The 144,179-nt window shown below is 36.4% G+C and overlaps 4 protein-coding genes and 2 long non-coding RNA genes across 7 annotated transcripts; 3 read left to right on the top strand and 3 right to left on the bottom strand.

The window, feature by feature from the left end:
* Positions 1 to 11,908: 11,908 nt before the first annotated feature.
* Positions 11,909 to 20,543, top strand: LOC105444042. Its single transcript, XM_011677806.2, has 10 exons — positions 11,909 to 11,986; positions 12,554 to 12,580; positions 13,098 to 13,222; positions 14,383 to 14,569; positions 15,040 to 15,269; positions 16,630 to 16,764; positions 17,351 to 17,495; positions 18,298 to 18,319; positions 19,126 to 19,227; positions 20,249 to 20,543. The coding sequence occupies exons 3-10, from the start codon at positions 13,118 to 13,120 to the stop codon at positions 20,541 to 20,543; spliced, it is 1,221 nt and encodes a 406-aa protein (XP_011676108.2). The 5' UTR covers positions 11,909 to 11,986; positions 12,554 to 12,580; positions 13,098 to 13,117.
* Positions 20,544 to 42,588: 22,045 nt separating this feature from the next.
* Positions 42,589 to 46,609, bottom strand: LOC115922517. Its single transcript, XR_004063462.1, has 2 exons — positions 46,269 to 46,609; positions 42,589 to 44,452 (listed from the first exon to the last, which is right to left on the bottom strand). It is a non-coding gene; the product is annotated as an uncharacterized LOC115922517 (long non-coding RNA).
* Positions 46,610 to 70,329: 23,720 nt separating this feature from the next.
* LOC105440625 lies at positions 70,330 to 71,795 on the top strand. The gene is made up of 3 exons (XR_971732.2): positions 70,330 to 70,477; positions 71,199 to 71,348; positions 71,679 to 71,795. It is a non-coding gene; the product is annotated as an uncharacterized LOC105440625 (long non-coding RNA).
* A 1,305-nt stretch (positions 71,796 to 73,100) lies between these two features.
* On the top strand, positions 73,101 to 96,671 carry LOC115918516 (receptor-type tyrosine-protein phosphatase epsilon-like). Its single transcript, XM_030981498.1, has 21 exons — positions 73,101 to 73,229; positions 73,660 to 73,953; positions 74,453 to 74,815; positions 75,816 to 75,990; positions 76,316 to 76,398; positions 76,975 to 77,228; positions 78,230 to 78,317; positions 78,769 to 78,845; positions 79,975 to 80,011; positions 80,665 to 80,762; positions 81,312 to 81,437; positions 82,415 to 82,563; positions 83,298 to 83,433; positions 83,957 to 84,106; positions 84,847 to 84,946; positions 91,328 to 91,392; positions 92,982 to 93,110; positions 94,384 to 94,509; positions 94,939 to 95,090; positions 95,582 to 95,717; positions 96,284 to 96,671. The coding sequence occupies exons 1-21, from the start codon at positions 73,208 to 73,210 to the stop codon at positions 96,566 to 96,568; spliced, it is 3,045 nt and encodes a 1,014-aa protein (XP_030837358.1). The 5' UTR covers positions 73,101 to 73,207; the 3' UTR covers positions 96,569 to 96,671.
* Positions 96,672 to 106,754: 10,083 nt separating this feature from the next.
* LOC115918518 (latent-transforming growth factor beta-binding protein 1-like) lies at positions 106,755 to 117,594 on the bottom strand. Of its 2 annotated transcripts, XM_030981507.1 has the most exons (6): positions 117,296 to 117,594; positions 116,387 to 116,512; positions 114,626 to 114,778; positions 112,812 to 113,057; positions 111,236 to 111,331; positions 106,755 to 108,844 (listed from the first exon to the last, which is right to left on the bottom strand). In XM_030981507.1, the coding sequence occupies exons 1-6, from the start codon at positions 117,318 to 117,320 to the stop codon at positions 108,639 to 108,641; spliced, it is 852 nt and encodes a 283-aa protein (XP_030837367.1). In that variant the 5' UTR covers positions 117,321 to 117,594; the 3' UTR covers positions 106,755 to 108,638. The 2 variants fall into 2 exon arrangements, with proteins under 2 accessions (XP_030837367.1, XP_030837374.1); XM_030981514.1 differs by lacking the exon at positions 111,236 to 111,331.
* A 418-nt stretch (positions 117,595 to 118,012) lies between these two features.
* LOC115922536 lies at positions 118,013 to 128,026 on the bottom strand. Its single transcript, XM_030981522.1, has 5 exons — positions 127,982 to 128,026; positions 125,263 to 125,329; positions 123,856 to 124,101; positions 119,451 to 119,610; positions 118,013 to 118,181 (listed from the first exon to the last, which is right to left on the bottom strand). The coding sequence occupies exons 1-5, from the start codon at positions 128,009 to 128,011 to the stop codon at positions 118,028 to 118,030; spliced, it is 657 nt and encodes a 218-aa protein (XP_030837382.1). The 5' UTR covers positions 128,012 to 128,026; the 3' UTR covers positions 118,013 to 118,027.
* Positions 128,027 to 144,179: the final 16,153 nt, after the last annotated feature.

Raw genomic sequence — 144,179 nt, forward strand, 5'->3', positions numbered from 1 at the left:
GGGAGTGAGGGATTGGGTCGAGAATGACTTTCTCGCACTGGTTAGCAATCCTGGTAGATGTAAATATCAGGTCAGGGTTGTAGCCATTTCTCCACCTTGCACTGTTGAAAGAGGCAGGAAGCTTAGCGTCATGAATGAGGGACAGCTGGTTAGCATCTGTCCATGTCTCAACGAGTTTACCATCTTCGTTCATTTCTCTATATCCCCAGGAAATGCTATGGCTTTTGAAATCACCAATGACCACATTCATCCTGCCGTCAGTAGCTCAATAAAAAATGGTTAATTCCAGGTTATAAGTCCTAAATAAATCAGAGATATATTAATGAACAAAAGGGTTATCAAATTAGGGAATGTAGAGTTGTAAAAATCCCATATCTCTTTCTTTATTTGTAATATCAAAAAAAAAATTATCAGTAATGTTAGCCCTTTATCATAATATTTAAAAAAGGGTTGACTTTTCAGTTCTTTTACCAATACAAGTAATACATGTAATGTTTCGTCGTAAAGTGCATTAGGAAAAAAAAAACTGGTAAAAGTGCTGTGTAAAAGGGCGTTATCGTTATTCAGGGTTTGAAAAAGGTGCCTTTTTGCTCTGTATATTTGTAATTTTCTTCATCTCTTCTCTGCTTTCCCTGGTCTTCGTTCCTAGCCGGTAAGTATGCGAAATGAATAGAATTATGAATATCCGATATCTTTCATAATTATCTGGGATTTTTGTCCCTTTTTTCCGATTCTTTCCCAGATCTTGGTTAACAGTCCATTAATAGGCACTTTTGATTATATCATAAATATATGATATGTTTCATGTATGTTGAGGATTTTTCGGTTCGGCCTTATTAATATAGTAATGTGTATTATTCGATATGTTTTATAAGTATTGGGGGTTTGTCTCATTTTTTTCTTGATTTTTCCCCCGATTGACAGTCTACTAAATGCACCTTGGATCTAAATATGATTATCCGATATTTTTGATAAGTGTTGGGAATCGGTCTCCGATTTGTTTTTGTAATTTCTTTTTGTGTATCATTGAAAACTGTTGACTACGTAAAAGTTCTTGAATGTTTTTTCAGATAAAAATGATAGAATACTTGTTTTTTTTGAAAAAATACTACCACCTTTCCAGGATAATTTCCAAGTATCGGTTTTAAAACTAACATTTACATCTGTTATGAAGTAACGGATTTAATTTTATCTTATATATGGACCTTAATCTAATAAATTGTTGTTTAGGTCCTTCGGTTAGTAGCTAAGTTCGTGCACATGGGTAAATCTATGTTTGCTAAACAATTCTAAACATATATGACAGGTTAAAAACAAAATGGCATGCAAATTGTCCGTAAGGTTTCCTCCTGATGATCAATTTCTTCAACGAGAAGAAAAATAAGTTAAAAAGATGATAAATATTAATGAACAAAAGGGTTATCAAATTAGGAAATGTAGAGTTGTAAAAATCCCATATCTCTTTCTTTATTTGTAATATATAAAAAAAAAAGTTTATCAGTAATGTTAGCCCTTCATCATAATATTTAAAAAAGGGTTGACTTTTCAGTTCTTTTACCAATACAAATAATACATGTAATGTTTCGTCGTAAAGTGCATTAGGAAAAAAAACTTGTAAAAGTGCTGTGTAAAAGGGCGTTATCGTTATTCAGGGTTTGAAAAAGGTGCCTTTTTGCACTATATATTTGTAATTTTCTTCATCTCTTCTCTGCTTTCCCTGATCTTCGTTCCTAGCCGGTAAATATGCGAAATTGATAGAATTATGAATATCCGATATCTTTCATAATTATCTGGGATTTTTGTCCCTTTTTTCCGATTCTTTCCCCGATCTTGGTTAACAGTCCATTAATAGGCACTTTTGATTATATCATAAATATATGATATGTTTCATGTATGTTGAGGATTTTTCGGTTCGGCCTTATTAATCTAGTAATGTGTATTATTCGATATGTTTTATAATAATTGGGGGTTTGTCTCATTTCTTTCCTGATTTTTCCCCCGATCCTTGTTGACAGTCTATTAAATGCACCTTGAATCCAAATATGATTATCCGATATTTTTGGTAAATGTTGGGAATCGGTCTCCGATTTGTTTTTGTAATTTCTTTTTGTGTATAATTGAAAACTGTTGACAACATAAAAGTTCTTGAATGTTTTTTTCAGATAAAAATGATAGAATACATGGTTTTTGAAAAAATACTACCACCTTTTCAGGATAATTTCCAAGTATCGGTTTTAAAACTAACATTTACATCTGTTATGAAGTAACGGATTTAATGTTATCTTATTTATGGACCTTAATCTAATCAATTGTTGTTTAGGTCCTTCGGTTAGTAGCCATATTCGTGCACATTGGTAAATCTATGTTTGCTAAACAATTGTAAACAAACATTACAGGTTAAAAACAAAATGGCATGAAAATTGTTTGTAAGGTTTCCTCCTGATGATCAACTACTTCCACGAGAAGAAAAATAAGTTAAAAAGATGAGTTTCACTTCCATATAAAAGTGTATTCTAATATTTATATCTTTTTGTTTTCTTCTGCCCGTTTTCTCTGTCTATAGATTGTAAGTATGCATCTTAAACCAACAATAACTTCTTAAAACTTCTTTTAATCTGTTTGCATACCTTTTTTTGTTCATATTTTTGTCATGGTTCAATAAAAAAGGATTAATTCCAGGTTATAAGTCCTAAATAAGTCAGAGATATATTAATGAACAAAAGGGTTATCAAATTAGGGAATGTAGAGTTGTAAAAATTCCATATCTCTTTCTTTATTTGTAATATCAAACAAAAAGTTCATCAGTAATGTTAGCCCTTTATCATAATATTAAAAAAAGGGTTGACTTTTCAGTTCTTTTACCAATACAAATAATACATGTAATGTTTCGTCGTAAAGTGCATTAGGACAAAAAACTTGTAAAAGTGCTGTGTAAAAGGGCGTTATCGTTGTTCAGGGTTTGAAAAAAAGGTGCCTTTTTGCACTGTATATTTGTAATTTTCTTCATCTCTTCTCTGCTTTCCCTAATCTTCGTTCCTAGCCGGTAAGTATGCGAAATGGATGGAATTATGAATATCTGATATCTTTCATAATTATCTGGGATTTTTGTCCCTTTTTTCCGATTTTTTCCCCGATCTTGGTAAACAGTCCATTAATAGGCACTTTTGATTATATCATAAATATATGGTATGTTTCATGTATGTTGAGGATTTTTCGGTTCGGCCTTATTAATCTAGTAATGTGTATTATTCGATATGTTTTATAATTATTGGGGGTTTGTCTCATTTCTTTCCTGGTTTTTCCCCCGATCCTTGTTGACAGTCTATTCAATGCACCTTGGATCTAAATATGATTATCCGATATTTTTGGTAAATGTTGGGAATCGGTCTCCGATTTGTTTTTGTAATTTCTTTTTGTGTATCATTGAAAACTGTTGACTACGTAAAATTTCTTGAATGTTTTTTTAGATAAAAATGATAGAATACTTGGTTTTAAAAAAAATACTACCACCTTTCCAGGATAATTTCCAAGTATCGGTTTTAAAACTAACAATTACATCTGTTATGAAGTAACGGATTCAATTTTATCTCATGTATGGGCCTTAATCTAATAAATTGTTGTTTAGGTCCTTCGGTTAGTAGCCATATTCGTGCACATTGGTAAATCTATGTTTGCTAAACAATTGTAAACATACATGACAGGTTAAAAACAAAATGGCATGAAAATTGTCTGTAAGGTTTCCTCCTGATGATCAACTTCTTCCACTACAAGAAAAAAAAGTTAAAAAGATGAGTTTCACTTCCATATAAGTATAAGTGTATTCTAATATTTATATCTTTCTGTTTTCTTCTGCCCATTTTCTCTGTCTATAGAATGTAAGTATGCATCTTAAACAAACAATAACTTCTTAAAAATTCTTTTCATCTGTTTGCATACCTTTTTTTTGTTCAAATTGTTGTCATGGTTAAAAAAAAAAGGGTTAATTCCAGGTTATAAGTCCTAAATAAGTCAGAGATATATTAATGAACAAAAGGGTTATCAAATTAGGGAATGTAGAGTTGTAAAAATCCCATATCTCTTTCTTTATTTGTAATATCAAACAAAATGTTTATGAGTAATGTTAGCCCTTTATCATAATATTAAAAAAAGGGTTGACTTTTCAGTTCTTTTACCAATACAAATAATACATGTAATGTTTCATCGTAAAGTGCATTAGGAAAAAATACTTGTAAAAGTGCTGTGTAAAAGGGCGTTATCGTTATTCAGGGTTTGAAAAAAGGTGCTTTTTTGCACTGTATATTTGTAATTTTCTTCATCTCTGTTCTGCTTTCCCCGATCCTCGTTTATGGCCGCAAGCATACGAAAGGGATCGAATTATGAATATCTGAAATCTTTTACAAAACTTAGGGATTGTCTCTGAATTTTACTTTTTAATTTGATAGTGTGTATTATTAAAAACGTTTGACTAGATAAACGTTCATGAATGTTTTCCAGCAAACATTGATAAAATGCTTGGGCGTTTCCTTCCTAATGATCAACTTCTTCCACGTGATGGTAATAAGTTGAAAAGATGGGTTTCATGTTCATATAAAAGTGTATTCTAATAGTTATATATTTTTGTTTTCTTCTGCCCGTTTCCATTGTCTATAGATTGTAAGTATGCATCTTAAACAAACTATAACTTCTTTAAAAAATATTTTCATCTGTTTACATACCTTTTTCTTGTGTTCATAATTTTTGTCATGGTTCATTGAAAGGTTGATTCCAGGATATAAGTCATAAATAAGTCAGACTTATATTAATGAACATAAAGGCTATCGAACTAGGAAATGTAGAGTTGGAAAAATCCCATATTTCTTTCTATATTTGTAATCTCAAAGAAAATGTTTATCAATAAGGTAAGCCCTTTATCATAACATTTAAAAATGAGGTGACTTTTCCGTTCTTTCAGCTATGAATATAATACATGTAATGTTTCGTCGTAAAGTGCATTAGGAAAAAAAACTTGTAAAAGTGCTGTGTAAAAGGGCGTTATCGTTATTCAGGGTTTGAAAAAAGGTGCCTTTTTGCACTGTATATTTGTAATTTTCTTCATCTCTGTTCTGCTTTCCCCGATCCTCGTTTATGGCCTAAGCATACGAAAGGGATCGAATTATGAATATCCGAAATCTTTAGAAAACTTGGGGATTTGTCTCCGAATTTTACTTTTTAATTTAATTGTGTGTATTATTAAAAAAGTTTGACTAGATAAACGTTCATGTATGTTTTCCAGCAAACATTGATGAAATGCTTGGGCGTTTTAGAAATGCTACCACCTATCCATGATAACAATGAAATATCGGTTTTAAATTTAACTTCTTTTTTTTTCCTTCGGTAAGCATGCATATTCGTGCACAATGCTAAATATTCATTTGCTCAACATTTGTAACCAGACATGCAAGGTTAAAAACAAAATGGCATGAAAATTGTCTGTAAGGCTTTCTCCTGATCAACTTCTTCCACTTGATGAAAAATAATCTAAAAAGATGGGTTTCATTTTCATATAAAAGTGTATTCTAATATTTATATCTTTTTGTTTTCTTCTGCCCGTTTTCTCTGTCTATAGATTGTAAGTATGCATCTTAAACCGACTATAACTTCTTAAAATTTATTTTCATCTGTTTACATACCTTTTTCTTGTGTTCATGGGTGTCGATCCCGGAAGGGGATGGGGGGGGATATATCCCCCCTTCCCCCAATATTTCAGGTGGGGAGGGGTGACCTGTACAATCACCCCCCCCCCCCAATAAATCACCTTTAAAAAAAAAAATTAAGAGAAAAATTAATGATGAGATCGAGTAGTTAATGGTTATTACTCGCAATTGACCATCAATATACACATTTTGCTATCTCATGTTTATAATAGACTGTCTACATACAAACATACAAAGTAAATGAGACAACCGTATATGAGACAAGAATAAATTGAATTCTCGCTCATACGGCTTCATCAGGAATTGATGAATTCATTCAATTTGTTCAATCAACAGCATAGAAAATAGAAATGCAGTGCGCCAAATGCAAAGACGCAGCGTAAAAAAGCAACCAGCTAAATGTTAAAAGCGCGAAGCGCAAAAGTAGCAATCTGCAACATCAGACCATCCTGGACAGTGTAAACATAGATGAACTCTGTCACGAATTCGTGATGAGATCGGAGACAAGGAGAAAGATTTTCGGACATTAGTATGACTTATAAGATAGTTTACTAGTTGTTATGTTGTTTCCGTTCACCCTTTTTAAAATTCACGTCATTGTATCTTTATTTTTATTTTTTTCACTCATTTTATTTCCTGATATTTCCTAAAACATTTTTCATTTTTGGAGAAAGATTATTTTGTCACAACTTATTTTTGTTATAGTTGAAAAGCTGATGTAGGCCTATGGCACTGGTGTACTGGTTGGTTCAATCCCCCAATAACATCCAACCATGACTTATTTTTTAATTTCATGCAAGTGATTTATAAATGTTCGTGATATCACATTATTTTCAACAAAATTCGCGTTTCTCCATTTCTGTGGCAAACTGACACATTCCCAAATAGCCAGGAAAAGCATATATTTTGTATAGTCACTAATGGGCCTAATTAGTGGCCGTTAACACTAACAGTAGTATACAATTCCTTTCCAGAAGCTATTGCGACAAGCACTACCGGGAGATAACATGCTACCCATCACTTGGGCTGTGCATGCAAAGATTTGCGAACGAACGTTCCATACGTACATCATGTGGGGAAACTGAATTCAAACAAGGATTAACATAGAGAACAGTACAACGAATCGTCTTCTTTCTCTAATAATTTAGTGAAACGGCAAAGCTTCCGCGCTTTGCGCGGGAAGGGGGGCAACTGAATTCAGACTAGAATTAAGAGTTATAATTAATTTAAATTAAATGAAACGTCAAAGTACACGATACAACGTATCATCTTCTCTTTCTAATAATTTAATGAAACGGTAAAGCTTCCGCGCTTGGCGCTGGATGGGCGAAAATAAATACAGAAAAGGATTAAGAGTAATAATTTAATGAAACGTCAAAGCTTCCGCGCTTCGCGCCGAAGAGCGGGGGCGAATTGCACTCAGACAAGGACACGATACAACGAATTGTCTTCTTTCTCTAATAATTTAATGAAATGTCAGAGCTTCCGCGGTATGCGCGGAGGAAGGGGGACTTGATTCAAACATTAAAGATTAAGAGTCGAGAATGGTACATCGAATCGCCTTCTTTCTTTAATCATCGAATGAAACGTCAGAGCTTCCGCGCTACGCGCGGAGGAAGGGGAACTTGATTAAAAAAGGATTAAGAGTCGAGAACGGTCCAACGAATCGTCTTCTTGCTCTAATAATTTAATGAAAAGTCAAAGCTTCCGCGCTTCGCGGAGGAGGGGGGATGGGGGGGAGGACTCTCCCTCCCTGTACCCAACCCCCTAGGGATTATGAATTATCGAGTTTGAAAAATGTCATATTTCTTTTTTGATTTGAAATTTTGTGTTTGCAGTTGGCATTACAGCTATCTTGTAATGGCTGATAACTTTTATATACGGGGTTGTTTCATTTTACTTGTATAGACATGTCGTGTAATAAATTCATTAAATGAGTAATACATTCATATAGTCTGGATAAATTGTACAGGTTAAGCCTACTTTATATGATACTTTTACTGAATTTATTAAATTAAGACAAAGTACGACAAAGTTTACTTCTGCCGTTTTTTGAACGAAAGAGCCTCTTTGCACTGTGTACTTTTTTTTGTAATTTTCTTTATCTCTTCTCTGCTTTCCCCGATTTTCGTTCAAAGTGTGTAAATACGCACCATATATTTTATTATGTATATCCGATTTTGTGTAAAAATACATTTGGGATTTTTATAATTGTTATGCTCATTAATTTTGTTTGTGTATTATAGAAAACAAGTAAACAACTTTTTCCCAGCTCAACACGTTGGATTACTCGGGTGTTATATAAATGCTACCACCTATCCATAATACTTTGCAACTATCGGTTTTGAATTAAACATTTATATCTGTTATGATGTCACGGTTTGCATTTCTTTTGTATATCAAGTGTGTTTTTATTTTTATTTTTGTCTACATTATTCTGCCCTGGGTCTTATATCACAAAGCCTACGTATCGATCTTAAACCAATTCTAACTTTGTATATATATTCTAGCCATCTTTCTAAGTATTTCTCCTTGATTTCACATTTCATACTGCGTCGAAAAGTTAAAGCCAGGTTATAACTTATAAATAAATGTAAAAACAGAAGGGTTGTCATAACTGGGGAATTTAGAGTTTTAAAATCCTAATATTTCTTATTTGATTCATATCTCGTGTTTACAGTTGTAATTAAGATCTATGAGTCTTCGAATGGCTGATAATAGTGTATAAGATTACTTTATTTTACTTGTAAAGACCTGTCGTATAGTCCTTTTTGTAAAGGGTAATAAATAAATGAATATTGTTTAATCATGTAGCATGTTAATTATTACTCAAGTCAATTAAAATGAAAGAAAGTACGATGAAAAGAAATGAGTCATCGTGACACAAATGTTGAAAAAAAAAATGCCTGAACAAATATGAAATGGACAAATAGATTCTTAGTTTTGCCGTTGCAAAATAATAGTTTATCATTAATGTTGTTAGGCCTCTCGCACGATATTTCGGAATGAGATGATATATATATATTTGTTTTAATGAATATAATACATATTATGTACCGTCGTAAAGTGCGTTAAGAAAAAAAAAACGTAAAAGCGCGGCAAAATAGGTTATTCATTTTATTTACGATTTTGAACGAGAGAGCCTAATTGCACTCTTTATTTCTTATTTTCTTTATCTCTTCTCTGCTTTCCCGATCTTCGTTCTTAGTGCGTAAGTATGCGAATTGGATCGAATTATGAATATCTGATATGTTTCATAATTTTTTGGGATTTGTCTCATTTTTCTGATTCTTTCCCCGATCTTTGCTAATAGTGTATAAATATAAAGTTTGATCTTGTTATTGATATCCGTTACTTTCATAAATATTGGGGATTTTTCCGATTTTTCTTTCTAATTTCGTTTTGAGTATAATTGAAAACCTTTTACTAATTAAACATTTCTTGAATGTTTTCCAGTTAACAACGATATAATAAAAATAGAATACAACAGCTATTTCTCATGCATAAGTTCTTAGTTCTACCGTTGCATTTATTTATTAGTTTATCAGTAATGTAAGGTCTTTCACTTGGTATTTCAAAATGAGGTGACATTTCAATGCTTGAATGAATGAATATCAATACATGTAATGTACCGTCGAAAGTTCATTCAGGAAAAAAAATGTAAAAGCGCTGTATAAAAGGGCGTTAGAATTATTCACGATTTTGAACGAAAGTGCCTATTTGCACTTTATAATTATAATTTCTTTATCTCTTCTCTCCTTTACCCGATCTTTATTCCCAGATAATTAGTATGCGAAATGGATACAATTATGAATATCCGACATGTTTCATAATTATTCGGGATTTTTGTCCTTTTTTCCGATTCTGTCCCCGATCTTTGCAATACTAACAGTCCATTAATAGGTACCTTTGATTATATATGAATATCTGATATGGTTCATGAATGCTAGGGATTTTCGGTTCGTTCTTATTAATTTAGTAATGTGTATTATTGAGAACTTTTGACTGAGTAAATGTTCATGACTGCCACCTATGCATGCTGACTTCCAACCATCAGTCTCGAAATTTAACATTTTAATATGTTTATGAACTCAATTATTGTATGTTTATCTTATTTTTTTTGTTATCTTACTTCAATAAACTGGTATTGTAGTCGTGCGGTTACCAAGCATGTTCACGCACAATGGAAATATTAATTTGCTTAACATTTGTAAACAGACATGCAAGGTAAAGAATAAAGGCATTTAATAGGTATAGCACACACAAAATAATTACAACAAACACATGTTATTTGATGGTTGCAAATGATCAAGCCTTATGAAAACTTAAAAAAACACCAAAAAAACAGAATTGAAATTGGTCAATGCGTTGTGATTTTATACCATTTTTTTTTAATATCGCAAAATTCTCAAAAAACCTGCCTAAAATGGTCAAATTATCAAAAGTGGCATAATTCGACAAAGTTGACAACTTAATTTATCACTTTCTCGGACACAAATAATAAATTAAATTATCAGACACTAAAATATTATCTTTGTGGTAAAAAATTCAACCAAAAAAATGCAAATATCTATTACCGTTTTGAAAACAGAAGCCAACAAAATAAGTAATTTTTGCCATTTTTGCGAATCTGCAGATATAAAAAAAAGTTGTGAAAATAACTAAGTCCGCCTAATTAATATGCGCATATGTAATCAAATCAAAACCGAACATGATACATCAGTGAAACCTATTTATATCAGACAGGTATGGAAATATATTTCATTTGTTATACAATAAAATCATGAATATTCATCAAGTATGCAAATTAGGTCATTTCGGCTAATTATATATTCGCGCACTCTTTATGCAAATTAGGAAAGTCAAACTGTTCATTTTGGGGGCATTTTTAAAATCATATATTCATAGATCATATTTACACCAAATATTGACCTTAAATTCCTAATATTTTTGCAATGCCAATACAATATGGCGATGAAAATTACTTGGATCACCGTCACAGCTATTTCCTCATGTGTTTCACAAATAATTCAGAAAAACCGATCATATGATAAGAATTTGTAGACTTTCAGCTACATCACATTATCTACCTTTTTCAGAGATGTCTGATTTGATGATTTGTGACAATTTTCCGAGATACCAATCAACAGGCCATAACATTCCACAGGGACTGAATTTCAGAGTGGCAGAAACTTTAGTGACCCCAGTACAGTTGTAGCTACCTTGAGTGTAAATAACAAATTAATTAAATGAGTGAAACGCAAGAGGATATTGCATTTTTGTAGGGGAGTTTTATACATTGAGGTGCATTTTTTTCACCACGCGGAATAGCAGCGCGAGTCAATGGGCGATCAGCGGGCCCTGTCAAATATGGCTGAAAAGACAATATTCTAATTCAATAATTAACATATTTTCCACATGCCTATAACAATGAAACTACACAGAATTGTAGTTCTCTGTCCGTAGCAAGTAAGTATGCATATCAATCCAACTGTAACTTCGTATATGTTTTGTATATTTTTTGTATACGTTTTCCTTGCATTCATATTTCATGCGTCAATGAAAGGTTAAATCCAGGTTATAAGTCACAAATAACTCATAAATATATTCATGAACAGAAAAGTTATAAAATTAGGAAATATCGAGTGAGAAAAATGTAATATTTTTTTTTTTTATTTGAAATGTTGTGTATGCAGCTGGCATTTACAGCTATCTTGTAATGGGTGATACTTATATATATTTTTATTTTATTTAACTTGTTTAGGACTTTTATAGACATGTCGTGTAATTAATTCATTGAATGAGTAACACATTAATATAGTCTGGATACATATTACATGTTAAGCCTACTGTATATGATAATTATTACTGAATTTATTAAAGTGATAACAAGTACGAAATCTTTTAGTTCTGCCGTATTTTTCTTCAAATTAATAGTTTATCAGTAATGTTCGGTGTTGTAAAAATGATACCACCTATTATCGATAACTTCCCACTATTCGTTTTGAATTTTTCATCTTTTATTAGATAAAGGATTTCGTGTTGGTCATTATGTATTGATCTTTGTTTGATGAACCGGTTTTGTAGTCCTAAATGTAGTTTTACTAACCGATTGTAAACATACATGCCAGGGAAAAATGAAGGCATTATAATTGTCATTAAGGCTTGTGGCCAATGATGTTCTACTAATCTTCAAAGAAGAAACAATTGAATCAGATGAGCATCATTTATATGTGTAAAATAGAATACATCTCTTTCTATTTTAGTCCGCCCTTCGTCTTCAGTCGTAGAAAGTAAGTATAACAATAACATTTTCTTTCTATATTCTGGTCACCAATCTGGATCTTTTGCCTTGTATCCATATTTCATGCTTTATTGAAACGCTAGACAGAGGTTGTAAATTGTAATTCATTATAGTTCATATGAACCAAAAGGTTTTTCACAACAAGAATGGTAAATCTAAAAAATATGTCTTATACTGCTCATTTGATTTTTAATCTCGTATTTACAATTGGTATTTACATCCATCTCCTAATGGATGATATATTCAGGTGTAGGATCAATTTCATTTACTTGTCGCATAGTTCTTTTATTTGATGACTCTCGATTGTAAATAATAAATATAGTTTGGAAAAATGATTGCACAAAAACTGAACAAAAAAGAAAAAAAATCCTTGAATGAAAATTAACAAATCGACAAATTTTAACATTTTTTTTCTTTTATGTCAATTTATTGAAAGTAATGTAAAGTCATTCAGAGTTTGAGAAGAATGTATAAGAAGACATTAACGATTTGATAGAAATAAACTGTTTTGTATTGACTATTTCTAATATTCCTCATCTCTTGTTTTGCTTTCAAGCCCCCGATCCTTCAGCGTTTCCAGACCGTAAGTGTGCAACTTGATCTAATGATGAATATCTGAGACGTTTATTAAATTTCAGGGATTAATTTCATGTAACTATTTGGGGAAGGGAGGGGGAGGGAGGGGGTGTAAGAGGACACTTCTTTTTTGTTTGGGTCTCAAAATTTGAACATTTGACATTTTGCTCCGTTGGGGGGGGGGGGGGGGGAGGTCAGCTTTTTTAGGTCAGCCATTGTCAAATATTTTTTTTTCTTCATATTTTTTTGATTGAACAAAAAAAAATCACAAAGGGGGGGGGGGGGGAGGGGGCTTGCTTCACAATACACACATACAAAAACTGAAGGGGGGGGGGGTTAACCCCCAACCCCCTACCTCTTACGCGCCTGATGAGAGTGTACATGCAATTGCAAGCCCTCTCTACAGAAGAAAATATTTACTATTTAAGCTGATATTTTGATTATAATTTACGTACATGAAACTCCCATCAAACAGAGCAAAATACTTTTCTGGTGATTGGTACAATTTGAATTTCAATATCCAGGAACAGACGTGGCAAGCAAGATGATCCATCCTTTTAGAGGGGGCACTATTCAACTACCGCATTATGGAATCAGCCTCTGCATACCCGTATTGGCGCTGCAAAAGGAGTGTGAGATTACTCTTAAGGTAATTTGTAAAATTCTTCCCGACACTTCCACACTCTCTCTCTTTATACCTGCATTAATGCGCGCTCTTATGGCACGAATGAGAGATGGTCCCCCTCTCTCTCTTCATAATTATCTTGGCTCTACAATATGATTTCATAAATTACCATAAAGGTAAGGCGTATTCAAAATCATGGTATCAGAGTAGAGGTGCTTTTATCACTTGGATCTGGGGGAAAAACAAGAATAAATAGTTTGTGCAGAAAAAGTTCGTGATAACCCTCGTACTAGCAAGAATTAATATACATCATTGTCATAAAAAGGCCGGCATTACGTTTACCTCGTTTTGTCAACAAAAAAATGCACATGAGTGAGGGGGGAAAAGAAATGAAAAGAAGAAAGCAAAAAGAAAAGAGAAAAAGAAAAGAGTGAAACGAAACAAAATAATAAGAATATGAGGAGGGCAATAATGCAATACTAGTGACGCGTAAACTAATACATTAATCCCTTCTGCATGTTAAAGACAACAGATAGTAAAACCAACGACTAGAACCGGATATTCGATGCCGAGAGAACAATTAACTGGTACCGAAATCGACAAAAATATAAGGACCCATCTTGACTTTAAATTATTATGGATAGTCTGTGGTGCAGATCATTTCAACGATTGAAAAATGCCTTCTTAATTTTAACAACAACAATAATTATACAGTAGACTTGCGGGTGCACCATGTGACAGAGAGAGAGGATTGAGGAGTCCTGAAAAGGACTCTCGGTAATCTTTCTTGAGGCTGTGTAGTCCTGAAAAGGACAATTTGTGTAGTCTTGAAGAAAAAGTTGGTTATCTCTCTTAGATTACCTTTTCAGGACTCTCTCTCACACATGGTGCACCCGCAAGCCTACTGTATTTCTACCTCACCATGCAAGCCGATACTTACAAGCAGCATCTAACAATAATTAAGTTCATTCTTCTGATTTAGTCCGATGAGGGCAAGACGTAAAGCTTTAGTGATGTCTGTGTTCGCTCCTATTCTTCGTTCCTGTAGTACCATCATTTATTTTTGTTTGATAATGTTTTAATTAATTTAGACACTTCATATTTTGATAAGCCTACTAAAAAAGAGTGTAAGATTGAATAGAAATAGTAAGTTCATGCACCCGATTTATTGCCATTTAACTCAGGTTCTAGCACAGCCGTCAAGTGTCCTTTTCGCAGAGAACGAAGCTCTTGTCTCCCCTGGTGTAGTGTGTGAACCTTCGGGAACCACGTTTGAGAGCCCATTAAAGTTGGTCATCCCTCACTGTGCGGTGTTAACAGACCCCTCCAAGGCCAAAGTCATCCTATACTTCACTCATGGTGATACACAAGGTGAGTGTATTTATAAAGTGTGAAAGCAATAAAACACATTGTGTGGAACCGATGATAATTAAGTGTGAAGAGGTGTGGAAACTTTGTAAACCAAATATAAACATATGTAGCATGGAGGGAGATTTGTAATACTGTGGATAACAGGGAGGAACAGAGGGGGTTGAAAAATGTGAACAATCCCTGGAGACACAACGTTTGGAAACAGTTGCAAAACACTTTGGAGACACTAAGAAATCATTGTGAAGAGGGTGAAAACAAAGTTTGTAAACAATAAGAAAACAATGTAGAGACACTTAAAACGTTTTGCAAACGTAACGGGGATGCACTGCAGCATGATCCCTTTTATCATCATTATATATATTTAATAATAATCTGATAAAGATGAGTGTTTTTTATTCCATGTCCCTCTTCTTTAATGCCTCCTTTTCTCCCTCTCTCTTTGTCCTCTTATATCTTCCGCACTTTTGCAGTCACCAAGAAAGAACTGTCATCAACCGGAATACCTAGATGCGTAGTAAGAAAAGATGAACTTGAAGTCTACATTGACCATTTCTCAATTTGTGAAATGTTCATGGTCATTTCCGACTACCTTGTTGGGAAACGTGTCGCTTCAACTCCCTACCTTCCAAAATCAATGAGTCGCCTCCAACCGCAATACTGCCATCTACGTCTGTACAATGATAATCCGGGTCTTGAAGATGTGAGTAATTTGCCAAAATTTATGAAAATGTGACAAATATGAATTCAGGATAAATCAAAAATATCAAAAGCTGTTAAAAAGAAAATGGGTGAAGTTGTGGAAGGGGCTTCTTTTTCATTCATGTTGTTTTGTCCACTTTATGTTGCCTTCTATTCCCTCCCCCTTTCTCGTTCATAACCTATCATTTTTATCATCAGTATTAGTAGAAGTAGTAGTATTTATAAGTATTATTATTGTAATTATCATAAGTATCATTCTTATTATCATCATCATCAGTATTATTACTATTCGTATTATTATTATTATCAATATCATCATCATCATTATGTTCTTATATTTCTGTATAGGTAGGGAAAATGAATAAAGCCCCTTGCCCCTGTACGCACTTGTTTTCAAATACTTTTATTACTGCCAAGTATTTATTTGCATATTATATGCATATAAATATATATATATATATACTACTGTATATGAAAATATTCCGTTACATGGTATTTCGAATTAATTATTCAAGCGTTTCCGTAAATCGCTTGGGGCCTGTACTCCAAATTAAGCGCTTTATATTTTCCGATTTATTATCATTAACTTCAAGCAGCTCTGTGTGGACGAAATATCGTTTTACAGAAATGTATCAAACGCCTTTTTTGCTATGTCTCTTTTTCATTTCTTACACATGTATATAAATATATAGGGTGGTATTCCGGTAGCGCGTACTTAGTTAACGCGTAAAGTTAGTCCACACTTTTGTAGAGTGCCTATTGCCAACTCATTTACCCTGTACAGATTGTTTCAATCCTTCAATGAAAAGTTTCCAAAAAAATAATTTTGCAATGAGATGGAAAGAAAAAGATAATATGAGTATGAAATGAATTTCAACGTAGTCTTTGGTAGATTATCTTTGTCATGAATATTGAAGGAGAAAGATAAAACCTAGCATTCCATAGAAGTGTGAACTAAAATTCTTGTGTGGACTTAGTCCCGACTTAACTTGTGAGAATACCACCCATATAGTTTAAAAGTAAATTATTTATTCCTTAAACAATCTTCTCCTTTTTTGGGTGAAATATGTGAACTATTTATTTGTCACAATTTATATCTTTTGAGGCTGTAACATATTAGAGCCTATATACAAACGTATTGAACAAAGGCCCTTATTTAATCAGTCCACCTCTCATTCTTCAATGACATACCTGACAAAAGTATCAAATTTACTAGATATATGAATAATTTAGATGTATCTTCTTCAAATAAGAGGGAAACTAATTTTTTAAAGGAAATGCAAGATAACACATTCAATGGTTTTTCTTCCGTCCTGTTTTCAACTTTCTATTTCTTTGCTGTACAATATTGATATAATTAGCTGATCGAAAAAGAAGAAAACAAACTCAATTATCTAAAGATGGCTTCGACACAGAAAATATTCGTGCTCTGGGAGAAAGGCGAACTGAAGATCAGATGCGAGGTCGACAGCGGTCATGTCACCGAGAACGAAAAGGTACGGAAACAGTTTATACACTGGCGATTTTCAGAACGAATGGTTTATAATGTAGATAAATCTTGTTATATTATCAAGGAGGTTGAGGGGGTGGGGGGGGGATGAGAAGAACGAATAAATGCCCCATCATCACTACAATATTCGGATTCTTAATCCTTTCTCATTGGTATTCTTGTATGTTTGCACTTCATGTTCTTCACTCATTTCCCCCAATATTAATGTCATACCAATGCACTACGCATATTTCATTTCATACCAACAAATCTTTGTCTTCATCGTGGCCAAAATGAGAGTACCGGGCAACTAGGTAAGTAACTTACTTATGTAGTTGATTACCAAGTTGCCCTATACTTAATTATTATGTTTTAGGTACAATGCGATCCCTAAAGGATTAAAGGTAGTACATTTAACATAATGTTATCAACTTTCTTTAATTTGGGAAATTAAATTTACAAAAGTAATCCGAGCGTGATTTATACATGCAATTCAAAAGGCTATTTGAATCACTATTTGATTTTGTTGATTTCTTTAAAGTCTTTCCTTTTATATTTTTTGTTTCGTATGTGTTTCCATCTCACAAATAAAGACCGTATCGCTAGATGACATCTATAGATTGGATCGAAAGGTTGTCAGTTTTCTAGTGAAAGCGACAGGGAATGCCGATGTACATTTCAAGTTCAACTTTCATCCTCATTGTGACGAGGGACATGCCTTCAAAGCAGAATTCTCAGGTTTGTGGCTGGGTCTCCTTGCATAAACATTGCCATTGATAGTAATTTCCATGGAAACGTAGATTTGATTAGCTTTTGGGTGATGTTGCCATGGTAGTTTTTGTTGATGGCAAAGTTACCATCAATGGTAATATTTATGCTGTGGGGCCCTTTTGTGTACGTTCATTGGTACTAGCGTGTGTGTATGTGTGCGTAGGATTTTGTGTTTTCTTTCTTTTAAAGTGTTTTCCTTTTCTTTTGTTATAATCTGAATAGTATTTACTGATGTTGACAATTCTTTGATAAACGGTTATTATCTATAGGCAGATGTTGTTCTCATCCCCCAGTTTACACACACACACACGCACACACACACACTCTCTCTCTCTCTCTCTCTCTTTCTTTCTCATGTTTGTGAAGTACGATGTAGTGAAGTCCCCGTTTATGTGTTGTGTCTTTATTTCATAAGTGTCTTCCTTGTTTATATGACATATTATCGGTCTTTCAACCAATTTAATGATAAACGAAGAATGAAGACAATCACTTTTGCTTTTCCAGTATTTGAATTAGAATTGTATAGCATTGCAAACATATAAATATCCTGAGTTGCGACCTGTATTGTATATGATTTCTGTGGAAAAGAAAGTAATTGTTCTTAATAAATATGTTTCATTTATAACGGTTAAAATCATTTCTCTTTTTGTACCGAAATTTGCGACAATATAAATCTCCAAAGCACATTTAAAAAACCTACTCTATTGTATTTATCTATTTATTGATTATTTGTTTCTACCTATCTATTCATTTATTTGTCTCGATGCAGATGTTGGTGAAGCTCCTATCGTGTAAGTACTTATCAAGATACTAAACAAATGCATTCCGTGATAACTTTAAAATACACACAATCACGTTTATTAAATAAATAAAAACATCTCCAAAATGTTGCACATCTGCCCATGAAAGTGAAAAAAGAGAGAATGTTATGTTGTTACACGACTTCACTAATTATTCACAAGGTAAGCTCTCGTTAAAGGAACCCTTCGGCAGCATCTTTGGTTGTCGCTTTCCCACCGTGGACGATCAGAGAGAGAGAACTGATACTCTCAATACGAAGTACACAACTTTTGAACCTTTTTCGCTATCAGTGCAATATCTTTCCTTTGTATTTATATACACTGATATATTTACTATTTTATGTGCGGTACCCGAATGCGTAACCCAGATGATAGTGTCGGGAGTGTCACGTATGACAGACATGAGCACTATACAAGAACCCACTATTATCATTAGTATTAAGTTTAAAGAATGAAATTGCCCTTGCCCATTTCCAATCGAATCGGTGATATTTTCACATGCCATGTTGTTATACCATACATTTATCCTATACTTTGTGCAATAACGAATGAGTCACCTAGCAATATTGAGCGTTGTTCAGGCGATGCAGAATCATGAGTCAGAGTTAAAAATAACCTAGCTTTAGCTCAAGGTGATGTAGTTTTGGTTTTATAAGTAATTTTGATTTGTTATCGATCCATGGTTGGTTTAGTAAAGTTTACCGATCAATTAAACACTTCCAATATATAACGATTTCACTGAAAGGGACAATACTCCACAGATAGCGACCAACTTATTACATTTCCTTTTTGTCCAGACAAGTGCCTTCCACCACAACTTCAATGAAACCAGAGGGGGCCACAGCGTCGTCTACAGAGCCACCGTCGTCTTCGGAGAAGAAATATCGAATCCGATCAGAGTAAGTCATAATAAAAGTTCAAAGATTTGCAAGGTGAAAATCTAAAAACATGATTAAGGGCAGAATGTTGTGAAAATAAACCTAATTGTTAACATATTCAAAAAGCACTGTGCAAAATAGTATTAGTTTTAAAAATACTTTTTTATGGCAACGGCAGTGTTTTGCTCACCCGATTTTGCGTGTAAAAATAAGTGTTTAATTGTGTTCACTCGTAGAGAGAATGCCACGGAGTCTTTTTATCTGAAGCTTTGCACAAACGTTCATATACTCATGTTGCTGCTACAGATAATGTATATAGCAAATCGGTCAGAGTAAGCCTAGTCCTAACAGTATTACCAAAACATTTTCAGTGACCCATTAATGCATGTGGGTCAAGAGAGGTAAATGTGCCTTAAACTCTTTGTCTAAAGATGTTAAAACCAGGCACCTCTGGGGTGAGAGTGAAGAAACTGCATCAAGATAACGCAGTACTCACATATTTCCTAGCCGACAACGAGATCAGAAGGAGAACTTTATTTAATTGCATTTTGTTCCAGAGTATGGAACGTGACCGAAGTATCAAAAGACCGGCATAAGGTCAGGTCTTGGGATATCCCAACATAATTCTTGGACTAATATGACTCTTAAAACAGACATGTGGAAAAAGTATTACCTCGTATTTAGTATGCAGATTGATATGGTCTTTTTGTTAAATTAGTGTAATTAGACATGTCGATGATAGGGCAATTGTGAACAAGAACTATTGTTTAACTTCAGTTTGCAGAAACAGCTGTCAGCTAATTTTGGGTGTTTTTAATATTCACCAAATGCAAAATATGGCGACCCCTTTTTGTTTTTGCGCAGTAAGGATAGTTTCACCCTTCTGAAAGAATATCTAAATATAGATATTTAGTATAAAAAAAAATTGTTAAACGGGTAGGTGAAATGAGGAGGGAAAGTGAGTTGTAATTTATTATCACATGGAATCCACCATGCTTGCGTAATCTTAAGATTCCCACTTATATTCTTTTGTTTCTTTAAGGCTACCAGCTACATCAACAAGATTGGACGACATACTGCTCTACGATATCGCCGATGAGATCGAGACTGATGAACACCTCGAAAGGTTAATGCACACTCTGGAAGTCACACTGGGGTCACAGTCACGGTATCACGAGATCAACAGGTTGGAAGGTCGCATTACGGCTAGAGGAACCCGTCAAATGATGACGGATTGGAGGGCCAGGACAGCAGTCATAGAGCAACGGGACAGGCTGAAAGACGCCCTCACCAGGGCTGGGCTGTTGGACCTGAGGGACAGATTCTTCCCAGGCTAGAAAGAATTAGAAGAAAAGAGCAAAAAAGAAGAATGTGATGGGAAAAAAGTTTTGTTATATAACATGACTTAAGTTCGTCACACCATCTAAGGAGCACGATAATTAAATGTTCTGAAATGACTGGTTTTAAGCGTCGAACTGTCAATACTCGAAATTCGAAATCTAGTAATCCTAAAGATATTGTTTTATTCACTCTGTCGTCCAATTCTCGATTATGTTTGGTTACTTTGTCAAAAAAACTACATTAAATTATTATAAGCTGTGCACAGACACTCTACTAGATATTTCTTTAAAAGGTGCAAAGTCTCCGTCAAATGATGGGCGACTAGTTCTTTTTAATTTGTCTCCTACATAATACATATACAACAGAATGTTTTTTTTGTCCATCTGTTTTGTACTGAAATATTCTTTACTTACAGCACCTTCCTAAGATAAATTGACTGATATTAAATGTTTCTGTTTTAATAACGAAATCGATTTAAATACTCTTGTCTACTTAGGAAATACAAAATGATAATAAGCTGGTATCAGTAAAAGTATTTGCATTAATTATATTTAGGGCGCATGTATAACTTAACATATTTCGGAAAGTAAAATAAAAATGACTGATTTGTTGTTCAGATAAAATGGGAGATAACGTCGCAAGATTCATCAAATAGCTGGCCATTTGTGTTTGATTGATCGGAACTTAAAAAATGCGTAACTTTAAAAAAAAATAATAATCGGATTTTGCTCAAACGCTTAAAGGCAGGCTTTACTTCTTCAGCTAGAAGGGATTAGACCACCAAGCGAGCCAGCGAGGTCACTGTGACAGGTGGCTATTTCATTAACTCAGCTCTAATTTAACATAAGAAAAAGAGGATCATGGGGGACCAACAGGCACCGGTTGGGGAAGTTATCTATATGGAGGGAGCAAGTAGCTACAAGTAGGACAGTGTGCCTTTAAATTGAATATTCCCTCTCATTTGTCCTTCTATACATAAAATCAGGGCGTACATTCCCTTTAAGCACAATTCTTCATTTTTGTGAAACTTTTCCGTTCTTTAGCTACCTACTTCATTCATACTTTTGTCAGATAAGCCATTTGAAAATGTCTTACACTGTCATCTTCCCGATATGCCCACTACAGTACAATAATATTTTGAGCAATCTTATTATTTTGTATTCCTACCACATTCTTTACATTACATTCTGGTAAATTTCTGTTTGTAAAAACATATAAATATTTTGTATATTTTCGGTGGAGGAAGTAGATTTTTGTAGTAACAACAACCAATGAAGAGAGGCCTTTAGAAATTAATATCTCTGTGAAGCAATCCCCATGCATTGGTTGTTGTTTTCGTTTATATTTGTATCGTTATTATAACCATCATTTTTGTATTCTTTCATTGGCTATGTATGTTATTGTTTTGTTGTTGCTGTGAACCTGGAAATTGAATAAATAGATAAATGCCATGAATCTGGAGGATATTAGGCTCTCCGGACCTCAAAGAAGAAGAAGAAGAGATAAAAGAGTAAGGTTAATACTTGTATTGATTATACTACATTATAAAATTATCACGTTCGTTATCATATGTTTATATATTAATGTTACTTACAGTATGTCATGAAGCTATGGTTCTTTGCTTATTTCTACTATACCTTACGTTTACATATTCTTTTTTTTTTTATTAATGTATTGTATTTAGAAAATTAAACCATTAGAACAAAATAAAATTGAAATTAAATAAGGAATGCCAACAAATCTCTTTAATTCTTATAAATAAAGGATAGTGTTATGTAACTTGTACGTGTATGCTAAGCATTTCCTTAATAACATTGTATATGTTCTTACGTATTGAAAATGTGTTATCTTGTACGTTAGCTTTCTCTTTCTTTATAAAAAAGCAAGAGTCGAGAACATTTGATTTAATGTAAGGCTAATTGTATGTAACTGTTAAGCATTTCCTGAATTCAATTGTAAATTTTATTACGAATTTAAACAGTGTTAACTTGTACGTTATTTTTCTTTGTATTTCTACATGACGAAAACTCTCCGTTAGAGAAAATTCAGTGAATTGTCTCATAGACTTTAGTTTGGTCCTAAGCACTTTGATATAGTCATTATCATTAAGTAAACAAGACCCTTCCTTATCTGCTGGTGAACTTATCCCTATGTCAATACAAGGCTATTAAGGACTTAATCCCTGTATCAACAGAGCTTGCGTACATTTAGGTGAGCCTGGAGCGTTGGGTTAGTCTAGAATTCAGACAATAATTATTGGTTTCAGCATGGACCTGCGAGAAGTAAATTAGATGTATTGTGGTACCAGCAACTGGCAACTTTGGAACTCAAGTCGAACAATAAGTGTTACTAGCATATTTACGAGACGCTGCATTCCGAAAGAAAGAAATGAATGAAGGAAATAAACGTCAATATCACCGGCGCTTGAGACAGATTGCGGGAGAGATAGAAGCAAAAACATTTCAATATCGCTGTTACCGGCTTTTTAATATTACACAAATTATGCCAACGGAAAAAAAAAATGAATGAAGGAAATGAATGCCTACAACACCAGCGCTTGAGAAATATAAAGAGAGACATGTCTCAGGAGATCGAGAAGCGAAAACAATTCAATTTAGCTAATGTTACCGGATTTTATATGACAAATAGTACGCCAACAGAAAGAAAGAAATGAATGAAGAAAATGAACGCAGATCGCTGGAGAGAGAGAAGCGAAAACAATTCAATGTCGCTGATGTTACCGGCTTCATGACAAAAGGTAAGCCAACGGAAAGAAAGAAATGAATGAAGAAAATGAATTCCAATATCACCATCGCTTGAGAATTATGAAGAGAGACAGATTGCAGGAGATCGAGAGAAGCGAAAACAATTCAATTTGGCTGGTCCATCTATCATGACAAAAAGTAAGCAACGGAAAGAAAGAAATGAATGAACAAAAATGAACTTGTCAATATAACAATTAAGCGCTTGAGCAATATAAAGAGAGACGGATCTCGGGAGAGAGCAAAGCGAAAACAATTAAAATATCGCTGATGTTACCGGCTTCATTACAAAAAGTAAGCCAACGGAAAGTAAAGAAAATGAATGAAGAAAATGAATGCCAATATCATCAGCGCTTGAGAATTTTAAAGAGAGACAGATCGCGGGAGATCGAGAGAAGCGAAAACAATTCAATTTGGCTGACGTTACTACCGTCTATCATGACAAAAAGTAAGCCAACGGAAAGTAAAGAAAATGAATGAAGAAAATGAATGCCAATATCATCAGCGCTTGAGAATTTTAAAGAGAGAAAGATCGCGGGAGATCGAGAGAAGCGAAAAAAATTCAATAGCTGATGTTACCGTCTATCATGAAATAAGTAAGCCAACGGAAAGAAAGAAATGAATGAAAAAATGAATTCCTAGATCACCATCGCTTGAGAATTATGAAGAGAGACAGATTGCGGGAGATCGAGAGAAGCGAAAACAATTCAATTTGGCTGATGTTACTACCGTCTATCATGACAAAAAGTAAGCCAACGGAAAGTAAAGAAAATGAATGAAGAAAATGAATGCCAATATCATCAGCGCTTGAGAATTATAAATAGAGAGAAGCGAAACCAATTCAATTTCCACGCTCTGTGCGAGAGTGGGAGGGGGTGTAATTAAGACAAGAATTAAGTTTCGAGAACGGTACAACGAATCGTCTTCTTTCTCTAATAATTTAATGAAGCGTCAAAGCTTCCGCGCTTTGCGCTGGAGAGAGGGTAGGAACTGAATTTATGCAAGAATTATGCAAGTTTCGAGAACGGTACAACGAATCGTCTTCTTTCTCTAATAATTTAATGAAGCGTCAAAGCTTCCGCGCTTTGCGCTGGAGAGAGGGTAGGAACTGAATTTATGCAAGAATAATGCAAGAGTCGAGAACAGTACAACGAATGGTCTTCTTTGTATTATGATTTAATGTAACGTCAAAACTTCCGCGCTTTGCGCGTGAGTGAGGGGGGGGGGATGAATTCAGACAAGAAATAAGATTCGAAAACGGTACAACGAATCGTCTTCTTTCTCGAATAATTGAATGAAGCGTTAAAAGCGTGGGCAGGAGGGGGGGGGGGGGCCTTATATAACACAAGGATTTAGAGTCCAGAACGGTATAACGAATCATCTTCTTTCTCGAATAATTATATTAATCGTTGACGCTCCCGCGTAAAGCGCAGGGGGGGGGCTGAATTCAGACAAGAATTAAGATTCGAGAACGATACAACGAATCGTCATTCTCTAATAATTTAATGAAACGTCAAAGCTTCAGCGCTTTGCGCGTGAGTGGGGGGGGGGAGGCGCGGATCCACCGGCCACCCCCCTAGCCCCCCAAAACGGTAAAAAAATAGAGAACGATACAACGAATCGTCTTTCTCAATTATTGATAAAACGTCAAAGCTTTTGCGCTTTGCCCTGGTAGAGTCGAGAACGGTACAAAGAATCGTCTTCTTTCTCAAAATGAAGCGTTAAAAGCGCGGGAGAAGGGGGGGTGGTCTTATTTAAGACAAGGATTTAGAGTCGAGAACGGTACGACGAACATGAAGTGTTGAAGCTTCCGCGCAAAGGGCGGGAGGGGGGGGGGTAATATTTAAGACAAGGATTTAGAGTCGAGAACGGTACAACGAATCGCCTTCTTTCTCGAATAATTAAATGAAGCGTTAAAAGCGCGGGAGGGGGAGGTCTTATTTAAGAAAAAAAAAGATTTAGAGTCGAGAACGGTACAACGAATCGCCTTCTTTGTCTAATGATTTAATGAAACGTAAAAAAGCGCGGGAGGGGGGGGGTCTTATTTAAGACAAGGATGAAGAGTCGAAACGGTACGACGATTCGTTTTCTTCCACTATAAATAATGTAATGAAACTTCAAAGCTTCCGCGCTTCGGACCAAAAAATAAAATAAGAGAAGGTGATTGTAGGAAGAAACAATTAATAATTACTTAAGGAAAGACAGAAAAAGAAAATGAGAAAATGATGAAGACAAAGAACAACATAACAGAAGGTGGTAGAAGGAAGAAACACAGGATAGCGTAAGGAAAGAGAGGAAGAGGAAATAATAAAATGATAACAACAAACAATAACATAAGAGATGATAGAACAAAGAATAACATTAAGTAATTAAGACAAAAATAGAAAATGATTAAGAATACATAATGGAAAGATAAAACAAAGGATGAAAGATGGAAAAAACAAAGATTAACATAAGGAAAGACAGAAAAAAGAAGGTGATAGAAGGAAGAATCAAAGAATAGCGTAAGTAAAGATAGGAAAAGGAAATAATGGAATAATAAAAACAAACAATAACATTAGAGAAGGTGATAAAAGGTAGTAACATAACATAATGAATTTAAGACAGAAAGAATACTGCTTAGGTCGGTTTATTAAAACAAAAGCAATGAGGAGAACACAGCGAAGGTCTAGTAACTAGACTACTCTCATTCAACAACAATAACATAAACATCGCTCAGACACGCAGCTCAGAAATTGTCACACAACCTTCTCCGAGTTTGATTCTGATGCCAGCGCACGCAGTGCACTTACGCATACAGTTTTCTAACGAGACCGTACGTGCTACAGCGAGGGAAGAACGTACACGTAGTGCCTCGCTAGAAAATTGGACGAAACTCGGAAAAGACCCGTATGTCTATGCGACAATCTGCGCTCAAGCGTAGGCTGAGCAGCGTGGGCTGAGCGCACGATCTCATATTTATCTCCGCTTTTGCTGGTTCATTTTCTCCCGTTCAAAATTGCATTTGAGGTAGCAGTTCATTTTCAAATTTCTGGTAATAAAATCAAATTCAAAATAAAACATGAAATCAAAAAAACATGTGCACTAATATGCGCAGTCATACAAGCTGGTCAGTCATAAGAGGGCTTAATCTGATGCAGCTGCTTAACAGCCGGTCGAAACGTGATTGACAGCTCTCTCCACGAGAAGAAGGGGGAAAAAGTTTCCTGAAGTGAGTCAAATCTGAAATTTGTTCGGGAGTATCAATATCATATCTCCGGTATTACTTGCCCGATTTTTGTGCTTTGAAGTTTTTTGGGGCAAATGAATCCCTAAGAACAAATTTCGGGAGAAAAAAACACAGATTTGTGTAACTTTGGGATTTTTTTCTTCACATTTTCTCTTCAGCCAGACTCTGTTGACGGGTCTTATCAGCGCGTCATTGGCAATGGATTAGGAAAGTGATAAGAACTGGAGGTCCTTCTCCAGGCTCGTTTTCAAACTCTATGAGACAATATCCGAGTTAGGGACACTAAAGTCGGAATCTCTCTAGCGAGGAATTTTCGTAATGTAAACAAATACAAGAGTCGAGAACATTTGATTTATTGTAAGGCTAATTGCATGTAGCTGTTAAGCATTTTCTAAATTAAATTGTAAATGTTTTTTTTCACTTATTTAAACTGTGTTATGTTGTACTTTATTTTTCTCATAATTTCTTGAAAATGTGCATGAGTTGAGAACATTTGATTTAGTGTAAGGTAAATTGAATGTGTCTGTTAAGCATTTTCTAAATAAAATGTTACATTGTTGACGTATTCAAACTGTGTTAACTTGTAAATTTAATTTCTTTTTATTTCTAACAAAATGAAGGAGTCTACAACGTTTGATTTCAAACTTGTTGTCAATTGACAGAGAAAAAATATTAAGAAAAACAAATCAAAAATACGGATAAGATGAGGCTTACATTCAGCAAATGAAATTTCTGTATAAAGCCATTTTCGAAAACGAATTGAATGCATACATTTGTGTTAAGTGCCTTAATACGAATTATTCCATTCACCTTTCACGAAGAAAAGAAAAGAATGCAAATTACAAAAATGACATGCTGTGATATTTCAATTATGCGAGAGTGTATATTTTGCGTAGCGCCCTCATCTGCACACACACACATAGGCACAATTCTGATAAAACAAAACGCGTAACAAACACATTATTTATTTATCCAAAACAGCGATGTGTAGCCTGTTATTGCAAAAAAGAAAAAAGAAAATATAGAGAAAGTTCTAATCGTATTATTTGTTAATCATAAGCATTTACATTCTATATTTCATATCAAAAATTCTAAACTACTTGTTAAAGGTATTACAAAGTTTTAGGAAATTTTGAAAAAGTGGGTGGATAGTGATTCTTTACAATTTTGATATATTTTGATGCCCCTGTGGATATATTAAAAGCACTAGAAATGTTAGCCCTTAAAACACTTCTGCTTTCGAGAAAAATTGAATATAAAGATTTACCGGTGCTCCCGGTAAATTTTGATAAATTTCAAATAGCTCCTACGGCCGTACAATGGTAGCTGAGACCATGAAAATCTCAGAATATGTAGTTGTGGCATATAATTTCCGAACGGGAATAGCTAATCGGCCGATTTTAGTCAAAAACATTGTTTTACAGCTTAATTAATATCTTGACCTTGAGAGGGAGCTATACGACTTAAAGTGTTTATTGTTTACAATTTCATAACTTTAGAGTCGATTTCGACCGCTACAACGATCAGTGAATATAGTAGGATCGCATATGCTTCCAATATGTTCATTTGAACCAAATTCACGACCCCATACCAAAACTATGTATTCCCTTTAAATGAATGACTGTCCAAACATTTGAACAATTCCTTTTTGCAGTTTCAGAATGTGAAAATGAAATTGTTCTTGCTAAAATTTCTGTTGTTACACTCATTCTTAAAAATGTATGGAATTATATCAGACTACGCATTGGGGAAATCGAAATAGAGACTTCATGGCAAATTTATATTGATATGTTCGGTTGGAACTGAAGGCGGATCCCCTACCAGTTATTCAGAGCTATCTATAGGATTATACAGTGTTTTGGTCTACTTGGATTCAGTAGGACACGACGTGTAGAGATGTCGTGGTTTAGTGGATACGTCGTCGGACTGTGGATCATATGGTTTGCGGTTCGAGTCCCGCCACGGCAATAGTGTCGTTTGACGCGAGATGCTCATCAATATTTGCCACTCCCCACCCATGTGATAAATGAGTACCGATTGCATAGATTTCCTGAAATGATGTGAGCACCAAAAACGGTAGCATTGAAAAGCCAGGGTAATATTGGGGCACCTTGAGTACCTTGCGTGGTGGATATGTGAGCTATAAAAACTATCCAATATAATTATTACATACGATTTTAAAATAATGTGGCCTAAAATATGTCCATACATGGACAATTAACCAACCATCATCGGGTCAGTGACTGTCCTCGGCATACTCGACATTCACAACAAACGACCCCATCGTGGACCTAGTCTCTCCCATTATCTACACACATCTCTGATCAGACACCATTCATAATGTGTATTGCAATGACCATAAGTTTATGTGATGGTTGGCACACTTCATAAACTTTCTTTTAAAACTACTTTTTAAAAGCCCCTAAATATCTGCATACACCATTGAAAATTCTGTTTTTATATCAGAGCAAAATTTTACGATCAAAATTGCTTCCCTTAGTCAATTTTGCCAATTTTCCTGGAGAAGGACGCATTGTAGTCTTCGAAATGAATTAAATATGTGCAGTAGTGTTGTTAAAGGCCACATATGGCGATATATCAATATTGTAGCCAACACGGACAGACAGTGATGGGTTCAAGCTTGGTGGTCTTCAATTCCCTACGGTCTCCAATTCCTTATACCTACCCTTTGTCTTATTTGCAGGCCCAACAAATGAAAAGGTAAAATTCCAACGGCATTTGAAAGATAATACTAATTTAGAACTTCCCTAAAAGAAGGGGGCTTGACAGTGGCGTACCTGGGGTACTCCGTCAGGGGGGAGGGGGCAAGCGACCGAAACAAACAAAAAAGGCGATGCTAATTTTCACTTCTGGCGAGCGAGCGAGCAAAAAAAAATCTTTAAGTAACGTTTGGTATATAAACTGGTATTGATGCAAGTTGGGGGTGGGAACATTCACTTGTTAGCGACGTTAATTTCATTTTTTTGCAAACGAGTGTAGCGAGCAAGAAAAAAAATCACCGTTTTTTTAATAATTGCCACTTAAACTTGGTTCAATTGTCCCATGCAGGGCGCGGGAACAATATTGTGTTTAGGGTGATTTTATACCCATTTTAGCTAGCGAGCGAAAATACATCTTTCTCTCAATGAATTGCTATATAAATTTTGTTTCATTGTTGCAGGTAGAGGGCGGGCACAATCGTGTTTAAGGCAATGTCAATCCCATTTTGGCGGGCAGGCAACCCCCTACATTTCTCTTTTTAATGATATTGTAGCAGGTTAGTGGTGGGCACATAATTCAACGAGCTAGGGAGCGAAAAAAAAATCACTTTTCTTTTATAGGGAAAATATGGTACATAAACTCGGGTTCATTGTTCCATGTCAGGGACGTGATTACTAAAAGCGGTGTTATTTCTATTTTGTCGAGCGAGCAAAAAAAAATCCCTTCTCTTTTATAGGGAAAATATGGTATATAAACTTGGGTTCATTGTTCCATGTCAGGGACGTGATTATTAAAAGCGGTGTTATTTCAATTTTGGCGAGCGAGCGTAGCGAGCGAGCAAAAAAAATCACTTCTCTTTTATAGGGAAAATATGGTATATAAACTTGGGTTTATTGTTCCATGTCAGGGACGTGATTATTAAAAGCGGTGTTATTTCTATTTTGGCGAGCGAGCGTAGCGAGCGAGCAAAAAAAATCACTTCTCTTTTATAGGGAAAATATGGTATATAAACTTGGGTTTATTGTTCCATGTCAGGGACGTGATTACTAAAAGCGGTGTTATTTCTATTTTGTCGAGCGAGCAAAAAAAAATCCCTTCTCTTTTATAGGGAAAATATGGTATATAAACTTGGGTTCATTGTTCCATGTCAGGGACGTGATTATTAAAAGCGGTGTTATTTCAATTTTGGCGAGCGAGCGTAGCGAGCGAGCAAAAAAAATCACTTCTCTTTTATAGGGAAAATATGGTATATAAACTTGGGTTTATTGTTCCATGTCAGGGACGTGATTATTAAAAGCGGTGTTATTTCTATTTTGGCGAGCGAGCGTAGCGAGCGAGCAAAAAAAATCACTTCTCTTTTATAGGGAAAATATGGTATATAAACTTGGGTTTATTGTTCCATGTCAGGGACGTGATTATTAAAAGCGGTGTTATTTCTATTTTGGCGAGCGAGCGTAGCGAGCGAGCAAAAAAAATCACTTCTCTTTTATAGGGAAAATATGGTATATAAACTTGGGTTTATTGTTCCATGTCAGGGACGTGATTATTAAAAGCGGTGTTATTTCTATTTTGGCGAGCGAGCGTAGCGAGCGAGCAAAAAAAATCACTTCTCTTTTATAGGGAAAATATGGTATATAAACTTGGGTTTATTGTTCCATGTCAGGGACGTGATTATTAAAAGCGGTGTTATTTCTATTTTGGCGAGCGAGCGTAGCGAGCGAGCAAAATTTTTGTAATGACAATTGGTTCATAAATTTCAGATTTTTTTGTTGCAGGGCAGGGCTTACACAATCATGTCTAAGGTGATGTTAATTCCGTTTTAGCGAGCATGAGCACACCAAAACTTCTTTGAATAACGTTTGGTACATAATTATTAACTGGTTGTTGCAGGTTGGGGTGGGCACGTTAGCGGTGTCAATTCCATTTTGGCGAGCGAGCATAGCGAGCAAGCAAAAAAAAAATTCTCTTTTAATAGAAATTAATAAATAAACTTGTTTTTATTGGTGCAGGTCACGATGGACGCAATCGCGTTTAACGCGATTCAATTCCTTTTTGGCGAGAGGGCGAAAAAACTCTTCCACTTTTAATGATATTGTTGCAGGTCAAGGGTGGGCACAATTGTTTCCAAAGCAATGTCTATTCATATTATTCGCGAGCGAGTGTAGCAAGCGAGAAAAAATGAATTAGTCTCTTTTAATAACATTTGGTACATAAATTGTGTGTTATTGTTGCCATGGTTGCTGGTCGGGGCCCGTCGGGGCAGGCACAATTGTATTGTGGGCAATATTAACCCTTTTCTTTTTTCAGGGGGACGAGCAAGTGAACAAATTTAATACAAAATAGGCTAGCAAGCAGTTCGCGCCAGCGAAGAGTTTCAAATTTGTTATATCACTTATATTTTCTTATTTTCATTTGTTTTAATTTTTCAGGGCCGTATGCGGAATATTTTTCTGGTGGGGGAGGGGGAAAGATGCGTTAAAAGTTTTCGAAGAATCTCAATAGCAAAAGGAGTGAAGGGAGTTCGACCGACCGAACTGGTCATGAGGGTACTTTTGCATTTTCAAAAGTAGAATTGAAGGATTTGGTATAGGCCTACACTACATTTTCAGGAAAAAAACTGTACGTTTTCAAAATATCTGGGGTCAACTGCCTCCCCCCCCCCTGGTGCGTACGGCCATGGTCTTTTTTTTTTTTTAATTCCCCATTTTTATTCCTTTCCTTTTCTTTTCCCTTTTTCTTCCTTTTCTCTTCTTCCTTCTTTTTTCTTTACTTTTTTTTTCCCTTTTTTCTCTTTCTTTCCTTTTTTCTTCCCTTTTCCTTTTTTCTTTTTCTCTTCTTTTCCTTTCTTTTCTTTTCTTTCCCCTTTTTCTTTTTTTCCCCTGGAGCCCGTCTGCCCCCCCTGCCCCCCATAGGCATACATGCCAACATTTGAAAATCAGAAATCTGTACAAATTATGCTATTTTCAGAAAAAGAGGAACAATCCTAACTCTCCTATTCAATACTTCAGACAAATTTGTACAGGAAGAGGAACACCTGCATTAAAATGATAATTATCTTCTCCCAAAAAGAGGAATGTTCCTCTTTAATCTGAACAGTTGGCATGTATGCATAGGTACGCCAGTGGGGCTTGAAAATGTCTTTAAGCAGCCGATCCACATAATATCCTAGGTAGAACTATGGATCCTTGCGCTCGATATCCGTAGGTACGACCTAGGCCAGTGCCGTCTCCCCGTCTTTAGTGACGCAGAATCCAAGGTTTAACCAGGGAAACTGGTCTCCGTATAGCAGCATGTACATTACGCTGATCCTTTATATACGTAGACAAACATTACAAGCGAATAATGGTGCTTGGTATTAAAGGATGCTGATTTATTTTAAATAGTTTTTCTGTTTGCATGTAGACCTATTTATTACATTTTAAAAAGACGTTGTTTGAATTCTGAGCCCGAGGGGGGGGGGGGTATAGCAGGAGTAGGCCTACCTTCGTTTTTCTGGTGTTATTTGCTAATGTTAATTGAACTTGATGGCGGCGATTTTTGTTTTGGTCTTAGCTGGGGGAGGGGGGGGGGGTAGCGGGGGTGCATTGGGGTTTTAAAGGTTTTGGGTGCTTTTCCCATCACACAGTCTAGTCTATTGTCCATGACAAAATGTGGGGTGGGGAGGGGGCAGTCTTGACTCACCTTTTGCTGAAAAATATGACGGAATAAACCAAAAATGCTTTAAAAAGATTTGTTTTTCTAAATTTCGGGGGATGACCCCTCTAATAATTCATGGAGATGCGTCCCCACCCCCTATTTGTCCTCTTGTATTGTTTTCCCTTTAAATAGGTCTTAGGTTGTCTAGCATTTTTAAAACATAGCATACTCTCTTCTTGCATTTTGTCAACATTTTAGGGGGGACGATCCAGTGATTGGACCCTCACCCCATCTCTTCCTGTAAAGGAAGTTCTATCCCCAAAATATTTCGATAAGGAAGAGAAAATAAATGTGGGTCTAAAGACGAAATAATTTTGTTTAATGGGACAAATTGTAAAAGGGAAAAATAAAAGTAGGACTAATACAAAACAGTCAAGAATATTTATGTTAAATGGGCGGGAGGGGGGGGGGAGAGATTCACCCTTGCATCCCCTGTCATCCTTCTGGATTCACCCATGATGATCGTCAATATGTGTTATGCAAATATTATAAAATTATGATATTAAAGGAAATGCATATCTGAGCTATTACAAATCTATTTAATACTGGAATACTACTAAATTGTATTGTTTTTTCATCGTTATGGAATGTTTGCACAATAGTATCGTAATTGACCATATCACTTTGTTTTTCGAACGTGAATGTATATGGTATTGTTCATGACATATTGTGTTTTTACACAAACAAAAGTCAATATAGGGTCTTTCCCCTATCCCCCTTTAATTTTTTTAAATATGCATGAGCATCTAAATGTTTGCGAACATTCCTACGATAACCAATTTTGTTCAATTTCTAACTATCATGTATATTCGAGGTCGACATAAGGTGACTTCAGGAGGCTTTAATGCAGCGCATGTAATGTGCGTGCTGGTTGTTATAATAATCGTAGACCTTTAAGTTCATTTTTATAGTCTAGAATTCCATACTCCTATGTTGTTCAAAATGTTAGTCCCTGTTATAAATAGATATCAATGTGAATAGCCACCTATTATCACAACAATCGTGCTCAGTAACCTACATGTGTGTGAAATGTGTACCTTGTCCATCCATATTGACTCTGTAAAAACAAAAAATTAGTATACACGAACAACTTTGCGTTCGTTTGTAAAGACTACATTGTATTCTTTCATTCAGTCATGAGAAGATAACAATTTGCAAATGAAATGGATTTATCTTAAGATGAGATGAATTGAACAGTATTGTATCAACAATCATACAGCCTCACAATTACATAAAATAAATTTGGCTGACACCATAAAGCACTGATCTATACGTTTCTCTTTTTTTAAATTTATTTTTTATTGTAGCGTCTTAAATTTAGACTACAAAGGCTTTTTATCGTAGTTGCACGCCTAGGCAATTTTGCGTTTTAATTTTAGATCTTGTCTTTTCAAATTAGCTTACAAATGAAAATAAGCATGTTAATAAACATTTTAAATTTTGTGTTAAGTCTTGATTTTAAAATACTTAATGTATTAAAGATATTTACCCTTAGACGCTGTCATCATTTTAGGATAATTAATACACATGCCTGTTCAGCCTGAAATCAACCGTACTCCATCAAAGACCCATAATTACAAGATATTCTACTTCATAGCACTTTTGTAGTACTCTTCGAAAGATACGTGCACCATAGGTCAACACGTGAAAATATGTTTTACAAGCCCGATTTTTGCACGAGACGAAAGGATGAATATCTTAAACTTTTAACCTTCAATTGATTTCCCAGAAATAGCGTCATAATAAACAAATTATCGTCAAATCTATGGGTGCTTTTCACGACTGGCCTGCCATAGGAAGGACCATCCCAGTAGACCGATAACCCATTAGATGGACACTTCCAACAATAATGACAAAACTATGAATTACACGAGGGAAGATATAGGAAAATGTCGGTCTCGTGGGTTGACAGTCTAATGAACCTAAACAAATACTGTTGTCTGGTCAAAGAGCTCGACAACCGCGGTTGGCCTTAGTGCATGTCGGTTTCGAGCTGCATCCGCGTAATTCGAATGATTTTTAAGCTTTATAAAAGTTTATATTGTTATTTTATCACAAATTATTTTATAGAAAATATTAAGGGAAATAATAGGGAAAGGGAGGGGAGGGAGGAGGATGGAGGGCAAGGCAATGCGAAAAAACAGTATACAACCCCCTCCTACACCCCTACTCAACTGCCCTATTCATTCTATTACTTACATTTAATTAACTTTGTGACACATGCCCCTCCCCCCCCCCCCCCCGGGCACCTTTCTCCGCCTCACAGTGGTGACACAAATCCTTACAAATTGGAGAGTGAAAAAACATTTTGGAGGAAGAGGGAAAGTGGAAATATAACACGGTACGACCTCTCTCAAACCTCCCTACTTCCCTAGCATTTCCTTGTGCGAAACTCGCCTTATACACCGCCCACCCCCTCCCCATTCCATATAGAGGCGTTAAAACGTTTTCAAAGAGGAGAGTGGTAAAGCAAGGAAAAGAAGACGCAAAGAAATAAAGAGAAAGGGCAATTTAATGAAAATTATATGATACGAGCCCCTCCCATACCCCACCCGCCTTATTCTTTCTTCAATTACCGAGTTATACCAATGACCGGAAACCGAACATTGAGAGCGTTAGTGCAGCTGCTGGGACTCGGCCCACAAAAATGGGATTCACAGTTCTTTGACGGGCCAACTAGACTACGCACCTCTAAAGATGTGGTGCCCCTTTGACCTGGCACACACATTATGTTGGAAATACTTACTACTATTCTAGTACACTAACAAATGTAACAATTAATATTATTATCATTATTATTATTTATTCGGCAAAAACAAAGAAAAGTATTGAATACAATTTAAAAAAGAATTAAAATGAAATTCGATGCATTGCGTTGCAACGGAGAAAAAAGACAAAATTAAATGCAAAATCTTTTTAAAATAATAATTTCTACACTACCGTACATTGAGCTTCAATCTAGTAAATCTCGTTTTCACGATGGACAATTAGTAAGTATCTGCAGGGGCGAACTAAGTATGGTGAGAAGGTGAATGCAAACTGTTTGTCGATGATTATTTGGGGAATCCCACCGACTCTTCCATGCTCTTTTGATTGCGTACAATTTCCTAAAATCTTGATTTCTCTGAAAAAAGGGCTTATTTTTCTCACCAAATATAACATAAATACAACATAATGTGAACTAAATAGAACCGAAATGAATGTTTTAAACCACATTAAAGTATATAGAAGAAGAAAAAAAAACCCGTGATATAACGATTTCTCTACCTGAACTATAAACTTCACAGGACAACATGAGGGGCACTAATCCCTCCCTACCCAACCCCAGTTGCGGATCCGGGGGGGGGGGGGGTGGCTGATTCCTCCTCCCCTGGCAAGAAGAATAGGTTTTTTAAAATGGTAACGTTAATTTTACCTTTAATAAAAAATTACACGCCCCCGGAAAAAAATGAGGGGGAGGGGTTGGGTGAAAAATAGTGCTCACTACCCCCCCCCCCCCCCTCCCACTTTCGCTCATTCGCCGGCGGGCTGATTCAATGCTAAATATTTTCTCACGAATTGGACCAACGACAATAATAGGGCTCATTCATTACCCCCCCTCCCCCCCCCCCCCCGGATCGTCAGCGGTTAAATCGTCAAGCTCGGAATATGTTTTATGTCATTGAATTAATGTAGTAGTTATATACTTATTTAAAAAAATATGATAGGAACGTGTTTTATTTTTCATTTGTCTTTGTTTTGTTTGAGATGTATACAATAATTATTATCCGCATAAAGAAATGAAAAAGATATTGGCCTTCTTTTTGATGAAAAAATATCCATCCATCAAACCAACTCAAAGAAATAGTCCACTTTTTGGTTATTTTGACATGGACCTCTTTAGCTCCACAAAATTGGTTATGCACTATATATTTACTTAATAAAATTAAGAAAATTGAATAAGCTAGGAGATAAGCTTTCTGAACATCAAGGATAAAAACATTGCATTATATTTCTAAAAGAATGCTATAGAAGGATACAATTTAACAAAACGAGAAGAACAATCAAAAGTGATACGGACAAGTAAGTGCAATGGCCATGTGCATGGGTCTAGATATTGCTTTTCAAAGTAGTTTATTCTATCAGCCTCCCTCCATATGACTACAGTCAACCTTGATCGACTGAGGAAAAAAATAAATTCTTATTCCAATACCAGGCATTTCTCCAGGGTAGAAGGAATCTGTTACGCCCTATCTACTTCTTTCAATGATTTTATTCTTTTCGTGCGTTTCACGGTGTGTACATTCGGGTCTCGAATAACGAATGTGTATATTCGTGTCTCGAATAAGACTAGGATTAAGGCTGCGCACCATCGCGGACGCTATTTTAAAGGAACAATCCGCAATGTTTAATGCTTGCCTCGGCATGATTGTCATGTTACAGTTTTCTTATTAAAAATGGTTTCAGAAAAGAAAAACAATTTTTGAAATTATGTTTGAAAGGGAAAAACGATCTTTCTTGGAAAGCGTCAGTCCAAGGTTTGACGATGCACATTTGAAGCTCACTAATTAAAGATTGATAATAATAAGAATAAGTAGTACTAGCAGTGGTAGTAGTAGTGGTGGTGGTGGGGGTGGTGGTGGTGGTGATGGTGGTAGAAGTAGTAGTAATACATTGTAGTAGTTGTAGGCTAGAAGAAGTAGTAGTACTAGCATAAAAGAAATAAAATAGTAGTAGTATAGTAGAAGCAGTGGTGGCGCACCAGGGGGGGGGGGGGGCAGGGGGACACAATACCCATCCATCCAACCCGTCTCCACACTTTCAAGTACCCGAAAGTGCCAATTCTTACATTTGCTTTAGATAAGAGTCCATTTTTATTTCTAATAAGTGCCCGTTCCAATTCTTATAAGTGCCTCTTACCACCTCTGACCTTTAATTAGTGCTCCCTTCAAATGTCACAATTGCCCCTTTTCCTTTGTACTATATGCCCCTTTTCTATTCTCATTAGTCCCTTTTTAATCTCTGCTAAGTACCCCTTTTCAGGTGCAGGAAGGGCCCCATTTTTATTTCTGATAATATCCCTTTTTTAATTTGACACGTGCTCCTTTTCTTTTTTATAAGTGATCTTTGCCATTTTGATAAGTTCCCCCTTTCCCTTTCACCAGACAAATATGTTCCAAAAATTCAAAGCGACATTGTTTTTTTGTTTTTGCTTTGATTTCCCCAAAGCTCGCTCGCCTGCATGTATAGTTTATATAACTTTTTTCTAAAGGTCTTTTAAGCATGTCATAAACACATCAGGATTGTTTATTTTTCCTTCTTTATAAGATGTAATTTTACGCACTACGACTTCACATATCATAAAATGTTTCCTCGCTCGCAAATGGATATTCAGACAATCAACCTCAACTGCAAAGTAAGATGATTAAGCAGTATTTTGGACCATGTAAAGAGAGAAATATGGAAATCATCCCAGATAGTGTAATCACAATGTAGTGGTTTATATACTAATGGCACAACATTGTATATTTTCGCTGTAAGGTTTCCCTTTGTAGGTGCACCTTTTTTCTCCAGAAAATAACCTTTTTATTGGTACCCCCCCCACACTTTGAACGATGCTTCGCCGCCCCTGAGTGGTAGTAGAAGTAGTAGTAGTAGTAGCAATGCGATATTAGTGGTAGCGTAATAGTGGTATAGTAGTATAGTCGAAGAAGTAGTAGTAGTACAACAGTAGTAGTAGTTGTAGTTGTATTAGTAGTAGTAGTATAAGTATTGATAGTAATAGAAGTAGAAAATACTAGTGAATGAATACACGTACGAGCCCTTTAAATGTCGAGTCGACTCACTTGACACCATTAGCTGCTGTGTTTAAACCTTTAGAATCGTAGAACTATATAGTCCCTCCACCCTCCCCATTTTTAAAACCAGAAGAGAATGCCATTTAGTGACTGCGCAAAATAAGAATTTTATTATACATATTTGAAGAACATAATACGTATATACAAATTATTAAGAAAATAAAACTCAACAGGATAAAATATATGGAGATAAGATTTAATATGAGGAGATATATAAGGAGTGTTCTAATAACTGGCTTAAAGAAATTAGAATCCTTCCCATTCATTTACTTAACAAAGTTATTGTTGTATTCATAATTATCATTACCTTTAATATCAAGAATCTACCATTTGAATAATTTGCTTAAACGCTTTTGTTAGTGCCCCCCCCCCCCCCCCCCCCCCACCGTGGTCGTACCGGTGTCCAATCTTCTTTTTTAGATGAAATACTTGATCCTCAACAAAAAAATAAAACTATTTTCATCAAAGTGTTCTATGTCTAGCTTAAACCAGAGATGCAAGAAACGAATTAACGACGCTTAATAACCAGAAGCATTTGGGTTTTATTCTCATAATATTTGGTTAAATTGGAATATGGATTTACATAATAATCAGAGGCGCAGAAAGGCTTTTAAAAATACAAGCGCTATGCGAATTTTACCTTTAAACTAAATGGCATAATATACACTTCTTGGCGTTATCAACATTCGTGAGTCAAACGATTTGTACAACATCTGTCGCGGACTACGCTTCTTCCGAGCTCAAAAAATGAGTAAGTACAAAGGGTTACAGTGCCAAAAGATAATATCGTCTTGTTTGAGATGTTCATTTCTATTTCCCCCCTCCCTTTGAATTAATGATTCAAACTTCGTAGAACGATAGTTAATATCATGAAGTATTTTTAGAATCAATCTTGAAACATATAACCATTAATAACATATTTTAAAAATTAATTAACCCAATTGAATTTGAAAAGCGCCCTCTCTGTTTGCCCTACTGATATGAGATCGGTAGTTGCTACTTTCAACTTCATGGTCACACTTTCTTTATAAAATCGCCTTTTGCTGAGCTTTGCTGTGTTGGATATCTTTGATTATGTTTTGATACTAATACTGCTAAAGTAACTTCACTCGAATATCCATCACCATTAACTAGAAATGTGGATTCATGAGGTGTTCGACAGAGCAAGCTCACTTTTTAAAAGTATAGACCAGTTTTGGAAACGCCCCCCCCCCCTCACAAAATGAAATGGAAGCTTTTATTACCAATCATGTGAAAGAATATGTTTTGACTAATACATGATGATACAAATTTTCCCGCCTACTAATTGATATATTTGGTAAATTATCATATCGATCCGGCCTGGATAGATATCGCGAATGATATAGATATGCACTCCATCACTGAATATTTGGGCATATATTTCTGTTTTTTGCGAATTTAGGTTTAAGTTTTGCCATCTAAACCTGAAGGAAATATTTAAACAATATTGAATGGATAGTTTGCACCCAAAACCATTGAACGGCAATTTTACGACTACCGGTCTATACCTTTAACAATAATTTCCCATATACATTCTTTCGACCATGGTCTCTGGATAATGTGTTTTGTAACCTTTTTTAATACGAGACAGAAATATCAAGTGAAAGTTATGAGTTTATACACAAATTTCCTACAAATTGCTTAGGGATATGAAAAAGGAGGGAAGATTACAAAAAGTATAGATAGAAATGGGTCATACTGCAAAGGCAAAACATATTTGCTATTTAGTATTTTAACTTGGCAGTGTATTTGATGCAATGGAGGGGAGAGGGTTACTAGGAATTGACCAAACCAATCACAAAACTTTTGTTCGGAATAGAGGCCTGAGCTTTATAACTTGTCGTGAATAGTTTTTAATGAACTGTTGTAAAACATTAAATGTGTTTCTGTAATTTACATCGTCTGTTCAGAGCCAAAAGGACATTAACACTGAATCAACTGATTTAAGTTTCACACCTTTTCTGGCTCTGAGCAGACATTCTGCTCTCTTAGACTCTCCATCACTTCGTCCAAATACCAGCAACATTTCAAATTTCACCAGGACCATTCACTCTACACTCTCTGTCACACAGCCGGGAACAATAACACCTAGAACATGACGTCTTTCGCATAAAATCAATACAGTATATCTCACAGAGTTTTCAAAAAATATTGTATTGATAAAAGAGTTTTATTAAAAAGGTATATTCTGAATTCGAACAATTATTATATCTGGCATCTTTGGACACTAAAAAAATAACATTGCATTTATAACTTTGAGCAAAAACAAAAACAAAACAACAGATGATGATAATAATATTCTGGTTTTATATAGCACTTACAGGAGAAATCCACCCTGACTGATATTAATTTGGTTTTAATAGAAGCAGACAAATGAGAGGATCAGGTCCTGATTTAAAATAAAAGAAAGTAATCAATCAAACACAAATTGGCAATTCTTTGCTGAATCGTCTCTCCTCCCATTTGCTATGTACTACAAAACAAAATCAAGACATGTCTATTTTCTCTAAAGAAGTTTTTCATGCACCCAAGGGCGCGATAGCTCAGTTGGAATAGCAGTGGTCTCGTGATCCGGCAACCTGGGTTCGAAACCAAGTCGATGCGTTAGTGCCCTTTGGTAAGGCATTAATTCTCATTACCAGGTCCTTCGGAGAGGATTTAAAGCTGTCGGTCTTCTGGTTACTTACTAACAAGCATCTATGCTTTCTTAGCAGTCAGGTAAAATAACCACCACTAAACCACTACATTATTGCGAATCTTTTTCTATATTCAACCCCTGTATAGACAAGTCTATTCCATCATCAATAATGAAGAAAATTAAAATTGATGACATGTTATGCACAGAGCGAAGGGTAAGGGGAGCTCACAAGAAATGTCACAGAGATGCCACTATGCGTTTGATGACAATTTCCAAAATTCATAAACTTTCTTATTTTTAAATCAGAATTTCATTGACCTGATCCTCTCATTTTTCTACTTCTATTATAGAAACAAACTTAACATCAGGGAGGACTTCAATTGAATACTAAACATTTTTGATGTCTCTAAGTGGTTTACATACATTACCCTGGTCACTGAGAAAGCTAGAGGATAGGACCATCTGTAGTATGAGTATAGTAATTAAAATATAGAAGAAATTGCTTCTTTAAAGCAACTTTATTATAGCTTTTTACATTATTTACTTCTCCGGCACATACTTAAATTATATCAAAACACAGCACCTAAATGCAGACACCACTTTTACCGGGCAAACTATAGCCAACAATTAGGAGCTATCTTATCAGTACTCAGTTTTAAAAATGCTACTTGATGTAAAACAAAACTACAAGAGACTTTTCATCCCTCCACCATATTGAAATATTGGGTGATTCAATGATGCATACACTAATGGATTATTACATTATGCAGCAAGTATTCTTAAGCAGCTGTAACTTATAAACTGCTTCAAGGACACCTCTCTTTCAATGAAATTTGATGAAATCAGACGGTTATAACATGGAAACACAGCTACTTTAAAACATAAAAGGTAAAGTCTGTTATCCCCCAAATCGATGTACAGTGTATTACAAAATAGTCAATATATGAAAATCAACATCAGGTTAATGACAAACTTATTACATCATGCACTATACATTATGAAATATTAAGAAAGAAAATAAGGTTTTTGACAGATACACCTAAGCGATCTCCCCAAATTCATCAGTTATCAGATGAAAACTCGAGAACATACGTAAAGCCGAAATTAAAAATATTGTTTAGCCCTACATCCAAATCCACTTTTACAAGTCCAAGACAAGGAGCACAATTACATGTACGTCATTGCACAACCTGAATATAATTATATTTTCTACATCAATTGCACAATTTAAATGGCATGCACTTTCTTCATGGAGGAGGTCTGTGTTCTCCTCCCATCAAATGGGGAAAAATCTAGAAGAAAAAAAGCAAGAAGCAGAAGGAGATAAGACATAAGTGTCCTTTCAATGACTGGACCAATATAATGGCACGACTGATCAATTTTCTTGAAAATCAAATCATGAGATAAGATCATAATTTGGAATTCCACAGCTGTTAATTCATGCATAGCGTTACATGGTTGCATAAATTAATTTGCCACTGTAATGCACTATGGACTTGTTTGACTGTGCATCTACAGTACATGTAAACAAGAATAAAAATCATTCCAAGTACAATTGAATATGAACAATAATTTTACACCTTCTATAGAAGACGATGCAAATAACCAAACTACAAGGCTTGCTGCACAAGAAAGCTGGTAAAACTGATACGCATAAATACAAACTATCATCAACATAATGCCCATTAAATATGGTTTAATTTTCGTAATCAAACAATGTAAGGCCTTTGAACCAAGTTTTTATTTAATTGAAATAAAACAGATGAAACAGAAAGAGGATACAATAATGACAAGAGGATGTATGTGTGTGAGAGACAGGGGTGGTGTGGAGAGAGATGGAGATACCAAGGATGAAAGACCAATGAGAGAAAGATGGAAAGAACAATAACACACGATTTAATTAGAAATAGCAATTTCATGGGGAAATGGTTTAATCTGTCAAAAAATCATTAATAAGGCTTAATTACAGATATTCATTTTATCAAAGGTTAAAATGAGAACAGAGATCTGAAGAAATAGAGAGAAGGAGATATATATATATATAGATTGAATGGAGAGAGTATACAGTTAAACAATACCTTATCTGACTGTACAAGTAATTCACAAGTCTAAATTGAAGAACCAATTCAAATAGATAAAAACATGTGGTTGTAAATCTTAACCAGATAGAACAAGTATCAGTTGAGGTATGAGAGGGGGAGAGAAAGGCAAATAATGATAGTGAAACAGTAGAGAGAGGGAGAGAGAGAGAAGAGGGGGGAGGTTACCCCCACCTGGTCCTATCATATACTGTTTACCTTTTTGTAGTTTGTGTATGAAGATTTAACATAGTCTGAGAAAGTTTAATGAGAGGGTCTGTATCAAGATATTGATACCACAGTGATATTAATCCAGGGCTTTTGAAGAAGCTTCAAGCTGGGCAATGATCTTTCGAACTGGTGGCATATCATCTTGCCTGTTTGTTTCAGGATTGAAGGTGACATAACCTAAATGTTTCAACATAGCTGGTGTTACTCAGGCCATAAGTAGTTTTTCGTGTCTTTTTTCTGAACAAGTTTGATGCACTGTTTAGTCATTCCAGAGGATGATATGCACTGCTTTTCTATGATCGATGCAACAAGGAAATAGAATTTCGGATCCAACAGCATAAAAATGCTTCATCTCTCTTCACAGTTGAACTTACATGTAAGTGGAAATGCCATTTTTTGTTCAAAGGAAGATTCCTCAAACATGACTGTGCTGACACACTTGATGTGATACGACAGGCTGGAAATTTGAGCATCAATTACAGCAAGATTGAGCAGATAAGGAGACAGCAAAGGCCATCTGGAATTCTGGACACTAGGTAATGTTGACATTGTTGCGTTATCCACCACAGCGAGGAAAACCACCTGGCCCATGTTTGTCTCGAAGGGAAACCGGCATTTCGTTGGGTCCACTCAGAAGTTCAGAACTCTGGTTCATGTGCCTGACAGTGTTGGAGGTTATAACATTGGTAGCTCTGTCAAATAAAAGAAACAAAAGATAAAAGATATTTTTCATTTAATTTAAATAAAAATTCCAGGAATCATGAAATGATAACTTATAGTGGACGAATAAAAAATTCATCAGGACACTTATTATCTGTGATGGTTATTATTTCTACATTTCTCATGGCTACATGTGGATCCTTATTAAGCAATGTCCATATTTGAGTGATGTAATCTGTTGTTTTCCTATGTTCTCTAATTAAGACCTTAAGACTTTGCAAGATTATATCCATATTTTAATTTGGTTTTAGTATGGTTGCTTGTAAATAATTTTTAAAGTAATAATTAAAAAAACAGCAGAAGGCAAAATATAGCTTGATACTTTTGAAAAATTATCATGATCATCACTATGCACCTGTTGGACACAAATTCTACCAATATATATAATATATATAATATATAGAGATAGACCTAGGTGTATCTCAATGAAACCATTGCAGTGCTATTTTTGATGAGCCATGGGTGGGCATTATAAGGCATTATCTTACTAACGGAAGCCTGAGAAGACAGGTGAATACAAGTGAATGTACACATCTATCTTTTCTGTCCATGTCACATGCACGTACCCGCTTGTGCAGATTGCTTTACTGTCACAATATTGAAACAAACGAAAATAACCTGACAAGCTACATGTACGCAATATGTATGTGGGGTCCTATTCATGGAACTACATGTGCATGTACGCACATTTATCTCTTTAAAATGCTGTGTAAATTATGGCCTATGTCAACCGCATATATTACAAAAATAACTGTGCCTGAATCATCATCTGTGCATAGTAAATCTAATACATTTTTTGTATGCCTATATTCATACTTCTGGGTTAGCTATAGGACTTTATGCACAAAAGAAAGCTATGTGGTGATTTCCTACAGAAGTGTACTACAAAAGGCAAGGAATAAAGTAAACAGTACCATTTTGCTTATGGGAGCTCTTGTTGAGTCGCAAAAGTGTTTTATCAATATGTAAATGCAGAGATCTTCATCCAAATATGTTTTTAAGTTTTAATCAAAGCTCTTTGGGAACTTTCCAGATCATCATGAATCCAGAGTTGTTGTTTGCTGATTACCAAGGTGCCAAACAGTTTTTAATGCAAATGCCCCATTATTTAAAAAAGAAGTGCAGTCTAGAGGTAGGCCTAGAAAGTCTGTAACATTGAATCATTATCTACAATCTACACCAAGAAACAAGCCGTTTTCCCCTACTTATTATTCTGACTCGGTTAGTTCTGCCATTGAAAAGTCTGAAAGTCGATACGCATTACAAATAAACATCAAAATGTAGGTCTATGGCCATACAATGTTGATGTGTATACGTCGATAGTCCATAAGCTATGCTACCACTCCAGTAACCCACAAATACAAGTACACACAATGCAACATTTAAATGTACTACTCCAAGGTTTCTGAGTAACAAGAAAAATATCTGGGCCCTGTAACACTAACAGTAACACTAAGTTTTGCGTTCGATTGCATATATTCTGATTGGTTAATGGTCAGCAGATTGAACAATTTGTGCATGCAACAATGATCTAGACTGGTCCATTGTCATTTTGCAACTTGCGTTAAACTTATTGTTAACACAAGGCCCAGATCATTACCACTTGCCTTATTTTCTTATTTCTTGTTACCCAACTTGCCCAAACTGCACTGGCACCGCACTGGGCCGGGCCGGAATGCGATTGTCCACGAAATCACATTTTATTGGAGGTGGATAATCTCCACTTCTACAGTTTTTTATATTCTTATTTTATATCTAGGTTATACAAAATGGTGACTAAAGACTTACCACTGGGATAGTAGCGATGTTACTCAATAAAACACAGAAAAACGCGGTCTTTATGAGGTTTTTTTACCTCCCAAGTCGACATGAAAACAGGTCACTGAATGCGCTGCCGGCCAATTCATGGCCAGCGCTAGCAGCGAGTCGCCCAGCCCAGGCTATCGGGGTGCACTGCGCGGCGATTTGCGGCGCTGGAGCTCTGGCTGTGTTTTCGATGCTTCCATCCACCGCTTGACAACGCGGTGGTAAGCAATAGCAGCGTAATGTACATGCTGCTATACGGAGACCAGTTTCCCTGGTTAGACCTTGGATCCTGCGTCACTAAAGACGGGAAGACGGCACTGGCCTAGGTCGTACCTATGGATATCGAGCGCAAGGATCTATAGTTCTACCTAGGATATTATGTGGATCAGGTGCTTTAAGTGGGAAAATAACGACTATTAGTTGTCGAATCGACTTAGGCGAGGCGTCAAAAATATCGATACCAGCAGGCTGCCGCCTCACGTATTGGCGCATCGAGGCTGCAATTACGGCCGAAGCCTGGCTGGGGCAATTATTTTTTATTTATTAGCCCACCCGGCTTGCGCCAGGCTGGGATCTGAGGCTCGGTTTCTATTCGAAAGGCGGCAGCCGGCGCATGCTTTTGAATGCCATTTCCTACCGCCAGCGGTAGCCGGCTGAGCTAATTTAAAAAATGCAGCCAGGACGCACAAGTGCAGTTAGCTGCCGCTGGCTGGTATATTTATTTTTGACGCCTCGCCTTATGAGCTGTAGAGCCTAGTCTGATTTACAGATCATTACACCGAATGGTCGTACATTTTATGCTCCGTAAATATTCAATCAGTTTAATTTTGGCCATTAAAAGAAGCGGTTATTGATGTAGACAAATGCTCATGTACCCTTTACATCCATTTTAGGTATGTTAGTACCAACGAAGAAAAAAGCCAGTCAGTCACGCAATAGTGTCTGACAGTGAAGTCTAGTAAGTAAACGGGTTTGAGTTTGATTAAACAGGGAATTTCCCTACGAAACCCATTGCAATACAGTTGTTTATTTATCGCTTGGCAGTTAGTCAGACAAAAGGGCTCCCCGTCGATCACAAATAATGGTCAAGGTAAGATAACAAAAGATAACCATACCAAGCATAAAACCAGAACTGAATCATATTTTCGTAATTCCCGTATCACAAAACGATGGATGTGAAGGAAACGTGGCCCGGTGGATTTTTTTCTCTATTTGTGCTTGATTTGTCAAGGTAAAGTTAACACCGTGAGTGTTATTAGTAAAAACAAACTGTCTAGGAGTTATGTTTTGATAGGATTAACCTTTTTTTCGTGATGAATAGAAAACATGAAGAGTATAGAACACCGTCATATCAAACCTTGAAACGTATTATACAAACACAAGCGTTAAATCATATTTTGTCACCATGCAATTGAGGACTAATTTATTCGTGGTGAAATCACTTTAATATGGAGCATCTACTATGATAATATTGATAAGTTGAATGTTTGTCAACCGAAGCCATTGAGTGTCTTTAATAAGCAATCTTTTTCACATGCAAGTGGTAAAGTATGGAACTATTTACCATCCAATATTAAATCCTTCAACACATCAAAAAGTACATATAACAGGATAAACCTCTCAGGAATAAATAATTACAACATAGTTAAGCATACCAATTGAATTGCCAAATAATTTCATGGGTGTCCTTAAATACTTGTTGTTGCCTCCGTAAGTATACTTCTTATTTTGTTCGCCATCCATACCTCTCTTTGCCTTTATTTCACTTGTCTACATCTGTTTTTCTTTCTCTCGTTGATATATAAGAATTATATTAGAATTATCTTTGTATTAATATGTTCAAATGAATAATTGATAATCTTCTAATCTGGAAAATCTCAAGGAGATCCTCCCTTAAAAGTTTGACGTACACCCTTACCTGAAAACGAGGTTCAGACCATTCCCACACCTAGACACACCAAGCGCGCGCACGCACACATATTTTCACACCCAACAAGACGACTACAGCTCTGTGAAGGCTATATATCATGAACTTAGCTCTTTAAGTATTTTATCATTATTAAGTAAAATGACTACAGATGCCTAAACATGAGATATACACAGGGGGGGGGGGGGAGAGGCACTATGAATATGACAGACAAAGAAAGCGGACAAAATATACAGTTTCTCAGGTAGACAAAGGAACATCCCTTCACTACTATTATGTAAAAAGGTGAATATGCATGTCACACCTGTGCTACATATGTTTACATAATAGCAGTGAAGGGATGTTCCTTTGTTTACCTGAGGAACTGTATATTTTGTCCGCTTTCATTGTCAGTCATGTCCATAGTGAGGGGTAAACGATTTTTAGTAGTTCCTGAAATAGTCAATAGTTCATTGCAAGGTCAAGGTGATTCAATGCATGAAATAGAAACCGTTTCCGTCCATAGATATCATTATAACCACTTATTAAACCTGTAACAACCCACACGATTGCATGTAGAAAGAGAGCGGTTCACATTTCTGTAGTACCAGGTTTGATTCAGTTTTTCATAGATTAACTCATATAATACCAAGTCGATGAGCTAAGCTTCATTATATTTGTATTCACTGGTTGAGTCTGGAAAGCGGGCATAATTTTGTACAAATAAGTCCTACTCGGCTTAACTGCGTCATGGTGTAGACATATGACGAAGATTGGACAATGTTCTGCTGATCACAATAGCCTGTTTTGGAGTCCCTTTGTCCATTTAACACATGACTGATTCACAAATCAAAACGATGATTTATTTCACTTCGCGCGGTACACGTCATGGTGTGGGAATATGATCTTGATTGAGGATTTTTTTCCTGATAATCACAATAGCATATTCAAGTGTCTTTTTGTCCGTGAAGCACATGACTGATTCACAAAGAGAAACCTGTTCACGGTTCTACCACGAATGTATTATCAAAAATATGATTTATTTCACTTCGCGCGGTACACCTCTTCATGCCTCAGTAGCTCTCGTACATGTACGTACCACCACCCTCTGTTTAGGGGGTGTCAACCAACAAGGAGGAAGTACATTGTCATTAATTTGATACACGGCATATTCGACTTCCTTTTCAATACTTAGTCACAATAATTGGAACTGGAATCATATCACAGGCCCTTCCAAGTTGCTCCGTCGTATTAGGATATATAACCCAAATGGATATAACTCAAAGTGCAATCTGTCGTGCTATGTGTACATAGGGAGGAATTCATATATTCAATATTGGACTTCACTATTGGGCACTGCATCTCACTCTGTGTGTTCTTGTAATATTGACAATGTCTGGGGATACAGTACTTGGATGGTTTAGGGTGTTCCTGCCTCTTACTCTGATATGGATTCTTTCGTCTTCAACAGGTTTCTGTCAAACTTACTGGATGTTTCTACTGTTCTATTCCAAGAGCATTGGTTCGCCTATGAAATTCAAAAGTGTCGACACTTTTTTTTTTATTGTTTATTACCAGGCAGTCTGTTTTTCGAACAGGACATTTGGAATGTTCGGAAATTTAAAAAAAAAAAAGGAACTAGCAACTGCTTTATTATTATAGTTCACGTTCATTGAGGCTATCACTATATGAAATTCGATAGGCTGAACCTACATCGACAATGAAGAAAATATAAGACTTTGTAATTATAATTGCCTTACACAGTGGGTATAATAATTATTTGGGCCTATTTATGAAGCCAATGTAGCCACATCATTGTTAATACTGCTCTTCTTGCAGGCTCGACAATTATTAATACCTCGGCATAGCTAGGTACCCATTGATTACACCTGGAGAGGGAGAGATTTGGGCAAGACACCTTGTCTAAGGATGCAAAGCATCGAGCGAGGATCGAACCCGGGTCCTCTCGTATGAGAGTCCAGACCATTTACCAATATAGGATGTTATGGTAAATCCTTATCGTGAAGATTCCCATGTTGATGCTTTGTATCTTCTTATCTTACAGTTGAATGTCAGGAGTGTTCCACATCAGGGTTGAATGTGTTTGGTGGCTATCAGTATCTCTTCTACCATGGTAATGATGGTGTCTACAGGACATTCTCTGAAACACGTGCACTCTGTCAAAGCCTAGGGGGTGACATGCCAATCATCACATCAGCTGAACAAAATGTGCGTACACACTTTTATCTTATACCTTATTACATTATATATTTATCAGTTTTTTATGGAGCAAACCATGTTATTAAACCCAAAATACAGCTTTTCTAATTAAACGTGGCAAGTTCTTTTCAACCGTTGCATACTAGTTCTATGAAGTATCAGGATTTCTGGCAACATTTTACTTATTCAGACCAATTAGGTCAGTGAAATATCAACAAATCATATTATAACTAGCAAGTGCTCTATGAAGTTCAGCTTTGCAAGTAAACCCTTAATGGAGAGTAAGCTTTGTCTAACTTTCCTCCAAACTCCAACTAGTACACCATGGGTATTCTTTGATCAAAAAAATTAAATGTTTTTGTACCGTCTCACAGTTTTCCACCAATAAAAGGCAATACATAATTGTGAATAGATGGTATATACTGTTTGAAAAGCGTTATTTATAAACCCCGACTTAGATATTTTCTGAAAATTCGTGGAACATTCACATTGTAACGTACATGATTACGGTCATTGTCCCGTTTAGTCCTTTCCAATAATTGTTATGTAAGAATAACCTTAAAGCTAATGTTTTTAATTTATTGATAAATAGAAGGAAAATGTATTATATGTGCAGTTCAGTGTATTTCGGGCTATAGCGCAAAGTATTATACTGCGAACCATTAATCACTGGTCATGTGAAAACATTTTAAAAAACAGGAGAAAACCAGAATAGTTTGAATCTTTAGAATCTAAGACTCGGTATGTATTAAGGCGTTTAAGAATAGTCAAAATCAAATGGAATGGATTCCAGTTCTCTAAGTTTGAATGCAACTTTCCTATTTCAAAAGATATTTATTACAAAATTAATATTTAAAGCTATATTAGATATACGATACAAATTGTTTTGGTAATACCGAAGAAACGAATAGAAAGAAAGAGGATAGATATTATTTCTTAAATGTTAGATAACTATTAACCCTCACTGTACTGGGCTATTTTGAGCAACTCACTGACTGGGAGAGGGGGGCCTGGGACCCCCCCCCCCCTCTCTCTCTCTCTCTATGATCTCGGCCGTCGAATGTCCGATGAACACGAAAATGTGCATGTCTGTAGATATTTACGTAAGGAACAAGATGGTATAATTAGTTTTTTCCCAATATGCAGAATGTTGTCGTTAAAGCCTAATTAATTATGCAAAATGCTAATGTTATGCATTTTACAGAAAACTCTACATATTTGTCTGTAGACTTGTAAAAAATCTTATAAATGTATTAAATAAATGTTTCCTTCATCCCAAATTCACGAGGTTTCATTATTGTTATGATATTTGAAAATGCATAGGTTAATTTGCATAAATTATGAATACGCAAATTAAGCATTCATGAATATCAAATCTGGAAATATACAGGGAACTACTCTGTCGCTCATAAAGGTGGATTTTTTTTTTTACCCCAATTTATGGAATTATTTAAAAAAAAATTAAAAATAATAGATCTAGATAATAGTATACGTTCTCAGATTTTATTGAATAACAATTTGCCAATGTGTGTTTTGCGTGACTGCTAAAGCATGTGTATGCCACTATGCTTATCAACTTTGGGACCTATGCCCTTAAGTCTTAAATGACAGTAATGAGGATCAATGCCCCACAAAAGGGCACTAATATAGCACATCGACTCGGTTTTTATCCTGGGGCCTCACAGTTACGAAGCCATTGCTTTGTCACTGAACCATGACTGTACGCAGCGGGGGCTAGGGTAGGTCAATTCTATATTCACCCTTAAAATGCAAAACGTTATTCCACCAGTTCCTTTTTTTTCAACGAGATCTCAAACATCTAGAAAATATGGAACGTATAACTGCTTTCTAGAAAATCGTCTCGATTTTCATAATAAGAAATGGCAGATATTTTGTTAACTTTTTTTTATTTTTTATTGCTGATGAGTTAACTATTACACTATATTTGTTATTATACATATTCTATGTCTATACGAACATGTTATTATTACTTTTATTATCAGGGGCGTAAATCCGTACCGAGGAGTGGGGGGGGGATGATCGGCGATAGCCATCACATACTAGAACGAGCACACGCCCACACTAATTAACGCAAGCGCGCGCGATCGCGCACGCACAAACACACACACACACGCACGCACACGCACACACACAAAAACGCACACACACACACACGCACACACACAAACGAAAAAACAACAAACAATATAAGAGAAAGAAGACGATTCGTTGTACCGTTCTCGAAAATAATCCTCGTCTGGATTCAGTCCCCCCCCCCCCCCTCCTGCGCGAAGCGCGGAAGCTTTTACGTTTCATAAAATCATTGGAGAAAGAAGACGATTCGTTGTATCGTTCTCGACTCTTAATCCTCGTCTGAATTCAGTTCCCTCCTTCACTCCCGCGCGAAGCGCGGAACCTTTTACGTTTCATTAAATCATTAGAGAAAGAAGACGATTCGTTGTACCGTTCTCGACTCTTAATCCTCGTCTGAATTCAGTTCCCCCTTCACTCCTCCTGCGCGAAGCGCGAAAGCTTTTACGTTTCATAAAATCATTAGAGAAAGAAGACGATTCGTTGTACCGTTCTCGACTCTTAATCCTCGTCTGAATTCAGTTCCCCCCTTCACTCCTCCTGCTCGAAGCGCGAAAGCTATTACGTTTTATAAAATCATTGGAGAAAGAAGACGATTCGTTGTATCGTTCTCGACTCTTAATCCTCGTCTGAATTCAGTTCCCTCCTTCACTACCGCGCGAAGCGCGGAAGCTTTTACGTTTCATTAAATCATTAGAAAAAGAAGACGATTCGTTGTTCCGTTTTCGACTCTTAATCCTCGTCTGAATTCAGTTCCCGCCTCCCCTCCCGCGCGAAGCGCCTAAGCTTTTTAATTTTTCATTAAATAATTAGAGAAAGAAGACGATTCGTTGTACCGTTCTCGACTTTTAATCATCATCTGAATTCAGTTTTTCCCTTCCCCCCCCCCCCCCCCCCCCCTCCCTCCCGCGCGAAGCGCGGAAGCTTTTACGTTTCATTAAATCATTAGAGAAAGAAGACGATTCGTTGTACCGTTCTTGACTTTTAATCCTCATCTGAATTCAGTTTTTTCCTTCCCCCCTCCCTCCCGCGCGAAGCGCGGAAGCTATTTCGTTTCATGAAATCATTAGAGAAAGAAGACGATTCGTTGTACCGTTCTCGACACTTAATCCTCGTCTGAATTCAGTTCCCCCCTTCAGTCTTCCTGCGCGAAGCACGAAAGCTTTTACGTTTCATAAAATCATTGGAGAAAGAAGACGATTCGTTGTATCGTTCTCGACTCTTAATCCTCGTCTGAATTCAGTTCCCCCCTTCACTCCCGCGCGAAGCGCGAAAGCTTTTACGTTTCATTAAATCATTAGAGAAAGAAGACGATTCGTTGTTCCGTTCTCGACTCTTAATCCTCTTCTGAATTCAGTTCCCGCCTCCCCTCCCGCGCGAAGCGCCTAAGCTTTTACTTTTCATTAAATAATTAGAGAAAGAAGACGATTCGTTGTACCGTTCTCGACTTTTAATCATCATCTGAATTCAGTTTTTCCCTCCCCCCCCCCCCCTTCCCTCCCGCGCGAAGCGCGGAAGCTATTACGTTTCATTAAATCATTAGAGAAAGAAGACGATTCGTTGTACCGTTCTTGACTTTTAATCCTCATCTGAATTCAGTTTTTCCCTCCCCCCCCCCTCTCCCCTCCCCCCCCCCTCTCCCCTCCCCCCCCCCCTCCCGCGCGAAGCGCGGAAGCTTTTACGTTTCATTAAATCATTAGAGAAAGAAGACGATTCGTTGTACCATTCTCGACTCTTAATTTCTTTAAAAAGGGGGTCTCTCTCTCTTTGGACTCTTGAGAAATGTAAAAAAGGAGGTTATAAAATATCTTGAATATCATAGAAAAATTGATCAAAACCCGGGATCAAATTCCTGAAATTCCTGCTAGCTTTGAAAGCTCATTCAGGATTATTTCATTTTGAAAAGTAAAAGCATTGGCCCCCAATCCCCCTCGATCGACTAGAGCTCACCTGAAATTGGGGGGGGGGGGTTGTATATTTAGCAGTGTTCCGGATTTGGGGAGGGGGTCTCCAAGGTAGGAAAGTCAGCGAAAAGCTGGCGAAAGGGGGATTCAGAAATGTTGGCAGTCCTGAGATAGGGTGGGGGGGGGGGGGGTGCTTTCAAAGGGCGGGAACGAGCGTACGCGTACCCTAAATAATACTAAGTGGGGGAGCCGAGCATCTACTGTACATGATTGCACTTTTTAAGCGCTCGCGCGCTAGCGCACTTTACGTCTGGGCTATAATAATACCTTGCAAAATAACGAAAAATTATTCTAAAGTTTATGAAGTGCTTGTTCGCGCACGTCGCGCAACTACTCTTAATGATCGTGACATACTATATCCGTGTAGGCTATACAGTTATACTTACATTAAAAAAATAACTCATTTCTCATGTATTATGCTAAAAATTGAAACAATCACATTTTGTTTTTCTTCTTCTTCTTCTTCTTCTTCTTCTTCTTTTTCTTCTTCCTTTTTTTTTCTCTCTTTTTTTTGTAATATCAGGGAGATGATTGTACAGGCCATCCCCCCCTACTTCGAGCCAGGGGGATGCAGCCCCCCCATCCCCCCCCCCCCCGGGATTTACGCCCCTGATTATTATTATCATTTACTATTAGTATCATGAATGAGATTTGTTTTCAATAAATACTTTGAAAAAAGCGCTTTAACCGAAGTACTGACTTGCCATAATCGTAGGAACCTTTTGAGGACTAATGATGATGTTACTAATACAATACTACTTTGATGTTAACATCCACATTCATAATGTTGTATTTATAACATAAACAGGATTTCATAGCCGGGAAATTAACAAAAAATAATAATGGAGGTCATTATTACATCGGCTTAGAAGACATGGACCAGGATGATATATACAGATGGATTGATGGAACGGTCCCTGGGTATGTGTGTCACTCCTTTTTTATTTCCCCCCTTAATAATGTCTTCATTACCTGATTATTTATATCACTAGCCTAGGTTGAATTATAGGTATACGGGAGCGAAAAAGGTGCACTATCCAACTTTAAAGGAGGGATCGGAAGCATTTGTACTAACGACTTAACAAAAGGGATAATGACCGACTCTACAGTTTTGCTAGAAATTTATTTTGAAAATCTAGAGCTTTATTTAAATCGTTGTATGATAAAAACCTTATGGGTCATAAAACTTCATAAATCGTTTGACTATTGCTAATGAATCACATTTTTATCATATCTTCGTACTTTTTGGATTCTTCTCGGTCATGCAAATTTTCCAAAAAAAGAAATCCGGATAAATCGAATTAAATCACGTCTTGCAAATTTAAATGGCTAATGTCAAATAATTGGACAGTTGTTGTTGAAAGCCAAATCTATGTAGAATAGTAAAGGAGTGTCACGCCACTAAATCACGTTTGCGTCCCAATGTTTTCTGTATCCCAGCGAAACAAACACGAAATTAGGTTTTCTTCAAGAAAAATATCTGTTATTATTAGTATTAATGTGTTATCAACTATTTCTCATTCTTCCATAATCTACAGCTTAATAATTGCTCTAAACTCAACTCCGAGTAACAAGCTAAAAACTATCATTTCGATGCCCTTACAATATTAGTCATAGGCACTTCTTATTAATTTTCCAGAAGATTAAGTACAGTTTTATTCGAAAGACACGCGAGTCGTGATGTAGTAGAGTTGTATATTTTTAGTGTTTCTAAAATTATTTTGCGCATGAATCTATGTGTTACAGCTAATCCTATTTGATTTATATGAATGAATCACTTTCAAGGTATACCAACTGGGATTCTCCTCTATATGGCGAACTACCACCTCACTGTGCTGTGATGAGGTATCGATTAAGCCTCTCTGACCCATTACGTGGGCGATGGAATCAAGTAGCGTGCACAACAACTAGACAACATATCTGCCAAATACCTATCGGTATGTATTTCAAGTCGTTTTTTTATATTCACCATGTTTAAGTCCAGTTCTGAAGGACGAATGTGTGATAACGTTACTATCATATTCTAGATCAATATTGGCAGACTGTTCTTGATACAAAATGTTTAAAATCGAAATTCGTTTACTATTTTTTGCCCTGCTATTATCTACGGCGTGTGAATTTAAACTATCTTTCATTAATAAAATGGGAAACGAAGAGAGAGAGAGAGAGAGAGAGCTAATCTAATGTAACCATCATGTTTAATCGATAATCACAAAACGTAAATTACTGGAACCAATTATACGCAATGATAATTATTAATATAAATAATAACAATAATGACGAGCAAATAATCCCATAAGCGATATCAATTCAGTTATATCAGAAAAACATGCTGAATTTTGATAGGTGGTATTCTCATAAGTTAAGCCGGGACTAAGTCCAGACTAAACAAGAATGTTAGTTCACACTTCTATGGAATGCTAGGTTTCATCTCCCTCCTTCAATATTCATGACAAAGATAATCTACTATTTCATTGAAATTCAGTCCATAATCACATTATGTTTTTCTTCCCATTTCATTGCAAAACTAATTTGTTTGACACTTTTCATTGAAGGATTTCAATAATCTGTACAGGGTAAAAGAGATGGTAACAGGCAATCCATAAAACTGAGGCTTAACTTAGTACGCGCTATCGGAATACTACCCAATAAGGATCAAAACATTTTCATGTTTAATACACTATTTCGAGGATAGTCAGCTGTCATTCCTGTTCTAGACGGGCCATCATTTCTATAATCATCAACAATTTACTACAAATGATAAGAGCGGAACCAATAAAATAGATAGAGTACTTCTATTACAGCGGAAACTTTTCTCATAATAATTGTCAATTTGAGTGTGGTAACAAATAATTAGATTTCTTTTTTGTAAATACTGCTTTAATTTAAGTATCGGCTTACATGGTGATGTAGATTTACAGAAGGCTTACGGTTGCACCATGTGAGATAGGGTGAAGATTGAGGAGTCCTGAAAAGGACTCTCGGTAATCTTTCTTTCTTTAGTGTGTAGTCCTGAAAAGGACTGTTGGTATAGTCTTGACAGAGACAGTTGGTTATCTTTCTTAGCTTATAGTTCTAAGGAGAACTATAGCGCCGGTTGGAGAGGATGGGTGGTAGGAGTGGCTCATTACCACCCATCCTCCCCCATCCACTACCCTATCCAACATGTGAATACAATTTGTATTAAATTAAACTTTAGTAGATGCAGTCCAACGTTAGCAAGGTTTTTTTTAAATCTTATATAAATAGACGTTGACTGTAGATGGCAACAGCTCGGTGAATCTCAGTATCTCATCAAGTACACACCTCGTGCAACGCCGAGTGATGCCAGGGAAATATGTCAAAGTTACGGCGGTGACTTGGCTATCATCAAGACAGCCGAAGTCAACGTAAGTATAATTGAATATTTTATACAGTAATCATACTGTCAAGATGATTAAGATAATCAAAGAAACTAAAATATACACCACATGGCAAACTACATGTACCTACAATTTTAATATGTTCACTCAAGATAAAGAGACCCCACCCTAGTCACCGCAATCAACTTCGAATCAACGCCGAATACAGGTGGTTCGTGGGGAAGGGGGAGGGTGTGGGGTGTAAAGGCATGTGGACTTGTGTCAATTTCAATGGCATTTGACATTCGTTCTCATTTGCTAATTGCCTATTGTATGTCGAATAATCCTGAAAAACGCAGTACTTTACTGAATTATACGGCATAATTTAATACAACTTAAAGTATTGCTCTGCTATAAAAACTTTACCAAACAAAACAAAACAAAGAGAAATGATCATACTATTTTTAAGAGGCTGACTCCCCTAAGAATTCCAACAGAAAATAAATATATGATATGTGTTTTATTGGTATACACACTACATTCCAATGATAGATTATTTCATTAATAAATTCTTGCGGGCGTACAGAGCTCTTGTATGAAAGTTATTTCGCTGTTGATCTTATTATTACATTACAATTACATCTCTAACATGGTCTGATTGCAAATTCAAAGGTTGAAAGACGTGAGAATAGTTAAAATATTGAAATAAATCCAAACGTTATGTCGCAATATGCAACATAATATGAAAAATGTACAATATACAGACAAAGACAAATTGCAGTTCATATGCACTGTCTATACCTCAAAATTATATCGAGAGATAAAGAGAGAGTGAGTGAGAGAGAGAGAGAGAGACAAAGAGACAGAAAGAGACAGAAGCGAAAGAGAGAGAAAGCCTTCTTTAAAAACATCGTAAAACATAAGGAAAGTTCTCAGCTAATGCTAAGGTTTTCCATTTTGAATTCAACGGTGATTAAATCACAAATTATGATTTGTTTTATTCTCCTTTTTTCTTACAGATATTTCTCAAAGCGCTACTTCCTCGATTTATTCCAAGTGATCCAAATTTGTGTTACTTTTTCGGGCTTTTTCGGGTCGAATATGGAGTTTTCACCTGGCTGGATGATACTACACTCCAGTATGTTCCTCAAATGTTTGCTCTGTTGAGATCAGTCACGATAGAAGAATACATGTTGATGAACGCCTATGCATGTCTATAATCTGTGGTTACAATAATTTGTTTTCCAAAAAAGAAATTCGTTTAAAAGTAACCAGTGTTCATTAAAAGCATAATAAACTTTAGTAGCATACCTTGTAATATTAATGTCTCATATGGATATTACGAAGAATATAAAAAGCTCGGCTCAACAATACAAGATAATGATGTTGCGACCAGATGTCTGCTCTATTTCTTTGCATGCTACATACTCACATTATTTCTGTATCATCTAAGGCGGAGAGGGGTGAGGAAGACGAGTTAAATATGAATTAAGATCTAAATTTAAATTCAGTTTAATGATGTATATCTGAACCTCAATGATTGATCTCACACTACACGAACAATAAAGTAATAGGGCTAATAATTAAAATAGCAATACAACAACTACTACTAATATTAATGACAATAATAATAGTAATAACAATAACAATATGGCATGTAACTTTGTAGTCTGATTACCTTGTTAATTAATATAATCATTTTGTTTTAATTATGAAACAATATGTCTTGTATGTATATTTTGTTATCTGTATTACATTTGTGAAATATATGTGAAATGTGAAACCAATAAACTCAACAACTCACCAATAACTCAACTCAATGATAATGATGAGGATGATGATGCTAATAATAATAACAATACTACTACTACAGTGTAAGCCTACTACTCCTGGTGCTGCTACAACAACTACTACTACTACTCCAAATATTATCATTAGTATTGTTATTATCAATCATAATATATATGATAACGATCACAATGCGACCTTAATTTATATAGCGTTTCTTTTCTCGAAGGTATAATGATTGGTTTACCACCACGGAACCAAATAATCCTAACTTCTGGGGTTGTCTTGGTCTACGAGATGGCTCATCATGGTATGACAGGGCTCCATCGCAATCTTTTCCGTTCATTTGTGAGCGTACACGAGGTATGGATATTGATGTTCCAACATTTATTGTGTTTTGATCAAGGGTGTCGATTTGTATCCGTGGTTGGGGGGGGGGGGGGGGGGGATGACAGGTGCCAAAATATTTTCGGCAATGGATCAAAGCAACCAAGGGGTAGAAGCATGTAGCAGGTTGTACCCCCCTCCCCAAGCGCGTAGCCAGGATTTCATTTTAGGGGGTCGGTAGTGAGCTAGCAAAGCGTGCGAAGCGCGCTCCCTGTATAGGGGTTGGGTGCAGGGAGGGAGGAGTTTCCCCCCTCCCCCGCGAAGCGCGGAAGCTTTGAAGTTTCATTAAATTATTAGAGAAAGAAGACGATTTGTTGGACCGTTATCAACTCTTATTCCTTGTTTGAATCAAGTTCCCTTCCTCCGCGCATAGCGCGGAAGCTCTGACGTTTCAATAGATTATTAAAGAAAGAAGACGATTCGACGTACCATTCTCGACTCTTAATCCTTAAAGTTTTAATCAAGTTCCCCTTCTTCCGCGCATAGCGCGGAAACTCTGACGTTTCATTAGGTTATTAAAGAAAGAAGACGATTCTATGAACCATTCTCGACTCTTAATCCTTGTCTTAATTCAGCCCCCCCCCCCTCCCGCGCGAAGCGGGGAAGCTTTGACGTTTCAATAAATTACTACTCTTGATCCTTGTCTGAATTCATTTTCGCCCATCCCGCGCGAAGCGCGGAAGCTTTCACGTTTCATTAAATTATTAGAGAAAGAAGACGATTCGTTGTAACGTGTCCTTGTCTGAATTCAGTTTCCCCGCGCGGAAGTTTTGCATTTCAATAAATCATTACTCTTAATCCATGACTGAATTCATTTTCGCCCATCCCACGCGAAGCGCGGAAGTTTCACGTTCATTATATTATTAGAGAAAAAAGACGATTCGTTGTATCGTGTCCTTGTATGAGTGCAATTCCCCCCGCCCTCCCGCGCGGAGCGCGAAAGCTTTGACGTTTCATTTAATTATTACTCTTAATTCTTGTCTGAATTCATTTTCGCCTATTCCTGCGCGAAGCGCGCAAGCTTTCACATTTCATTACATTATTAGCGAAAGAAGATGATATAAAATTCAGTTTCCCCCTTAACCGCGCGAAGCGCGGAAGCTTTGGCGGTTCAATCAATTATTACTCTTAATCCTTGTCTGAATTCATTTTCGTTAATTCCTGCACTAAGCGCGCAAGCTTCCACATTTCATTACATTATTAGAGAAAGAAGATGATGATATAGAACTAAGTTTTCCCCCTTTACCGCGCAAAGCACGAGGGCTTCGACGGTTCAATAAATTATTACTCTTAATCCTTATCTGTATTCATTTTTGCCCATCCCGCGCAAAGTGCGGAAGCTTTACATTTTCATTAAATTATTAGAGAAGGAAGACGATTTTTTTTTCGTGTCCTTGTCTGAATTCAGTTTCCCCCATACAGCGCGAAGCGCGGAAGCTTCGACGTTCCATTTGATTATTACTCTTAATCCACGTCTGAAATCACTTTCAACCATCCCGCAGATAGCGCGGAAGCTTTCACGTTTCATTAAATTATTAGAAAAAGAAGACGATTCGTTGTATCGTGTACTTTGACGTTTCATTTAATTATAACTCTTAATCATAGTCTGAATTCAGTTCCCCCCTCCCTCCTCCCCCCCCCCCCCCCGCGCAATGCGCGGAAGCTTAGCCGTTTCACTTAATTATTAGAGAAAGAAGACGACTCGTTGTACTGTTCTGTATATTAATCCTTGTCTGAATTCAGTTTCCCCACATGAAGTATGTTTGGAACGTTCGTTCGCAAATCTTTGCATGCACAGCCCGAGTGGTGGGTAGCATAATATTTAGCTCGTTGCTCGTTGCTCTTCAACTGCTTTTTAACGATGCGGCTTTGCATTTGGCGCTTTGCATTTCTATGATGCTGTTGATTGAATAAATTCATAAATTCCTGATGAAGCCGTATGAGCGAGAAATCAATTTATTCTTGTCTCATATACGGTTACCTCATTTACTTCGTACATATATATATATATATATGTATTATGAAAATGACATAGCAAAATGTGTATATTGATGGTTATCTTGCGAGTAATAACCATTAACTACTCTCATCGGGCTCTCATCATTAATTTTTCTCTTCATTTTCTTTTTTGATGGTGAATTATTGGGGGGATGAATGTACAGGCCACCCCCCCCCCCCCAACTGAAATATTGGGGGAGGGGGATATATCCCCCCCATCCCCCCCCCCCCCCGGGATCGACACCCATGGTTCTGGTGATTGTTGCTCCAGGCTATATTGCAACAAACGTATTGTCTTCGGATCATACGTAATTTGGGTTGTAGGTTAGGGTTAGAATAAAGGGCTGAAGTTTGGAATTCGTTAAGTGTAAGACATCGATCGCAGAGCTAATCTCTATGGAGTATGTTTCGTATATAATATTGCGCTATTTGTAAACGAATTCCGTTTTCATTACAACATAATAATACAATAATTTCATCAAATTATTATGGGATTTATAGCTGTTGTAGAACTTTGCATTTGTAACTTTCTCTCACTACAAAAAATCCCACCTCAATTGTTCGATTCATGACAAAATGATAATCTCGTTTTTAACTCTTTCGTATGCCAACGCATACGAATTAAACAGTTCAAATATAATTCATCTTTAAAAAAGGCAACAAATGCAATCGTTCTCTGTTTGCATACATATTTTGAAAATAAAAGTAATTTCTGACCCCTTTTAGTTGAACATTCCCAAACATCGTCGACCGCTACGCCCACAGTAAGCTTTGTAGAATCTGAATAATGCCTACACTATGCAAAGAATAATCGACACAATTTCGTAAATATCACAATCTTTATCATCACGATACACTCTCAAATAGAAAGTCTGTTTTATTACAGTATATGATAGAAGCAGTGAAGCATCATTTGGAGGTCTAGATTATTTCATCTCTCCGTCATGGCTGGCTCGGTCTTATACAGATGCACGGATCTACTGTCAGTATCATGGAGCTGATTTAGCACTCATCAAATCACACGATATCAACGTATGTTTAATTATACTTCTTTTCCTTGGCTATTGATATCCAAAATGTTCTTATCATAAAACCTATGTACTTTTGGGGGGTATATTTTCACAGCTGGGAAGTTTACAAAGATATTTGGCAAGTATCTCACTATGGCATATTAGGAACACAATATTTGTATAAAGTAATATCAAAATTGAATGACGTATGTGACGTAATAGGCCAACTGGTTCCTCGTGAAAACCCATTTAAATAATATCACACAGTGCAACATTTAGTTATTATCGGAGATATTAAAACATTCATGTAGACACTGTCATCCCCAATCCTTATGTTTGAAGCTTTCCAATATATCTCAAATCAGATTATTCTCTGATCACGCCGCTATTTCACTACGTATATACCATAATATAAATAATTGTGAATACTTTAATTTATGTATTTATATTACTTCTTATTATTGTTTTTATTGACATGACCATGACGCGTGAACAGTCCTGTCATAGTATATTTCAGCAGCTTCTAATGAACAAATGATTTTTACTTTTGATATATTCCTCTGAGCGCTAGAATATTTTTAATTCTTTAGTTAATGCCTTTAGGGATTACAGCAGGCGATTTACTTGTGTTGATTTTGATTTTTATTCGTTTACTTTATTTTTTTAATTTTGTTTTTATTATGAAATCGAAAAAAATGGACTTACAGCCATGCAAATAAATAACCTAAATAAGCAACTGATGTTTATGAGATGACATATCTGTGTTCCTCTTACCAGAACTTTCTTCATGGCAGGATTTCGGGATTAAATAGCCTTGTATTTTTCGGTTTGACTGACCAAGCTGTAGAAGGCACATTTGAATGGATCGACGAAACACCTTTACAGTAGGTTCAATAACTTTATAATGCGCATACGCATTCGTTACTTATTTGAAATAACTGTCAAACTTTGTCAAAATCAAACATACTGAACATATAAGTAAGATAAACTTTCGCTGACATTTTTCATTGTGAATCGATAAAAAAAGTAGTTGATGTAATTTGCTGGTCTAAAAGGCAAAGTATGCGTAATAGTTTTCTTGATCACACTTTGATCGCTAGCTTACGCTTTGATAATGAAATTTTTGCAGTCGGTTGTAAAAACTATTTAAACAAAAATGCATGTCGTAATGCAATGGACGATGTGTTTTAACTTGTAAACACATATTATCATATTAAAATAAATACTATTCCGCATAAAAAATACAACTTTTCAATATGCAATCAAATAATATCTTTAAGCAGTAGCGCATACTACGCCTTTCGTATATATTAATCGTCATTGGTTCTTTGTCGATTTAGATTAAAAAGTTATGTGGGGAAGCTTACTTTTTGATTGAGATATATTCTTATGGATGGTTCGGCTCAAAATCCAGTTTCGGAACTAAACATTTTAAAGCAAATTTTTAAGACAGTGCACTTATATAACATAGATCATTGTAATCCAATCATCAGAATTTGGATTTCATATCCGACTAAACAATGCAGAAAAACACACACAGAAAAAAAAGATTTATAGAACTATTCTTTCGTACAATCGTCTGCATACTCGTGATTTTGGTTCTCCATTCTCCTTTATTTAATACACACAGGTATTCAGCATGGAGGGATCCTGAACCCAACAACGATGGTGATGAAGATTGTGCCACTCTATCTTCTGATCCAGACATGGGATGGCTTGATATTCCGTGTCATCTCGACCGACCCTTCATATGTGAACGCTATCAGGGTAAGTCACTAAACCTAACACGTATGGTCGTTTCTGTTTCATTGTCAACATTTTTGTTCTCTCTCTCTCTCTATTTTGAATTGATTAAGAATGTATTAAATAAAACTAGGAGTTTCAAAGAGCGCCGCTAATCCATTGTTGTCGAGTTGCAGAAACGTTTAATTTTGATTTTAACTTTTGATTCACCCCCCCCCCTTCCCCCCCCCCCCCCCTTGATCAGCGGGTTTTGCTCTTGTGGGTAAGTCACCGGACTATAGATCTTTTGGCACGGGGTTTCGATCGTTGCAAAGTTTACAAATATCCCGATAAAACTTATATGCTTCAACCCGAGACTAAAAGGTATTTTTTTGTTGTTTACTGTTTAAACCCCTTATATTCTATTGATTTGATTTTATATTAATATGTTAAAACACAACAAAATGAAGGAAAAAATGTGCGAGGATGCAAAGCGACTTGGCTTTACAAACTTGCGCACTTCACAACCTTTAAAAAACTGTATGCAACTTGTCCTACATGCTACAAAGAGAGGCTTCGAATCCCTACTGCACCACTAATGTCCTCTGGCAAGACATCAATCACGTTTGCCAATTACCACACTAGACCCATGTGTAGTGAGTGGGTACTTGATAGGATTTACTCCTTGACTACACTGAGCGTTAAGAGCTTCGATTAAAGACGAAGCTAATAATATTCAATACCGTATAGAAGTGCATAGATAAAAAAATGTGACATGCGCTATGCAGGAAACGGTATATTATCATTGGTATTATTGTTTCGCCCACAAGGTAATAGCGTCTGTCACAAAGTGTTCCTGCAAAACTCTCTTGTGACAAATATTTTCGCACCCGTCAATCCCATTGTGAACAAGCCACAAATGCACTTGTGGGACCTTCACGGTATGGTGCTGCCAGGGGTCACATGCTAAGTTCATAGTGCATTTGAGGTCATATGTTAAAGTTTATCTGCTAAAATCTCTTTTCACAAATGAAGTGCCACTAAACTTTCTCTTTGGAAACATTGATATTAGATTGCCAAGGGTGGGCGAGACACGATCCGTTGATTATTTACTACGTATTCGATGAATATATTAATTTTTATAATGTTATCAGTTGTCATGTCTGAACCCATCTGCATAATTATGCATGTTAACAAACCTACTTACAATTATGTTTATTTAGCGCTGCATATCCAATATATCTTAGCGTTTATTATTATCTGCTTCATCGGATCAAGGTTTGTCCACGGACACATTCACCACTCTCTGAGGAGTTACTCTAGACAGGTGTCATTTTACAGACGCACACAGTGTAAACCCAACAAAGAGACGTTTGCATACTACGGGGTACCAAAACATTTGGGTGGAGAGAAGTATAGGTTAGATTAAAGAGCCATGCCGGAGAGTGAATCCATGATCTTCTCATCTCTGGCCTCGTGTTGTATCAGTTTGACTAATATATATATATATATATATATACGATGATACTTATTGTTTGAAATTCTTTCTTCTTATTTACTTATAACACGATGAACATCTAATAATGGCAATCACCATGTTTTAATCAATACATAGTCGTTCCAGAATATAAGTGGAGTCGCATTGATGGAACCCTGTACTATATCTCTCAATCTTCGATGACGTCATACCCGTTTGCTAGAAAGTACTGCCAGGCTCAAGGAGGAGATCTTGCCCAGCCTAAAACAGAAGAAATCAATGTAAGGACGCATCATGTTATTAAAAAGTTTAATTCCAAGTATGGAATACATTAATAAAATGTGATAAAACTGTAACAGGCTTTGATCTAGCCATTGTGTGTGCACAAAATAGGTAATAAAAACAACAAAAGTCATGTAAGAGGAATAAAGAATCTGGTAGGTTATGTACGAACAATCGGAATAGGGTTACAGAGAAGCATGATATCGATGTGATGAGCCAAGAATAAGCAACAAGTTCAACTTTCAATGATGTCATAGACTATCGACATATCGTTAAAGTTATCCCACTATCATGATCATGGGGCATTAGATATAGTCACCAGTGATTTTCTCTTTCTGATTCACTAGATGCATCTCATTGTTCTGGCTGGAGGTAACTCGTATTGGTTCGGACTCGATGATATCAATCAGGAGGGCACGTTTCAATGGATTGATGACACTCCACTCGATAATGGGTATGTGTTAAATTGTATTTTTCATACACAAACACGACAGTATCTCACACTCCCTACTCGTGACAAACTGCGATCATATCATGTTGCAGACAGAATGTAATTGGTAGAAACTGGTATGTAGACTATTATAACATGATTTTCTAAGATACAAGTTGATATTCATCAAGCTTAGGATAGGTTTTCCAATGGATTGATGGCACCTCCCCCCCCCCCCCCCCCCCCCCCCACCGAAAACGTCGAAATGAATAATTTGTCTTACTCTACATGTTTTCTGTATGCAGACCTTATGAAGCCTAAAATAATGCAAGATCATTGTTACCAAGAAAGGCATTGTTTATATTTGCATTTGAATGTATATATATTTTAACTGAAGCTCGAGTCAAGCCGCTGACATATTTCTTGTAATACTGTGATAACTCGTTACTGTATTTTTACCTTTCAAGATTTCCTGCTTGGTCGAGTGGTGTGGCAACCTCAGTTGAAACTGGAAAATGCGTTCATCAGCAGGTTAATAATGGATGGAAAAGACGACGATGTGCATCTTACCTCAGGTTTGCATGTGAAAAACCTCCGAGTGAGTATTGTCATTATATTTATATTATTTATATTCAAGGGTTCTCCTTTATGATAGTCCATGCTCAAACGATGCCCGTTTTTCATTATTACATCACATTTTAAGTGCCACAAACGAAACAAGATATCGATTGATGACATTGTGAATACTGTGCTGACTGGGCTAGTCCCTTACATTGTCAGTGGATGGAGCGGTTGGAGGGCACCGGGCCCCATCGGGCATAGCTGAGGATTGAAATGGGTTATACAAATATTGCAAAATTATTTACTTTACTTGTATCAAGGAGAACTGTTGCTAAGCTAGCGCCATGAGCGTCCCTCGACGGTGTGTGCGCTCTATAAGTTTGTTTATTATTATTATTATTATTAATATTATCATTAAAATATGGTGTAATCCCTGTTTTAGAGCCATGGTTGGTATCCACTTTTATGCAGAATATCATCCATTGTAATCCGTGCTTATAGCGTTGTTTCAAGGCGGAAAATGAAAAAAATGCTTTATCAGATGTTAAAATGATGTAAAAATTTGCCTATAAAACATTCCTAGTTATTTTGGCTTTATCTACAGTCGATGACTCGAGGAAAACATGACTTCGTAAAGTATCGTTTATTATTCAGACTGTGTTTCCCATAAACCGTTATACCATTCAGTTTTAGAAGTAGAGGTTACTTTGTGAACAAAATATATGTAATATGAAAAGTTTGAGATAAGTCATTGCCTTGGCAACGTTTTGTATGTTTCCCTTACTTCTTCTCTAACGAAATACTAAACGGACACTAATTACTTGAAAAACATAATGATTTTCTCATAGGTCCGCGACAGATCCTTCCTGTACGTCTACTGGCAGCTACTCTATCACCCTACGGAGGAGGTCTGATGAATGCTTCATTTATCTGTCTACTCGGCTCAGAGAATGAAGATATTCTCACATTCTCCTCCAGAAGACTCGTCCGTTTGACCGAGTCTATAACTTCAGATAGTTACACAGCTCCAGGAGACAGCAATGTTATATCATCTGTAGTGTTAAGGCAGACTCTTCCAGATGCTATGGATGGCTTCGGTTTTTTCGAATGTTCTGCAGTGACAGCCAGTAGAATGACATCTGTTCCTCTTGGCATTCTTCTTTCTTCCCGTAAATATACACAAACAGTTGACAACTTAGTTATGCATACCTTTATCAAATTAGTGTGTGTATTTTTCGTAACTGAAAAATGCAAGGTGAACTGGTTAAATGAGGGCGTTTGTTGAACATGTTTATATGCAAGCTTTAATATGTCACATTCTTAAGACAAAAATTGGGACAAAACAATTTTTCACATAATTTGGTAAGGTTGTTAATATTTTACATTTAAATTATAATACAACAGATAATTTCAACTAATGCAAATATTTCTAAAAAGAAAATATTATGATAATGTTGAGACTCAATCCGATCCTCAATACCATAAATGCTAATGCTTGAAACATATTTTCTAATAATGTTTAATTGATGACAATGTAAAATTAACGAAAGAAAAATAAAGCGAGAGGGAGCACGATAGAATGAAAGACGAGATGACGCAATTGTATTGAATCAGCAAAAAACAATATTCGAATGTAAGGTGTTGTCGATGTTTCCTTCTTATTTTGTATAGGTAAATTGCAACCCAGTGATGGTCGGTTTACAAAGACAATACATGTTGGAGATGATATCACACTCAGTGTGATGAGCACGAGAGGGATGGTGCAAGTAGGTGGGATACGATGGCGGAAATTCACTGATGTAGACTGGGATAATTCATTTATTGGAATGAGTTCTGACAGTCTATCACACACAATCCAATCTGCATCTGTCTCAGACGCCGGTGTGTATGTGACGTACATGGATGGAACGTTGGAACAACATCAATACAGCTCCATAAGACTCATCGTAACGGGTTCGAATTTTGTTTCCTTACACATCAAGATATATAATCGCATATTGGTCGCAAGGGTATAAATACACTGGAACTTGTTACCCCTCAGCTCTGTAAAGCTATGGTCATTAAAATAACAACAATCAAGAAAAACCGACCGAAACCGACCAGATATATTATGGTTTATACGTCAGTAAAGCATAAATAATATCGATGAATGTAAAGTTGTAATTTCCATGATCGAGTGCAGTTTCTGCAGTATAAAGCCTAATCGAGGTCTACATAAAAAACTCAGATTGATGGCCTAATGTGTGGCTTTTAACTTTTTACAATTAAGTTTTGATTTTTTAACCGTTAAACAATTAGGTTCTGTCACTTTTTTCATTAAGTGACGATTTTCAAAAATCATGTATTTGGACCTAGTACGTCTTTGCAATTCTAATTTAAGGTATGATTTTCAACCACTGTGCATTTTAGGTTAAGAACATGGCTTTTTGCGCCACTTTATTTCAATAAGCTACCTGTTTTCGTATATCAGTGACCTAAATCCATTCAGAGGATTGTGTGGGTGTGCGTTTGTGTGTGTGTATATATGTGTGTTTATGTGTGTGTGTGTGTGTGTGTGTGTGTGGAATGTACGAGGAATGTTGTGATCGTAACCCAGCTCCGATGTTTTTCGCGCTAACGCATGCATGACTCAAAATGGAGCTGAAAATGACAGGTTTTTCATATAATATCATATTTATTTTAGGGTTTTTAAATAATGTTTCAAAAAGTTTTTAAAATATGATTGATTTCCTTACTATGGGAATATTTTGTACAGGCCACCCCCCCCCCCTCCCCCTTCAGAAATATTTGCTTGTGGGGTGGGGTATAACACCCATCTCCGGGATTAACGTACGTGTGGGAGGTACATTAAAATTGTCCATGTTACATTGTATTAACAGAGTGCCCTTATGGAAGATGGAATCCACCATTATGCGATCGTTTGTGTGATAGTTGTTATAATGGAGGTGTATGCCACGAAATCTCAGGAACATGCATCTGTCCTCCTGGCCATGCTGGAAAAAACTGCCTCCAAGGTAAAACTAAGAAATCCCTAAAGAAGATACTACCATGTGAAACTTTTTTTAAATATATGTCCAATACATTCTTCGCCTTGAAATGAGTCTTCACAATGATATACTAATCGTTTTATAATGGTAATTCCAAATTATAATAACGACACCACCAATTACAAGAATAAGAAGGAAAAGATAAAGAAGCAGAAAAAGAAGAAGGAGGAGAAGGAGGAGACGAATGATAATAATGTATAAGAAATATAAGAAGAAGGAAAGTGAAAGAAAATAAGAACTAAAGAAAAAGAGGAAAAAGAAGAAGACTAATGATTATGATGATGAATGTTGATAGTACTACAAATAATCATAATTAGTATAATAAAACCAATAATGATGCCTATAACAACAATAACAATGATGATTTTAACAAATGTTAAAACTAGTAAAGAAAATAAACCATTAGTTTTTTTAATTCGCACATTTTTCACTTGTTTTGTTACCATGAGTAACTATCAGTTCAATTGAATAACTATTTGCTTATGATTATAATAACAGAAAACATACCCTTTTCCCAATCAAAACAAGAAGACAAAACAATATTGCTGCTTGGGACATAACATTTTTGAATGATTGCAATATGTTTGAATATTATATGTTCTCCTCTTCTCAAATCGAAGAAAGGAACTTTTTAGAACATGTGAGTTATATATGAATTAATTACTCTAATATATACATTTTCATGCAGCGTGTGGGATGCATAAGTTTGGCTGGGACTGTGAATTTGAATGTGGACCCGGTCAGCCTCTGGACCAGTGTGCTGGAAGTCAGATCTGTCTACCTGATCCTTATGGATGCACCTGTTTAGCTGGATATACAGGCATCTACTGCAATGAAAGTTAGTGCTAAAACGACTTCTATCGTAATTGAAGTTGGGAAGAAACCAGCAAACCATTATAACAATTTTATGTTAACCATACATTTTTTTTTGCAAGGTGCAAATTTCGATCCTTATCCATAATTTGTCTAAGATTTTTATTCACATAGAGGGTTTAGATTGGTTTGTGCATGAATATTATCATGGTTTTAAAACGGGCACCTGTTTATTACTTGCACGAAAATATGTTTAGGTCGAATGCGAATTAAAATGTTCTTGGGAGCAAATTAATTGAATAATATCTCGACAGATCTACAAATCTCATAATATCACTTCTATTTGGTCGTAAAGCATGTGCAGATGGTATGTTTGGAGCTGATTGTCTTCAAGAGTGTCATTGTACTAATGGGGCAGATTGTGATGACGTCACTGGAGAATGTCCTGGCGATTGCTCGCAAGGATGGTCTGGTTCAGCATGTGAAGGTACAGTCATATACTTTACTTGAAAATGATGTATGAATGTTTATAACATTGCTGATTCAATTTCCATGTTAAAACCCAAAAGACCCGGGATAAGTCCCACACTTTCAAGTTGACTTTTTATACAAACGCAATACCTTTTCACTCTGGTGTAGCAAGCCACATTTTGCAGAATATTCCTATGCCGCGATTTCATTCCATCGGTAAACCGACAAACAATTTACGGAATAAAAATGTATATTATATGCTCTCTTCATTTGTTTGTGTTTAACGTAATGACATAGTAAATTAGTGTACATATTAAAGGAAGGTAATTTAATGCTGACCATGACTTCTGTTTTTTTCTTTTTTTAAAATAAATAATATATATATTTCCTCATTTCAGTTCCTTCTGTTTGCCCAAACGGATACTTCGGGACAAACTGTACACAGAAATGCAATTGCATGAATGGCACAGCATGCCTTAAAGATTCTGGATACTGTGACGAGGTTGAAGGGCAGTGCGACTTGGGATATATCACTGATTCTGTGGAGTTTCCAGCCAACTGTATGACATGTAAGATTATGCTTAAAGGCATCGTTGAACAATGTTAAATCTGAGATGCACGGCCCTACGTGTTATCAGTATATGTGATATGGTGATATATTGAAGCCCGCACCCCCCCCCCCCCCCCCCCCCCCCCCAAAAAAAAAAAAAAAAAAAAAAAAAAAACGCGCTTCAAAATAATCAAGACGTGCCTCAAAAAAGTTAACATTTGGAGTCACCGGTTATTTCCCCAGTTGACTGTAGTGTTATGAATACTGATAGGAATACGCAAAATTTGATTTCGATTTCCAATAATAAATATCTTGATAATCGGACAGGCGATCTGCTTGTAAAAGTCATGGAGTTCCTGACTGACCTAAAAGTTTATAATTACCCTTGCAGCATGAGCTAAATCCTTGATTTTGTTTCAGAATCTGAGACAAAGTTACCTTTTTATAAATTTAGCAATTAATTTAGCCATTTAAGAAATCCCTTCCGATGTATATTTCTAACAATTTTTAAAATACATTGATATGTCGTCATTAAGATATCCATATAATCAACAACTCTGAATACGCATTGTTTATCTTGTTTATTGTATTACTATTATGATTTGCTACCAAAACTACTTGTAAATGCTTAGTAATTGTATACGTTCGGCAAAATGTTTATTTTATAAAATAAAAAAAATAATATTATGTGATATCCCTTTATTACTTTCAATTTAAACTCTAGTTATGTATGTATGTATTTATCTTGTTCAGTTTCAGGATGTTTCAGCTCTTGTTTGAAGACATGCCATTGTTCTGGCGGTGTTGAGGATTGTAAATTTCTGACTGGTGATTGTTTGTCATCCACCTGTCATCCAAGATGGATGGGGGATCAATGCCAAACAGGTAACTGATGTTGAAGGAAATATGTGTCTGCAACATAATTCGTTTCTCCGTATTAAAACTGTTTTCATTAAACAAAAATACTTTCAGTAATAATTATGAGCTGCTTATATTATTCAAGCAGTGACGAACAGAAGAATAAATATTTTAATTTGAAGCTTACCGTCACTGTTCAGCCCTCATAATTGTGTGCAATTACCTATCCTCATCACCTATTGATTGTACTAATTCATGACTATGACATGTTAGAAAATCCGAAAGAAGTTTATGAATGTTCGCTATACAGTTGATAAAGATATTGCCTATAAGTTCATTTTTTGAAAGTGTTTAAAATTGTGTCATTCCCCTGGATTATTTCTCTCTTCTTCTCCATCTGTCTGTTAAACTGTGATCCACGTTTCACAATGCTGTTGTGTTCTTTCACCAAATTTAGATCGTTTTGAGACGAGCTTGGAAAAGACCAACCCAGGAGTGGCGATCTTCTCCTGTTCCTTCACAGCGTCATCAGGGCAAAATCTTCTCTCTGATTATGTGAAGGCAGATGTAGGGACGTCTTTTACGGAACCCTGGATAACTCATGTTAGCTCTAATACATCAGGAACAACCATCAATAATTCATATATCCACAAGTATATGGGACCAGAAGAACCAATTTACTGCTTCGTCGGGGCACCTGACAGTTCCTCAGAGTTTGCTTTCGTAAGGCTGCCTCCAAGAGATTTCTTTGGTAAGCAGACCCCATAGCAGTTTATTGGAAGAGTTTCCACGTTGTACTCTACAAGTTTTAAAATGGTCTATGGATTTTAAAAACGAGTACATGTAACACATGAAAAGCTTTCCATGCATGATAAATCATGATCAGCTTTGTATTTTACTTTAAGTTCAGTTTTTGATATTGGTCTACTGTCATGATTTATCCAGAATTGTAAACGTGTTTTCAGCTAGGTCATTTTCCAGGATGCACGTATGGTTATATTATTTCGAATATTTCACATATTGATTGCAAAAGATTATGTCCCATATTAATATCTTGAAATAAATTGCAGGTACAGTATAGTGAAATACTAGTTACAAGTTATCGTGGTACAATTTATGGTTTCGTTACCTCCTGTTTGTTTTGTTCTTTTACTTTCTGGGCGGATAGGGAGGAAGGAGCCAATGCGTTACAATAAATGAGTGCTATATTTTACCCACTTTTTCTGTGTTTATTTGTTTACACTTTGCAGTTTTACCAAGTTATAATGGTGTACCAGAACTACTTGAATCTGGATCCTACCATGCAGTCATTGGTTGGAGGCAATGGGACCCAAGCTCTGATACCGGGGACGGACCTATTGTTGGATACAAGATATACGTACGATCAGATAACATTATCGTGTTGACTAAAGAAGTACAACCTTCAAGCATGGTAAACAATACGGACCGTTCCGTATCGAAGAGGTCTGCTGAGAATGCCACTGAGATGGTCATGTATAACGTCAGTGGACTTGAAGCAGGATCAACGTACTCTGTTCATATTGCAGCGATACGGGATGGTATCAACGGTGAAGGAGCACAAGGAGCAGCATTGACATTCACAACTGAAAAAAGTAGGTTCTATAATCTATTTCCCCCTGCTGAGTCATTTCCTTTCATAATTTGACCATCTCCCAACATCCCTTCCTTCATCCCTCCTCTCCCCCTCTCCCCTCCCCTCCTCCTCTCCCTCTCTCTCTCTCTCTCTCTCTTTTATCTCTATTTCTCTACCTGTCTACCCCTGCCTCTTTCTCTGAATGGTGTGAGATATCAAGATAAAACATATGAAATTATAAGGATTGCTTTGAATATTAGAATGAACCCATTTCCAGTATCTTAAACACCATTGCAAAGACTTTCAAGAATCAACTCAGGGCGATTTCAATACCTCTTTACATATCCCATGGAAAAGATTATAAAATGCGTCATTAAAGTGTTCAAACATTTCAAGCAATCGGATTTGCTCCAGGATGATTTTTCAAAAGCCTCTGCGATTGTGTTCATAACAGTTTAATAACAGGGGATATATTTACGGATAGCTGCCCTCGGCCATACATTTACAGATATGAAATGCTCTCTGAATAAATGGGGAAAAATCTAAATAATATGCAAACACTTTGCAGACATAATTTGTACTGTCCAACTTGATACGCTTCGGGGTCCTCTCATCTCTTCATAAATTAATATACAGCGTCAAAACTGAAATACAATTGCAATTATGTTATGCTATTTCTTCTAACTTAAACGCGCTTGCTTTTTAGCTGTAATAAATGTGATGTTGAAAATAATGATATACGTGTTCTCAAAATGTTGAGGGGTAAGTCTACGATGATAAAAAGTTTTAATGGGAGCAGAAAAATGAGAGGAGCAGGTTTGAACGAATTTCGATTAAAAATAGGAAAGTTATTAATTTGAAAAGTTGCGATCAATAAAAAGCCCATTTTCTTTCTTATTAGTGGCGGAATATATATTTTTTCCATACTGGGATTAAATAGAAACATATTGGCAAATCAAATTTTTAAAAATTATTGAAGAAAAATTAAAATGTATGATTTCATTTCATCCCAAATGGAGTTGTGCCAACAACGACACCGAGTTCATCAACCGTTTCGACTCCAATGATGATTGGACCAGATGAGGGGGGTTTGGGTGGCGCTCCTATAGCACCGGCAGCTGGGGGAGCCGTGGGCGCCATTCTGCTTATTCTGATTATCATCATCGTAGTCATCATTGTGTTCAAACGACGAAGGTTCGTGAAATATTTCAACTTTTCAGTCTTTCCATGTACAAAGAAATTTCCATGTACAATGCTGTCACTCACTTATACCGTAATTATACTGTAATCCACCATGAGTACTACCATACTTTCGATGCAAGTGGAAACTAGGCACAATAGGAAAATTTGAAAATTAATGTCTGACAACACTCTATTAATTCTCCATTTCCCTCTTTAGGGAATAATCTACCGATAAAATTCTTCTAAAAGCCTAGTATTTACTAGCTCTCGTCTCTTCTCATCACGTATTGTTCGCTTCTCGTAATTCGCACTGAAAAAATTTCTTATCTTTTCAAAGGAATGATAGTAATCCGTCTAAAAAAGGAAACGTAGAGGACCAATATCAGGCACCAGCTGGTTTCCACGACACGTCATTAGAAGGTAGGCCCATGTTTTATCGTAAGTATCATGATCAGGTGCAAAAAGTATAATCATCATAATAGCATGGAGCGACAATGTCATTGACAACGAAGAGCCTACATATTCTGTTTTGTCTAGCCCCGTAGAATTCTTACAATTCAAGTTATGCCCTGGACTGTTTCATAATGCCACGAACAAGGCAACCTTTTGGAAGAACTATGAATTTATTTGGTTATTTGCTGAACATAGGCTGATCCTTTGTTGTGCCACCCTAGGCCTCTTCCTATCACCGGTGTGTTGGCTCAGTCAGTAGAGCGTCCGCCTCACAACCCGGAGGTCGTGGGTTCGAACCCCGGCCGCGTCATACCAAAAGACGTAAAAGGCGGGAGTTGCTGCTACCTTGTTTGGAGTTCAACAATAAGGGATAGAGCAACATCGATCTGGCGCTGCTCAGTGGCTGCCGGGCTCACGATCAATTGGGCAAATAGAATTTCCATTTTCGGTTTAACTTAATAAAATTTAGAGTGGACTTTAAAAGATTATTATTTTGAAAAGGAGTACATTTGACTATTTCTAATTCTGTATGTATTGTGTCAGGAAACGACTACAGTGGACACGACTCTGTTTCGAACCCAGACCAAACACATTCAAGGAGCACGAGACCTAAACCAGCTGTAGTCGTCAAGCCCTTTGTACGGGCAACTAAGTCCCTAGACCTCGATTCAACCGATGGATCTCCTGAAAGATCCAGCAACAAACCTTTTGCCACACGACAACCGATACCCATGGCTCAGTTTCCTGCGTTCGTCAACAAGAACAGACACACTGCGCTCTTCTCCCAGGAATTTCATGTAGGTTAAATGCAGACAATTCCTCTCAACATGCAACATGTTTTCTTTTTAAGGTTTTACGCATGAAACATTCTTTTGGCACGCAAATATGCGCTGCACGTAGCCTTAAATGTTATACAAAGTTTTGGTATGGGGTCATGAATTTGGTTTAAATGAACATATTGCAAGCATATGCGATCCTACAATATTCAGTGATCGTTGTCGCAGTTGAAATCGAGTCTACAGTTGTGAAATTTTAGATAATAAACTCTTTATGTTGTATAGCTCCCTCTCAAGGTCAAGATATTAATTAAGCTATAAAACAATGTTTCTTGACTAAAATCGACCGATTAGCCATTTCCGTTTGGAAATTATATATCACAACTACATATTCTGAGATTGTTATGGTCGCAGCTACCATTGTACGGCCGTAGTCGCTATTTGAAATCAAAATTTACCGGGAGCACCGGTAAATTCTTATATTCAATTTTTCCCGAAAGCAGAAGTGTTTTAGGGGCTAAATTTTCTAGTGCTTATAATACATTCACGGGGGCATTCAAATGTATCAAAATTGTAAAGAATCACTATCCACAAAATGTTTAAAATTCCCAAAACTTTGTATAACCTTTAATGTATTCATGTGCTGTTGAGAACACTGGGGGGCAAACCCTCTGCACTGTACTGGATCAGTCGCTGTTCCATTATGTCATGCCGTTCGAGATTCAATATCCTTAAATGATCTTTCCAAGTTCCTCGTATGAATTGTAACGAAACATTAAACAAATCATACAGGAAGTCTATCGCCGTGGGCATTATAATATCATTTTTCACCTTAGGCTCCTCCATATTTTTCTCTTCTTAACCGCAACATTTCCTTTCCTACTGTATGCAATCAAACCGATGTTTGTTCTAGTCTCGAAAACTAGTAGCCTTCATCTTTGTAGTGTTTTCTGAAAACATTATTGAATTTAAAATGTGAAACAATTAACTAAACCTGAGTCTATATCTCCTTTGTTTCCTAGGACTTACCTGGCCCAGACATCTATCCTCAGACCGTGGCTCGAGAGAAGATCAACTTCACGAAAAACAGATACAAGAATATTTTGCCATGTGAGTACAACAAATATCCTGGACTGTATTATATTGTTGACTTGTTAGGGATAGTTATACAAGCGTGCTTCAATAAAGCTGATGCTGATGTATTTACGGAGCACCACAATTCGTATGATTTAAATTGTAACAATGTGTGTAATGATGTATGCTATCAATTCAATGTCATGATTATATATATAGAATATTAATTTGAAATAGTTTTTCTCTAAAGAAATGTTGCATGTACAATTGCACTCTCAATAAAAAAATAAGATAGTTGATATCCGTAAACAAATCTCTGCATTTGAATACCAATAGTGATTACTGATTTGAATGGTCACTATAATTTGTAATCTACTCTACCTGAAAATGAAAACAAAGATAAACTAGGAAAATGACTAAACAAATAACTGTTCGTTAAATACTACTAGCTGGCTTGATTTGTTTTAATATTCTATCTTTTATCCAGATGATTCGGCGAGGGTGAAGTTACAAGTCATCGACAATGATCCTCATTCCGACTACTTCAACGCTTCTTACATTCCCGTAAGTAAGGTGGCATGTATCAATCTAGCTAAGCATTGATTTGTAAAAACATTGTCATTACAATGTAATTTCATTATGATGCTTTAATTAAAAGTGGATTGTCGGTGAAGGAAGCGTCCCATATGAAAAATATGAACCAAATTATGCAACAGAATAAAAGACAAATAAAATATTGTTGTGTTAAAAGTACTACGTCTTATTTGCGGCCAAAACAGTAATAAAGGTTAAAATACAATGGCTTTTCATAATATAAAACTAATTTAGTACTTCCCTCAAAACATAAAGGCTTGAAAATGCCTTTTTGGGGTGAAAATAACGAACGTTAGTTGTCGGATCGAATTTAGCGACCGCGGTCGTTCAATTAAATAGTCTGATTTTCAGACCTTTGTACCGAATGGTCGTACTTTTTGTGCTGCGTAAAGATTCAATCAGCTCAATTTTGCTCATTACAAGAAGTGGGCAAGTGATGTGGACAAATACTCATGAACTCTTGTAGGCCTACAGCTCATTTCATGCATGTTATTACCACCCCAAAAAAGTCAGTCACTCAATAGTGTCTGACAGTGACGTCTAGAAAGTAAACTGGTTTCCTTGCATAATGTGAATGCTAGGGCGTTTAAATTTCACAGATAGGACATACGTGACATATTCATAATTCCTGCAAAGTTCTACAGAATTCGATGTTGGCTGCAAAATGGATACACTACCTTTAAAGGTACTATGTCCCATTTGCAGGCCATGAAAATGATAAGGTTGAATTACATGAAGTAGCATGAGTTGACGGAGTCCTTGAAGTAGAATACACGTTTTCTACGCCAGATCTTTATTCCACACACAATCACACACACCCGTGTATACAATTGCGCACACACACGTTCGCATGCACACACGAACACACCCAATAAACAAGTAATGGAGACCCCAACATTGGTTGAAGCTGTAAATTAATTCCGGATATGCCTTGAATTTGTATGTTTTTTCTTATCAATTAAACAAAAAATAAAAATCCTAAGAGAAAGCAGTGTTATAAACAGAGACAAAAAGATTCCCTCAAGGTTTGATATAAATTAAGTTTTATTTTGATGTACTTTTGATAAACTTATCAATTATCCCCTTTTTTCAATAACAGAGTTTTGACAATGACAAGGCTTACATTGCATCACAAGGTATGTCTATTCTAATTTCTCCGTCAAGTTTAAAAAGAAGTAAATTATAAATACAAATTAAAATACATGTATTTTTATGTTACTGTGAAGTAAATATTTTATTCTTGTATAAACGCAAAAACTAGATTGACGTAAGACATTAGTCATTGCCATAAACCTATGGAAACCTTGATTTTCCGATGAGCCATAATCTGTGTCAACTCATCATTCTTTATCATAATGTCATCCCTTCTTTCATTCGAATCATTATCATCATCGTCATCATCATCATCATCATCATCATCTACATTGTCAATATCATCAAAATTTGTATTTTCAATTACCTATCCGTTTCTGCTTAATAAACGTGTTAATCTATTTCATGAGTTTTTTTCTGTGGCTGTCGTAGTAATCTGCTTAAATTGACAGTCCTTCTTTCGCAAATAATTTGATAATGTTTTATATTGTTTGGGGAAATTTAGTATTCATGACAGTTTATCAATTTGTTTTGTTTTTTAAATAACGATTTATATATATGTATTTGCTTACTTGATTTATTGTCAGAAAAATACTTGTACTTTATTATTGTTATCGAAAATTGTATACTTACATGAATGCAGAAGAAAATCAAATCAAATCAAAACATAAAATCAGATAATAATTGTATTTTCAAGGACCCAACAATGCGTCAATGGATGATTTTTGGAGGATGGTCTGGCAGGAAAATGTGACGACTATTGCCATGGTAACGAAGCTCCAGGAAGGAGATAAGGTCAGTCAATAGTATTTCCAGTCGAATTAATTACTAAAATTTCAGCTTTAACATCCTTCTTCATGAATAATCAACACTTGGGTTGCTAAGGTATTTTTCGTAATATTGTTTCAAAATCCCTTTTATTTTGTTACCAGGGTCACCACTAAACATTCCTGACCATAATCACTATAAGAACGATGTGAATCTCAAATTATGCTTCCAATATATAAATGAATGATTTTTGTATATTAAAGTATACACATATCTGTTGATCGTGACCCCTGATTATATAGACACAGATAACATTAGGTACACCCCTAATTTATAATAATTGGAGGAAAACTACCCAGTTGGTGGAGATGGTGCACATTCTGCGTGAATAATTCTGATGACCGGGGTAATAGTTTCAGTAAAGCGCTTAAAAACGGTATTTCTTACAAAGTGCTACATAAATACATATCATTATTAGTATTACACAAGAACTCCACAATACGTCATCTGTTTCTGGTCAGATAAAAGCCTGCAGTTCTTTGATCTGACTTATTTCTGTTTGATTGCTTGGAATAGATCAAATGCCGCCAGTATTGGCCTAATGAAGAAGGTGACTCAGTGGTGTTTGGAAATATCAAACTGGAGCTGGTGTCACTGGAAGCGTGCACAGGTGGAGTTAAACGGAAAATGGGAATGAGAAAGGTAGGTTCATTAGTAATATCTGCATATATATTATTACGTAACATTGTGAGCCCTTTCTGTCTCTCCTTCGGTTAGAAGTTCACAACCAGTCAAATTGTACTTAAAGGGATCCGGTGACTTTGTCTCAAATTCTGAAACAATATCATGGAGTAAGCTCATGCTGCAATGATGATTATAAACCTTTAGGTCAGTCAGGCCCCATGACTTTTACAAGCCGAACGCCTGTCTTATTATGAAGATATTTATGATTGGAGATCGAAACCAAATTGTGCGTTTGCCAAATGGTATTCACAACACTACAGTGTATTTGGGGGAAACGAGTATGGTAAAACCGGTCACTCAAAGATTTTTACTTTTTGAGGCACTTCTTGATCATTTTGAAGCGCGATTTTGTGTAGGGCACCCTTACATCATATCACAGACAGGGCCTTGCATCTTAGATTTAACATTGTTAAACGATGCCTTTAATATGTAAGCATAAGATAATTTATACATTGTGATGACTTGGATAATGTCTACGAAAATTGCAATTTTAATGGTCTTTCTTCGAATATGTTTCCTTTGTGACTGCAGCATTAACGTGAATAGTATTGGCTTTATAATAAACACTACAGCAGCAAAGTTTATGTTTTAAAGGAAATATTCCCTGTTTTGGACCTTTGACCCAAATATAATAAAATATTTCTTGTAAATTTGCATGAATTTTCCCTTTCATGCAGATAAGGAGTAAAATATAATGTGAATTATCTGATAACGTATACAAATTGGGATTCGGTAGAATATTTATTTTTGATTACTATTTATCTTGACGTAGTTTTTTGTTTATCTGATTCAAGTTGTCATCAACTAAGTTTAGTCATGGAAACACTAACAAAAGTGACACCATTGACAACAAAACGGATTGATAATCGGTATACAAGTTCCATTTAAATCCATTCATTCTCACCGTACATGAAATGTGTTGCTCCCCTAACTAGGGTGACGACTACAGGACCGTCACTCAGTTCCACTTCACAGAGTGGCCTGACAAGGGTGTTCCTAAACATACCTCATCACTGCTCCAGTTCATCAAGGAAGTCAGAGCTGATCATGGACAGAACACTCATCCTCTGATCATCCATTGCAGGTAGGCTTCTTGGCCATTTTCATCTGAAAAAAAGGATCCCACAAACGCCATAGTCAAGACTTTAAAGAAATCAACTCAATGTCAATTTTGATATTTCATTGTATTGCTTTTAGATATTATGTTCAGATTACGTAGCATGTCATCGTGTGTGTGTGTGTGTGTGTGTGTTGGGTTTTTACAGACGTTAATCAATCAGATGTGGTTATTTACGTCTGGGGACCGATCTGATAACGTCATCATCCTAAAGACGTGACTCAGTTTCGAACCTGGGCCCTCGGCTGAAGCAATCTATTACTTCCACCGTTAGCTGGGTTACAGGCGCACGCCACAACGCCCATCGTAATGCTCACTCTTTTTTAAAGATGATGCACAATCAAGGCAATTGACATTGGCAAGGGCCTATTAATGGGTCTTCAAGATTTAGGTAATATTAAATTCTTTTAGAAATTCAACAACAATGATAGAATATGAAATGGTAACAGTCCATTTGAACCAAAATCGAGCTTCTTAAAAGAAGATGGATAATGCTCGGGTTATACTGCATGGAAACATTGTGTTCCACACTTATGCATATTTCAACTGATAATGCTTGAAAAATTTGCTAACTTTTGTTGTATCGTTCAATAGCTAGTGTGCGTGGACTTCGTTAAATCTGCAGAGAATGCAACTTTATACTTTAAAAAAAACAAGAAATTCACATTGCAACAACATGACTGGTTACTTTTTCTATCCAGTGCCGGTGTTGGTCGAACAGGCGTGGTGATCAGTATTGATAGCGTCGTAGCTCACGCCAAGAGAACTAGAATGGTAGATGTCTTCAACTTCGTAACGAACATCAGACAGAAACGACCATACATGGTCCAAACACAGGTCGGTTACCTCTCAAAACATACATCAACTGCTACTGCCGTTTGACACACTATCTTTTCAGTTTAGACACCAATAAGACCGATGGATTCCAATCTAATGCGTGCATATTTTTGCGGAGATTGGATTTATGATTAATCTATGTGACATATGTGGAATTAAAAAGAATATCACTATGCATATAAATGTAAACATTTTTATTTTGTTTGGTCATATTTTCTTTTGTGACGTATAAAACAGATTTTGTTGGTACTATTTTAATCTTGAATGATAAAAAAAATCCCCCTATACCAATGTACATTTTCAATCATTTCTTGTTTCTTTGTGTAGATTTAAATCAACTATGTATGAAAGGAATTGTATTTGATATCAAGACCATTAACGAGGAATGCGCATAAGATATTGCTTGTTCTACTCTTCAGTTATTATGCACACGTAATCTCGCATGTCGTAAATCTGAGATGTGTTAGTAGATGAGATGGAATTGATAACAATTTTGAAGCATTCGTTCCTTAAATGAATACAGGAGCAGTATGCCTTCATCTACGGGGCTGTCCTTGAGGATCTTCTCTGGAGGAATACCCTGATCCCTGTCATTCATTTCACTGATCATCTACAAGACTTACACACTTCAGTTGGTGGAAGTGGACGGTCCAAGATGACCAAGGAGTTCGAGGTAACACATTTACCAATTATCTACATAGGTTGATCGTTAATTAATGTCTACAGACAGTACGTCCTTTAGCTTATATCTATCTCCAAGGTCGTCTGCCAATGGTAGGTTCTCACCCTAGAGCCCTATATAGTTCTTTCGCCACCTCTCCTTTCATGAAAAGCCTACATGTATGGACGGAAGATTCAGGAAACATGGAAGAGAGAAAGATATATATATATAGAGAGAGAGAGAGAGAGAGAGAGAGAGAGGAGGGGGGCATTATATCTTGGTTTCAACGGAACTACTTTTTCAGAATACCCTGTGTCCAGTGGAACCACTTATGGAAAAACAGAAAGTATCCCATTCATAAACCAGCTACTACGCTCTTAGGTTGAAAATATAATGATGACGTGATCCGTGAATCTCTGAACTGTGAATCAAATGAATGGTGGGGTTTTTCCGAATCCGACTCGCAGCACTATCTAAACTAATTAGGCTTAGTGAATTAATACTTATTAGGAAGTAACTGTAATTCCTTGAGTGCTTTTAGAGCCTTGAGGCAGCTAGTAGATAATCAGACAATTGTATTAGCACCCTGAAACTTCCATGGGGGTGGATAAAATGTGCAGTATGACCGTAGGTAACATTAAAGCTGAATATATATGTGTGCAAGTGTAACAACATATACCAGCACCAAAGATGATTATTATTAAAGTAATTCGTTATGTACATGAAATATCACACTCTATGATTTTAATCAGACTTTGAAGAGCCTCTGTCCAGATCCTCCGCCTTCTCGAACAAGATCCGGACGCACACCAGATAATCAACCAAAGAATAGATACGGAAACAATCTACCATGTAAGTAATGTTAGGATATACAAACAAATCGTGCTATATAAACATTCTCAAACCTAATGCTTAACAGTTTAACATATTTTGTGGAATACCCAAGTTGAACTCCGGACCGTAATCGACGTTGTAATGAAATGAGTCGCTCTTTAATATGCGTTTTTTTTTTGCAGGGATGTCATTGAAATTGGGTGAACACAACATGTCACCCCTTTAATCTCCCTCAGTCACAAACGTGTCCTTCCCTCATTTAAAATCCTCTGCCCCGCCCCCTCCCCACCCCCCCCCCCCCCCCAAAAAAATGTCAATCCAATTTGGCTCCTGTACACAGTATATGGAGATCCCTCACATCACTTGAACAACAAAACGAGTCCCTTTCCCAATCACTACCACACACACGCACACACTCCCACCCACAAATGTTGAATACGTATTTGTGTTGGTGCACGATAGAACGCCAGGGAGGAACCAAAGTGCGCCAAAACTAAGTTTGGGTGATTTATTTTTTTCATTTTTTTTCTTGCCCTGTTGAAAGGTAATACATAGAGGAATACCTTAGTGAAATATTTAATTCCGGTATGCACAATAAGGGTATAAATTTACTACTTCAAAGAGCAAAATCCTACATATTCACAGTTTTAGTGCAAAAGTGACTTATTTTATAAATCTTTCAATTCAACATGAAGTTTTTAAGTTATTGATATGAAATTGCTCTCACATATTCCTGATAGTTCATTTCGTTGAATGAATGGGTTAAAATTAATAGAAACACAATCTTCATGTTATATTATAGGTTAATTCACTGAAAAATGGACTAATTATCCATGTTTTTTATAAATCCAGAAGAAATGTTTAGATCTCCGCGGTGTACCGCTTAAATTTTAATACCACCATTTTCTCTGATGTCTAAGCTTCAAGTTGATACCAAATTTGGCTGCCCGAATCTTGCCCGTTGTTATGTTAGAGCCGATTTCCCTTGCCACATTGCCCCGAAAATGTGGGTTTTTGGGGTCCGAGGCTGAATCATTTTTTTGTTTTCAATGATATTTTATTTTCTGCTTTTCACAAACAAGAACAAAATTTATAATAACAAACAATAACAAAATCAATACATAAAATAATCTGCATGTTCATATTATTCCATAGAATATGATTTAACATTCACAGCTAAATAATACAAAAGAACTTTTACTATTTACATCGATACTTACACCAATGTTCAAGACACTCCTATAATGTTTTAAACAAAAGATGGCGCTAGACCGCATTTGACAAGTTTTTTTCCTTTTCTTCCTTTCCCCAATAATATTTCATTTTCTCCATTGCTTTTCACAAACAATAACAAAATCAATACATAAAAAAATCTGCATGTTAATATTATTATATAGAATATGATTTTACATTCACATCTAAATAATACAAATGAACTTTTGCTATTTACATCAAATAAAGGATGAAACATGCATGCATGAAAAAGGCATGAACATAAAAAGACATTTAAGAGAAGAAAAAAAATGAAAAAATGAAAAATACTTACATACACACATACACACACGTGCACAGACACCCACTTAAAACATGCCTACATTTTGTGGGAATCTCGACCATTATATCAGCCATGTCCATTCCATTGCTTCTATTCGCTTTCCTTATTTTATCTATTCTGCACGAAGCTATTCTAAATTGTCCCACTTTCTAAAATGATATGTGAGTGTACCTCGGTCCCCAGCTAATTTCTTCTCCTCCTTTCTATTTTCTAATAATCTTTTCTTAATCTCCAAATAAGTTGGTGGTTTTTGTCTATTTTTACTATCTATAAATATCATATATTTTATCAAAATTATGATATGATTTAATAACTGTTCCTTCCCTATGTTAAACTCAACTACCCCTACATGGATACCTTTCCAATTTATATTTGTAATCTCTACTAAATTAAATAAATTCCCACACTCTTCCCAAATTGGTTTTACTTTCTCACAAAGACAAAATAAATGCTCATAAGTTTCTTCATATTTACCACAAAAAGAACATAAATTACTATCAACCATTTTAAATGTATATAAATGTAATTTAGTATATATAATATTATAAAGCATTTTAAATTGAAATTCTCTAAGCTTACTATTCAATGTGCACTTTCTAAGTCTTTAAAATATTAGTTGTATATCTTTTCCATGAATATTATAAGTCTGTTCTAAATGTCGTTCTGCATACGATTTTTCTACTCTCTTATTTAATAAAAAAGCGTATATAATTTTTGAGGTTATTTGATCTAACATATATACCTTTTCAAACATAATAATATCCATATCTAATTCCCTATCTATATTTGAGTGAGTATTTTTATTTAAAAATTGTTTCAATGAAGACGGGATGCCAAGAAAAATATGTTGTATTTTACTAATTTCTAAACTATTTAAACCTTTTCTTTGAAATTCCTCATTAGATTTTATATTACCTTCCTTATCAACGATTCAGTTTCACATACTTTTTTGCTGAAGGTTTTGTTTACATTTGGTTTTGGACCATCATTTTGTAGATGGGTGGAGACTATATATAATAATGCTCAAAGTTGTGTCTTTAATGGGGGCTCATCTACTGGGTACTTTGATATTAAGAGAGGTGTTAGACAGGGGGACCCCCTGTCCGCATATTTGTTTATACTTTGTATTGAAATTTTAGCTCGTTCAATATATAAAGACCCTGAAATTCAAGGATTTACTTTTAATAACGTACATGTAAAACAAATTCTTTATGCAGATGATATGACTCTCTTTATTCGGGACTCAAATTCATTTAAAAAGGTGGGGGAACTGTTTGAAAATTTTGCTAGAAATTCTGGATTAAAAATTAATAAAGAAAAAACTTTTATATTATTGTTGGGCCCTTCTCAAAATGAAAATATTGCTCTTCCATTTGGTAAAGTAGTACAAATGGTCAAGATTTTGGGTATATATTTTTCTTTAGATGTTGAAATTCAGGAAAGGACAAATTATAAGGAAATTTTGAGTAAAATAAAAAAGTTGTTGTCTTGGTGGAAACAAAGAGATTTAACTTTAATGGGGAAAATTCAATTGATAAAAACATTTATTTTGTCAAAATTGATTTATGTATCGGCGCTGACACCAGTACCAAATTGGGTATTTACAGATTTGGATAAACTGGTTTTTGACTTTTTGTGGAAAGGAAATGATAAGATAAAGCGAAATGTAATGTTCTTGGATTATTGTAGAGGTGGACTAAGATTAACGGACTTTCATTTATTTATTTTAGTGCAGAGGATTATGTGGGTAAAGAGACTTTTAACGGGGGATGCAAACATGGGATGGAAACAATATTTTAATTATTTAACTAAAGATGCTGGAGGAATTTTGATATTTTATAATAATGCAACCGTAGGTATATCTGAATTAGTATTACCAGCATTTTATAGAGACATGTTGGATGTTTGGATGGCTACGAGAATATTTTTGTTAAAGGAAAGTGTTTCTAGGAGGAATGAGATTATCTATAGTAATAGATTTGTTTTTATCGATGGTCATGTTCCTTTTGATGAGGGATTATTTAACAAAAATGTGTATAAGTTGCATCATATTGTTGATAAGGAAGGTAATATAAAATCTAATGAGGAATTTCAAAGAAAAGGTTTAAATAGTTTAGAAATTAGTAAAATACAACATATTTTTCTTGGCATCCCGTCTTCATGGAAACAATTTTTAAATAAAAATACTCACTCAAATATAGATAGGGAATTAGATATGGATATTATTATGTTTGAAAAGGTATATATGTTAGATTAAATAACCTCAAAAATTATATACGCTTTTTTATTAAATAAGAGAGTAGAAAAATCGTATGCAGAACGACATTTAGAACAGACTTATAATATTCATGGAAAAGATATACAACTAATATTTTTAAGACTTAGAAAGTGCACATTGAATAGTAAGCTTAGAGAATTTCAATTTAAAATGCTTTATAATATTATATATACTAAATTACATTTATATACATTTAAAATGGTTGATAGTAATTTATGTTCTTTTTGTGGTAAATATGAAGAAACTTATGAGCATTTATTTTGTCTTTGTGAGAAAGTAAAACCAATTTGGGAAGAGTGTGGGAATTTATTTAATTTAGTAGAGATTACAAATATAAATTGGAAAGGTATCCATGTAGGGGTAGTTGAGTTTAACATAGGGAAGGAACAGTTATTAAATCATATCATAATTTTGATAAAATATATGATATTTATAGATAGTAAAAATAGACAAAAACCACCAACTTATTTGGAGATTAAGAAAAGATTATTAGAAAATAGAAAGGAGGAGAAGAAATTAGCTGGGGACCGAGGTACACTCACATATCATTTTAGAAAGTGGGACAATTTAGAATAGCTTCGTGCAGAATAGATAAAATAAGGAAAGCGAATAGAAGCAATGGAATGGACATGGCTGATATAATGGTCGAGATTCCCACAAAATGTAGGCATGTTTTAAGTGGGTGTCTGTGCACGTGTGTGTATGTGTGTATGTAAGTATTTTTCATTTTTTCATTTTTTCTTCTTCTCTTAAATGTCTTTTTATGTTCATGCCTTTTTCATGCATGCATGTTTCATCCTTTATTTGATGTAAATAGCAAAAGTTCATTTGTATTATTTAGATGTGAATGTAAAATCATATTCTATATAATAATATTAACATGCAGATTTTTTTATGTATTGATTTTGTTATTGTTTGTGAAAAGCAATGGAGAAAATGAAATATTATTGGGGAAAGGAAGAAAAGGAAAAAAACTTGTCAAATGCGGTCTAGCGCCATCTTTTGTTTAAAACATTATAGGAGTGTCTTGAACATTGGTGTAAGTATCGATTTTCATGAAGGATTCGTGTTCATAAATCACGGCGCGAGGGGGCGCGTGACACTTGTTCTGACACCGCGGACCAAAATAAACACATTTTTCGGGGCAATGTTGCAAGAAATACGGCTCTAACATAATAACGGGCAGAATCGGGCAGCCAAATCTGGTATCAACTTAAAGCTTAGACATCAGAGAAAATGTTGGTAATAAAATTTAAGCGAAAATCCCTGGAGATCCAAACATTTCCTCTGGATTTATAAAAAATAAATCCCCAAACAAGAGTTTTGGCGCACTTTGGTTCCTCCCTGGCCCACTGTGCGCCGTGGTGAGATGTATGACGATGCCAAAGGCACATGAAACAACACTATACGGATTGTCAGGAAACGGTGCAAGGTGGAGATGGTGTCGTGGTTGGGGGAGGGGGGGGGGGTACTCAAAGCTTTGGATACGTTCAATGTAACTTGAAGGTGGAGAGGTGATATCACGAAAGATTTTCTCGGGGATAGAGAGGGGAGGGGCGCTGGGCGGAGGGGGGGGGGGGTCTTGACCCCATTCCTGCCTGGATCCATCCGTATGCCTGGCATGTATATAAAGAGACCTAAATAGCAAAACTTAAATAAATACATATATATATATATATATATATATATATCTCCATCAAAGAATATATTGAAGAGCTTGATTCCAAAAGGAGCTAAATCCGTATTTTATCAAAATACTATATGGGGACAAAATGCACTATATCACATTCGAAAATTTCACCAGGGAGAATGAAAAAATATAGGTACAATATCATGTTTCATTCCAAAAGGAGCTAAATCCAAATCGGTTTCATTCCAAAAGGAGCTAAATCCACGTTGAGTAAATCACCTTTTTTATTTCTCCACTTTCCCTTTAGCCATATACCTTCATGTTGTTATATATGTTAAAGGTGACGCCCTGGACCAATAATATATGATAACAAAAACAATTTACCAATTATTTCTGATTTTTAATGATTTTTTTTTAGATTCATGGATTTAGCTCCTTTTGGAATTAAACATGGATTTAGCTCTTTTTGGAATGAAACGGATTTAGCTCCTTTTGGAATGAAACTATGATATGTTGTTTACTTTCTTTTCGATAGGTTTTTTCAGTTGTGATTTCACTATCATTATTTAAAAGGAAAGGTTTGCTACTAAATTTTAAAAAATTTCAGTGATTTTATTGAGAAAATATGAACATTTTCAGGTACAAGATCATGTTTCATTCCAAAAGGAGCTAAATCCACGAGAAAAAAAATCTAAAAATGTATTAAAAATCAGGATTTTTTTTTTTTCTTATCATATATTATTGGTTCAGGTTGACACCTTTAACATATATAACAACATTAAAGTACATGGCTAAAGGGAAAGTGGAGAAATAAAAAAGGCGATTTACTCAGAAGTACACAAAGTGAATTTAGCTCCTTTTGGAATGAAACTCTTCTTATTTTTAATTGTAGCGTAACGCTGTTTAACGTTTTCTCATGTTTTCATACCATTCTAGTGCAGAGGAATCGTGTGATACTAGACTCCCCAGATCAAGATTACATCAATGCTAGTCAAATGAAGGTGAGAAGATCTTTCTGAGTCAATTGATTCAATGTACATGTGATGCATATTCAATTTACATTTAATCTAGTGTCAGGAATATCTGGAGGATTGAATGACATAATAAATACCGTCTACATATACAGACTCACAAATTTCCAAGTTGCAGCGGGTCCAAAATACATGTGCACGACTAATTTGCAGCCTACCAAAATTCTCTCGAATAACCCCACTTCTAAAGGAATTACACTGGTTGCCAATTCGCCAGAGAATTACATTTAAAATATTATTGATAGTCTACAAAGCTCTTAATGGTCAAACTCCTAGTTACGTTACTGAATTGTTGCATATCAAGTCTCAAACTCGTGGTCGTAACCTTCGTAGTACACAAGACACATTTATGTTGCAAATACCCCCATATAAAACCAAAGTAACCCTCGGGGACCGGTCATTTCTCTGTGCTGCCCCTAGATTATGGAATAAATTACCACTAGAAATAAGGAAAGCCCCATCACTAGATAATTTTAAATCAAAACTGAAAACTCACTTGTTCATATAATATGTATAGCACAGAATTTACGAGCTCTTGCAGCGCAATAGAATATATCCACATAGTTATTGCGCTTTACAAATGAATATTATTATTATTATTATTATTATCTTCATTTGACTCCTATCCAACACAAAAACAGTAGACGTCACGAGCGTAGACCAATTGCCATTATAACATATTGTGCTTTTATCAGTATTATTGATATTATTGATGCTTAACACAAACAATATTCGTTTGTGCTGCCTCGTCGCATTTTAGTGACTTGTTTTAATACAAAAGCTTGCAAAATGAGTTTTACAACTGTATAATGTGCGCTTTACGTAGATGGATGTCATAATTATCATAATCAAACTTTTCCAGTTTCCATATCTTTAAATAGTGACACCCACTGTCATTGAAATGTATATCCATCCTTACCCCTTAAAGTACATAAACTGTCGCCATTATGATATGGAATGTACTATATAAGATATAAGAGTTGTTATGTCTATTATGAAGTATCTTGGAATTAGAAATTGATTGTTAGTCATGAAGGGGATATAGGATGGGGCTACAGTTCATTTAGTGAGCCCCTCTCCACCTAGGGTACATGTACTTCAAATATTCTGACACTGGCAGCTCTAGTAGCATTTAATGGCAATATAAGTAGGTAGCGAGGTTCTCATGTTGTAGAGGTGTCGTGGTCGAGTGGATATGTCACCGGACTGTGGATCACAAGGTCCGCGGTTCAAGTTCCGCCTCGACACTAAGTTATTTGGCAAGACAGTGATCTACATTTGCCACTCTCCATCCAGGTGTTAAATGGGTACCCGGTCGGATGCGAAAGTTAATGTGGTTGGATTAGCAAGTGTGCGCTTGTAAAATGGCGCCTGGCTGAAATGCTCCCCTGGAGAGTGAAAATGTACATACATTGTGTTGCGGGCAAGCCTGAATCCGATGACCGGGGTAATAATATATGCTGCGACTAGAAACAAAGTATCAGGCGCATTATAAATGTAAATAAATGTGAGCTATTATTATTATCGTATATTATAATTATTCTTTCGTAATCTTTCAGGGAGTCCACTGCACATTCGTGACAACCCAGATGCCGCTGCCAACCACTGTGTCTGATTTCTGGTCTATGGTCGTAAACTCTAAACCATCCACTATCGCCATGCTTAATGACAAGAGCCAAAACGATAAGGTAGAAGAACGAATAAATGCCAATTGTTAAGTTTGGTTGGTTAATGATTTGTCGCACTTTTAGTTTGGGAGATTTATAGACCTTCCTATTTTGCATTGCTTCTTTTTTCGTATAAATATAATCCTTAAAGGTAAAGACCAGTATTGGAAACGCCCCAATTTCAAAAAATGAAACGGAAGCTCTCATTACCAATCATGTGAAAGAATATGTTTTGACTAATACATGATGATAAAAAATTTGCCGGGAAATCGCCTACTAATTCATATATTTGGTAAATTTGTTTCTCTCATGGTCTGTGAGAGATATAGGGTAGTCCCATATACATATTTCTGTGTATAGTGCTTGTAACTTTACGAAGAATGGGCCAAATTTCTTATCATTTTGATGATTCAAGAACCTTGCAGATGCTAGATGCTAGATGATCAACCTTTTCTGATTGATTCCACAACGTTTCTTTCACAATGCAATCGCATGACCATAACTGGTCTTTACCTTTAAGATAATCAATTTAGATGTTTAAAGATTGATGTCCCAAGAGTGGCGCAAGAGGGGGGATAAGATCCTTGTCAGTAATAATAACGAAGTAATAGAAGTAGTAGTAGTAGTAGTAGTAGTAATAGTAGTAATATAAGTAGTAGTAGTCGTAGTAAAAGTAGGAATAGTAGTAGTAGAAGTAGTAGAAGTAGTAGTAGTAGTAGTAGAAGCAGTAGTAATAGTAGTAGTAGTAGTAGTAGTAGTAGTAGTAGAAGTAGTAGTAGTAGTAATAGAATTAGTAGTCGTAGTAAAAGTAGGAATAGTAATAGTAGTAGTAGTAGTAGAAGTAGTAGTAGTAGTAGTAATAGAATTAGTAGTCGTAGTAAAAGTAGGAATAGTAATAGTAGTTGTAGTAGTAGTAGTAGTAGTAACAGTAGTATGAGTTGTAGGAGTAGCATTAGTAGTAGTAGTAGTAGTAGAAGTAGTAGTAGTAGTAGTAGTAGTAGTAGAAGTAATAGTAGTAGTTTTAGAAGACTATAGTAGAAGTAGTATCATAATAAGAAGAAGAAGGTCGCACGGGGCTAGTCTTCCACACTGTCCGTAACGCTCATCTAAAAACTAACATGGCTTAAAGTAGTGATGCATGTACTAGTTATAGGGATTCAGGGAAACCAGTGCACCATGAAAGAAAAGAAAACGATAAGAGCGAGAAATATAAACACGATAAATAGAGTGGACGGAAAAGGAAGGACCAACATTACTTACGTTTTATATATAATCTCACCTCTGCTCCTTCTAGAGTTGTGCACAATACTGGCCTGATGCTGACTCGGCTCAGTTCGGATCATATTCAGTTGCAACCTTATCAACATCATCTGATGGCGACGTGACCACTCGGCAAATGAAAGTTACCAGAAACTCCAACGTATGTCTTATTTTATATGTGTTTTTAACGATGACAGTAATTGCTGACGAAGGGGTAAGGAACGTTGATGCCCCCATTTGATTTTTTTTAAACGATCGAGCAACCTAATATTTTTAACAATCCACATTATAAATTTCAACGAAACGGTTTTACAAACTGGATGAAAAGCGGCTTGATGAATGTAAATCATTGAGATATCTGACCATTGTTGATATCACGCCAAAAAAGGATGGGAATCTTTGTCAGAACTAGACCTTTTCTTTAAATAACTAGTTCATTTTTTAAACATAGAAGCCAAAAGTAAAAAGCCAAAGTAACATTATTATCCATTTCTGGTAGAACACGAAGATAAGATGCAATTTTGTGACAAATTCTAATGCGCCTTATAAATCCATTGTCCACGGATTATTTGGTTTCGTTGTCTTTTAGGCAAGTCACACCGTTACTCAGTACCAGTTCCATGGATGGCCTAAACATGGATCAGATCAACAACTAGGGGCTAGGTCATTGATCAAGCTCATCCGTGCTGTAAAAAGTTCCACTAACAACAAGAAAGAATTCTCTATTCTTGTCCATTGTTTGTAAGTCCAGGATCTTTTCAATGCTTATTATTCCCAGACAGTCGCAATTGATGCAAAGTCCATGGAAACCGGATTGACCCATAAGTACTTTGTTGAGGGATATTTTTGGCAAACAAGATAATAGTTACTACAAATTTCAAAATCAACTATAACGTTTAATAATATGTTTACTAAAGTTATGCAATGTGCATACCTCTTGAAAAAAAAAATTGCATCGGCAACTTAAAAACCTAATGGCTTGTTAGACATATCAACAGTTAATTAAAGATGCTATTATGTACAACATAAATACCTCAGAGCCAGGGGTTCTCGAGAGGAACCTGCAGGAATTGAAATACTTTAGAGAAGGTCTCTTCAGTTATGATAACTTTATTACTAAACAGGAATGTTATTGGATTACATTTTGAACAATAAATTCACCAAATAGTAAATGCTTATTGAATCTTGATTACTGTAATTCAAACATGTTTACTTTTTGTTTGGAATTCAAGGAGTGGTGCCGGGCGAACAGGTGTGTTTTGTACTGCTATGGAGTGCATCGCTCAGATAGCTGAGGGAAATTCCGTCGATATTTTCCAGACAGTCAAGATACTGCGAGCTGACAGGATGCAGTTCGTTCAAACCGAGGTATGACAAACTGACTACTTTCTTCAGCACACTGGTCACATATAGACATAAAAAGAATGCATTAAAAAAAAATCAAAAAAAAAAGAAAATCGATATTGTTGTGAAATAGGAAACCAGCATTTATTCCGCACAGTGTATCGCTTCATTGCTACATACACATTGGACCCCTTTAACTCATCAAACGAGTGGTTTCCAAAACAGAGATAAAGCCCAAAATACTATCAGATAAAGAGAGAAAATAATTTCGTACCATCTATAATTGCGTCATGTAAAATGAAATTCTTGTTGTGCCATGGTTTACAATAGGAAAAGTTAAATAGAAATATATACTCGAAATATTGTGATCGTTGTCAAATCTATTGTTTCGTATCTAGTTAGTTTACATGTGAGGAATACAGCCTCTGAAACCTTGGAAATTCATGCATTGTGAACATATAAATGTCCCTCCTTATACAATATTATCTTTCTTCTATTCTTTATATTCCAATCTTCATTTCCCCATATCCATGTGTATGTATGTGAATAAGTATCAAGTAGTAAATTAGAACATTTGCTGTCTATAATAGGAGGAATATGCTTTCGTCTACGATGTCATCCGTGAATACCTGCACACTGAAAACTATGAGCAACTGCCATACCCGAAACCAGAGGACCACACGTACGGCAATGTAGAGATCGACTACCGTACACTTGACCCGGAAGAGAACCCATATGAGGTCACAGATCCGCAGGAAGCAGGCGCTGCCGCACTCGTGTATGGCAATGTAGAGACTGAGAGGAGCCAGGACAGACCGAAGCCAAAACCTCAACAACAGTGCTCCATATACGAGAACTTTGAATTTGAATCTTGAATTCATATACCATTGCGTTGGTTGTATGGTGCTCTGTATACGAGAACTTTGCATTTAAAAGCCCGCTGCACTACTTGTAGCTACTTGCGACCTCTCTATATTAAACAATGCCTAATCGGTGACCATTGGTCCCCATGATCCTCTTTTTCTTATGTTAACTGAGAGCTGAGTTGAAGAGATAACCACCTGTCCAGTGACCTTGCAGGGCGGTGTAATCCCTCCTGTAAACTAGTACTGATAAGCTTTCAATCTTAAATTTATATACCATGCGTTGGTTGTATGGTGCTCTGTATACGAGAACGTTGCATTTGAATCTTAAATTCATATACCATTGCGTTGGTAATTGTATGGTGCTCCGTATACGAGAATTTTGAATTTGAATCTTAAATTCATATACCATTGCGTTGGTTGTATGGTGCTCTGTATGCGAGAACTCTACATTTTAATCTAAAATGTATATAGCTTTGCGTTGGTTGGATGGTGATCTATATACGAGAACTTTACATTTGAATCTTGAAGTCATATAGCTTTGCGTTGGTTGGATGGTGATCTGTATACGAGAATTTTGAATTTGAATCTTAAATTCATATACCATTGCGTCAGTTGTTCGGTGCTCTGTATACGAGAACTCTACATTTGAATATAAAATGTATATAGCTTTGCGTTGGTTGGATGGTGATCTATATACGAGAACTTTACATTTAAATCTTGAAGTCATATAGCATTGCGTTGGTTAAATTGTACTCTATATACGAGAACTTTGCATTTGAATCTAAAAATTGATATATAACAATGGGTTGGTTGGATGCTTCTCTGTATACGAGAACGTTGCATTAATTGAATCTTAAATTCAAATAGCGTTGCGTTGGTTAAATGGTACTCTGTATATAAGGGATTTGAAATTGAATCTTAAATTCAAATAGCGTTGCGTTGATAAAATGGTACGCTGTATATACGAACTTTGAATTTGAATCTTGAATTCCTATAGCGTTGCGTTGATTAAATGGTACGCTGTATATACGAACTTTGAATTTAAATCTTGAATTCATATAGCAATGCGTTGGTTGGATGGTGATCTGTGTACGAGAACTCAACATTTGAATCTAAAATGTATATAGCTTTGAGTTGGTTGGATGGAGATCTGTATATGAAAATTTTGCATTTGATTCTTAAAGGAATATAACATTGCGTTGGTCCAATAGTACTCTGTACATAAGAACTTTGAATTTGAATCTTAAATTCATATAGCTTTGTGCTGGTTGGATGGTAATCTGCATGCGAGTACTTTGCACTTGAATCTTAAATTCATATAGCAATTCGTTGGTTGAATGATGGTCCAGAAACTCTCTAGATGAAACAGTATATTATTCGTTGTACATATTTTGGTTGTGGAGTAGTGAAACTATGGAAAATTTATTGTTCAGGTGTCGTGGTACAGGTGGTTCATTCAATTGATTTTCAATCCAAGGGTGGGGTTCGAATCCCAGCCCGGCACTATAATGTCCTATGGCAAGATATCGATACATATTTGTACATGTGCATTATTTTGGGTGATCGAGTAAATGTGAAGTTATGAAGTACGTACATAGGATTTCTTTTCGAAATAAGTATATACCTATTAATTAGTAAATAGTTGTATCAAATATTTGTAACCATGCAATATTCAAGGGTCAAATTATCTATCTTTAGATCATGCAAAAGTTATGCGTTTCTATATGTTTTGTTTTCAATAATGGCAAAGAAAACACATTCTTGGCTCTGACTTGATATCCACATGACTATGTATATGATCCCAGCTAAATCACAAACATGATTTTTTTTTAAATATATTTCCTTGATTATCTTGACATATTAGTCTTTACCATACCAAGATTTTACCAAGCGGTCGGATCTGATGGAGGAGGTATGTCAAAGAACATTTGATAGTGTATGTGTGTGTGGGGGAGGGGGAGGCACATACCCATGCCCACATTTACTGAAACATCACATAGCATAGAGGTACTTAGCGATTGCACTCAGCACTCCTTATCCTTTGAACTATCTGGACTAAATATACAATCACTATTGTCCAGTTAATATACCGAGATACTGGCCAAAAAAGAGGGGTTAAATATCTACAAAAAGCCCCTTTTCGGCTCAAGATTTATATTTCACACACTACATAACCCAATGAAATTGATATCATCTTGAAAGTGTTTTAGTTGTCATCTTTGACATAAAATCCATGGTGGTTAGAGGTTTTACTTTAAATTCATCTTTGAAAGTGGATGTAAACACACCAAACACGTCCTCGATACACGAATACACGTGTATGCATACAGCAATACTACACATATGGGCCAAAACTATGTTTTTGTGGAAATTGAATCAATAAATTTGGGTAGTGCTACAACTTTTCACTGAAAGGAGATATAGCTTCTTCTTTGCAAACGATATTGTCCATGTATATACGTGTGCAGATGAATTTGTTATATGGAAAATAATGATTTTCGATAAAAATTCAATATCTTCAGTGAAGAAAAGAAATAACTGAAATCATGTTTTTAAATTAAATTAGCAACTAATCTAAATTCAAGTAAAATTGGTATAAAAAAGTAGATAATTTCATTTCATTTCATATGACACCATTGGTTCAAGGGTTAAAAAACACATGTACAAAATACTATTGTCCGTCAAAAGGGCTGCTTTTTTGGACCCCCCCCCCCCCCCACGAGAACCCATATGAGGTCACAGATCCGCAGGAAGCAGGCGCTGCCGCACTCGTGTATGGCAATGTAGAGACTGAGAGGAGCCAGGACAGACCGAAGCCAAAACCTCAACAACAGTGCTCCATATACGAGAACTTTGAATTTGAATCTTGAATTCATATACCATTGCGTTGGTTGTATGGTGCTCTGTATACGAGAACTTTGCATTTAAAAGCCCGCTGCACTACTTGTAGCTACTTGCGACCTCTCTATATTAAACAATGCCTAATCGGTGACCATTGGTCCCCATGATCCTCTTTTTCTTATGTTAACTGAGAGCTGAGTTGAAGAGATAACCACCTGTCCAGTGACCTTGCAGGGCGGTGTAATCCCTCCTGTAAACTAGTACTGATAAGCTTTCAATCTTAAATTTATATACCATGCGTTGGTTGTATGGTGCTCTGTATACGAGAACGTTGCATTTGAATCTTAAATTCATATACCATTGCGTTGGTAATTGTATGGTGCTCCGTATACGAGAATTTTGAATTTGAATCTTAAATTCATATACCATTGCGTTGGTTGTATGGTGCTCTGTATGCGAGAACTCTACATTTTAATCTAAAATGTATATAGCTTTGCGTTGGTTGGATGGTGATCTATATACGAGAACTTTACATTTGAATCTTGAAGTCATATAGCTTTGCGTTGGTTGGATGGTGATCTGTATACGAGAATTTTGAATTTGAATCTTAAATTCATATACCATTGCGTCAGTTGTTCGGTGCTCTGTATACGAGAACTCTACATTTGAATATAAAATGTATATAGCTTTGCGTTGGTTGGATGGTGATCTATATACGAGAACTTTACATTTAAATCTTGAAGTCATATAGCATTGCGTTGGTTAAATTGTACTCTATATACGAGAACTTTGCATTTGAATCTAAAAATTGATATATAACAATGGGTTGGTTGGATGCTTCTCTGTATACGAGAACGTTGCATTAATTGAATCTTAAATTCAAATAGCGTTGCGTTGGTTAAATGGTACTCTGTATATAAGGGATTTGAAATTGAATCTTAAATTCAAATAGCGTTGCGTTGATAAAATGGTACGCTGTATATACGAACTTTGAATTTGAATCTTGAATTCCTATAGCGTTGCGTTGATTAAATGGTACGCTGTATATACGAACTTTGAATTTAAATCTTGAATTCATATAGCAATGCGTTGGTTGGATGGTGATCTGTGTACGAGAACTCAACATTTGAATCTAAAATGTATATAGCTTTGAGTTGGTTGGATGGAGATCTGTATATGAAAATTTTGCATTTGATTCTTAAAGGAATATAACATTGCGTTGGTCCAATAGTACTCTGTACATAAGAACTTTGAATTTGAATCTTAAATTCATATAGCTTTGTGCTGGTTGGATGGTAATCTGCATGCGAGTACTTTGCACTTGAATCTTAAATTCATATAGCAATTCGTTGGTTGAATGATGGTCCAGAAACTCTCTAGATGAAACAGTATATTATTCGTTGTACATATTTTGGTTGTGGAGTAGTGAAACTATGGAAAATTTATTGTTCAGGTGTCGTGGTACAGGTGGTTCATTCAATTGATTTTCAATCCAAGGGTGGGGTTCGAATCCCAGCCCGGCACTATAATGTCCTATGGCAAGATATCGATACATATTTGTACATGTGCATTATTTTGGGTGATCGAGTAAATGTGAAGTTATGAAGTACGTACATAGGATTTCTTTTCGAAATAAGTATATACCTATTAATTAGTAAATAGTTGTATCAAATATTTGTAACCATGCAATATTCAAGGGTCAAATTATCTATCTTTAGATCATGCAAAAGTTATGCGTTTCTATATGTTTTGTTTTCAATAATGGCAAAGAAAACACATTCTTGGCTCTGACTTGATATCCACATGACTATGTATATGATCCCAGCTAAATCACAAACATGATTTTTTTTTAAATATATTTCCTTGATTATCTTGACATATTAGTCTTTACCATACCAAGATTTTACCAAGCGGTCGGATCTGATGGAGGAGGTATGTCAAAGAACATTTGATAGTGTATGTGTGTGTGGGGGAGGGGGAGGCACATACCCATGCCCACATTTACTGAAACATCACATAGCATAGAGGTACTTAGCGATTGCACTCAGCACTCCTTATCCTTTGAACTATCTGGACTAAATATACAATCACTATTGTCCAGTTAATATACCGAGATACTGGCCAAAAAAGAGGGGTTAAATATCTACAAAAAGCCCCTTTTCGGCTCAAGATTTATATTTCACACACTACATAACCCAATGAAATTGATATCATCTTGAAAGTGTTTTAGTTGTCATCTTTGACATAAAATCCATGGTGGTTAGAGGTTTTACTTTAAATTCATCTTTGAAAGTGGATGTAAACACACCAAACACGTCCTCGATACACGAATACACGTGTATGCATACAGCAATACTACACATATGGGCCAAAACTATGTTTTTGTGGAAATTGAATCAATAAATTTGGGTAGTGCTACAACTTTTCACTGAAAGGAGATATAGCTTCTTCTTTGCAAACGATATTGTCCATGTATATACGTGTGCAGATGAATTTGTTATATGGAAAATAATGATTTTCGATAAAAATTCAATATCTTCAGTGAAGAAAAGAAATAACTGAAATCATGTTTTTAAATTAAATTAGCAACTAATCTAAATTCAAGTAAAATTGGTATAAAAAAGTAGATAATTTCATTTCATTTCATATGACACCATTGGTTCAAGGGTTAAAAAACACATGTACAAAATACTATTGTCCGTCAAAAGGGCTGCTTTTTTGGACCCCCCCCCCCCCCCCCACGAGTTAGGTGCGTTCGCTACAATTTTTTGTTTAAACCTTTGAAATATTGCGTTTTATGATTAAATCTTTAGAATAAACCAGCTGTACTTAATTAGTTTGTGTGGTAATGGAAGGCAAATCGAAAACTAAGCATGATTTTGTTTTTTGGCCTTCGCTTAATATTTATGTTCGGTTTTTTTGTACTGTCCCATCCAATGTCCATTTTTAAAAACTTAGATTCATTTACGAAAAATATTGAATATCAGTAAAAAAAAAGTTTTGATTACCTCCATTGTGTTGTGACTAATGTAAATCTGCAGTAGTAGTTAGGATCTTTCGTTGACGTAATGATTGTGAATTTGAAGGAAATAACGGTGTTTGTTGTAGAAACTGATGATTACCACAGATGTTAAAGAGATAGTTGAGTTCTGTTTTCAGACCGCAAATGCCTTCAAAGTGCATGGTTATTGCTCTTATTCTTATCTATGACATTTTTAGTGCCCTTTTAGAACCTAAAATTGCTATGAAGGTTAGTTTAGACCCCAAAATTTGTAAAAGTTAGCCAATATGATCATTATAAAATGGTGGTACACAAGTAATAGAAATCGTTATATTTATAGATATTTCAGCCGTCTCTGAACCGATTTTGATCAAACATAGATGATTTTGTCATTTAAATTGTGTGTTCTTTCAAATTTGACACTCAGTTTGTCATTATCTCACAAAAGAAAATATTTTGTGTAGCGCCCTGTGCAACAGAACTCAACTATCCCTTTAATTAACGTTCGTTATATTTTGAATTGCCCTCATCATTGAAATATCCTTTTCAGGATGCAGGTTTGTGTAGCAAATGCACTCGTCGACTGACTGATTTATATTGTAAATAAAGAGCAAATTTCATTAAAGTAATTATATATTATTATAATAACATAGAATATCTATCTATTTTCATATTTCATGTAAAACCGCTTTTTTTTTTTGGTATCTATTTTAACCACAACAAAGGCTGACAGTTCTTTCTAAGTGCTGCATATTGCATAATAATGTTTAATGTATTTGAAAATGATTAAACAATATATACAAAGTCACTAGCCTTTTCAAGCTGCTTGTAATTAAACTAAAAAGGTATGCTTATTTTTGGTAAAGTATATGTTAGATACATTTCTAGTAAAAGCTGATTCCACGTGGAATATATAGTCTTCGAATTTACACTAATCATGATTGTAATTATTAAAAAATTACACTATCTTGTTTCTCTCACTTAATGCTTTCAATAAAGGGTTGACTTCCCCTTTAAGGTTCATTTTCCTATGTATCTCTGTATAATCGTTGGATGGAAGGAAGAGATTTTATTTCTCTCTGTATTATTTGTATAACTTTATTGGTTTATGACTGCCGATTTTTTTTTTCGGTGGATGATTTTATAATAGCGATACGCACAGATCGTGGAAATATTGTGAGAGTATGGGAAAGCGTGTGTTTGTTTATTCATGGGAGTGAAAAGACGAGCCCCTGAAAACTGGCGAAATGATGGGAGGGGGGCTTGGGGTAGATGTCCTCCAACGGTGTTTATTTCTAATTCGATGCTAATGCTAAAATTCCGGGATTTTCCGGGATTCTTTCTCAATTTCTGTTTATAAATTATTGTGTTTTTTTCTTCAAATTTACAGCCATGCAAAAAATATGCTTATTTAGATGCCTTCATGTCCGGACCTGCTGAACAGTTGGGCTCGAGGGCTTGAGCCCCCCCCCCCCCCCCCACTTTTTGGAAAAAGATTGTTAAAGAGAAGAAAAAAAAGGAAATAGAGAAAGAAAGAATGAGTGGCCTGCCAGTGTCACAAATGAGGTTTCAAAATATGCTCGGGGGCTCCATCCCCTGGGCCCACCAAGGGCCCTAAGGAGAGACCCTGGATGCTCATCTGGTATTAATGATATAGCTTAAACCCTCTGGACCCCACCAACCCTGGATACTCTGACCGTAATAAATTGTCTAAAAAGGGCATCTGACTTCATGGGGCTCAGTCCCCTTGACCCCACTAGGAGCCCTAAGACGGGCTCCTGAATGCTCATCTGACCATAATTCAATGCCTAAAACCCCTGAGCCTCCGGGGGCTCTGCCCATTGACCCCCGCCAGGGCAAAGCTCCTGGACCTCACGCCAATGTACGCTACGCTCTACCTGATAGTTAACACTCCACAGGCCAAGTCCACTCCAAAAATAACTTACTTTCAATAGAAGCAGACAAATCAGACAAACTAATCAATAAAGTTTGAGCAAAATCGGATAACTAATAAGAAAGTTATGAATTTTTAATGACATGAAAAAACTTGGAAAAATCACAAGACAAAATTGCAACTCACTCATGAGTCTGTGACGTCATGTCCTCACTATCCACTAATTATAATTGTCTTTATTTTGATAATATAAATGTCCTATTTTCTCCCTAAGAATCTTTTTTCTTCTCACCAGCATCCAAGTTAGATTAATAGTAATACGTTTTTGTGTGGATGCACAGATATAGAGTATTTTTTCCCAGCTAAATCATGAAAAATGTGAATTTTGATAAACAACTTATATAAAAATCAATAATTATGAATATACAATATTCAGAAAATACCATCAATTCTTCAAAGTTCATGAAAGATTTTGTGAAATATTATGCACGCAATATGAAACAAATCATATAACTTGGGCAGAAGCATGGGAAATCAAGTTTTGGGGATAAAAAGGGAAATTAATTGGATTAAACTATCAGAGGCGGCGCGCCAGGGGGGGGGGGGGTGGGAGCAAGGGGGCACAGTGCCTACCCCCATTTTTTTCAAGTACCCCAAAAGTGCCCCTTTTGACATAGGAAAAGTACCCCTTTTACTTTGATAAGTGCCCCTATTAATTTTTCAAAGTGCCCCTCTCCTTTCCATCTCTGATATACGCCCCTTTCATTTTGACACGTACCTCTTTACGAGTTTCCCAGTTTCCTTTGCAAACGGTGTCCATTTTCCATTCTCATAAGTGCCCTTTTTAATCTCTAGTAAGTGCCACTTTTCGGGTACGAGAAGCGACCCTTTTCGCTTTTTTTTTATTTTTTATGTTAAGAGTGCCCTTTCCCTTTTAATAACTACCTCCTTTTCACTCGGATAAGCGCACCTTATACTTTCACATGTGCCCCCTTTTCCTCTTTATAAGATGTAGTTTTCGCACTGCGACCTCACAAATCTTAATTTTTTTTCGACCATCACACCCAACTGCAAGGTATGATGCTTAAGCAATATTTTATACGATGTATACAGATAAACAAATATTGAAATCATCCCTGATAATGTAATCAAATTATAGGGGTATATACCAGTGCCTAAAAATTGGTATATTTTCGCTTTGAGATTTCCCTTTGTAGGTGCCCTTTTTTTTTTTTAGAAAGTGCCCTTTTTTGTTCCTCCCTCTTTGGAAGCCGCTCCGCCGCCTAGTCTGAGAACAACTAAAGTTATTTTTAGGGTAAGTTCTCCTTTAAAGCTGACCGTTTTTATTTCTTGGAGGAGCAGTGTGTATTTGAAATGGTTTGTCACATATATATATATATATATATGTTACACTGGAAAGAGAGAGATAATGATAAAGATGATAATGATGATACTAATAGTAGTAACAATAATCATAGTAATAATAATAATAATAAAATTAGTATAATAATAATTAAACATGATAATAATAACAGTATTGTTATTATATTTCCTTGTATAGCGTTTATGTTTGTCAGACTTGACACTCATGGCGCTCCACATTTGTTACCCTTGTTCTGGCATGGCTGACTTTAAAGATAAACTTTAGTACTGGTAATGCGATTGCATTGTAAAAGAAAAGGTGTGGAAAGGATGAGAAACAGTTGATCATGTAGCTTGTAAGTATTGGTGTGCACTGCAAGGTTCTGGAGTCATCAAAATCATAATAAATTTGACCGAGTCTTGGTAAAGTAACAAGCACTCACATAGAAAGCTATATATGGGACAACACACATGGTGTCGGGGCTAGTACTACCTTGATTTCCTTGTCTTTCTATGCTCATTACTCAGCCAGTATACATTTTCTTCCAAAATTGTTTGGCACATGTCATTTATTTGTAATCTTGAACATTCAGTGTAAGTTTCGTTTGATTCTGTGAGAATTATTTTTTTTTTTACCAGTACTGGAGTTTATCTTTAAGGCGCCAAAGCATTTCAAAGAATTAATTCCTGCCGAGTACGCATCTATCCCTACGTGGGTCGAGTTTGGCAAAGATCGATTAATTCATGTCTTGCCAAAGGTCATTGGTGCCGTGGCAAGACTCGAACGCGTACCACGTGATTCTCAGTGCGATGACGTATCCACTAGTACACCACGACACGTTCTAACGCTTTAAACACATTGTCAGTTGATATTTTTGCTTCAGTTTATCAATTTTCATAACAAAAATAATTTTGGATTCCATTCAAAACAACAGATCATTCCTTTTCCGTTGTCACATGCATATAATTATAAAAACAAACCAAAAGTCGAATTCAAATTTCTCTTGGTAACTAAAGCATAGATTATTTGATCAGGGGTGCTCGTTTACAAAACTGCCTATCATAACGAAACTAATAAACACGCTTGAATCGATTTGTTTTGATTTGATATGTTTTATTAAAAATGAAATAATAAAGCTACATTAAATGAAAAAAACGAAAACCATACATAATAACATACCAATAACATAATTACACAATGTACTAATATTCGCCTTTATGCTACATAATGGGTTAAAAACAGATGTGACAAGAAAAGACAAGTACATAATTTATTACACGTTATAACAGTAACTCTTTGTTTAATTATACTAATAATGTATTAGTTTTTTACAGCTCTTAACTTAATACGAGTTATATTTTCCTTCAACATTTAGATATCCGAAGTAAAGAAATCATAGGACAAATCGTTATAATGATCGAAGATGAAAAGGAAGTGCATAGATAAACCGCAATCCAACAAAACTAACAATGAATGTTCAAGATAACAAATAAATGACATGTACCAAACGATTTTGTTAAAAAGTGTATTGGGGCTTCGTAATAAGCATGGAAAGAAAATTAAATAAAGGTAAGTAGGCCCGACACTGTGTGCTTAACACAGGTCACTGTGCGAGAATGAAAGTTGTGGTTTTTTATTGAAGATGATTTCCATCAATTTTTTGGAAGTTTGTTTTTTATTTTACTGGTTCAAACAATCAATTTACTGCAGGAAAAACAATCAACAATGAGTAATTGGCATGTTATCTCGGCATTCTATTCCCATACCAGAGCTAAAGATTATCTTAAAAGGTAAAGACCAGTTTTGGAAACGCCCCAATTTAAAAAAAAATGAAATGGAAGCTCTTATTACCAATCATGCGAAAGAATATGTTTGACTAATACATGATGATAAAAATTTTGCCGGGAAACCGCCTTATAATTGATATATTTGGTAAATTAGTTTATCTATTGGTATGTAAGAGATAAACGCACGTGTCGCGCACGTGTGCGTAGTCACATATACATCTTTCTGTGTACAGTGCTTGTAACTTTACAAAGACTGGGCCAAATTTCTTATCATTTTGTTGATTTCAGACCCTTGCAGTACACTCTAATACTTATATGCTAGATGAATGACCTTCTGATCGATTCCACAACGTTTCTTTCACAATGCAATCACATGGCCATAACTGGTCTTTATATTTGACGACAAGTATTGAGTTACTGCATCATAGCCTGGCTATTGACAATTTGAAGGCTATTTAACATTTGCAGGCAATTTTTACAACATATTGCCCGCTATTCTAAAATACAATTCAGTACGAGGATATAATGGGAGGGGAAAACCGCGAAAAAATTAAATTAATGGGAATAAAATGCCAGTGAACAGTTGAAAAAAGAAAATAAGCAGTTCCTTCTTCAAGTTAGAAAGAACAATATTTTCTTATATAATGAACTTCACAGTGTGCCTCTGTTACAGTTCGAGAACTTTATCCTCCTTTTTCCGACAGTTCGGAAAAATATCACAAAACCAAATGTCTTCTGGAAAATATGACCCTTCAAATGCCCTTAAATTTGAAAAACGAGTTGAAATCGTTAAAGACTGGACCCTATACTGTTGCGATTCCAAAATGATTAAGGCTTAATTTTTTACGAAATTTTGGGTAACCAATTAGGAGACCCAAAGCACAGTGGGCCAGGGAGGAACTAAAGAGCTAAATATGTAAAATAGAAAGATTTATAAAATAACTCACATTTGCACTAAACTGTGAGTATGTAGGATTTTGCTGTTTGAAGGAGTAAATTTATACCCTTATTGTGCATACCGGAATTGAATATTTTACTGAGGTATTCTTACATGTAGTGTCTTTCAACTGGGCAAGAAAAAATAAATTAAAAAAATAAACACCAAAAATGATTTTTGGCGCACTTTAGTTTCTCTCTGGCCCACTGTGCGACAGTACGAAGTATAAGCCTTCCTAACGAGCGCATGTTTACATTTAGGCATTAGGTTTTTCTTTGACTTTGTCATCGTTTTTGCATCTGCAACAGATAACAACGATGACGATACTAAGGATTACGATAAGGAGGGTGACCACGGTGATAATGATTATGACTTTTCTTGCTATCTTCCATTCGATAGGTTCATCGTGGTCAGCGAAGTTTGTAGTTTCTTCTGGATCATCGGTTGCGGTGTCCATATACTCTGCAGGTAATGAGAGGTGGTAATATAACAATAACAACAATTCAATTTTTGATACCAAGAGTTTAGTTTCAAAACATGCTTTACTTGTTAAACTACGTTCTAAAAAAAGTTAGGGAGATTGTTACCGTTATATAAACAGGGATGCCAGGTAGAATTGATCAGAGGGCGTGAAAATCACCTAGAATGAGCTATTTTGTACACAAAAAAGTTTAAACTATGGTCTGAAATTAACTCGCCAGAGCCTGAAATCAGGCTATTGCCTGAAAACTGGAATCCTGTATAAATAGATATAACGACAACTAAATCAATAGATAGAAAAATAGATACCTGAATAACCACATTAATGAATTACTTAATATTTAAATAAATGAATAGTCAAATTATAAAGAATATAACATGATCGTATTTTAACAAATACCAGGCTATTAATGAAATCAGTATGCATAAGCCGATACCAGATCAGTAAGATATAAAACTGTTATATAACTTGCTTGATTTATGAGTGATTGTGTAAGGTATTTGCAAACGATATAAATTATTAATTCCATGTAATAGACCAGTTCACGGTTAGCACATCTCTGCAATGACCCCGAATATCCACAGATCTTCAAAACATGAAGAGGTCCCACTTTGTACATTTTGAAATAATCACTCCTACAGCGATGCAGGTGCTACATAAATAGCCTTTGTTTCCCCTTTTCAAAGAATATTTGCACCTGTAATTCTGCCTGTGTATCATGGAATGCACTGCTTGTTCATTAATGAATAATGATTACATAACTTTCATGAGCACGTATCCAGTATTTCGTCTCAGTGTATTATACAATTTGTTCTGCAATGACCTTTATCTGCTCATGCTCAGACTGCAACCGTGAACTGGCTTATTGTTAAAATTTATCTGACTGAATATGATGCTTATCCAATCCGATATTTCGTCGAAGATACAAGGGGTTGAGGCTCGTTAAGTTGCGAAGCGCTAAACCGCTGGGGGTATTTCTTTGTATTACCTTTTAATGCCATGTATGTGAATGGTAACTGCGCGAAACAAACGACGGAAGGATTTCATTGTGCAACACAATGGGCTTTGAAAAACAACCATTTCCGGTCTTGATTAGTTTCGATACAGCTCTTTAACACAGTAATCTTTTAATGGACACAGTTAAATAATCTTAAATCCGTTCGTATATATATATATATATATATATCCCATGATTAAAGATAAGTTTGGATGCAGGGAATGATAACAAAAAAAAAATCCACAGAAACCAACAAAACTTACACTGAATGTTCAAGACAACAAATAAATGACATGTACCAAACGATTGTGGTTGAAAATGTATTAGAAATGGGCATAGAAAGAGGAAATCAAGGTAAGTAGGTCCGACACCATTGAGCTTAACACAGGTCACTAAATGTACGGATGAGAGTTGTGTTTCTTATTGAAGATGATTTCCACCAAGTTTTGTGAGTTTTTAAATTTTATTTTAATGGTTAAAACAATCAATCTACAGTATAATAAACAACCCAGAATAAACTATAGCCATGATCTCTCGACATACCGTGGCCCTACCAGAGCTAAGAATTAGCTTAAAGTCCGTCTGAACTAGTTTGGCCGGGGGGTTGGACCTCCCTGCGAGGTCACTGACAGGTGGTTATCTCATCAAATCAGACCACAAATGCCTTCAAAGTGCATGGTTATTGCTCTTATTCTTATTTATGACATTTCTAGTGCTCTTTCAGGATTAAAAATTGCTCTGAAGGGTAATTTTAGACCCCCAAATGTGTGAAATTTAACCCTCCCTCCCCCCCCCCCCTCCCCCCAAGATCCAGTGAAAAACAAACAAAGGTCATTATGTCATTTAAATTGTTTGTTCTTTCAAATTTGACACTCAGTTTTTCATAATCTTACAAACAGATTTTGTTGGTGAAGCGCCCTCTGCAACAAATTTCAACTAATAGTTTCCCTTGTAATACAATTCGGTACAAGGAGATATGGCAAAAGGGTCATGCGATTTAGCTAACTCCTTATCTATATTGGGTCCATGGCCGCGGAAGAAATGTCACGGGAACACGAGTTGTACAATGAAGGACTTTCTTTAATATTAATTTAATAATACTGTGTTATTTTATAGCGCATTCGCGTCTGTTGACATTTCAATGCGCTTTACAACAAAGTATAACAAGATCATGAAAGGAAGATGAAACAGAAACATATGTAGAAAATAATGAAGTTCTTACAGAGAGAACAATTACAACGTTACTTGTCCTTAATACTATTTATATGCTAATATGAAAAGATGAGTTTTGAGTTTAGATATGAAAGTTTCTTTGTGTTAGTGATATGCGCTGTACGAGTAACGTTCATTATAAATAATCATTATTAATGCTAACCAATTTCGCATAATAGTCCTTCAAAATCATCTAGACAATAGCACAGATTGTCCAAGCAGGTACCTCCATTTTGGCATGAGTTCTGGCTACAGTCAACTGAAGATAAGGGATACATTGGAGGAGAAAAACAATTCAATTAAATAAAAAGGCTTAACTTCTCGTTACAGTCCACTGTACATTCGACTCCTGGGAATTAAACAGTGGATTCCTTTATTTTAAAGTCCATTTGCACTAATTTGGCCAGGAGGGATTAGACCTCCTTGCGGGGTAACTGGCAGGTGGTCATCTTATCACATCAGCTCTCAATTAACATATGAAAAGGGGGACCATGGAGGACCAATGGTCACCGATTAGGCATTGTTTGCTATATAGAGGGTGCAAGTAGTCATAAGTAGTGCAGTGGGGCTTTAAGGCATAAGTTCATTTCAAAATCAACTACAGATAATAGGCACAAAGAAAATAAAAGCAGGAATCCAAGAACACACAAAAAACAAAACATACGAGCTCTCGTTACATACAGACAGATAAAAGTTTGAGGCACATGGACATTTTTAAAAGGGAATGCAATGTAGTGGCATAAATTCTCTCTACATGTCACTTCAGATAACAGGCACACAGGAATTAAACAAGGGAATCTCCCCAGAAATGAAATTAACAAATAAATAAGGGTGCGAGTTCTCGCCACACTCCCATGCAGATCAAAGGCTTAATAGCAAACCCAATACCAACATAAGTTGAAAGGGATTTCTATTTTCCTAGCTCGCCCCTCAATTTGAGTTCATTACATGCCATGCTTTTATTCATATAGACATGTATAACTATTACAACTTCTGGGCCGTATCTAACCTAGGGGGTGTTTCACAAATATCCTAAGTTGAAATTATCTCTAAGTTGGACTTAACTATTATGGAAAGACGTTCGCATCTATGAAAATATTTGGGAAAAGATAATTCAAAAGGCATAAAATGTTGATTCAAATCATTCATATTTTCTATTATCAAATAGATGTTGGGCAATTCCACGGTAACGGAAGGACACTCAGACAAGATTTTTGAACTTCAGGTTCATACTAAGAACTGTTTTATTAGTATGTATTAAACTATGGGGAACAAAATGTGTTTCAGTCAAGTGAAAAGCTTCATCAACTTCACAAAGTTTGGATAAACACTAATTAACTGGAAAAACCATGTCCATTTTTATGTCCTTCCGTTACCGAGATAATTAATATGCACATTCTTAAAGTACTTAACTATAATGACAATTTTGGGGGGAGAATTAAAGGCACTTATATAGGTATTATATCTTTACTGTTTCACATCTTATACTAATAAAACAGTTCTTTTAGTATGAACCTGAAGTTCAAAAATCTTGTCTGAGTGTCCTTCCGTTACCGTGGAATTGCCCTGTTCTTGATGTGGATTTTATGAAAAGTCTAAAATACTTGAATTTTCACTTTTGAACACATTTTCTTTTAAGGCTTCAAATGGCTCTCCATAATTTTTAAGTTCAACTTAGAGTTAAGTTCGACTTAGGTTCTTTGTGAAACACCCCCTAGATATGTTACTGGGTAGCCTACCTTGACACGTGAGTCCGTTTCCGCCGGTGACGAAACCTGTAATACAGCTACAGTAGTATGCACCGGCCGTGTTCTTACATTCGCCATACTCCACGTCGCAAACGGAGCTTTCGCTTTTGCATTCGTTGATATCTTCACAGGTGTGTTCCCCAGTCCCTTGCATGTAGCCGGAGTCACAGACACATTTGGCGCCGGCGTCGCTAATAACACACTCGCCATTCTCACAATGGGAACAGTTTAAATGAGCTAAAAAAAATGATAATGCAGGAATATAGGGTTACATGTATTTTACCTGGCTCGATGGTAAACCAGTGGTCTCGTAAGCTGGACGTCTCGGGCTCTCGGCTTTAAAACCGAGTCCATGCGCTAGTGCCCTTTGGCAAGGCATTGATTCTCATAAGGGATTTTTAGATTTGCACGACGAGAACGTGGACTGCCACGTGTGACATCCTTTTAAGGCAATGCGACGTCCTTAAAAGGATGTCACACGTGGCAGTCCACGTTCTCGTCGTGCAAATCTAAAAGTCCCTATTACCTCGGAGAGGACTTATAGTCGGCAGTTCAATGGTCGCTTACATACGAGTATACACATGCTTTCTTAGCAGTCAGGTAAAAAAAAAAGTCAACCCATCAAATCAAGCTGACCTCCAAGAAATCACGTGTCCTATAACTCTAGGTAATACGATTAATACCTCGCCGAAGAACACACACGCATGAACATCTTTTTGAACCTGAGACCTCCAGGTTATGATACCTTTGAAATACCACTGAGCCATTTAGTAGCCAAGTATTTTTCATTCAACTGCGTAAGCTACTTGTTTGTTTTTTAATCGAATGGGAATGTCACCATCATGATACAATTCAATTTAATTAAATTCAATTTTATTATTTCCACAATTCCATAACAAATGATAATAAGAGGATAGATAGCAATGAGGTGAAGGTATAATTAAATTCAACACCAATTAAAGGTTTATTACAAATTATAAAAGATCGAAATAACAAAAACATATCAAAATATGGAGGTTCAAACTAAGGCCGAAGGCCTATCATAGGCTATATTTTTTCCATTTTTTCAATCGTTTTGTTAGAACATTACGTTGTCAATAGTGTAACACATTTAGTGTTGTATCTCTTTTTCGAATCACTCTCCAGGCTCTAAGAGGCTGTTCACACCGGCAGAGATAGCGCGCGCTAGACCGTGCTATCTCTGCGGTTTGGAAGGTACAACGTCGTTTCGGTCCGTCCAACAGCGAGCCACGGCGAGCCAAAACGGCGTGCCACTGGAGCACCTCTAGGGGGTGGTCCACGAGAGATAGCGCGGTTATAGCGCGCGCTGGAAAAAAGGGGTACTACGATAGACCGCGCTATCTCATAGCGGTGTGAACAGCCTCTAAGGGAGCAGGGGTCAGGACTCTACAACCGAGCGCAGGGCATCGGGAGAACCTCTTATGCCTCGGTCACACCTTCGCGTATTTGACTTGCGTATTACCGCGTATTTATGGCACGCCGTTTAACATTTATTCTTATTTCTTGATATCAAAAAATGATTTTCTGTTGTAAAGCATTCAAGAATTTGATTTCTTGTTATCAAGAAGTTGATATCAAGAAATAGGAATAAATGTTAAAACGGTTTGCCATAAATACGCTTCAATACGTAAGCCAAATACGCAAAGGGGTGACATGGGCATTAGTAAGGGTCACACAAAAAAATGATTTTATGAGGGCGGACGAGAAGGAGGGGGGAGGGGAGGAGAGAGGGGAGGAGAGGAGGGAGAGATAGAGATGGAGAGAGAGAAAAAAACTCAACATACCCATGCACGTGACTCCGTCATTAGCAAGGTCATATCCATCATAGCAGCTACACAGTGGGGTTCCGTCGATGTTCTCACAGACCCCATAAAGCTCATGGCAGGGATACGCGTCACCTTCGGCCTCACAGGGGTTAGCTGGTGGTCCCATGGTTGCTTTATTATCATAAATAATAAGAAGAAGAATAGGAAGAATAAGAATGATAATGAGTCAAATAAGGCGAAACAAAAATGATGTTATATTGCCCTTTGCGACCGACCCAAAAATCTTGAAATCTACAGTCGGCTTTTTGAACCGTTTTTTAGAAGAAAAAAATGTATTAAAGAATGTATGATAAATATCAGGCCAAAGAGGGAGGGAAAAATATTTCCGGGCAACACAACATATTTCTTTTATGCCTAATAAAGGAGTATACAGATAGCACATGGTACAAATGACCCCAAATATCCACAAATCTTTTACACATGGAGAAGTTCCACATTTCCGGGCAATACAACATATTTCTTTTAGGCCTAATAAGAGAGTTTACAGATAGCACATGGTACAAATGACCCCAAATATCCACAGATCTTTTACACATGGAGAAGTTCCACTTTGAACATCTTAGAATAATAACTGCCAAAGTCCTAGCTGTGCTTCATGAATACCTTTTGTTTGCCCTCTTGAAAAGAATACTTCCACCTGCGTATCATAGATCGTACCGTAGGTGCATAAATGAATTATGTTACATAACTTTCATGAGCGCATATCCAGCATCCATCTCTGTGGGTTTGACCATTTTGGTACAAATGACCTTTATCTGCCCATGCGCAGAATGTATCTGTAAACTCCCTTAAACTAGTAATATAACTTTTATTTTCATTATTATTATAATCATTATTAAAATTGATAACATTATTATTAGTAGTAATATTATTTTTAAGTGTAATATTATTTCATATTCTAAATTCTTATAATTATCATTGTTGTGATTATTATCATACCATTAGTAGTGGTAGTGGTAGCAGTATTATAATTATTTCTGTATTTTATTATTACTACTACTACCATAGTCCAGAATCTGTCCGATCCTTTATAATAGACCAGTTCACGGTTAGCACATTACTGCAATGACCCCGAATATCCACAGATCTTAAAAACATGAAGAGGTCCCACTTTGTACATTTTGAAATAATCACTCCTACAGCGATGGAGGTGCTACATAAATAGCCTTTGTTTCCCCTTTTCAAAGAATACTTCCACCTGTATATCATGGAGTGCATAAATGAATAATGATTACATAACTTTCATGAGCACGTTTCCAGTATTTCGTCTCCGTGTATTTCACAATTTGTTCTGCAATGACCTTTATCTGCTCATGCTCAGACTGCAACCGTGAACTGGCTTATTCCCTACACACTTGATTCAAGCCGTCGAAGATGGCGTTCGCCGGGCGTCCTAATTTAATTATCACGCCATCATCGGCTGGTAGCAAGTCAGTAGGGTGAGGTAGCGTTGGTGTGGTGGAGATCAACATTAAATAGGCCAGATTCTGGACTACTACTACTACGGCAATTAAATTTCTTCTACAAAGCGCCTTCTGAAAATTTACTGAAGCATTATCATTAAAACAATAAATATAGCGCGACATAAATAGCATAGATTACAAACAAAAGAACAATAAACATAAACTTCATACTTTTTCAATCCTACTTATTTTCTTGTGGGATAATAAAAGAACAACAACATATAACGCAGTATTTTAAAGATTTTGTTTTACTTACAGGTGTCTGTGACTTCGGTAGTGCTATTCCCAGTGGCAGGGGTGGTGGCCGCCTGACATTCATAAGCAAACATGGTGCTGACGCAAACGGTGCCCTCACCACAAGGCGAGGAAACGCAAGGATCAACTGGTAGATTAACAGAAATAATCGGGAATTATTTGGTTGTACAAAAGAAAGCTGCAGCGGTGAAAACAGCTTCGCCGTAAATATTTACACTATTTAAGCGAATTCTTGGTTTTCACATGGAACCAAAACACTACATGTAACCTTAACATCATTGTTTTATGTCAATTAATGCAGGGCAATGGTTTAAAACGTGTACTTAAAAACCGTCTTCATAAAAAACGACTTCATTAATAACCAATGCACCTCCTTCATAGTTCGAGTCCGTTAATCTTGCTATACAGCTTTTTCTCCACTCTGCATATAATTGGCAGATGAGTCATGACCCATATGGCATCAAGTCTTACATAACATAACATTCTTACTCTTAATATCTTTAGTAATGACGTCACGAGTCTGTCTAGTAATACGACTCCATGAACTACCTTCTTCACTGACGAACTCTTTCGTGTCCGCTACTCTTCCTAATAAGCTTTTATCAGCTCTTCAAATATTTATTATCATATATGACCCATATGGCTATTCATATAATATAACATGTTTGTTCTTACTATAGTTAATAATTACGTCACGAGTCTGAGTAGAGCGCTTTCGCAAACACGGCGGAAGGCAAAGACGACAGTAACGCGAGCGAAAAATCAATCTGCGCATGCGCGAACCAGAATTTTCTCCGTCTTGTTGATTTTCACGACCGTGCTCGGCCATACTAACGTTCGTTCCCTAAACACGACGGAAGAGCTTTATAGCCGTAATTCTCCCGTCGTGTTTGCGAAAGCCATGACTTACCATCGATGAAAACTTTCATGTCCATTATTCCTGCTAGGCTCTGCTGCGTCCCGCTCACGACGATGTTCTGCTCAAAGCCAACATTGGTCGGATTCCCCAGCTCGATGTGACCTATCCCGCCCCTAGTACTGTCGGCCCAATAGAACGTACCGTTGTATACCACTATGTGTTCTACATGTCCAATCGGGGTCGATATATTGGCGAGGGTACTACGAACATTCGTCGTTGTGTCGTATGTTTCGATACTCCCAAATCCGTTGATCCAATAGAGCCGGCTATCTGTGGGGAGAAATATTCAGAAATCGGTGTCGGAACTGGCATTCTTTTTCAAAAAAAAGGAGGGGACGTCTTGTTAATGACATACTTTAACAGTACTTTTTTGGTAATAGATCAGTCGTACATAACATCTGAGCAGCAACGAACCGATATGATAAATCAATTTATAACTATGCATACAGGGACAGCCGGTATGACCAGCTGTGAACGGTTGCATGTTGATTCAGTACAGATATTAATCTACATTTGCCACTCTCCATCCAGGTGTTAAATGGGTACCGGTAGAAAGGAATTCCTTGAATGCTGTGAGCGCCGAAATCGGCTGCCTAGCAGAGCTGGGGTAATAGTTGGAGCGCTTTGAGCACCATGCATGGTGGATGCGCTATATAAATATCCAATATTATTATTATTACAGGAACTAGCTGGCTATCGTTCGCAATTACACATTATGTAGAACTACCAACCGAAAAATATCTCGTTAAATGACGTACCTTGTGGATTTCTTGTAAAAGCTGTCACATTGGCGAGATTTGTATCGACGATGGCCGTTGATTCACTACCATCCACCTTCATTCTCACGATCCGATCGCCCTCAGCAAAATACAGAAATCTGGAAAGAGAAAATTCGAAATCATACTAACACCCATTAAAACCTTAAATGTTGTTCAGTGTAAAAATATTATTGGATAACGAAAATCTACATGAGGGCAATGTTATGTTTCCAACCAACGCGATAACAACAATATGACAAACGTGGGCTATTTATGCTCAATTCATAGGAACAAGATAATCATAATTACATGCGAAAAGCATTACTCAAATTGTGCACAAGATTGCCTTAAGTTGGTTGGACACAAAATAAGTAAGGCATTTTTGTATTAGTAGTAGAAGTAGTAGTCACTATATTAGTAGTAGTTGTAGTGGTACGAGTAGTAGTTGTAGTAGTAGTAGTAGTAGTAGTAGTAAAAGAATTATGTAGTATTATCAGTGGTAGCAGTAGTAGTATGAGTAGGAGTAGTAGTAGTATAAATCTGATTAGTTGAAGTAGCAGTAGGAGTAGTAGAAGTAATATTAGTTGTTGTTGTAATAGTAGTTGTATTAGTAGTAGTAGTAGTAGTAGTAGTAGTAGTAGTAGTAGTAGTAGTAGTAATAATAGTAGTAGTAGTAGTAGTAGTAATAGTAGTAGTAGAAGTAGTTGTAGTACGAGTAGTAGTAGTAGTAGTAGTAGTAGTAGTAGTAGTAGTAGTAGTAGTAGTATAAATCGTATTAGTTGAAGTAGTAGTAGGAGTAGTAGCAGCAGTAGGATATCAGTAGTATGAGGAGAACTAGTACGAGGGGCGTTCAAAAGGTTCATAGCTCGACGACTATAAAGCGCTTTGGACGGGGAAGTAATTATGTTTTATTTTCCCGATTACAGGTGACGAGATTTAAGTTCAGCAGCAGCCCACCTAGGTATTAGAGCAACCGTTCAAACTGGAGTACCTGGGACTTTAACAAAAAAAGGACTATGTTAATGGAAGTTGTTCAGGAACTTTCAGTGATCTATTTCATGGTGCTCAAGCTGTGAAGTAAGCAAGAACATTTTGGCATTATGTTGCCACCAACTCCTCATAGATACCCTTCAGCTTCATCTGAGCACCATGAAATGACTGCACGTTGCTGAACAACATATATCGACATAGTCATTATTTCAAAGTCCCAGGTACTCCACTTTGAATGGCTACTCTTATACCTAGGCTGGACGTTACTGAACATAATATATCGCGTCATCTATAACGGAAAACATGAAATTTTGATCAGACATAATTACGACACTGAATACCTGACCCTTCGAAGTCGGCCTATGAACTTATTGAACGCCCTTTGCCTTATCATTTACCCGTTTGAGCCATCTACGCTGAGTCCATAGATTTGTGCCGCCAAGGTAGCCAGTCTTATCTTGCCGGTTCCGTCGACTCGGATAGAATTCAGTAGACCGGAAACCTCCCCGAACCAGTAGATCCTCCGATCTACTTCATTGAAGGCGATACAAAAAGGCTCTGAAGAAAAAACAAACAAACAAAAACATAAGGTTTGATATTATTATAATAAAAGATAGTCAATTCTTCGGTAATGTTCGGGAAAGTGTTTCGAAAAAACAGTTATAAAGCAGTCAAGATCATAATCGTTGAAGGCGATTCAAAAGGCTCTGAACCTCCCCGAACCAGTAGATCCTCCGATCAACTTCATTGAAGACGATACAAAAAGGCTCTGAAGAAAAATCAAACAAACAAAAACATATGGGTTGGTATTACTATAATTAACGATAGTCATTTTCTTTCGGTAATGTTCGGAGAAAATGTTTCGAAAAAACAGTTATAAAGCAGTCAAGATCATAATTGAAGGCTCGAATAAACAAGCAAATATAAGGGGGTGATGATATCATAACAGTTATGATATTTATTTCTTCAATAACGTTCAATAACGTTCGGAGAAAGTGTTTCGAAGAAAAACATTGACAAAGCAGTAAAGATCACACTCCTTAAAGGCGGTACAAAAAAAAAAGCCGTGAAAAGAAAGAAAGAAAGAAAGAACACAACACAACCAAAACATAAAGGTTCATATTATGATAATAGTAATGGCAGATATTTCTTCGATAATGTACGGAGAAAGTATTTCGAAAAAATAAATCCAAAACAATATACATTGTATATCATGCATAAAACGATATAAAACGGCTCTGAATAAACAAACAAACCAAACAACAAACTAACAAGGAACAAAAACTACTTTTAAAATCTATTTTTGTATATTTATCTATATCTTATCTTATTTATACAGGGTAGCGTTGTGAGTAACACAACTGCTTTCAAAATACTAAATGACATTTTTCTGAGTGTAAACTTTTTTTTTTTACTCACACGGTATACATTACATATACATTAATTCAAATGGCAACGAATACACACATGCACATAGAGTTGCTTTGGTCTTGGACCTCATCAGAGTAAATCGCAAGAATGAACAAAGAGTCGTCATTGAATATCTCTCTCTCTCTCTCTCTCTCTATGTATATATCTTTCTAGTTTTTAAAACAAGGACCTTAACGACGGAGTCAAATACCCAACAATATGGTAATAAAGTACAAGTTACACAGCCTTCAAGAAAGTTCATTGTCGTTTGTATCTGTGTGCCATCATCTATGCATGTATAAGAATAATATTCAGTTATTCACAAGTCATGCATTGCTATTTATACTGGTATGTTCGTGTTTACTCTCATAGTCCGAGGGGGTGGGGGTCAAAGAGTCAATAAAATTCTAAATTCTAAAAATCCATAAAATGTTCTCTAATGCCAGTACAATAAAAACATGTTACGAAACTGCTGGTAGGTAGTTAAACATAGTAGATGGTTGGTGGTTTTAAACTTCAAGTATCCTTCCATTTTGCGGTGGTCTATCCAAGAAACCACAAAACCTTTTTGTTTTTGTTTTTGAATTAAAGATGGTCGTTTGCCAAACGACCATCTTTAATTTTAAAAACGAGGATAATAAAGAGTTGAAATAAACGAGCAAAGTGGTAAGAAAAGTCAAGGGTTTAAACTCGGTGGAAATTATCGGAAATAACGCCCTGTACTATAAATGACCATTTTCAGACATTTTAGCGTTGGGTTGTACGGTACTCGCCAGAAGCCCTTAAAGACCGTCACCACTACTGGGCCAGAAGGGATTAGACCACACAGAGAGCCATCGAGGTCACTGTGACAGGTGGCTATCTCATTAACTCAGCTCTCATTTAACATAAGAAAAAGAGGATCATGGGGGACCAACAGGCACCGATTGGGGAAGTTTCTATATAGAGGGAGCAAGTAGCTACAAGTATGGCAGTGTGCCTTTAAGTGCCAGACGCTCTTAATCAGTTCAAAAATCGAATTTAACAATTGTGTCGGACAATGAAGGCTGCAAGAAACGTTTATTTGAATCAAACATCATGTTAAAGGCCTGATAATACCTGGAAATTCATCATGCCGAACGGTATCAAAAAACCGAAAAACTCTCTTCTGAAGAACTAATTAGAACATGCAAGCCCGAACAATGATAATATATTGAATTAATATAATTTATTCATACCCATGATCAAAATTACCCAAACGTAAGCAAACTAATAAAGAAAACAAAAAACCTATGGCAAATTAGAACAAAGGGACAGAACTGATCCTTGGTGACCGCCAAAGCTCAATCTTGAAACAATTGCTGACAAGGGCTGCCATTAAACCACAACCTTTATCATATTCTTAAAAGTTAAATGAAACACATTATTTCCTCTTCCTCTTCTGTTTCTCATACATATAATAACCAAAGCCAATAATCCACTAATAACAAAAACTAATGAGTGAGCCAAAGCTCGATCTTGAAACAATTGCTAACAAGAGCCGCCACTAAACCATAACCCTTTATCATCCAAAGCCAATGACACACATAATTTCCTCTTCCTTTACTGTTTCTTATAATTATAATGTCGTGTCAAGTCTTCTCTTTTTACCACTCCAACGTACTCAAGACACGCTATGAAAAGCTCTTTGTTAAACTATTTTATGTTTTTAAGTGGTACAGATTAGTCATCTCAAACAATACAGACTACCAGCACCCTTCCACTGAACACGTAATCCCGCTTAATCCTAAGAAGAAAAGAGGACAAAGAGGACAATAAAGGTCGTAAATCAACTGTTAATCCATAGATCAGCCTGATAATAATGGTCCTCATTTGAATGCAAATGTGTGACCACTTACTTGGGTATAGGTACTACAGCCATGTAAAACCATGAAACGCTCACTTCACCTGATGATTATGAATCAAAGGCGCTGGGGAAGTTCAATCTACGCCTATTGTGCATTGTATCTAGCGTTGTGTGAATTTATATTTTGTCCTGCTATATATACATGTATGTTCATGTATAATATACCAAGGATTATTAGATGAAAATTGAATAAATTGATAAATTAGTCAATTAATAAGCTTTTAGATCAATTGAGCAGACATAGTTAATTCAAAAGTTTTTAGATGTATTAAGGCTTTAAGCAGATTTTTTTCCTCAAGTTTTAACTTTTTAGTGAAAAATAATTGGATGTGTCTTTTCTACAAAGAGAAATGTATTACAGTGGACTTTCACTACGGAATCAATTCCCTAAAGATATTTCCGCTCATCACTTAATTCTTTTAAGTAAAAGTTTTTTAAATATTTGATTAAGTCATAGTATTTCTCACTACGGTGTCTTTCTTCTCCTATTATTCATTCCGATTCCCCTTGATACATGTTGTATTTATTGGTACCACCACCCCACCATCAAGTGTTTATTGTATGATACCAAAAAAAAAGCATGATATTAATATTGTACTTATAAGCAGGGGATAATTAAACCTATATGGTTTGTGTCCCCCCCCCCCCCCTTGCAGAGTCAACTTTTGCTTTAATGATTTTATATTTGATTGTAATAGTATTTTACTTTTTATGAATCTGTGGAAATAAATGGAATTGAAGTAATGGATTGAAGGAACTGTGCATTGTACATGTATGTATAGTTAATACTGATCGATTTCTTTCGTCTTTTGTTCATGAAGAGGAACATATATCTATTAATTCACTTTCACGATCCTGCATTGGAAATTTGTTAATGTTTAGTTAGTTTATTGAACTTTCAATGAAATATAATGCGTCTTTATATGAACAACAGATGAAATAATCGAAACAATGTGTACCCGCGCTATCTTCTTGTCAGGATTATCTAAAACGTATTCTAATCTGTTTCCCCTCTCTTGTATTGTATGTACTTTGTATCATTGTGTATTGTCCTAATCTCTTATTTTTTAATCTATAATTCCATACCGACTCCATCTACACCAACTATGTAAGAAGGCTTTGTGTCGATCGATGTAAAACAGCGGTTTAATAATTTGGGGTGAATTTTGACAATTATCTTGATTTTTCACATGCATTTCGGTGATATTGTTTTGCTGAGACATGGTAACGTAACGTTGCATCAAAATTGAAGAAACAACCACTCATTAAGCGGACACAGGCACTCACGCACATCCACCCATGCACCCACGCACACTCACATTAATGCTCGAGTGATGCATACATAGTATAATGGCATCCATGCGGAAGCTGGAGTTACCCTAATGGAGAGGCAAGAGTGACAACTTGCCAAATATGCGTGCTAAAAACACAGGACTCCACTATTACTATCATCATCATTCAGTTACACCCACACACTCACCCACATATTCTGCAATATTAGTACTTACTGACGCCCGGAACGATGGTGACCGTAGAGGGCTCGCCGTCCAAAATATCGCCGCCGATCTTATGTGGGTCCCTCTGTCCCCATATCACCATGTTTGTCATAGGGTCATAGGTCATGACCCCGGGTCGCCGGATGTGTTCGAAGAGAGCCCGTGTGTAGAACTGATTGGTCAGGAGTTCGCCAGGTCGTATGTCGCTGTAGTAGATACCATAATTGATCTGGTCCACGAAGAATATCTTGTCCACAGCTGGAAAGAGAAGATATATTTAGAATTCATTAAAAAAAATCCCTCTTTCTATATCATTCTCTCCATAGAAACTCTTACTTCAAGAGACAATAATTGAATTTGAAAATAAATTCTACTCAATCGTCTTTGTTGTTATAAATACAACTATGTAATTAATGGAATGTGTATGATATATAACAATACATTTACAAATGAGTAAATAAAATGTATGCATGTATAGATGAGCTACTTAAATATATTCATCATGAACGCAGGTCAAGACTATCAAGCTTTATGATATCGAGTGTCCCACACCAGCCTCATCACATCACCTAGCTTTTGTGATTGTATTTTTTAAATGCATTTTATTAGATGATAATAATAATAATAATTATAGGTATTTCTATAGCGCCGTCTATCTAAAAATTCTATTCAGAGGCGCATTATTTATTACCCCGGCTTTAGCCTAGCTGCCATTACAGTACTCGGGTATTTCAAGGAATTAATTCCTGCCAGGTAAATGAAGATTAAAGAGAAGGTTGAGTTCTGGAAAGAGGTGAAGAATAATTTGTGAGCGTAATAATTATTATTATGCAAGTGTGGAAGATCATCAGATAAGACATGTTCCCTGAAAAACATGGCTCTTCAAATGCCTTTATATTCGAAATATGTCAGTAACATCGTAAAACTCGGGGGGGGGGTAGGATTTTTACGCCACGTGTTCGTGTAGTCCCATATACATCTTTCTGTGTACAGTGTTTGTAACTTTACCAAGACTTGGCCAAATTTCTTATCATTTTGATGATTCTAGAACCTTGGAATACACACAAATTCTTATATGCTAGATTATCAACCTTTTTAGTCAATTCCACACCATTTCTTCCACAATGCAATCGCATGACCAGAACTCAACTTCATCTTTAATGCCTTGCCAAAAGACATTATGCCGTGTCCGGGATCTAACCTCGACCTTTGAGTTTCAAGTCAAGTGCTTAAACCACTCGCTTACGACAATTCCATTCATTCGGTTATTATTTATTTACTTTTATTTATTTATTTATTCACCTATTGATTAAATCTCTTTGTTGTCTATTGAATTTATTGATAGACTATGTTAACTTGATGATTATACGAATTTTGTTTTGTCATAGTGCTCACTCTAATATGTTGTTCAGTACTTACCATAAGCGGAACAAAAGCAGAGAAAGACTAAAAAGACCAATGTCGCCATTTTGGTGTCACCTTTTATCTGAAAGTCAAAATAAATAACAATATTAAAGGCTAATGATATTTACATATATAATGATAGTATTAGTATCAATAACATTAATGATAATAACAATAACAATACTAATAATAACAGCAATAAAAGTAACAATTACAATGATGACGATAATATAGTAATTAAAATACAAATAATAATTATAATAATGTTATAAATAAAAATGATTACAAGGATGATGAGATGATAATTATAAAAATAATGTTAATAATAATAATATCTTACATAGAAGAACATGTACGAAGCGAAAATGAAAGCTATAACATAAATTTTAATTTTAAATGCGCGCACATAATATAATATATCTTATACATACAGTGATAATAGGAGGTATTACGTCACGATGAGAGCCCTGACACTTTCATGTCTGTCTTGCCCTATTGACGGGAAATTAAGCCAACCCTTGTAATACGTCCACTTGTTTGAATAACAGAAAATTACAGAAACAGTATGGCGACAGTTTGAAATAAACCGGACAAATGAAGAAAGAGTTATAAAAGTTTTGAAAATATAAGATAACTAAATCTATATATATGCGAAGCTTTATCAAATGAACAACGTGTACACTCTCCAGGAGTCCAGCATGCATGCAAGCGCGTAGCCAGGATTTCATTTTAGGGGGGGCGGTAGTGAGCACGCGAAGCGTGCGAATCACTTAAAGAGCGCGCGAAGCGCGCTCCCTAGGGGGGTGGGTGCAGGGAGGGGGGAGTTTCCCCTTTGAAAGAAGACGATTCGTTGAACCTTTCTCGACTCATAATCCTTGTCTGAATTCAGTCCCTCCCCTCTCTCGCGCGAAGCTTTGACGTTTCATTAAATTATTAGAGAAAGAAGACGATTCGTTGTACCTCTTTCGACTCTTAATCCTTATCTGTATTCAGTCCCTCCCCTCTCTCACGCGAAGCTTTGACGTTTCATTAAATTATTAGAGAAAGAAGACGATTCGTTGTACCTTTCTCGACTCTTAATCCTTGTCTGAATTCTGTTCCCCCCCCCCCCCTCTCACGCGAAGCTTTGACGTTTCATTAAATTATTAGAGAAAGAAGACCATTCGTTGTACCTTTCCCGACTCAAATTTCTTAATTTGAACTCAGTTTCCCCCTTCCCGCGCGAAGCGCGGAAGCTTTGACGATTCATTGTACCGTTCTCGACTCCTTTTCCCTTTTTCTTCCTACGTCCTCTTTCTTTTTTTTCCTTCTCTTTCTCTCTCTTTTTTTTTTGGCCGGCGTTTTGGGGGGGCGACCGCCCCCACCGCCCCCCCTGGCTACGCGCCTGCATGCATGCCATGTACAAAACATCCTTGTTTTCACGAAGTGACGGTAGTGAGGAAAATCGTCAAGCAAAGTGAATGCAATTTTTTTTCACTACCGTCACTTCGTGAAAACAGCGACGATTAAAGTATGAGTAATTTCTGTTATTCTCCAAATTGCCTTCTCTCGTTGGGCACTACTTGTAATATATTATGAATAGCATATTATTATCGGTCATGTAGAAGAAAAGAATGTATACATTTTGAAAATTAATATTTTAGTTATGTTGAGAGCTGAAACAAATGCGGAAGTTGTCTTGCACGACGTCACAGTGACATTGCTGATTCAGCCAATTTGAACTTTGAAGTACATGTACCGCGTATACATATTATGTACAGTATCACTACAACTTTGGAAAATCCGAAATTTGTTATTAAATTTTTTGTCCGATTTCATTCAAACTTTTACCAGCCTTCTTCTCTGATATTTATATTCTGCTTTGTGTTGCATTTTACAATCTGGCTAGTGGAATAAATGTTAAGGATTTTGTTGCGTCAACAATTATTTCATACATGTACATCCAAAAAACTAATTTCTTCATCTGAAAGTGAAACGGGAAGAGGGTCGTCACTTTCTTTGCTATTTATTTCAACTCCGATAAATCACTTTTAAACAACTAGATGTAGTGGTAACTGCAACGAATAAAATTTAGAGTAGGTTTGGGCCGTTGGGGTGTATATATTTCAATTTCAATTTCAATTTATTGTCCAATAATATTGGAAATTTGTTTTGCTCACATTTTACAAACGACCTCCAGTTTAATTTAAACAGCTTGCTTTACGGCGTCTTTTGGAGGAATCCTACCAAGTAAAAAGTATCAAAATAAGTTTACATATGCTTTGACATATAAATCCTTCAGAATATTGCTATACAGAAGTTTTCTTACCTTATTTATAAATTAGTTATTTTAAGTTCTCGTGTGAACGGGATGGCCCGGAAAGTTTACAAAAAATAACATTACCGAAATTAAGAAGAACCTTAAATTCAGGTAGCATTTTGATTGTATTTGCGGATAGAGAAAGGAACGAAGGTATTTAGAAAACGTTGAGTGCGACAGTTCATTGAAGTCGTACCACATGCAGAACGCATAAAAACACACCATGGAAAAAGAGCGGATGATTTCGATTTTCATAATTTGTTTTACTGCTAGAAAAGTAGAATGATAGAATCATTTTGGATTCGCATGCTTCATTCAGATTTTGACAGTGTATTAATTAAGTGACAAACACGTAACATCTGAAACACAGATATTAAAGAAATAAGATGAACCATATGGAAGGCCGAGAAATATTTTCTTCTAAAGGCAGCTTACCATGCTTACACAGTTACACACAAAGAACATGGACCACTCAAAGTGAACGCACAGCTATAGTCAGTTTGGAGTTTGCAATTTTATCTGTGCAAGTGACAATTAAATCCGTAACATGTCAAACCAATAAACGAGAGGGTAATAAGATGAAGCAAAAACTTACATTGAGTAAACAACAAATGACAGTAATATAATTATAAATCCACTTAACGCACGTGTTTCCTTCCAGTCGGTTATGTCCACACACACAAAAATATCCTTGAAAGCCACACCAAGAAGTAACTTCTTGCCGAAACAAATGACAGCTAGTGAACGCTGAGCTTGTCTTTACTCTCCCTTATCTATACACCAACTACTCGCTGTGAAATCGATAAAACGATAGGGGTGTTATGTAATCGGGTTTTGTTCGGGCCGCATATGGCTGGAGTAATGAGTCATGATTTTTAAGGGGGCTGATCGAGCGAATAAGAATTAATTGCGATATTTTCCTAAGCTCCACACAATAACACAACTTGGGAAAATCTTAATCTGCTATTAGAATAAACCGGATTTCGCAGTATATATATTTTCTAGATTTACCAATGGTAAAAGAGTCTGAATAATAATAATATTTAATTTTTATATAGCGCTTAATACAAATGTCTCTAAGCGCTTTACAAATATATTATTATATTCCAGCCGGGCGTTACTTGACGCTCATAAGCTGTTTGACCAACAATAACATAGTTACTACAGCCCCACAATTATTATTTTTTAAGGGGGGGGGGGGACATGAATATATCGTCATCACTTGATCATGAAGGTCCATGATTTGATAGACCTAACACAGTATCAATTGTTATCATTGTTGTTAGCAGGGTATGTGAGTTAACTCACATATCCCTGTTGTTAGTATTAATTTTGCTCCGCAGAACAACATTGGCTTGACCAAGCATTACATTCCCTGTAGACAGCTACGTACTCAAAAGTGGGGGAGCGAACCTTCGCTCATGCTGGGCCGTTATTTTGGAATACTCTCCCTCAATGGATTAAAAATAGCAGTTCTGGTGAAGTGTTAAAAAAAGGCCTTTCATGTCCGTACCTCTCCTATTGTACTATTTGTCTATTCATCATGTATTTCATCTTTTGCACAACGGTTGCGCCTTGAGCATTTGATTGTCAAGTCGGTTTGGCGCCTTACAAATCTGATGTATTATCATTATCATCATTTTTGTTGGGGTAAGGGGCAACAGCCTTAAGCGGACCCCCCCCCCACTCCTTCCAGTATAGGCTACGCCATTGATTATCACTGCGGCTTCCATATATAGCTACATGTATGAGTGTGCGAACTTTAACTATGCCATCCTCCTGTATGATAATCTCGTCCGCTTATGTAATACAATTTTTGTTTATCATTTCAACTTATCTAGTGACCGAGTTCATGCAAGAGAGTGCAATGAAAAGTCATAATGTTAACTGCGGTCCAATCTTCTTTTAACCATAAAATACTGGTACATGTTTACGAACAGCGGATGAAGGCTACATACCAGGCTTTCCCTGTATAATAAAAGTAATAATAGTAATAATAAAATAATAATAATGGTGCTAATAAATCGCTCTCCACTGAAGTATCTAAGCGCTATAAAAACAAAATACGATGATAGACAATGACATATTCAACAAAACAAGACTTTACAAATTAACCCTGCAAATTACAATGTACCCTTTTCCGTATCCCTGTTTTATCTAACTGTAATAAAAGTCATGATCATTAATTGTTCGCCAAGAGGTAGTCAAAATATGGGTCATAATAGTTTGTGGATATTTACATGTAGGTTTCTTAATGAACAACTTCATTGAATATTTCAATAGATTATCATTTCAAACGGCGTTGGTAGAATTATTGTTTATTTGTCTCTCACATTATTTTGCCCTCTGTTTCCAAGAAGTTACCAACTGGTAACTTCTTGCTCTTTCTCTATTCTCTTTCTCTCTCTCTCTCTCTCTCTCCCTCGCTCTCTCTCTCTCTCTCTCTCTCTCTGTTTGTCTGTCATCCAAATAAACAGTTTTCACGTGTTATGGCTCGTTCATATACGAAACGGTAAGCGGCGGCTTATTTGTTTCTTTGTTTGTGTCTTATTTTTCGTTTTAAACTTATCAATGAAAAGTTACTGCACGCAAAACGGTCATCATAAGCGTGTATTCGCCAAGCTCTATGTTATGAGAAGCAGTTCATCGTAAATAGGAAACCGCCGCATTTTACTTCGACTGTATAAACTGTTGTTCTCCCCTGTATTTCTTCGATTTGGTTACATAATCATGTCCTTGGCCCGAACCTCAAAGACCCCCAAAGAATCGAATGTAATTAAATAAATTCAGTGAATGCAGTTGGCTGTTTTCTCGGATCCGAGCATCGTATTCGTAAGGTATGTGTCACTGAAGGCATGTTTTCATGTTTTATTTAATATAACGACTTTCAAAAAGCACATTGAACGGCTGGGGGGGGGGGGGGTGTTGGTGGGGGGGGGGGGGGGGGGTTGGTGGAGGAGGGCAGGTGTAGACGTTGTAAATGTAATACAAGCTTGTCTTTTCAATCAAGCTTGTTTATAGCGCTTTCCGTTTATGCGAGCCAAGTCGAATTGATCATTTATTTATTTATTCATTTGTTATGTATTTAATTACACTTCTTGACTAGTAATCAGTGACTGAATTTTCACAAATCCATACAAAAACAAATAAACAATACTAGAATTAATAGGATTATTGCACAGAGTTATAATACAAAACAACTCAGTCTGGTATATAATCAAGTTATGTAGAGAAGAAATTGATAAATGAGTAGTAAATAGAGCAAGACATTTTTTATCACTCTTGTTAGTATTTTTCATCTTCTTGTAGGTACTATACAGGCTAGGTTCATAATCACTCGGCTGTTTTTTTATTATATTGTTAGAGCTAGAGAGACGAGCATTACTTCGTCACAATGATTTATTCAACTTTAACAGTTCAAACTACTTTTTATTATGTAATCGTTGGTTGAGAAAATATCACAGTTAAATAGGAATTCTAAATAGTACGCCCCCAAACAAAATTAGAAATTCTAATAACAAATAATAATAAAATTGTAATGATTGGTAATTGAATTATCGAATTCCATATCATCTTTTCGAGCAAACGTGTGAATTGAAAAGACACCTACAATCTACATTCGATTAATTTACATTTAATACATTTTCCATTAACCCAATACAGTACCTCACATAGCGTATACTACAGGTAGTACGGTATGTAGAAGAAAAAAAAGGTAAGAAGTTACCCTGATCTCCCTGATGGCCCATTAACGACCCCCAGTGTTATATACTCTGGCTCCTAATCATTAGGAGCCAGAGCATATATAACACTGAGTTTCTAGGGGGGGGGGGGGTATATTTATTCAGATGGTCATATCTCAGCCAATACTTAACATATTCAATTGATTTTCGACATTTTTCATGTTCTTTCGGAATATGAAGAAAAAAATTGAGAATTCTAAAAATAGATTTTTATGACGTCACAACTTCGGTATTCTATAGCTGAGCTACTATGCTAAGGCACTCAAGCATTCAAGGGATTGTTCCGACTATGTGTGTGGGTGAAGGTTGAGAATAATTGGTTTTGTGTTGCCGCTTGGGTCTACACCATGCACCAATTAGCCCGTCTAATGTATGTTCGAGTAATAATCTTCTTCTTCTCCCAGTAGATGGTACAGACCCACCCCCCCCCTCCCCCACTCAGTGTTATTTAGGGTACGCATATGCTCGTTCCCTCTTTTTGAAAGCACCCCCTATCTGAGGACTGCCAACATTTCCGAACCCCCCTTTCGCGGGCTTTTCGCGGGCTTTTCCTGCCTTGGAGACCCCCCCCCCCCCCCTAATCATGAAAAATGCTCAATGTACCCCCCTAAATTCGGAATAATTTTCCCAGGAGTCCAAAGAGACGAGAAAAAAAAAAAAACACCACCTTTTTAAAGAAATCTCCGGGTGAAAAGTTAATACACCCTTTTTTTTTACAATTCTCGGGCCGGACTTTGTCGCACGAAAAGTACCCCCTTTACCGGACATTTTGGTAACACGCATGGGGTCATTCCGACCCCGGAGTGGGGGGGGGGGGGTACAGACCACCGTAATAATTTCGTCTTCTTGAGCATTTGGTCTGATTGCTTCAGAAGTTTACTTTTGTGTGGTTTAATTATCCAAGCTAGGAAACTTCATGATTCTGGTTGTCCACCATACGTCATTTTATACCGTATAAAAAACAGAAAGATCGAGAGAGGAATAATGAATCAAGATGTTCTTATCGTCAACTGATGAATAGATGTAAATGTACATGCAGATCATTTTGTTGTACGTGTGAAACGTAGCTGTAAAAGCAATTGCAATTTAGAGTCACTTTGGAACATTGCCGTATGTTTGAAGTTCTTCTTCAAGTTTCTTCTTCTTCTTCTTGGTTTTCTCTAGGTCTGGAGAACTGCGGAGTTGTATCCTTCGCAGATTGTGTCAATAGAGAATAGGTAGACAATTAGATGCCAGTATAATGTTTGTATGTGTGTACACATGTACGCCTGTGCGGCGTTCGCGTTTTATTCGGTGCAAGAACGTTACAAATGGGCAAACTAAAAAGAAAAGATGAATCAACAACTTACATGAAGTATTAATACCAAGCTGGCAAACGTCCTTATTCTTCTGTAGTAGGAGTAAGTCCAAAGTGCACAAAGGTCTTGCAGGTCAAAACAGCCAGGAAGAGCGATATGCTCCGGGCACGCCTTAGATCTCGGGAAACGATTGCAACAGTGACTGGGAAATAGGAAATCCTTTGTGTCACGTGCTATAGCGTCCAGCATCATATATCTGATTGCATCTGACCATCTGACCATGGACCCTACTACGAAGTAGGGTCCATGATCTGACCGATCGAAACAATGGCCGTTCGACCAGAGAGTATCCAATCACCTCTTCGTATAAGTACGTCAACAACTCAACGTGATATGTAACACCCATAATAAAATAGTGTTTGTCAATGATTGAAAGAACGTTTGGCTATGATAAGGATATGTTTTTGACCTATTTATTTCTTACATTTCTTTATGCAAATAATTTCAAAGTAAAATATCAAATTTTCAGGGTTTCAGAACTTACATTGACTATAATAGAGATCTCGAATATCGTATTACAAACAATAACAAAAAACTGCCCTTGCACTTTCAAAAAATGGAAGTTTGTTTTATAATGTTGTTTAATAATGTTGTATAGGTACATTTACTTGTAATTGTCTGCATCTTTTACTTTCGTGAGGCTTTGATTAACGTCGTACTCCTTTTTTGTAATTTTTTTATGATAACTTGTAAATATTGTGATTGTTTTGAATTGTCTCAATAAAACACATTAATTTTTTTTTTTTTTTAACTCGACGTGATATATGAAGTGTGTAGGGGCGCCCGGCCCCCACCCAAGGGTCGGAATGACCGCCGCGTGTTGCCAAAATGTCCGGTAAAGGGGTACTTTTCGTGCGACAAAGTCCGGCCCGAGAATTGTAAAAAAAAAAAAAAAAAAAAGGCCCGGTGTATTTGACTTTTCACCCGGAGATTTCTTTAAAAAGGGGGTGTTTTTTCGTTTTTTTTTCTCTCATCTCTTTGGACTCCTGAGAAATTATTCCGAATTTAGGGGGGTATATTGAGCATTTTTCCTGATTTAGGGGGTCTCCAAGGCAGGAAAAGCCCGCGAAAAGTCAGCGAAAGGGGGGTTCGGAAATGTTGGCAGTCCTCAGATAGGGGGTGCTTTTAAAATGAGGGAACGAGCATATGCGTACCCTTAATAACACTGAGTGGGGGGGGGGCGGGTAGGGGCGTTTAAAATAACAGCGTTTTAGGTCCTCATGCCAGGGCAGGTGCCTGTAAATATGCACAACGTATATGAATGGGTGCCATCATCCTGTCTCGTCTAGGTCAAGGTCTCTCTTAGGCATGGGCGTAAATCTGCAATTGATACCTACTGTTCAGGGGGTGATCTATTCATTCATCCCCCCTGAACAATAGGTATTACGTAAGGATTTACGCCCACTATCATGTAATACACAATTTCCTTAACTTTGTAATGTAAGCTTCTGCAAACCTTAACATTTAAATAGGCACGCTTCCGTCCACTTTATACTATAGCTCCTGCGAACCTTCTCAAGTGTATTGCCGTCTAGCTTGAGATAAGATAAGATAAGATATAATATAAGATTTTATTTGACTCGCGCTATACTGCCTCGAGATCACTGTGAAGATAAGTGACATAATAGCCAGAGTCCCTATTCAGTGAAGGATTACTCCTTTCTTCTTTTTAATCCAGATTAATTCTTTTATCTTTCTTGACCAAGAGTGTGTTTTAAAGTAAAAGAAATATATAGATTATCCATTACAGTTTCCTTAACATTGTAATTCAAGCTTTGGCAAACCTTAACATTTAATAGGCAAGCTTCCGTCCACTATTTATATTAGCTCCTGCGAACCTTCTCAAGTGTATTGCCGTCTAGCTTGAGATAAGATAAGATAAGATTTAAGATAAGATTTTATTTGACTCGCGCTATATTGCCTCGAGATCACTGTGAAGATGGGTGACATAATAGCCAGAGTCCCTATTCAGTGAAGAATTACTCCTTTCTTGTTTTTAATCCAGATCATTTCTTTCATCTTTCTTGACCTGGAAGTGTTTCATAGTCAATAATCCTCCCATACAATGATGTCTCCAGTATTAAAGGTAATACAAAGTTTTGGGAAATCTTGATAATTGGGTGGATAGTGATTCTTTACAATTTTGAAATATTTGGATACCCCTGTGGATGTATTATAAGCACTAGAAAAATCAGCTCCTAAACACTTCTGCTTTCGAGAAATATTGAATATAAAAATTTACCGGTCCTCCCGATAAATTTTGATAAATTTCATATGGCGCCTTCGGTCGTGCGATGGTTGCTGCGACCAATACAATCTCAGGATATGTAATTGTGATGTATAATTAGTCTGGTATACTTCATTTTTCCTCTCATTTCATTGCAATTTTTTTCCACATTCCAATAAAAAAAAAAAAAAAATGTACATCATAGAATCAAAAGGCACATAAAGAGACATACAAGTAGGCCTAAGTGATAAAAAGAAGGGGGGGGGGTGATGACTAAAGAAGATACACCAATATGCGGAAAGGGGAGGGGGAACAAAAGCAAAGTCGCTTTTCAAAGATTTTTTTCGGTACCTCGCATTGTTTTGTCATTGGTAAGTTTTTCAAGGATAAAAAATACATTTTAGTGAGCTTCTGCTCGTGTTGTAGTATGGACGAAGGATAAAGGCTATATAAACATGCCTTCCCGATATAGACGCAGAATGCACCTTGTTTATTTTCCCTGTTCCATCTGCAATAAAAGTCAATATTTCATAAATAGACAAACAAAATCAAATGTTCTCATTATTGTTTAACGAGAGTTAGTTAAAAAATGAGACAGAATATTTTGCAAAATTAGGTATGTAACTAATTCAAGGCGCGGATCCAGGGGGGGGGGGGGGAGCGTGCCTTTGCCCCCCCCCCCCCCCCCCCGCAAAAAAAAAAAAAAAAAAAAAAAAAGAGAGAGAGAGAGAAGGAAAAGAAGGGAAAGAGGAGAGAAAGGGAAAAAAAGGAAAAGAGGGAAGAAGGAGATCGGGGGGAGGACTTGCCTCCCCCTCCCCCCCCCCCCCCCCAATAAAAAAATAAAAGAGAAGGAAGGAAGGGGGAAAAAAAGATAAAGAGGAGATAAAGGGAAGGACAAAATAGGAAGAAGAAAAGAAAGAAAAGAAGGGGGATAACAGTTGCAATTTTCCCGCCAACAAGTTGTGGATCGAGGGGGAAAGACCCTAGCCTCCCCCCCCCCCTCCCCGCCCTCCCGTCCCCGCTAAAAAAAAGAGAGAAGGAAGGAAAAGGAAAAGAGGAGAGCTAAACGGGAACAAAAAGAGGAAGAAAAAAAGAAAAGGGAGAAAAGAAGCGGAGATCAGTTGCGGTTAATCCCGCTAACAATGTGTGGAGCGGGTTGGGGACCAAAATGACCATACCCCTCCCCCCCCCCCCCCAGCAAACCTAAAAGAGAGATAAGGAAGGGAAGGGAAAGTGAAAAAGGAGAGAAAGCAAATTAGTGACCTGCCATTGTAACAATTAGGTATCAAAATAATGCTCATCTGACCGAAATTAAATGCCTAAACTCCTGAACTTCCGGGGCTCTGCCCCCTGGACCCCGTCTAGGGCGCTAAGGCGGACCCCTGAATGCTAATCTGACCGTAAATTAAAACCTTAAACCCCTGAGCTTCCGGGGCGGACAAGGTATCAACATATGTTTATCTGACAGCAGGCGCGTAGCCAGGGGGGCGGTGGGGTGGTCCCCTAAAAAAACGCCGGCCAAAAAGATAGGAGTGTAAAGGAAGAGGACGTAGGAAGAAAAGGGAATAGATAAAGAACATATTTGAAATTCAAACAAGGATTAAGAGTCGAGAACGGTACAACGAATCCTTTCTCTAATGAATTAATGAAACGTCAAAGCTTCCGCGCTACGGGCGGGGGAGGACAGGGGGAACTTAATTCAGACGAGGATAATTTTCGGGAACGGTACAACGAATCGTCTTCTTTCTATAATAATTTAATGAAACGTAAAAGCTTCCGCGCTTCGCGCGGGTGGGGGAAACTAAATTATTTTCGAGAGCGGAACAACGAATCGTCTTCATTCTCTAAAAATTTAATGAAACGTCGAAGCGGGGGGAAAACTGAATTTAGACAAGGATTAAGATTCGAGAACAGTACAACGAATCGTCTTCTTTCTTTAATGATTTAATGAAACATAAAAGCTTCCGCGCTTCGCGTGGAAGGGGGAAACTGAATTAAGACAAGGATTAAAAGTCATAACCAGGGCTCAAATTAATTTTTTGTCCACGGGGGCTCTTCCCCCGAAAAAAGAGCCCCGTGAGCCTTCTCACGTGGGCTCTTTTATTACTGACGGGGGCTCTTAATATCCATTGAATTGGTACCTATGATACTCCTCAATTATATGCTATTTCATCATTATCATTTCAATCAGCATTTTCCCTCTTACAAATTTACAAGCTACATAGCTGTTACTGGCCTGTGTATATAATATATACGCATACAACACTGATCTTTATGATGTCTTTAACGTGACATATCTTCTTCTTTCCTTGCAAACGAAAAAGAAAACAAGGTCATTAAAAGGGATTAAGCGACAAATAATGATTGTGATTCAAATTGATGCGAATATTTGTTTGAATAAGCACTGCTATTCACCCGAATCTTCTTTGTAAAAAGAACTTTTACAAATCTCAGCCATGCTTACTGAGTTGAGACGTTCCATTCAATTTAAAATACCCATCACATAATAACTTCTCCTAATCTCAAAGTGATCTTACAGCACAGTGGCAGAATTGCATGGCTGAGATTTGTAAAAGTCGTTTTTACAAAGAAGATTCTGGTGAAAAGCATTGCTTATTAAAAAAAAACCTTGCATCAATTTGAATCACAATGATTATTTGTCGCATGGTCCTTTTATTAAATAACCTTGTTTTCTGTTTTGTTTTCAGAGGGAGAAGAAGCTATGTCACGTTAAGAAATCATAAAGATCAGTTGTATTATGCGTATATACATGATACCAGAACAAATGTTGATTATCAGAATGTCATTTTGGAATACCTCTATACAAATACAACATTGTCTTTAGCCCGTATCAGTATTAGTATGATCCAATATAAATCTATTATTCTTTATTTAATTCAGTATAATGCTTTTCCTCAAAAATAGTTTTGCTATTTTTTTAGGGTTGAGACGCTAAGAAATGGTTTCAAATGTACATTACACGAACCCTGAACCATTGCAAAATGATGGTGGTTCTCTCTCTCTCTTTATTTTAATCATGCATTATCAACTACATATAAAGCAGCAACCAAAAACTTAGGGTTATCTGAGATAGGTGAAAGTAAGAGTTAAAAAGAAAGTCATGCTAAAACGGCGCTTCACTTACCCCGCCCCCTGAAAAAAAAAAAAATACTTAAGTGAGGTATATAAAATAGATTAGTAGTCCTCCTCTCAAGAATCCCCCCCCCCCCCCCCCCCCCCGCTTTAATATCACATTTTCACTTGGCAGCCCAAGGGGGCCGGGGGTGGGAGGAGGGGGTTAAACCCCCTACCCCCCCCCCCCCCCCCCCCCCCGCCGTAGATCTGCCCATGTTACCATATCATTCCACGACATTTTGGTCTTCCTCTTCTCCTCAAAAGGGACTTTTAGATTTGCGTGGACGTGGACGTGGACGTGTTACGTCCGTTTAAGGCACTGGCAATCACATGTGACGTCCTTTAAAGCACTGGCAGTGCCTTAAAAGGAGTCACACGTTGCAAATCTAAAAGTCCCTAATATTGATTTACTGGTCGAGGTTCATTATTTGCCGACAACGAAAAACTTCTCCAGGCCATGACCATGTTTCTGCCCTTGCCCGATCGCCTCTAGCTCCAGCAGACATGGCGCGACAGCGTGCACACGCACCGCTACTAACGGCGCAGTAGGCCTATAACCACTGCTGACGGCGGCACTGCACTGCGAGCTGAATCGGTAGTAATAGGCCTACTCATAAAACGAGAAATCTTGCACGCTAATCTTAGTTCCATTTCATTGGTCATTGGTTTGAAAATTGAAACTCAATATTGTATTAAAGTTATAACAGAAAAGATTATCTTTATTTTATAATTCCACCGGGGCGATTTTTAATTTTGCAATCGCCCCCGTGAGCAACCTGACGGGGGATTTTGTAGCTCACGGGGGCGAATCGCCCACCGCCCCGTGTATTTTGAGCTCGTAGTTATGACTCATAACGGTACAACGAATCGTCTTATTTCGCTAATGATTTAATGAAACGTAAAAGCTGTATTCAGACGAGGATTATTTTCGAGAAAGGTACAACGAATCGTCTTCTTTCTCTAATGATTTAATGAAACGTACAAGCTTCCGCGCTTCGCGCGGGAGGGAGGAGGGGAAAACTGAATTCAGATGAGGATTAAGAGTCGAGAACGGTACAACGAATCGTCTTCTTTCTCTAATGATTTAATGAAACGTAAAAGCTTCCGAGCTTTGCGCGGGAGAGGGGGATGAATTAAGACGAGGATTAAGAGTAAAAAACTGTACAACGAATCGTCTTCTTTTTCTAATGATTTAATGAAACGTAAAAGCTTCCGCGCTTCGCGCGGGAGGGGAAAAACTATTTTCAGACGAGTAGGCACGTACGGAAGGGGAGGGGGTTAGGGGGTTGACCCTCCCCCCTTCGGTTTTTTATGTGTGTATTTTGGACCCCCCCCCCCCTTTTCTATGATTTTTTTTTTTTTTTTTTTTAATTTAAAAAAAAATAAAAAAATATGCCAACGGCTGACCTAAAAAAGGTGACCTAACCCCCCCCCCCCCCCAACGGAACAAAATGTCAAATTTTCAAATTTCGAGACCAAAACAAAAAAAGTGTCCTTCCCCCCCCCCCCCCCCCCCCCCCCCCCGCTTATTTAGCGGCTGGCTGAGTCGTTACGATTTTTTTTCGGACCAAAAAGTGGGCCCCCCCCCCCCCCTAAGAAATCCTGGATCCGCGCCTGACTAATTCTAGAGATTAGTATTTCGAATGACGATTTTTTAGTTGGAGTCGCAGAAGTAGTGTAACATGAGTACTGCTAATACTACTACTACTACTACTACTACTGTACTAGTAGTAATAACTGTAGTAACTACAGGAATTGAAATCTGCTGAATAGTTCGAAAAGGAGCACGAGAGTAGAGAAACTTGCAGAAAATAAGGATTGAGTTTTTTTCTTGTATATACGAAAGTAAGGTAAAAGCCTATCATCCATGAAACAATCTTTTCAAAAACCCTTTCGTGATGAACGCATTAATAGTCCTATTAGAACAATTATATTAAGTCATTAAATGTATTTGCTTCAGAGGGGACACTAGAGAGAGAAAAAGAGGAGAAAAGGCGCAATATTGTTATTTGTCATGGTCGCCATAATCCATACCAAAGCCAATGCAAGGCTATGTTTAGAAATAGAATTCTGAATAGGTATAGGCGTCTGTGAAACGTAAACAAATTCGTAATAAAAGCGTTTTAACAAGGATTTCTCGTTTATTCGATGATATAGCCTATACATACAGGGCATTACGTATTACGTGTGAACTAATCAATCGGCTTGAATCTAAAACAGCTAATATAACACCTTATATCAATAAGAAGACACGTTATAGCGCTGGGATTTGGTATTAACTTACTGGGTATTTAAGCTCCTAAAAAGAAACATCTGGGCCCCACTTTGCAATACGTACGTACGTTAATGCCGAGCTGAGATTCGAACCCTCAACCCATGAATTGAGAGTCAGTTGAATAATAATAATAATAATAATAATAATAATAATAATAATAATAATAATAATAATAATAATAATAATAATAATAATAATAATTGCATGCCGTTATTGCGTAGCGCATATCACATGGTGAAGGAATTCGATATTATTCAGCCAGCTTTATCTCCAGCAACTAAAGCACTCAGTGCATTCAAGGAATGAAACAAACCAGCTATATACCCTTTACTACCCCTGGATGGAGTGTGGCAAAGGTGGATTAATGCCTCCCAAAGGACATGCGTGCCACGGCGGTCACTTCGAACCCTTTACTTTGTGGTTCAACTTCACAGTCCGGGGACTTATCTACTAAACCACAATACCTCTTTATATGAGTGAATCACATACATGTCGAGGGTTCAGTGACACAAAGATGCAACTCCATATTTTGCCAAAATGAGTATTTGACATAACGGTTCAGAAAAATGTGGGCTTTCCATGCAGGAAACACAGAGACTTAACTCCGCCCAACACCCCATTGAAGTCAATGTCGACTTAACTCCTTAAGGCCCAAGTGCTCAGTGACACATAAACCACTTTTTCTCAAAATTGCTAAAATGGAGTTTAGTCTTTGTGTCACTACAACCACTCGATGTATACCGTGACACCTCCAAATGGCATACCCGTATTGTAGTATTTTGTTCATGTTTTTCTCACTTTGTTGACCTGAGCTCCACGCCTGCCGAGGTTAAGGGTTACCAGGATTTCATTCGCCAACTCTCAACCCTCAGGTAAGAGCACTTGTCATTTTACTAATTAAACATGGTACCCGTCTGTTATTGTGTCTAGAAAATTGATTGGCCGCGCAGTATGGGCGGCCAAAAGGGCCAGAACTAATAAAATGAAATAAACAAACAATGATAGAAATAAACAAAGATTCAGAAATAGACATGGAGATAATGCAAAAATAAAGACAACCTCACAATTTGAGATCACTACAAAAATAAATCAACTTTCGAAATAAATATAACACAGGAATAAAGACAACTTCAGAATTAAAGATAATTGCAAAAATAAGGACAACCTCCGAATCATAAAGAAAACTTCGGACATGAAGATGTCTGCAGAAATAAAGACAAACACAGAATTAAAAATAAATGCAGAAATAAAGACAAAACCACAGAATTAATGATAACTGTAGAAATAAAGACAACGACAGAATTATAAAGAAAGCTTCGGAGATAAAGATATCTGCAGAAATAAAGATAACCACATAATTAAAGATAACTGCAGAAATAAGGATGACCACAGAATTGAAGAGAGCTTCGGAGATCTAAAAGACAACCACGGTACGTGAAGAAAGCTTCGGAGACAAAGACAACGGTACCACAGAACGGAAGTTTAGAAAGGTAGATAACGACTGAAATTAAGTCTGCTATAGAAACGATATGCCCGCTCCTAAAATTATACTACCAACTACAAATACATGATCAAAATCGCAAACAAACTGACAATAAGAGGACGAGAGAGGGTGTCCTAACGCAAAAATTAACCGAGAACGATATTACCTACTTCGTTTTAAGGGTTTGTATTGATTATGAACAGTGGACAGGATTGTTTGAGGGCGATGAGAAGAGGGACGGAATATTCATGAAGCTTGGATTATAAGGGGCTAGTGGTGGAGGAAGTGGGGGGGGGGGGCAGGAACGGGACGTACAGGGGATTTAAATGAGTGTATATTAACTATTTCGTTTTAAAGGTAATACAAAGTTTGGGGAATTTTTGAAAATTGGGTGGATAATGATTCTTTACAAGGTAGTGAGCAAAAAAAAAAAAAATTGGCCCTCGAAAATTTGAAAAATTGCACCCCCCCCCCCCCTTGAGCGCCAGGGGGGGGGAGTCCATCTCCCAAAAAAGGTAAAATTAACGTTAAAAAAATGTAAAAATAGACATTTTTTCCAGCCCCCCCCCCCCTGGATCCGCCACTGGTAACGCTAACTCCCTCGAAACCTGCCCTAAACACTGAGTTTTGTGAATCCTTATCAGCATACTCCGAAGGAGCCGCAAGAGCGGGCCTTGCCCCCCCCCCCCCCCCCCCCCGCAAACAAAAAGAGAGAGAAGGAAAAGAAGGGAAACGGAAAGACAAAAGACAAAAATAAGAGAAGAGAGAGAGGGAGAAAGATAGTGAAGAAAGAAAAGGAAGGTGAAATAGGTTAAATACACACCTTTATCTATCCTTGTTCCACTACCACCCCCCCCCCCCTCCACCATCCACTAGCCCTTTACCACTGCGGCTACATCAGTATGCCCTCACCCATTTACCTCCCTATAACAATCTTATCTGCTTGTAAGAGGTGGGGGTAAGAGGACATTTTTTTTTTTTTTTGTCTCGAAATGTGAAAAATTGACATTTTGCTCTGGGGGGGGGGGGGGGGGGTGGTGGGTAAGGTCACCGTTTTTTAGGTCAGCCATTTAAAAAAAAAACACACACAAGGGGGGGGGGGGTTGGCTCCAAAATACACACATAAACAAAAACTGAAAGGGGGGTCAACCCCCCCCCCCCCCCCTGCGTACGCGCCTGCCCTCAGATGAAGTTAGTATACACTCCTTAATATCCCGTTAACACCCCTTCCCAACCCCCCCCCCCCCCCCCCCCTCCCACCACTAGCCCCTAACCATCCAATCTACATAACTATGCCCTTCCTCTCCTCATCACCCTGAAGCAATCCTGCCCCTCACAACGAAGTAGGTAATATCGCTTCTCGGTTAATTTTTGCGTTAGGACACCCTCTCTTGTCTTCTTTCACCAGAGCACTTCTTGGAATTTTTACGCGAAAATGGCTAAACAGTTGTGTAAAAAAAATATGCGCCGGGTGGAGCGGGCATATCGTTTCTATAGTAGACTTAATTTCAGTCGTTATCTCCATTTCTAAACTTCCGTTCTGTGGTTGTCTTTGTCTCCGAAGCTTTCGCGTACCGTGGTTGTCTTTTAGATCTCCGAAGCTTTCTTCAATTCTGTGGTCGTCCTTATTTCTACGGTTATCTTTAATTATGTGGTTTTTGTCTTTATTTCTGCAGATATCTTTATCTCCGAAGCTTTCTTTATAATTCCGTCGAAATCTTCATGTCCGAAGTTTTCTTTATGATACGGAGGTTGTCCTTATTTTTGCAGTTATCTTTAATTCTGAAGTTGTCTTTATTCCTGTGTTATATTTATTTCGAAAGTTGATTTATTTTTGTAGAGATCTTAAATTGCGAGGTTGTCTTTATTTTTGCATTATCTCCATGTCTATTTCTGAATCTTTGTTTATTTCTATCATTGTTTGTTTATTTTATTTTATTAGTTCTGGCCCTTTTGGCCGCCCATAGCGCAGAGGGCAATTATTATCAAAATGTACGAGAGAATGGAAAAAGCTCGTGACCCTGGAAAAAGAGAAAAACAACAGCTGGAAAAATGATTATCAAAAGCTAAGTAAAAGAAAATACAAATAAACGGGGTAAAAAGAAAATGTTGATTTAAAAAGCCCAGCTGGAGGGTAAAATGTGTTCATCCAACTTTTGGAGAACAGTTTGTTTTCAACTTTGATAATGTTGTAACCATTCATGATCGCATTTTACTTGAAATTGAGCAAAAATCGCCTAACCAGGTTGAAATTACGACAAGAAGTTTATCCTAATTTCAATTTTGGTAACTGTTCATAACCACTATAATGTTGAAGGTCATTCTTTCTTCAGCACATACACATATCAAATGCTCAAACAGTTCCTTAAAAATAAAAATAACAAAATAAAAAAAAAAAAAAAAAACACACAG

The sequence above is a fragment of the Strongylocentrotus purpuratus genome, unplaced genomic scaffold (genome assembly GCF_000002235.5).
Source record: "Strongylocentrotus purpuratus isolate Spur 01 unplaced genomic scaffold, Spur_5.0 spur5_contig_821, whole genome shotgun sequence".
NCBI classification, from domain to species: Eukaryota; Metazoa; Echinodermata; class Echinoidea; order Camarodonta; family Strongylocentrotidae; genus Strongylocentrotus; species Strongylocentrotus purpuratus.

Bases quoted from the DNA above. Each gene is read 5' to 3' on its own strand.
- LOC105444042 (XM_011677806.2), top strand. From the start codon at position 13,118: ATGATCCATCCTTTTAGAGGGGGCACTATTCAACTACCGCATTATGGA. The intron at 13,223-14,382 runs GTAATTTGTAAA...CATTTAACTCAG, and splicing joins AGTGTGAGATTACTCTTAAG to GTTCTAGCACAGCCGTCAAG. The intron at 14,570-15,039 runs GTGAGTGTATTT...GCACTTTTGCAG, and splicing joins CACTCATGGTGATACACAAG to TCACCAAGAAAGAACTGTCA.
- LOC115918516 (XM_030981498.1), top strand. From the start codon at position 73,208: ATGGGGGATCAATGCCAAACAG. The intron at 83,434-83,956 runs GTCGGTTACCTC...AAATGAATACAG, and splicing joins CATACATGGTCCAAACACAG to GAGCAGTATGCCTTCATCTA. The intron at 95,091-95,581 runs GTAAGTCCAGGA...TTGGAATTCAAG, and splicing joins TCTATTCTTGTCCATTGTTT to GAGTGGTGCCGGGCGAACAG.
- LOC115918518 (XM_030981507.1), bottom strand. From the start codon at position 117,320: ATGGACATGAAAGTTTTCATCGATG. The intron at 116,513-117,295 runs GTAAGTCATGGC...TTAATCTACCAG, and splicing joins CATGAAAGTTTTCATCGATG to TTGATCCTTGCGTTTCCTCG. The intron at 113,058-114,625 runs GTATGTTGAGTT...CATTTTTTTTAG, and splicing joins TGACGGAGTCACGTGCATGG to CTCATTTAAACTGTTCCCAT.
- LOC115922536 (XM_030981522.1), bottom strand. From the start codon at position 128,011: ATGTTCTTTGTGTGTAACTGTGTAAGCATG. The intron at 125,330-127,981 runs GTAAGCTGCCTT...TTTGACTTTCAG, and splicing joins TGTGTAACTGTGTAAGCATG to ATAAAAGGTGACACCAAAAT. The intron at 124,102-125,262 runs GTAAGTACTGAA...TTCTCTTTCCAG, and splicing joins CTGCTTTTGTTCCGCTTATG to CTGTGGACAAGATATTCTTC.